This window comes from Phyllobates terribilis, unplaced genomic scaffold (genome assembly GCF_046119375.1).
Source record: "Phyllobates terribilis strain yellow unplaced genomic scaffold, ASM4611937v1 Scaffold_1__5_contigs__length_1240528914, whole genome shotgun sequence".
Taxonomy (NCBI): domain Eukaryota; kingdom Metazoa; phylum Chordata; class Amphibia; order Anura; family Dendrobatidae; genus Phyllobates; species Phyllobates terribilis.
The window spans coordinates 69,026,045-69,170,223 of record NW_027362761.1 but is presented as its reverse complement, the minus strand read 5'-3'; positions in this window follow the sequence as shown (position 1 = coordinate 69,170,223).

Below are 144,179 nucleotides of genomic sequence, written 5' to 3'. Positions count from 1 at the left end.
ATGTAAATAAGAAATAAGTTGAGGAAGCACCTTCAGTTGAAAAAAGATGGTCCCAATGGGCTCCCTTCTCCCACAGGCCCGGCCTCGGCTGCAACCCCTGTGATGGCAATCATCAGAGGCGTATCGGGGGGGGGCAGGCGGGGCATGTGCCCTGGGCGCAGCTGGCAGGGGGGCGCAGTCGGGCCGCCTAATGCTGACAGCCAGCTCACAGAAGCTGCAGCGTGCCAGCTCCCAGTGTTCAACTGTACTCATGTCTGAAAGACGCGAGTACAATTGAAGCCCTGACCGCTGGGTCGGAGCAGCGCCAGCAGCGTGATCAGGTAATGTGATCATGCTGCTGACGTCACTCGCCGGCGCCCAGAGGTGGTAAGTGCTCCACGTTAGTGGAGCTGAAGAGGGTGGGGGAGGTTTACAGTGTGGGACTACTTACAGAGTGTGAGGGATCTGTACAGAGAGTGGGGGGCTATTCACAGAGGGTGGGGCTATTACCAGAGGGTCAGGAGATTTACAGTGTGTGGGGGCTATTTACAGAGTATGGGGGCTATTTACAGAGTGTGAGGGAGATTTACAGAATATTGGAGCTATTTAAAGAGGCTGGGGGCTATTTACAGAATGTAGGGGCTATTCACAGAGGGTGGGGGCTATTCACAGTGTTTGGAGGCTATTTAAAGAGTGAGTGAGATTTACAGAATATTGGAGCTATTTAAAGAGGCTGGGGGCTATTTACAGAGTGTAGGGGCTATTAACAGAGGGTGGGGGCTATTCACAGTGTTTGGAGGCTATTTAAAGAGTGTGAGGGAGATTTACAGAATATTTGGGCTATTTACAGTGTGTGGGGCTATTTACAGTGTATGGGGGCTATTTACAATGTGTGGGGGAGATTTACTGTAAAGGGGGGATGATTTGAGGACACAAGTTTGGGGAGCAATGAAGGGACACGTTATGGAAAGGAGGAGAAATTTGAAGACACAATATGAGGAGCAAGGGGTGAGATGGGGGGCATGTATGGGGGTATGGGTGCGGACACAATATGGGGAGTCAGAGGAATGTGTGAGGAGGCAGTATGGAAAGTGAAAGGGTAAATGTATGAGGAGGGAGGGGGAAACATGTGAGGAGACTACTGAGGGGAATAGTGCGAGGAGACAGAATGGGGGGAGAAAACTGAGTCAGCACCGAATAGAGACTGAGTATTGTGGAGGGGGGGTGGCATGGGGGAACAGTGTAAGGGCACAGACAGGAAGGGATAGTAAGGCAAGGAGAAGGAGTGAGGTGAAGGGGCACAGTATAGAGACTGGGCCCTATGGGAGGGAGACACAGTTTGGGAGGGCAGTGTGAGGAGGGGGCCCAGTATGGAAAAGAGAGGGCCGGGTGGAGAGCGCATACCATAAAAGGGACAGTGTGGGGGTCATTTTGTGTGGGGAATATAATGAGAGGCAATTATTTATTCAGGGGCACAGCATAGGGCAGATATTTTTATTCAGGAGCATTATAATGACACTGCTATCTTTAAGGGCATCATGTGAGGATGTGCTGCAGAAGACCAGAGAAGATGTAAGTCTTCAGAGATGGAGCTGTGGATGTGAAAAGTCATCATGGAGTCTGGACAAGATGAAGAAGAAAAGAAAGAGAACGACTCCAGAGACGTCATCTATCAGGTACCTGGATGTAAATGTTATTTGTGATACTAATTCTCATATTTTTATTTATGTTAGGAGCATTAAAGGGGTTGTTCAGGTTTGTGATGAGTCTGCAGTCATTCTATGTGACTGCCGATTTCTGAATTCTCACATTGCGCACTGCATGCTATCAGAATTCTCTGGTGCCGGCGATTTGCATACATGCGGTCACGTGCCGACTAGACATGCTTGGCTTCACTCAATGAAAATGAATTGAGCGAGACTGGATACGTCTAGTCGTAATGTGGCCAGAAGTATACAAATCGCATTCTTGTGAAAGGGAGAATCCTAAAAGTGTGCATTGCATGCACTGGGAGAATTCAGAAGCCTGCAGTCACAGAGTGACTGCAGACTTTCATCTCAAACCTGGACGAGCCCTTTAATTATAAAATGAAGCCCTGTAGCCAATCCTAATAGTGTGTAATATGCTCACTGTCAGGATTCAGCTCTGCTTGCAGGTTCCAGCAGTCATTACATGGCCACTTCACTCATATGCTATTTTCATACTTACGGTCAAGTGACAACTAGCTTCTCTACCTACTTCTCGGTTTTTCACTAAACATTGAGAGAATTAGGGAGAGCAGCTCGTCAGCACGTGACTAAGCGTGCAAACCGCATGTGTGCTGTGGGGGGGATGCCAAACTGAATTCATGCCCCGGGTGCCAGAAAACCTAGATACACCTCTGGAAATTATTACACTCCCGCTTCTGTGTCTTAGGTTTTCCTTGTTAACTGAGACAGAGACACATGCACCCTAGCCCACACATACTTATGCCCCTGCTTTCTAACATCCTAACAAAAGTCATTCAAAAAACAATGCTGTCATAACATGACATGACATATAGTAAATGTTCTTTATTATTTTGTGTGGTATGACTGTTTTAAGGGCATAAGAATTAGAAGTTGCTAATTTTTCTACATTTTTATCAAATTTTACATAATACGAACACTAACAAAAAGTACAAGGTGTCACAAAAAATCATATTATAAATCACTGGGTTGTCTTAAAAACTGCCAGACACAAAATGACACAAGTCAGAATTGAAAAATTTAGCCTCGTCAGGAAGGTGAAACTGGCTTAGGTGAGAAGAGCTTAAGCCACTCCTCTGTTCCCCTCTGAAAAATAGAGAAATTTTAAAAATAAACATATTTGCTATTTTCATGTATGTAAAACTCTATCAGGATATGAAATTTAAATAGTACATCAAATGCCAAAAAAAAGAAAAATAATTTGAAATGCCAGAATTACTATTTTTCATTCACCACACTTCCTTAACAAAATGCAATAAAAAGGGGTCAAAATGTTGTATGTACCCTAAAATGCTATCAAAACTACAACTCAGCGCACAAAAGAAACAAGACCTCATACAGATCCATCGATGTAAAAATAAAAAAGTTATGGGTCTCAGAAAATGACGATGCAAAAAATTTTTTTTAAAACCATACTACATTTTTTTAACCACTAAAATATGACAAAAACATTATAAGTTTGGCATCACATTAATTGTATTGAACTGGAAAATATTATTGTCAAGTCATTTTTACCCCACAATAAACGTCTTAAAAATAAGACCCAAAAAACAATAGCCATTTCAAACTAGTTGGATTTTTTCCTGTTATTGAGTAGATTATATGGTAAAATGAATGGTCTCTCTCATTCAAAGCTACGACTGGTCCTACAAAAAAACCCTCAAATGACTATGTTCATGGAAAAATAAAAAAGTTCCAGTTTTGGAAAAAGCAGGAGGAAAAACAAAAGGATAAAAACAAAAGCTTGCAGGGCCTAGAAAGGGTTAAAAAGTATTATTTTTATAATAGACTGTTAAAGCGGTATTCCTATCTCTAAGCTCCTATCCCAATATGAAGTAGGTGTAATAACAACAATATTAGCAAATACCTCCAATTAGAAATGTAGTATAGTTTTTCTGATTCGCTATCTCTCTTACCTCATGTGCAGGCATTGCAGGACCTTAGGTATCCATGGTCATGACCATTAGCAACCAGCTAACTAACTGTCACTATATCAGTGGATGTAACCATGGATACCTAAGGTCCTGCAATGCCTGCACATGAGGTAAGAGACATAGCGAATCAGAAAGACTATTCTATATTTCTAATTGGAGGTATTTGTTAATATTATTATTACACCTACTACATATTGGGATAGGATCTTGGAGATAGGAATACCTCTTTAAAGCTTAACTTACAAAAATCAATCACACCACTTTAAGTTATCTGTGCCATACAACAATGGTACATTGTACACTTCTGTACCATTCCTCAGTAACAAGAACAGAAGTATGAACACAATGCACAAACAATCCTTAGTGTCCGCTGTTATAAAAGATGTAAATTCCTTGAATGCTTTACACATAATGTTTGCTTTTGCCATTCCATATAAAATCTGATAAAATCCTCATTTAGAGTATGTGCACACGGCCTCTTTTTCAGGCAGATTCCTCCTGGAACCTCTCTGAAAAAGTGTTAAAAAATAAGAAAGAATTAACATATACATGGCAATGTAAATACCACTTGCTAGGCATATATTTTGTTATTTTATAACTTCTTTTAACCGCTTCAGACATCGAAATATTTGGAATAATAAAAATTGATATATACAATGGGTACGGAAAGTATTCAGACCCCTTTAAATTTTTCACTCTTTTTTTCATTGCGGCCATTTGGTAAAGTCTAAAAAGTTCATCTTTTTTCTCATAAGTACACTCTGCACCCCTTCTTGACTAAAAAAACCCAGAAATGTAGAAATTTTTGATCAGACACTCATATTTAAGTCACATGATGTCCATTTCGTTGTGATCCTCCTTGAGATGGTTCTACTCCTTCATTGGTGTCCAGCTGTGTTTAATTAAACTGATAGGACTTGATTTGGAAAGGCACACACCTGTCTACATAAGACCTCACAGCTCACAGTGCATGTCAGACCAAATGAGAATCATGAGCTCAAAGGAACTTCCCAAGGAGCTCAGAGACAGAATTGTGGCAAGGCACAGATCTGGCCAAGGTTACAAAAAAATTTCTGGATTACTCAAGGTTCCTAACAGCACAGTGGCCTCCATAATCCTTAAATGGAAGAAGTTTGGGACCACCCGAAGTCTTCCTAGACCTGCCCGTCCAGCGAAACTGAGCAATCGTGGGAGAAGAGCCTTGGTGAGAGAGGTAAAGAAGAACCCCAAGATCACTGTAGCTGAGCTCCAGAGATGCAGTAGGGAGATGGGAGAAAGTTCCACAAAGTCAACTATCACTGCAGCCCTCCACCAGTCAGGCCTTTATGGCAGAGTGGCTCGACGGAAGCCTCTCCTCAGTGGAAGACATATGAAAGCCAGCATAGAGTTTGCTCAAAAACACATGAAGGACTCCCAGACTATGAGAAATAAGACTCTCTGGTGTGATGAGACGAAGATAGAACTTTTTGGTGATGATTCTAAGCAGTATGTGTGGAGAAAACCAGGCACTGCTCATCACCTGCTCAATACAATCCCAACAGTGAAACATGGTGGTGGCAGCATCATGCTATGGGGATGTTTTTCAGCTGCAGGGACAGGACGACTGGTTTCAATTGAAGGAAACATGAATGAGGCCAAGTACAGAGATATCCTGGATGAAAACCTCTTCCAGAGTGCTCTGGACCTCAGACTTGGCCAAAGCTTCACCTTCCAACAAGACAATGACCCTAAGCACACAGCTAAAATAACAGTGTAGTGGCTTCAGAACAACTCTGTGACCATTCCTGACTGGCCCAGCCAGAGCCCTGACCTAAACCCAATTGAGACTCTCTGGAGAGACCTGAAAATGGCTGCCCACCAACGTTCACCATCCAACCTGATGAAACTGGAGAGGATCTGCAAGGAAGAATGGCAGAGGATCCCCAAAACCAGGTGTGAAAAACTTGTTGCATCATTCCCAAGAAGACTCATGGCTGTACTAGCTCAAAAGGGTGGTTCTACTAAATACTGAGCAAAGAGTCTGAATACTTATGACAGTGTGATATTTCAGTTTTTCTTTTTTTAATAAATTTGCAAAAATTTCTACATTTTTTTTTCAGTCAAGATGGAGTGCAGAGTGTACTTTAATGAGAAAAAAATGAACTTTTTAGAATTTACCAAATGGCTGCAATGAAACAAAGAGTGAAAAATTTAAAGGGGTCTGAATACTTTCCGTACCCACTGTACCAGTTGCCGTCACGTTTTGTTAAAGATCATTGTAATTATTTTTGTATGTATACCCCTTTTTCACATTTAAAGTGCCATGCAATAAATGGCGCTATAATAATAAATAATAATGAAATAAGTATTTGATCACCAGCAAGAACTTTGGCTTTCACAGAACTGTTAGTTTTTCTTTAAGAAGCCCTCCTACTCTGCACTCATTACCTGTATTAATTGCACCTGTTTGAATTTGTTACCTGTATAAAAGACACCTGCCCACACACTCAATCAATCACACTCCAACCTCTCCACCATGGCCAAGACCAAAGAGCTGTCTAAGGACACCAGGGACAAAATTGTAGACCTGCACAAGGCTGGGATGGACTACAGGAAAATAGGCAAGTAGCTTGGTGAGAAGGCAACAATTGTTGGCACAATTATTAGAAAATGGAAGAAACACAAGATGACAGTCAATCTTCCTCTGTCTGGGGTTCCATGCAAAATATCACCTTTTATGGTAAGGATGATTCTGAGAAAGGTCAGGAGCTACATGAGAGGACCTAGTCAATGACCTGAAGAGAGCTGGGACCACAGTCTCAAACTTTACTATTAGTAACACACTACGCTGTGATGGATTACAATTCTGTAGGGCACACAATGTCCCCCTGCTCACGTCAGCACATGTCCAGGCCCATTTGAAGTTCACCAATGACTATACGGGTGATCCAGCGGAGGCACGGGAGAAGGTCATGTGGTCAGATGAGACCAAAATAGATCTTTAATGGTATCAACTCCACTGGCTGTGTTTGGAGGAAGAAGGAGGATGAGTACAACCCCAAGAACACCATCCCAATCGTGATGCATGGTGGGGAAAACATCATACTTTTGGGGTGCTTTTCTGCAAAGGAGACAGGACGACTGCACCATATTGAAGGGAGGAAGGATGGGGTCATGTATTGCGAGATTTTGACCAACAACCTCCTTCCTTCAGTAACAGCATTGTACATGGGTCATGGCTGGGTTTTCCAGCATGACAATAACCCGAAAAACACAGTAAGGGCAACTAAGGAGTGGCTCCGTAAGAAGCATTTCAAGGTATTTGAGTGGTCAATAGAAAATCTTTGGAGAGAGATGTGGCCCAGCGACAGCTCCGAAACCTGAAAGATCTGGAGAAGATCTGTATGGAGGAGTGGGCCAAAATCCCTCCTGCAGTATGAGCAAACTTAGTCAAGAACTATAGGAAACGTCTGACTTTTGTAATTGCAAACAAAGGTTTCTGTACCAATATTAAATTCTGTTTTTCTATTGTATCAATAACTTATTTCATGCAATAAAATCCAAATTGTAAAAATCATACAATGTGATTTTCTGGATTTTTTTTAAGATTCTGAGTCTCACAGTTGAAGTGTACCTACAATAAAAATTGCAGACCTCTCCATTCTTTGTAGGTGGGAAAACTAGCAAAATCGTCAGTGTATCAAATACTTATTTTCTCTACTATATATACTGTATATAAAACTTTATATGTGCTTGGCTATCTGCACTGTATGAACTTACTTTCCAGCTTGTCAGAACGAATTGTCTTGAATGACTCAGTTTCAGTTGGATTAAGGTTTTCTCTATTGGGAATATCTATTTTCATTTGCTCTATGATGTTTCGATCTTTCGTGTTCAATCCCAGTTTGCTCCAATCTTCTTCCAAAGTAAGACCAACAGATGTGTCTGGATTGACAGACATTCTTCTTTTTATTTCCTTAATAGTAAGGTGCTCTGATTTATCCTTATTAAGCGGAACTACAAGATGCAATACAATAATATGTAGCTATAAATTAGTGTATATAGGGAAAGTTTGTATCACTTACAGTAGAATGGTATCTGTCTGCCAGAAATCAGAGTGCAATTTGTAGTTACTAAACAATAGGAATATAATCACTGTAGGGGTTGGGTACTCACTCAGCCGCGGTTCAGGTAGGAACAGGAAACATTTTCATAAAAATGTTCAAGCAGATTTATTCTGACTTCATAAACTGCTTAGCATAGGCAAACAAAAAGACAGCCTTTTCCGGCACAAAGGGAAAACACAAAATGTCCATGCAATGGTGTGGGTTCGCCCGTTACAGGTCAGTGTCCAGTTCTCAAGGCCTTAGCACAGACCAACACACTGGAGATCCACACATCTCCAGACACAGACACCAAATGAGACACTTGGCTTCCATTTTATTTACAACAAACCATGCCCCGGGGTGGGGATATGTGAGCAGCCACTCCCACCCATCTCTTTCGTAAAAACCGACCCTGATACGCCCTATTAACCCTCTCAGCATTTTACATGCTGGAGCATACTTTTCCGGTTTCACATCACCGAAGCTACCAACCTTGGTGATACATATCTCCCATTAAGGACCTGTCCGGCAGCCATCTTACATCACATATAGTTGGAATGAGCCTGCGGTGATAACAACCCAGGGGTTCACTTAGTAGGCACACTTTTATTTGCAGAAGATTTCTCTGGAGCAAAAACCAGTGTTGGTAGGAAAAACGCTGCCTAAAATATGCATGTTTGCCATCTTTTTTGCATGCATTTTTAATGCGCTTTTTCCTCTTTCATTTGAATTAGTGAAAAATGCTGAAAAACCGTGAAAGAATTGCGGCGCTGCAGATTTGAAAAAACGCTTTGATGGTTGAAATCTGCAAGGAGAAAAAAAGCAGCATGTGTATGAGATTTCAGAAATATCACTTTCGCTGGTACTGCTTGTATTTTTTCCAACAGCAAAAACATACACAAATAATGTGGCAAAAATTCAGTGTGTGAACAAGCCCATACAATTTCCAGTAGAGACATAGGTTATGTTCGCATGTGGAGTTTTTGGTGCATTTTTCTTCTGCTAAAATCTTCACTCTTGGCAGTAAAAATGCGTATAAAATGTTTTTTTTGCTGCATTTTTTAGGCAGATTACATGTGTGGTTTGTCTACAGTGTATGTTAATAAAGTTAGTTTTATTCACCAAATGCTTTTCCAAAAAATTCAGCACAAATGTTATTCTGCTTTTTGTGCATCACTTTTGCATTTTCTTATTGCTTTCTATAGACTAAAAGGCTAAACACTAGAAAAATTGGCATGCTGCTGAATTCCAAAAATTAAAAACACAAAATTTGAGCTTGGTTTAAAGGAGTTTTCCAGTACTTTTGACAAATGCCCTAATGTATTTACCTTAGGCCCATACGTGTTTTTGTAATTACCTTGCTGTGTCTTTATGGCATTTTTTAGGGCATCACGGCTGCAGCCGATTTTGACATCCGCTGATGTCACGTCAAGTTCCACCTGCAGCTGGGGGTGACTCTGTGCTGTGTTTCACAGTGAGTAATGGGCTGTGATCACACCCAGCATCCACTGCGTGCTTTCCCTCTCCTTATTCATTGGGAAAGCGCGCAGTGGATGTTGGGTGTGACGCACAGGGTAACCCCGCCCACAGCCCAGTAGCCACCGTGGGGAGCGCGTCGCTGATGTCATGCCTCACTTGACGTGACATCAGCAGAAGAAAAAGCCGGCTGCAGCCGGGGTCATGTGATGCCTGTGAGCGGCCTGCGATAGCGCCGCTCACAGGCCATAAAGACACAGCAAGGTAATTACAAAAACACTTATGGGCCCAAGGTAAATACATTGGGGGACATTGGGGCATTTATCAAAAGTACTGGACAACTTCTTTAAGTTGGTATACATGCAGCACATAAATGCATGTTTCACAATGGCCATGAGTCAGAAAAAACCTACAAGAAGCAAAATGAACATAAACCCTACTGTAAATAAATAAAAAGCAAAAGTGCATTTCAATAAAATAGGGTTCTTAGTAACACTGTTTTCGATGAAAAATAGTATGAAAGCTATCCCACCACGGCAAGGTGAACCCCTTCGGAATAGTCCTACTCTGTCTAATATTAAAAACCTTACCATGTGTCAAAGTTGACCTCTGTGTGAATAAGGGCAGACAAAGGACCAGGTCCCGAACTGTGGACACCAGCCAAGGGAAGCTTTTTAAATGTATTATCCAACTCTAGGAAGGGAGGTCACACCCTGGTTTGCACAGAATGCAAAAAAAAATACAAAGAAGAAACACAAAATTTGAGCTTGGTTTAAGTTGGTATACATGCAGCACATAAATGCATGTTCACAATGGCCATGAATCAGAAAAAAACTACAAGAAGCAAAATGAACATAAACCCTGCTATAAATAAATAAAAAGCAAAATTGCATTTAAATAAAATAGTAACCCTGTTTTTGATCAAAAATAGTATGAAAGCTATCCCACTAGGACAAGGTGAACCCCTTTGGGATAGTCCTACTCTGGCTAACATTAAAAACCTTACTTTTGCTTTTTATTTATTTACAGCACGGGTTATGTTCATTTTGGTTCTTGTAGGTTTTTTCTGAATTCCAAAAATGCTGCAGATCTCAGATTCAGTCAGGAAAAAAAAGCAAGCGTGTGCATGAAATTTCTGAAATCTCAGAGCTTTAGCTTTTACTGTAAAACGCAGCTTCTTTTCTGTAGAAAAAAAAAAACACAACAAAAAAACCAACATGTGAACATAGCCATACCCTGCATTTCAAAGAATGATTTTGTATCATATAAGCAAGTTAAGCTATGTTCCCACGATGAGTATTTGGTGAGGTTTTGATGTTGCAGATTTTCTCCAGCATTTCTGCACCTATTAGGTAAATTAGGTTACTTGCGTTTTTATTGTGTTTTTGATGCTGCTATTTTTGTCTTTTTTGAAACATGCATATGTGTCTTTACTTGCGGAGTTTTCTTATCTAATTCTATGAGGAAAATCCACATATGAAAATCAGCGTACCCTCAACAGAAATTCTCATGTTGCAGATTTGGAATACTCATTAGGTCAGTTTACGCTGAGCAAATGAAAATACTGTGGGTGTGACATTTCTTTAAATCCCATCCACTTTGCTAGAACTGTAAGATGCTGCGTTTTTGACACAACACAAATACACAGCGTCAAAAATTCACCAAAAACTCACTGTGGGAACTTAACCTTATAGTGCCATACCAACAGGTCTACTATCAATTTCCCCACAGACCCTTAGTGGATTTTGCATTTTTTTTACTACTTCTTAGCTATTACTTCCAATATGAATTATCCTGTTTTTGCATTTAAAAGATTTCTCATGGCAATTCTCAAGTCGAGATGACAGGTTCTGCTCCATTGTCATAAAAGTTAAAGGTCAATTTAGACAGGCATAAGCGATCACCAATTGACTTCACACCAGTTGTTTGGCACTCATGGAATAGAACGATTGTTAATATACTAGATGATGTGCTACCGACAATAATGTGTGCCCAAAATGTAAATTTTCTGTTTTTGCTTGGATTATACCTATTGTTCACATTCTTCATCAAATATTTTTCTAGCATTGCTTCCTCATAACCATTACATTGTAGATATAGTAAGTTTGAAGTAGTCAAGATATTACAAACACATGCGAAATTAATAACAATGTGTTTTATCGTGCCTCTACTTCCTAAGGTAAAATTACCTTTAAGTAACAGTGGTTTACCATCCATATGGCTCACCATGCATTCTAAAATATCCGTCTCTGCATCTGTAATGTGAAAGCTTGAAAACAAAACATCGTTAGCAAAAAGCTAAACTTTATCTTTCAAAGATCATCATATTTTTAGCTGTCTGGGGGTTTTCTTTCATAATTATCATTTGTACATGTAACTTATTTCTACTTGCACAGTGGCTATAATTAAGGGACTCTTTTTGTGATATTTCAAAAGATTCGTACTTCATAAATTTTCAGAAATCCTGGCTAAGCAGTAATGCATGCCTACTTTTTACTCCATTTATAAGAGAAATCATCGTATTATTTCATCCCAACCCATATACTAGAGAACAGATGATGTAACTCACGTAGTGGAAGCAGGTGATAATTCTTCTGGTGCGAGATTGCTACACCTCTTCATTATTTTATCTTCAGGCTTCAAACATGGCGCAGTGATGGGAACCTCTATCTCATAGTCATAGTATGGGTTGAAACAGACTTAGGGGGAAACACATAATAAAGGTTTTCACAATCAGACTAATATCTGCAGAAATTCTAATACTTTAAATCCCTGTTACAAATTTTTGTGGTAGCAATTTAATTTTTTCTCCTCTTCTTTCAAGATCCATGACAATTATATTTTTCTGTTAGCATAGCCATATGAGAGCTTTTTTTATGTATGAGTGGAAGCTTTGAATAGGACATATAATGTACTATAAAAAGGAAAAGAAAAATCCAAGGGCAATGAAATGGTGTAAAAAACGTAATTCTGCTTATTTTTGGAGTTTTGTTTAATGGCATTCAATGGGAGGTAGAAATGACCTGGAAACTTGATTCTTCAGATCAGTATGATTTTGGCAATAGCAAGTTATGCATATTTTTGATTATTTGGTGAAAAAAAAATCTGAAGTTTGAAAAATAACATTGGTTTGTGTCATCATTTTCTGAGACCTATAACCTTTTTATTTTTCTGTCCAAGAAGTTGTGGGCGGTCTTGTTTTTTGCGTTGCGAGCTGACATTTTTCATGACAACATTTTCTGTTAAATCATTTTGATACTTTTTTATTGCATTTTTGAGGGAACTGTGGCAATAAAAATACAGCAATGTTGGGGTTTCATTTTTTTTTTTATGGAGTATACCATATGGCTAAAATAATTTCATATTTTTATAGATCAGACTTTTGGCACTACCAAAGTCATTCATTTTTTTAGGTCTTAATCTTTAAATGAGGAAAAGTGGGGTGATTTTAATGTTTATGTGGTTTTATTTCTTAGAATTTGGTTTTTATTTTTGTTGTATTTTTTTAGTTCCTATATTGGAATTAATCATGGGATAATTTGATTGCTTGTTATATATATCACAAAATCAAAGTATTGCAGTATATAATGAAAACCAAGGTATATTATGAGATTATAGCCGGGGAGTTTTTAGCAGGCACCATGACTGTCAAGACAACCTATCGGCAAGATGGAACTGATTGCAGGATGGCAGATACAAGTGCATCTCACAAAATTAGAATATCAAAAAGTTAATTTATTTCAGTTATTCAATAGAAAAAGTGATTATATTATATAGAGTCATTACAAACAGAGTGATCTATTTCAAGTGTTTATTTCTGTTAATGTTGATGATTATGGCTTACAGCCAATGAAAAAAACAAAACTCATCATCTCAGTAAATTTGAATCATTAACAAAAAACACCTGCAAAGGTTTCCTAAGCGTTTAAAAAGGTTCCTTAGTCTGTTTCAGTAGGCTCCACAATCATGGGGAAGACTGCTGACTTAACAGATGTCCAGAAGGCAGTCATTGATACACTCCACAAGGTCCCAGAGTTCCAATTTTCATTTGGAAATCAAGGTCCCAGAGTCTGGAGGAAGAGTGGAGAGGCACACAATCCAAGCTGCTTGAGGTCTAGTGTGAAGTTTCCACAATCAGTGATGGTTTGGGGAGCCATATCATCTGCTGGTGTAGGTCCACTGTGTTTTGTCAAGAACAAAGTCAGCGCAGCCGTCTATCAGGAAATTTTAGAGCACTTCATGCTTCCATCTGCCGACAAGCTTTATGGATATGGAAATTTCATTCTCCAGCAGGACTTGGCACCTGTCCACACTGCCAAAAGTACCAATATCTGGTTTACAAACAACAGTATCACTGTGCTTGATTGGCCAGCAAACTCGTCTGACCTTAACCCCATAGGTATTGTCAAGAGGAAGGTGAGAGACACCAGACCCAACAATGCAGACGAGCGGAAGGTTGCCATCAAAGCAACCTGGGCTTCCATAACACCTCAGCAGTGCCACAGGCTGATCGCCTCCATGCCAAGCCGCATTGATGCAGTGATTGATGCAAAAGGAGCCCCGACCAAGTATTGAGGGCATTTACTGAACATACATTTCAGTAGGCCAAGATTTTGGGTTTTAAAAACATTTTTCAAGCTGTTGTTATAAAGTATTCTAATTTACTGAGATAATGTCTTTTGTGTTTTCATTGGCTGTAAGCCATAATCATCAACATTAGCAGAAATAAACACTTGAAATAGATCACTCTGCTTGTAATGACTCTATATAATATATGAGATTCACGTTTCGTACAGAAGAACTGAAATAAATTAACTTTTTGATGATATTCTAATTTTGTGAGATGCACCTGTAGGTGTCCTACCATGCTTGTGCCATTTGCAGGTGTCAGTTCCTGAATGTGCTCCATGCACTTGCACTCGTTATATGACGTGATAGTACGTCATAGTGTGGGGTTATATTCTATAAATAATCCAAACAATCTAGTTAGCATCCCATTACACTGGTGTGAAAATAGCACAGCATAATCTATATTTTGTCAAGGGAACAGAGGGGTATGTCTGCACACTGCTCACAACACAATCACTGGTATAATTTGCTGATTTCTGAGAATATAATATATAGATTTATAGTGCACTTGTCTACAGTGGCAGAGATCCGGAGCCCAGTGATTGGCTGCATTGGTGACATGTGCTGTAGTATCGACGCCACCGCGGTAGCTTGTCAACAAAGACTGGTGCAGCTATGAAGAGGGAGCGCTGCATCCGGGGAGGTTGAGTAATGGTTCCATTTGTTATTTTACCAGTCTACAACCCTATGAAATACTAACAAACAGCCTCTTTAACATGTAGCTAGATACTAAGACTTGCTTGCAGTTTACTTAATGTACCAGGCTTCTCCACGTTGTCTTCTTTACATGAATCTAAGTTCCTTTCATTTGTAATTTGTTCAATGAAATCATCTTCATGACAGATTTTGGTAGACAAGCCTGAAAATACATACAAGCAATATCAAAACAAGGGAGGACATATGAAGTGGATTGGGGATTAAAATGGGTGTTTTATTGTTTCTTGATTTGATATATGTGCTGCTGCTTTAAAGTATTTACGGTACTCCCATCAAACCCTGATTGTTATTCTACTTGTAAACGTAGTGGCGTGGCAGACATCACTTTCCATCAAATTAAACACTCCTGTCAATCCTGAATGGTAGCACATACGCTCTGCACTGCTAAGATAACAGTTGTGAAGGTCCCAGCGCAGCAGGTACATTGTAATGAGCATCGACAAATACAAAATCAAAGTTTAGAAGACATTTACTAGACAATGAAGAATAACTATGATGACATCAAACCTGCCAGAGTGGATAGAACAAATGCAGCTGCTTTCTTCCACCCCAGATCTAGGTTCAATTAGTATTCAGATTTATTTCACTGTTGTTTTTATCAGCCTGACAATAAATGGAACAGCTACAGGATGAAAAATTGTAAAGCCACTGTTGAGCGAGCATACAGCTTTTTCTTTTAACCACAGCCGCCAGTGTATCTTAAAGGTGCATTCTCGACAGCATAGATGGATCAAATTGAAAAATACTTGTGAAAACAAGCAATTTCTCAATTTATCTCTTATTAATAATTCACTATTTTCAAAAACGGAGGGATTTTTAATTTTATAGTTTACTGCTCATAACTTAGGATACCCTCCACTGCTGTAATCTATTAGAGGTGGATAGTTTCCTTGGCAAAGAGCAAAGTGCTAACAAGCTGTCACGCAGGGTATGGGAAAGACTTAGTGCAATACAGAGGAAAGAGGGAAAGGGAGCCCAGACACTAGGGAAAGGGGGGGAGTGGAGACCTCCTAGTTTGGTCTAGTGTCACCCTGTCTCAACTACCGTCCCTATATTGGCTCTTCACCAATCGCTGCACACGTGCCTCACTCTTGACTTTCCCTGGAGTATGGCTAAGGCTAGGGAAGGGAGGAGATGAGCACTAGTCGATCTCCACTAACTCTATAGACAACAAGGGTAGACAAACAGGGGGGGATTGCTTAGCTTTAGACGACTCCAGACAAATGCGCACACGTCCTCAAGCTCCAGAGAGGATGAAGTACTGCTCTTCCTAAAGCCTTCACAAGTAGTAATTAATATCGCCGGCACCTCCGTCTCAGACACACCAGGTATTTATACACTCAGGCCAGGGAGCTAATAAGCCAGAGGGAGGTAGCCTCTGGGTCCTAGAGACAGACAGCCTCTAAAAAGATGTCTGTAATGCCAAACGTAGAGAGATCTCCTGCAACCAACTGCAGGGCGACTGTCTGTCACCTCTGACACACCCTTGACTGTGGCCTCTGGACACTCAGGACTGAGTTTCTCAGGAAAAGAGGTGTGAAATGAGCGAACCAATCTGGGAGCGTTCACCTCTGATGCTGAAACCCACATCCTCTCCTCTGGACCATAGCCTTTCCACTGCACCAAGATTTGTAGAGAACGACGTTGGAGACGAGAATCTACAATACTCGAAATCTGGAACTCCAGATTACCATCAACTATTACTGAGGGGGTGGTAGAGGTGAGGGCTCAAGAGGTTCCACATATTTTTTAAGTAAGGACCTATGAAACACGTTGTGGACTTTAAAGGCCTGAGGAAGTTCAAGACGAAATGCTGCTGGGTTAATGATGGCGGTTATTTTATAGGGACCAATAAAGATAGGTCCCAGCTTCCAAGAAGGAACTTTCAATCTTATATTCCTGGTAGACAACCACACAAAGTCATTCACATTCAGGTCCGGACTTGGCAAGCGTTTACTATCAGCCATACGTTTATACTTGTCTCCCATGATCTTTAAATTACTCAGCACACCATGCCATACTGAGGAGAGTGACGAAGCAAACCGTTCCTCCTCAGGAACTCCTGAAGTTCCACCCCCACTAAAGGTACCAAACTGTGGATGATAACCGTATGCACCGAAGAACGGTGACCTGCCAGTGGATTCTTGACTATGATTATAAATGGCAAATTCTGCCAGAGGTAGGTAGGATGCCCAATTCTCCTGATTTTCGGAAACGCAACACCTGAGGTAGGCCTCCAAATTCTGATTGACACGCTCGGTTTGTCCATTCAACTGAGGGTGGAAGGCAGAGGAAAAGGACAGCTGCACTCCCAGTTGAGAACAGAATGCCTTCCAGAACTTGGAAACAAACTGGGTCCTCCGATCTAACACCACATCGGAGGGAACCCCAAAGCTTCACGATCTCATTTACCTGAGCAAGTGTCTTGGCTTTAGAAGTGCAGGCAATGCGACAAAATGAAGCATTTTACTGAACCTATCTACTACCACCAAAACCACCGTTTCGCCTGCAGAAACCGGTAGGTCAGTAATAAAATCCATGGACAAGTGTGTCCATGGCCTACTAGGGATAGGTAGCGGAAGAAGAGTACCAGACGGAAGGGTATGTGAAACCTTAGAACGAGCGCAAATACTACAAGCAGCTACGTGTCCAATTACATCCCAATGCAACCCCGGTCACCAAAAATGATGAGAGAGGAGGTCCACGATTGCCATACCACCCGGATGCCCAGGAAGCACAGAGTTATGATGTTCCTTAATTACTTTGCGGTACAGATGGATGGTACAAATAACTTTCCTGAAGGGCAGGAGGCAGGGGCCTCCCCCTGTGCCTCCAACACCTCACACTCCAGTTCAGGATAAACTGCCGAAATGACTACCCCTTTCTGTAATATCGGGGCAGGGTTCTCATGATCACCACCACCAGGGAAGCTCCGGGACAAAGCATCAGCCTTGACATTTTTGACCCCTGGACGAAAAGTGACAACAAAATTGAACCTAGTAAAAAACAGGGACCATCTGGCTTGCCTACGGTTGAGACGTTTAGCTGACTGGAGATATGACAGGATCTTATGGTCAGTAATAACAGTAATAGGATAGACAGCCCCCTCCAACCAATGTCACCATTCCTCGAACGCCAATTTGATCCTCAAAAGTTCCCTATTACCCACGTCATAATTTCTCTCAGCCGAAGACAATTTTTTAGAAAAGAGGGCGCATGGACGCCATTTCCCAGGGGTTGAACCCTGAGACAACACAGCCCCGACCCCGACATCCAACGCATCAACCGCCAAAATAAAGGGTTGAGAAACATCGGATTGACTGAATATACAGTACAGACCAAAAGTTTGGACACACCTTCTCATTTAAAGATTTTTCCGTATTTTCATGACTGTGAAAATTGTACATTCACACTGAAGGCATCAAAACTATGAATTAACACATGTGGAATTATATAGTTAACAAAAAAGTGTGAAACAACTGAAAATATGTCTTATATTCTAGGTTCTTCAAAGTAGCCACCTTTTGCTTTGATGACTGCTTTGCACACTCTTGACATTCTCTTGATGAGCTTCAAGAGGTAGTCACCGGAAATGGTTTTCACTTCACAGGTGTGCCCTGTCAGGTTTAATAAGTGGGATTTCTTGCCTTATAAATGGGGTTGGGACCATCAGTTGTGTTGTGCAGAAGTCTGGTGGATACACAGCTGATAGTCCTACTGAATAGACTGTTAGAATTTGTATTATGGCAAGAAAAAAGCAGCTAAGTAAAGAAAAACGAGTGGCCATCATTACTTTAAGAAATGAAGGTCAGTCAGTGAGAAAAATTGGGAAAACTTTGAAAGTGTCCCCAAGTGCGGTTGCAAAAACCATCAAGCGCTGAAAAGAAACTGGCTCACATGAGGACCGTCCCAGGAAAGGAAGACCAAGAGTCACTTCTGCTTCTGAGGTGTAGCATCGGCGTCTCTGCTCCGTTCTAGGCAGAGACGCCGTCCCTCTCACCTCCCCGCTCCTGGCGCGGCGTCCTCCAGCGCTTCTCTCCCCGCTGCTTCCGGCACGCGCTCCTTCCCCGGCAGTGTGCTTAGGGCGCGCGCGCGTGCGCTCCCCCTCTCTTAAAGGGACCGCGCGCGCCGTCCTAAGGAGTCCCCGGCCAATTGCCGGAGGACCTCCCATATAAAAGGCACCTCCTCCAAAATGGAGGTGCCCGAGCAATGTTGTAGCACTGTTCACTACTCTGCTTCAGCCCTCTGGTCCCGTTGCCAGTTACCTGCCAGATACCTGCCAGATTCCTGCCAGTCTGCTGTCTAATTCCTGCCTGATATCCTGCTACCTGCCTACTAGCCTGAGGTCCGACGGTCTGCCTTCCAACTTCTGTCAGTCTGTCTAAGGACCAGCTTGCCCGCTCACCTGGGAGCGCTCATCTGCTGCCTGTCTGCTAGCCTACCAGGAGGCTCTGCCGTCACGTGCTGTGACCACCCGCCTCTCCAGAGACTCCGGCCCGCTCACCTGGGAGCGCTCATCTGCTACCTGTCTGTTGGTCTTCCTGGAGGCTCCGCCGTCACATGCTGTGACCACCCGATTATCCAGAGACTCTCGCCTGCTCACCTGGGAGCTCACGTCTATCATCTGCCGCCACAGGTCGTACCAATCCTTTACCCAGAGACTGCCCCGGTCACTTGCCGTGACCTCCTGCCCGTTCATCCAGAGACTGCCCCGGTCACTTGCCGTGACCTCCTGCCCGTTCATCCAGAGACTGCCCCGGTCACTTGCCGTGACCTCCTGCCCGTTCATCCAGAGACTGCCCCGGTCACTTGCCGTGACCTCCTGTCCGTTCATTCAGAGACTGTCCCAGTCACCTGCTGTGACTGCCTGCCCGTCTACCCTGGTCGCCACCCGCTCCCTTACAAGGACCGCCCCCTTGTACAGTAGCTCAGAGGTTCCGCCTCCCAGACCCGTTACAGTTTGCTCGGGCCATGGAACCCGGTGGCACCCAAGCTCCCTCGCTCTCGGACCTGTGTCATGAACTGTCCCGTCAGAGGTCCCAACAGGAGTCCATCCTGGGTCACCTGCGGAATGTCAATTCTCGCCTGGACACTCTGACTGCTCCGCCAGCAACCACCGCCAGTGCCATGACTCGCAATCCGGCAGCTCCACTGCCCACTAATAACATGGTATCCTACCCCGGACCCCGGCTTTCTGCACCTCCTCGTTTCGGAGGCGACTCCGCCCAGGCTCGGGGCTTCATAAATCAGTGCACCCTGCACTTTGAACTCCTGTCTCACCAGTTTAACTCCGACCGGGCCAAAATTGCCTTCATCATGTCCCATCTCACCGGAGAGGCCCTGGCCTGGCTAAATCCTCTATGGGAGAGAGGAGACCCCCTGGTGTCCGACTTGCCTGCCTTTCTCACGGCTTTCCGGAAAGTCTCCGACGAACCCGGACGGAAGACCTCATCCGCATCATCACTGCTACGCCTCCGTCAGGGAAGTCTTACCCTGGGCCAATATGCCATACGGTTCCGTACCCTTGCCTCGGAGCTGGCCTGGGATAATGACGCTCTGGTTTCCGTCTTCTGGGAGGGTCTGTCCGGCCGTATTAAAGATGAACTTGCCGGTCAGGACATTCCTACCACTCTCGATGACCTAATAACTCTTGCCACCCGGATTGACCTGCGGTTCCAGGAGCGTGCCAAAGAGGTCACCCGTGAGAGGAGGTTTCCACGTCTAGCTCCTACTTTTCAGAAACCCGTCACTCCCTCCGTCTCTCCTCAGCTACACTCTCCTGAGCCTATGCAGGTTGACCAGACCAAGATGGTCGGTTCTCGCCAAGAATCTCGCCGAGCCGAGGGAAGCTGTTTCTATTGTGGCAGTATGAAGCACTTCATCCGTTCCTGCCCGGAAAAGCCGGGAAACGCCAGTGTCTAGGACCACTCGGAGAGGTCGTCCTAGACAAAAGTAAGCCCTCTCCGTCTCTGACCTTACCGGTCTCTATTGCTTGGGGAGAAAACCGTCTCTTTGAACTCGCCCATCTGGATTCTGGAGCTGCTGGAAACCTCATCTCCCAGTCTCTGGTAGAGAGATACCATATTCCCACCAAGTCCCTGGCTGAACCATTGTCAGTCGCCTCCGTGGATGGAAGACTTCTCTCGGAGACCATCCTGCTCGTCACCGAACCCATAACCCTGCAGGTGGGAATGCTGCACTCTGAGGAGATCTCATTCCATGTGCTGTCCGGACTTTCTCACTCCCTGTTGCTAGGTCTACCTTGGCTCCAGACACATGAACCCGTATTGAACTGGCGGTCCGGTGAAGTACTCCGATGGGGTCCTGACTGCCATAGGACCTGCCTGGTCCCGGTCCGTCCACTTCGCCCTCAGACTACTCCAGCTAACTTACCTGGTCTCCCGGCTCCCTACTGGCCCTATGCGGACGTCTTCGGTAAGAAGGAAGCTGAGACGTTGCCACCCCATAGGCCATACGATTGCCCGATCGACCTGGTACCTGGCACCACTCCTCCCCGTGGGCGTATCTACCCGTTGTCTGCAGCCGAGACCCGAGCCATGTCAGAGTACATTGAAGAGAATCTGGCTAGGGGATTTATCCGAAAATCTACCTCCCCGGCTGGAGCCGGATTCTTCTTTGTCAAAAAGAAAGACGGCTCGCTACGTCCCTGTATTGACTACAGAGGACTCAATCTCATCACGGAAAAAAACAAATATCCCCTGCCACTCATCTCCGAATTGTTTGACCGTCTCAAGGGCGCCAGGATCTTCTCCAAGCTGGATCTACGAGGAGCGTATAATCTGGTCCGTATCCGTCAAGGAGACGAGTGGAAGACGGCATTCAATACCCGGGACGGTCACTACGAGTACCTTGTGATGCCCTTCGGTCTCTGTAATGCTCCCGCGGTCTTTCAGGAACTAGTCAACGACATCTTCCGTGACCTCCTGTACTCCTGCGTAGTGGTATACCTGGACGATATCTTGGTCTTCTCTCCGGATCTCCCCACACACCGGAGGGATGTTCGTCAGGTCCTGCTTAGGCTTCGGCAGAACCACCTTTACGCCAAATACGAGAAGTGCCTCTTCGATCAGACCTCCCTTCCGTTCTTGGGCTATGTCATCTCCCAAACAGGTCTGCAAATGGATCCCGAGAAGCTCTCTTCCGTTCTAAAATGGCCTCGTCCTGAAGGTTTGAAGGCGATACAGCGATTCCTGGGCTTCGCTAATTATTATCGTCTTTTCATCCCACACTTCTCGTCTCGGACTGCTCCCATATCTGCACTTACCCGTAAGGGGGCTAACCCCAGGACATGGTCGCCTGAAGCCGAGGAGGCCTTCCTTTCCCTAAAGAAAGCCTTCGCCTCTGCTCCCGTCCTGCACCGTCCGGACTGTAATAAACAATTCTACCTGGAGGTTGATGCCTCCTCCTCCTCCTCCGGAGCGGTGCTCACCCAGAAGTCTTCTACCGGGAGAATGGTAACGTGCGGCTTCTTCTCCAAAATCTTCTCCTCGTCGGAGCGCAACTACTCCATTGGAGACCGGGAATTGCTAGCCATCAAATTGGCACTGGGAGAGTGGCGCTATCTGCTTGAAGGGGCTCTCTACCCGGTTATTATCTACACGGATCACAAAAACCTGGCATATCTCCAAAATGCCCAGAGACTCAATCCTCGCCAGGCCCGGTGGTCGTTGTTTTTTGCCCGCTTCGACTTCATTCTTCATTTCCGTCCGGCGGACAAGAACGTCAAAGCTGATGCCTTGTCCCGGTCCTTCCTGTCCTCCGATCAAGAGGAGGAACCTACGCACATCATCGACTCCTCCAAGGTGATGAATGTGGCCCCCTTGGATCTGACTCGTCTTCCACCCGGTAAGACGTTCGTAGCTGTGCCAGATCGGGAGAGGGTTCTTCGCTGGGGACATTCTTCTAAACTAGCTGGCCATGCTGGCCAAAAGAAGACCTTCCAACTTATTACCCGGCATTACTGGTGGCCTACCCTGCGTAAGGACGTGGTAGACTTCGTCGCGGCCTGTTCATCCTGTGCCCGTAACAAAGTTCCCCGACATCTACCTGCCGGCCATCTCCTGCCCCTTCCCGTACCTGCTGCTCCTTGGCAACACATCGCTATGGACTTTATCACCGACCTTCCAGTTTCTGCCGGTTGTACTGTCATTTGGGTTGTCGCTGACCGTTTTTCTAAGATGGCCCACTTCATTCCCCTGCCTGGTCTTCCGTCTGCACCCGAGCTGGCTAAAGACTTTATCCGCCACATCTTCCGTCTCCATGGTCTGCCCCTCCACATCGTGTCGGATCGTGGGGTTCAGTTCACCTCTCGCTTCTGGAGAGCCACATGTAAGCTGCTGGACATTACCCTGGATTTCTCCTCCGCTTACCACCCTCAGTCCAATGGTCAAGTGGAGCGGATCAATCAGATCTTGTCCAGCTACCTCCGGCACTTCGTTGATGCTCACCACTCGGACTGGGTGGATCTCCTACCATGGGCCGAGTTCTCTTATAACAACCATGAGAGCGAGTCCTCTTCCAAATCCCCGTTCTTTATAGTCGGTGGCCAACATCCCCGGATTCCACTTCCTGTCTCCGTTTCTGTGGACAACCCTGCTGCGGAGTCTCTTGTCAGCGAATTTTCTACTATTTGGGAGAGCACCAGGTCCGCTCTTCTTCTCTCCTCTGAGCGGATGAAGAGATATGCTGATAAGAGACGTCTGGATCCGCCCCAATTCCGTCCGGGAGACAAGGTTTGGCTCTCATCCAAACATGTGCGGCTCAAAGTACCCTCCTACAAGTTGGGTCCTCGATTCATCGGCCCCTTCGAAGTCCTCAGGCAAATTAACCCTGTGGCCTACAAATTAAAACTCCCGGCCACCCTACGGATCCCCAACTCCTTCCACGTATCTCTCCTCAAACCCGTTGTCTTTAATTTTTTTTCCAAAAATCCAGGTGCCCCTCCTGCTCCGGTTTCCGCTGATGACATCTTTGAGGTAGAGAGTATTCTGGCCTCCAAGAGGGTAAGAGGAAAAACATTTTTTCTGGTAGATTGGAAGGGGTTTGGTCCTGAGGAGAGAACTTGGGAACCCAGGGAGAACATCAACGCCCCGCTTCTCCTTGAGAAATTTCTTTCTGGCCAAAAAAAGAGGGGGCCTAAAGGGGGGGGTACTGTAGCATCGGCGTCTCTGCCCCGTTCTAGGCAGAGACGCCGTCCCTCTCACCTCCCCGCTCCTGGCGTGGCGTCCTCCAGCGCTTCTCTCCCCGCTGCTTCCGGCACGCGCTCCTTCCCCGGCAGTGTGCTTAGGGCGCGCGCGCGCTCCCCCTCTCTTAAAGGGACCGCGCGCACCGTCCTAAGGAGTCCCCGGCCAATTGCCGGAGGACCTCCCATATAAAAGGCACCTCCTCCAAAATGGAGGTGCCCGAGCAATGTTGTAGCACTGTTCACTACTCTGCTTCAGCCCTCTGGTCCCGTTGCCAGTTACCTGCCAGATACCTGCCAGATTCCTGCCAGTCTGCTGTCTAATTCCTGCCTGATATCCTGCTACCTGCCTACTAGCCTGAGGTCCGATGGTCTGCCTTCCAACTTCTGTCAGTCTGTCTAAGGACCAGCTTGCCCGCTCACCTGGGAGCGCTCATCTGCTGCCTGTCTGCTAGCCTACCAGGAGGCTCTGCCGTCACGTGCTGTGACCACCCGCCTCTCCAGAGACTCCGGCCCGCTCACCTGGGAGCGCTCATCTGCTACCTGTCTGTTGGTCTTCCTGGAGGCTCCGCCGTCACATGCTGTGACCACCCGATTATCCAGAGACTCTCGCCTGCTCACCTGGGAGCTCACGTCTATCATCTGCCGCCACAGGTCGTACCAATCCTTTACCCAGAGACTGCCCCGGTCACTTGCCGTGACCTCCTGCCCGTTCATCCAGAGACTGCCCCGGTCACTTGCCGTGACCTCCTGCCCGTTCATCCAGAGACTGCCCCGGTCACTTGCCGTGACCTCCTGCCCGTTCATCCAGAGACTGCCCCGGTCACTTGCCGTGACCTCCTGTCCGTTCATTCAGAGACTGTCCCAGTCACCTGCTGTGACTGCCTGCCCGTCTACCCTGGTCGCCACCCGCTCCCTTACAAGGACCGCCCCCTTGTATAGTAGCTCAGAGGTTCCGCCTCCCAGACCCGTTACATGAGGATAAGTTTATCCGAGTCACCAGCCTCAGAAATCGCAGGTTAACAGCAGCTCAGATTAGAGACCAGGTCAATGCCACACAGAGTTCTAGCAGCAGACACATCTCTTCAACAACTGTTAAGAGGAGACTTTGTGCAGCAGGCCTTCACGGTAAAATAGCTGCTAGGAAACCACTACTAAGGACAGGCAACAAGCAGAAGAGACTTGTTTGGGCTAAAGAACACAAGGAATGGACATTAGACTAGTGGAAATCTGTCTTTTGGTCTGATGAGTCCAAATTTGAGATCTTTGGTTCCAACCACTGTGTCTTTGTGCGATGCAGAAAAGGTGAACGGATGGACTCTACATGCCTGGTTCCCACCGTGAAGCATGGAAGAGGAGGTGTGATGGTGTGGGGGTGCTTTGCTGGTGACACTGTTGGGGATTTATTCAAAATTGAAGGCATACTGAACCAGCATGGCTACCACAGCATCTTGCAGCGGCATGCTATGCCATCCGCTTTGCGTTTTGTTGGACCATCATTTATTTTTCAACAGGACAATGACACCAAATACACCTCCAGGCTGTGTAAGGGCTATTTGACCAAGACTCAATCGACATGGTTTGGGGTGAGCTGGACCGTAGAGTGAAGGCAAAAGGGCCAACAATTGCTAAGCATCTCTGGGAACTCCTTCAAGATTGTTGGAAGACCATTTCCGGTGACTACCTCTTGAAGCTCATCAAGAGAATGCCAAGAGTGTGCAAAGCAGTCATCAAAGCAAAAGGTGGCTACTTTGAAGAATGTTACGGGCCCAGGTGGTGGAACCTCTGTGCCGTGGTGCAAGGAGGGACCCAGAGGGGCGTGACTAAGTATCAACCCGGACCGACCCTGGTTGTACGGCGGCTAACGACTCCGTGACCAGAGAGGGGCCGAGCAGAGGAACCAGGTGCTACTCTGGGGACGACCTTGTAAGAGAGCAGGTGGCTACCACGGGTCAGCAGACTGGGACTGACCGGTATAGCGGATGGACTCAACAGGCAGGCAGAAGTCTCTGGATAGTTGACGGGTGGTCACGGCATGTGACGGCAGGGCAGGTTGTAGTCTCTAGGTAACAGACAGGTGGTCACGGCAAGTGACAGCAGGAGCTTCCAGGTAAGCTATCAGGTAACAGGCAGGAAACAGGCGAGTGCTCCCAGGTGAGCGGGCTAGCAGGCACGGCAGGTAGCTGGCAGGTAACGGGCAGGAACCGGCAGGTAACAGCGAGTGCTCCCAGGTGAGCGGGCTAGCAGGCACGGCAGGTAGCTGGCAGGTAACGGGCAGGAACAGGCAGGTAACAGGCGAGAGCTCCCAGGTGAGCGGGCTAGCAGGCACGGCAGGTAGCTGGCAGGTAACTGGCTGGTGTTTCCTGGTAAGCAGGCGGACTTGCCCATAGACAGACTGGCGGGTAGAACGGAAGGCAGACTGTCGGGCTGGAGAGTAGTCAGACTGGCGGACTGGAAAAGTAGTCAGGCTGGCAACAGGACCTGAGGGCTGAAGCAGAGGTAAGTATACTGTGCTCGGGCACCTCCATTTTGGAGGAGGTGCCTTATATATGGGAGGACCCTCGGCTATTGGCCGGGGACTCCTTAGGACGGCGCGCGCGGCCCCTTTAAGAGAGAGGGAGCGCGCGCGCCCTAAGCACAGTGCCCGGGAATCTGCGCACGCCAGCAGCAGCAGGAAGAGGAGCGCAGGAGGATGCCGCGCGGGGAGCGGGGAGGTGAGAAGGACGCTACAAAGAACCTAGAATATAAGACATATTTTCAGTTGTTTCACACTTGTTTGTTAGGTATATAATTCCACATGTGTTAATTCATAGTTTTGATGCCTTCAGTGTGAATGTACAATTTTCATAGTCATGAAAATACAGAAAAATCTTTAAATGAGAAGGTGTGTCCAAACTTTTGGTCTGTACTGTAGGTGCAGTGACAAAATGATTCTTTAAGGAAGAAAAAGCCTGGAGGGAAGTGTGTCACCCCAGGCCTGGATGCCACAAATATTAAAGGCTGTGTCTGAGAGCAGGAGGGAGGTTCCCTGGTCAGGGACCATTAGCATGCAGCACCTCCTGTTCCAGGCCAGTAGGGGGAGCAGGCTGCCCCTATAAAGCTGGAACTGAGGGCAGGGTTAGAGAGACCAGGAGCACTTCTGAAGCTTCCAGAAGGGTTCCTAGAGGAAAGGGACAGGTCAGCAACAGCTGAGGAGTCCAGGAGGCAGAGTTGGAACAGCAAGCCAGGGACAGAGGCGACGAGAGCCGGTCCTAGCTGAGAGAGAATTACACAACCGGACACTGGGGTCTGAGGTTGTCAGGGTTGCAAGCCCGGCAGCAGATAACCAACCCGCGAGGGATTTCAGGTCCCTTGGCCTGAGAAGCCTCGAGGCTCCGCCACACAGAGGGACCGGTACAGCACGGAGAAGCAAAAGGTGCCTAAGGCCCGAGTCGCAAGCCATACGGGCGTAGTACACGGCCAGCTCAGGGACGTGGGCTATCACACCACGAAAAGGGGGGTAGTCAGCAAGGGCAGAGAGAGAACGGTAGGCCTACCCACTCACCCTGACCAGTGGGGCTCGCCCGAATGCTCTCAGACACCCAGGCCAATTCCTACCCTGTACTCCTGTTGGGTCATTAGTACTAACTACAATAAAGACCCTGGACTGTTTGAAGCAGACTCTGAACCCTTATTATTGCGGCCTGCACCATCACCCCCAGCATCCTATTACACTGCCCTGAGGCTACACTCTTCCCGTGGGGAGTTATCCTATCCCTGTGCTGCATACCAACATCAGCCTCAGCGGTCTGCCTTGCAGCGGCGGTCATCCCTGACTGCAATCCACGGGTGGCGTAGTCGGACATTTAAAACCCTACAAATAGACTGCCACAGCGTTTGGTCTGACCACCCTTAGCCACGGGATCGGGTTGCCACTACTACCCCCAACATTGCACCGAAGCCCGGTTCCGGGTGCCCCACGGCCGAGGGGGCGAGTCAGCTTTGGCGTAGTCGGCAGGATTGTGACCAACCCGCCAAAAACGGGGATTGCGTGCCTGAAAAAGACTTCATACTTACCTGAAAAAGAGGTTTCCCGCCATCCGGAGCAGTTTCCCGCCATCTTCAGCCGTTTCCCGCCATCCTCAGCTGTGTTCCCGCCATCGGGCGCCATCTTCGGGACGCCGCGCGGGAAGAAGAGGGGCGTGGACGTCCAAACCGAATGAGACCTGAAGCCCCGCCCTACGCACCGACGCTGCGCAAGGTCCTGGAAGGAGAGAGAGCGACGCTGACGTCACCAAGACGCGACGCAAGGTCCTCGCCCGGAGCAGCAGCAGCGGAGCCGCGTCCTACAGAAGAGGATCAACGGAAGGTAGGCCACGCTTAACTAGGGGGGAGGAAGATGACGGACGCCTGAGGGACCTTCTACCACCAGCGTGGCTGCAGCAGCGGTGATGCCGTTCTCCATGCCCTACATCCCCGGAGCAGCCTGGCTGCCCCAATACTCAGGGGAATCCCATACGTTAACTGACTTTAAGGAAAGACTGCACAGTTTATTTAAAGTTTATCCCCTGACAGAAGGACAGAAAGTGAGCATTCTGACGGGGCAGTTAACCGATGCAGCCCAGCGGGAAGTGAAATCATGGTCAGATGAGGAGAAAAGGACTGTAAAGGACATTCTGACCAGGCTGCGGAGTACCTTTGATACCCATACCTCAGCCGAAATCAAAATGCGGTTCTATGGCTGTAAGCAGCGAGCCCAAGATAGTATCAGAGACTATGCCTTGAACCTGCAAAAAGCTCTGGGAGCAATTAAACAAGCTGACCCTGGCAGCGTGCAGGACACCGATAAACTGTTGACTGACCAGTTCATAGAAGGTCTGCTGTCCAGCACCCACAGAACCAGCTGCGCCTCATGGCCCTACAGAACCAGGATCTGACTTTCGCGCAGTTCAAGGATAGGGCCATCCGGGTGCTCTGAGAACCCGCACCAAGTGGCGCTGTAGCTTCCCGGCGCCCTGCCATCACTTACCACCAGGGGGCGGCGCCCTACCCCGCAGACCTTGTGGGGGCTGATGCACAGGCCCTAAATCCATCCCAGCCTGCAAACCTGCACCATCAGTACCAAGAGCTAACAAAGAGTGTGGCTGCACTGACCAGGACCGTACAGTCGTTGCAGGTGGAACCGTCAAGACCAATCAAGCTGGCTTCCAGTCCGGAGGATGTCCCATGGCGTCGACAGAGGAGGATCCCGTCGTTCAGAGGGAGGCCGCCGACCGTTACACTGAGGATGGACAGCCGATTTGCCGCCGTTGCAGTCAGCCAGGACACATAGCAAGGTACTGTACTTTAAATGGGTCCGACCTGGGGCAGAGGGCCAACCCCCAGGCATAAGGTCATCAGGCCCGTCTAATTGGCGTGATAAGTACGTGGGGGGACGCCCGGTCTTACCCGTAGTGCTGGACGGTATCCCCATGAGTGCACTGCTGGACACCGGGTCCCAAGTGACTACCATCCCCTACGTACTTTTCAAGCGGTACTGGAATGCCTCCCAAAAGTGAAATGATGATCTGGTGTCGGACTGCAATCGGGTTAAGAGGGAGAGACTACCAAGCCATGGTAGAAACGGTGTACTCAGACAGCCGGCCCACCATTTTGACAGCCAGGGGGGTGGTTGATGTCCGCCATGGAAGGGTGCCCGTCCGGATCTTAAACATCGGGGAAAGGGAAGTACACTTGCCCCGGTACGCTACACTAGCCAAATTGTTTGCCGTCGAACACAATGCTATCAGGGTCGTGGAACCCTGGCCTCCATCTTCCCCGGTGGAGAGTAATGGCTCCCAGAAACCTAAGGAGGACTGGTGCCAGAAACTCCACGTGGGTGCTGACTCCACTCCCTCGCACCAAAAACAAGGAGTCTACCGGGTGGTTCTGGAGTACGAGAGAATTTTTAGTAAGCACCCGCTAGACTTCAGCCGAGTAAAGGGAGTAGAACACCACATCCCCACGGGGAGCCACCCACCAATAAAAGAGAGACACAGACCTGTACCCCCTGCACATTATCAGAACACAAAGGGCATGCTGAGAGAAATGAAAGAAGCTGGGGTCAATAGAGACAGCTGTAGCCCCTGGGCAGCCCCCTTGGTTCTGGTAAAAAAGAAAGACGGTACCATGAGAATGTGCGTGGACTATAGACAAATCAATCGTATCACCCATAAAGACGCGTACCCGTTACCTAGGATAGAGGAGTCTTTAGCAGCTCTAAAATCAGCTAATTTCTTCTCTACTTTGGACCTTACTAGCGGGTACTAGCAGGCTCCTGTGGCAGAGGCTGACAAGGAAAACACCGCCTTCACCACCTCGATGGGATTGAGCGAATTCAACTGTATGCCCTTCGGGCTCTGCAACGCAACAGAGACCTTCCAGAGGCTGATGGAATGCTGTCTAGGGCACCGAAACTTCGAGACGGTCCTACTTTACCTGGATGACGTGATCGTCTATTCGAAGACCTACGAGGACCATCTAAAACACCTGGCAGAGGTGTTCGAATCCCTGGCAGGCTATGGCCTGAAGGTGAAACCCTCAAAGTGTCACCTGTTGAAACCAAAGGTCCAGTACCTAGGACACGTGGTGAGTGCAGAGGGAGTAGCCCCCGACCCCGACAAAGTTACAGCCATCAAGAGCTGGCCAAGCCCCTCTAACATCAAAGAAGTGAGGCAATTCCTCGGGTTGGTAGGCTACTACCGAAGGTTCATCCCTGGGTTCACAAAGATGGCAGCTCCAAAGCAGGACCTCCTGATAGGCCAGTCTAAATCCAGAAGTCACAAGCCACCCTTCAAGTGGGACAAGCTGGAAGAGGAGTCCTTCCGCCAGTTGAAGATGGCCCTCACAGGGGATGAGATCCTGGCCTACCCTGATTATGGCCAGCCTTTTATCCTCCACACAGACACCAGTAATGTGGGACTGGGAGCCGTATTGTCACAGAACCAACAGGGCAGAGAAAGGGTGATCGCGTACGCCAGCCGGAAGCTGAGGCCCACTGAAAGAAACCCGGAGAATTACAGCTCCTTCAAGCTAGAATTCTTGGCAGTGGTGTGGGCCGTCACAGAAAGGTTTAAGCATTACCTGGCCTCCGCAAAGTTCACCGTGTACACGGACAACAACCCGTTGACACATCTGGACAATGCAAGACTAGGTGCCCTAGAACAGCGGTGGATGACCCGGCTATTCCATTATGACTTCAAAATCAAATACCGGGCAGGCAGAACCAACGCCAACACAGACGCCCTATCAAGAATGCCCCACCTACCTGAAGGAGAAGACGACTCGGAAGAGCTGGAGGAAGTAGAGCTCCCTGCGTTCCACCGGTAAGGGGACACTCAGTATTCTCACCGGGTAAGAGACAAAGACCAAACCACCGTCATGTTCAACCCCTTACCCCACCACGGCTGGGCTGAAACGCAAGATAGTGACCCTGCAGTTCGCCTGGTGAAAGACCTGTTAACCCAGGCAGACGCTAGCCCTGGCCCGGACGCTCCAGAGGAAGCCAAGCAGTTATGGAAGGAGAAAAGCAGGCTATTCCTCTACGAGGGTAAGCTGTGAAGAAAGCTTGTCAACCACCGGACGCACGAGCTGACCGGCAGGTAGTGGTCCCAAGGCGAGATGCAGCAATGGTCCTGGAGGCCTACCATGACAGAGTGGGACACTTCGGGTGGTAGAAACTGGAGTTCCAACTGAGAGAGCGGTTCTACTGGGTCGGCATGAGAAGGGCCATAGAGAAGTGGAGCAGGGACTGCGGCCCATGTCACCTCAGAAGGAAGGACCGTACCAGCCAGCAGACACCCTTGAGGCCCATCGTCACCAGGCAGCCTCTTGAGCTGGTAGCTCTGGACCATGTGAAATTGGCTCCAAGCCGGTCGGGCTACGTCTATGCCCTGACAATTGTGGACCATTACTCCCGGTTCCTGGTGGTGGTTCCTGTTAAAGACCTGACAGCCCAAACAGCGGCCAGAGCCTTCCGGCAAAACACTTCTGCCGTCCACACGGGTATCCGGAACAGGTCTTGACGGACCAAGGTCCAGTGTTTGAGGCTGAAGTATTCCAGGAGTTCTGCAACTTCTACGGCTGTAGGAAGATTCGGACAACGCCTTACCACCCGCAAACCAACGGGCTGTGTGAGAAAATGAACAATATCGTCATTGATCTCCTCAAGACGTTGCCCCTGGAAGAACGCAGCCTGTGGCCGGAGAAGCTGCCAGACCTGATTGACTTGTACAACCATATCCCGGTGAATGCTACCAACTGCACCCCGGCTTACCTGATGCGAGCAAGACCAGGTAAGCTGCCTATAGACCTGGAGATGGGAGTCCTGACACCTGAGGACACTTCCCCAGACGCGGACTGGGATACGGAACGGCGGCTACAGTACAAGAAGGTACAGGAGAGTGTGGAGAGGAGTCTTGCTCAAGCGAGAGAAAAGCAAGAGAGGCTCTTCAACCAACACGCCCCTGCTGGTCCCCTGGAACCTGGTGAGCAGGTCCTGAAGCGGAAGAGAAGGCTTCACAAGCTGGATGACCAGTGGGAGAGAGACCCGTACACAATACTGAAGTCCGACCACAACAACCCGAAGGTATGTGTGATTACCAAGGATGGAGGAGAAACCACTAGCACCGTCTCCAGAGACCACCTAAAACGGTGCCCCGAGCAACTACAGAGTCCAAGTGAAGATCAAGATGACCTTGAACCCGCAGAGGACAAGGAAGAAATGATCAGCACAGTTCTCGGAGAGTTCCCCCGGACCTGGACTCGGATAAATGACGCGATAGTGGTACCCGTCCTACACTTCCTTCAGCCTACCCAGCAGGAGCCTACAGAGCAACAAGAGGAACAAGCAGCCCCGGAGGCAGAAGAACCCATGCCAGCAGCCCAGGAGAGTCAACCTTCTGCTGACAGTGAGCCTGTCATGCCTGCGGTAAGCCAAAGAACCCGCAGACAGCTGCCTGCCCTGCCTGTAAACCCAGCTAGTAGTTGCACCCTTAGTACTAGTGGGGAAAGCCAGGTTAGACCACCACCAGACAGTGGGTTACGGAGGTCAACCCGGAGCACTAGGGGTCAAATACCAGCTCGCTGGAAGATCTAAAATGCATAATGTATATATTTAATGTGTTATGTTTGTACCCTGGTTATTAATAATGTTTCTCCAGTTTTCCTAGATGCAATGGACTAACAGGTTATGGACAGTGAATAGCCGGAACTACCATGTAGATAGTTGCACCTGGTGCCCTCTTGTGAAGTTGGCCACAGAAGAAAAACCTGTCCGGCGTGGCCTCCTTGTGGTCCAAAGTAGGTAGCTCAGCCATGCCGCCACGCCCAAGGCCAGGAACTTGGGGTTTATAGGGACAGGTCCCCACATCGCTCAAAAACTTCGCCTTATTGGGTGAAATGGACACCCGGTCACGGATCATACTGTGATCCTCTTCTTTTGTTGGTGATATGGACACCCGGTCACAGACCATACTGTGACCTAAAGAACTCAATATGTGGTGTTGTTTGTTATTTCTTTCCCTGTTGTGTTTATGGTCATGCATTTTAACCCTGTATTTGTGTTTCTTGTTTAGTCCCGGAGTACTAAATTTTACTAGGGGGGAATGTGTCACCCCAGGCCTGGATGCCACAAATATTAAAGGCTGTGTCTGAGAGCAGGAGGGAGGTTCCCTGGTCAGGGACCATTAACATGCAGCACCTCCTGTCCCAGGCCAGTAGGGGGAGCAGGCTGCCCCTATAAAAGCTGGAACTGAGGGCAGGGTTAGAGAGACCAGGACCCACTTCTGAAGCTTCCAGAAGGGTTCCCAGAGGAAAGGGACATGTCAGCAGCAGCTGAGGAGTCCGGGAGGCAGAGGAGGAACAGCAAACCAGGGACAGAGGTGACGAGAGCCGGTCCTGGCTGAGAGAGAACTACACAACCGGACACTGGGGTCCGAGGCTGTCAGGGTTGCAAGCCCGGCAGCAGATAACCAACCAGCGAGGGATTTCAGGTCCCTTGGCCTGAGAAGCCTGGAGGCTCCGCCACACAGAGGGACCGGTACAGCACGGAGAAGCAACAGGTACCTAAGGCCCGAGTCGCAAGCCATACGGGCGTAGTACACGGCCAGCTCAGGGACGTGGGCTATCACACCACGAAAAGGGGGGTAGTCAGCAAGGGCAGAGAGAGAACGGTAGACCTACCCACTCACCCTGACCAGTGGGGCTCGCCCGAATGCTCTCAGACACCCAGGCCAATTCCTACCCTGTACTCCTGTTGGGTCATTAGCACTAACTACAATAAAGACCCTGGACTGTTTGAAGCAGACTCTGAACCCTTATTATTTCGGCCTGCACCATCACCCCCAGCATCCTATTACACTGCCCTGAGGCTACACTCTTCCCGTGGGGAGTTATCCTATCCCTGTGTTGCATACCAACATCAGCCTCAGCGGTCTGCCTTGCAGCGGCGGTCATCCCTGACTGCAATCCACGGGTGGCGTAGTCGGACATTTAAAACCCTACAAATAGACTGCCACAGCATTTGGTCTGACCACCCTGAGCCACGGGATCGGGTTGCCACTACTACCCCCAACATTGCACCGAAGCCCGGTTCCGGGTGCCCCACAGCCCAGGGGGCGAGTCAGAAGCATCCGACCATTTGGAAAAACAGACCCCTTCTTAGTCATGTCAGTAAGGGGTTTCACTATAACAGAGTAATTTTGGATGAATTTCCGGTACAAATTAGTAAAGGCCAGAAAACGTTGTAGAGCCTTCAGGTTCTCGGGACATTCCCAATCAAGGACTGCACGGATCTTCTCCGGATCCATCCGAAAACCCGAAGATGACAAGTACCTCAAAAACTGCACCTCCTGAACAGCGAAAACACATTTTTCTAGTTTGGCATAAAGTTTGTTATCCCTTAATATCAGGAGCACCTACTTAATATGCCCCCCGATGAGTCTCAAAATCAGGTGAGTAAACCAAAATATCGTCCAGATAGACCACCACAAACCTCCCCACCAAATGATGGAAAATATCATTTATGAAATGCTGGAATACCGCAGGTGCATTGGTCAAACCAAAAGGCATAACCAGACTCTTGAAATGTCCTTCTGGGGTATTGAATGCTGTTTTCCATTCATCTCCTTCTCTGATTCTAACCAGGCTGTAGGCTCCCCTTAAATCTAACTTGGAGAATACCTTAGCTCCCACAACCTGGCTGAACAAATCAGGAATCAGAGGAAGAGGGTATGGATCACGGATGGTAATTTGATTTAATTACCGGAAATCTAAACAGGGATGTAGACCGCCATCTTTTTTCTTCACAAAGAGGAACCCTGCCGCCACGGGCGAAGATGAGGGTCTGATATGTCCCTTCTCCAGAATTTCCGCAATGAAATCCTTCAAGGCTTGTCTCTCAGGGCCAGAAAGATTATACAGTCTGGACTTTGGTAGTTTAGCTCCGGGGGTCAGGATAATAGGACAGTCATAAGCACGATGAGGAGGCAAATCCTAACACCCCTTCTCAGAAAAAACGTCCTCAAAACCAGACAGAAAAGCAGGTAATATTTCCATAGAGACAGTAGCAAGGGAAATATCTAAACAGTTCTCATGGCAGTAATCTCCCCATTCAATAATCTCCCTGGTTTGCCAATCCACCAACGGATTAACAAGCCAAGGGATACCCAAGACAATCGGTGTGGGAAGATTGTCCAGAACATAGCAAGTAATTATTTCACAATGAATGACCCAACCCTCAGTTTTACATTATGTACAGTACAGACCAAAAGTTTGGACACACCTTCTCATTTAAAGATTTTTCTGTATTTTCATGACTATGAAAATTGTACATTCACACTGAAGTCATCAAAACTATGAATTAACACATGTGGAATTATATAGTTAACAAAAAAGTGTGAAACAACTGAAAATATGTCTTATATTCTAGGTTCTTCAAAGTAGCCACCTTTTGCTTTGATGACTGCTTTGCACACTCTTGGCATTCTCTTCATGAGCTTCAAGTGGGAGTCACCGGAAATGGTCTTCCAACAATTTTGAAGGAGTTCCCAGAGATGCTTAGCACTTGTTGGCCCTTTTGCCTTCACTCTGCGGTCCAGCTCACCCCAAACCATCTCGATTGGGTTCAGGTCTGGTGCCTGTGGAGGCCAGGTCATCTGGCGTAGCACCCCATCACTCTCCTTCTTGGTCAAGTAGCCCTTACACAGCCTGGAGGTGTGTTTGGGGTCATTGTCCTGTTGAAAAATAAATGATGGTCCAACTGAACGCAAACCGGATGGAATAGCATGCCGCTGCAAGATGTTGTGGTAGCCATGCTGGTTCAGTATGCCTGCATTTTTGAATAAATTCCCAACAGTGTCACCAGCAAAGCACCCCCACACCATCACACCTCCTCCTCCATGCTTCACGGTGGGAACCAGGCATGTAGAGTCCATCCGTTCACCTTTTCTGCGTCGCACAAAGACACGGTGGTTGGAACCAAAGATCTCAAATTTGGACTCATCAGACCAAAGCACAGATTTCCACTGGTCTAATGTCCATTCCTTGTGTTCTTTAGCCCAAACAAGTCTCTTCTGCTTGTTGCCTGTCCTTAGCAGTGGTTTCCTAGCAGCTATTTTACCATGAAGGCCTGCTGCACAAAGTCTCCTCTTAACAGTTGTTGAAGAGATATGTCTGCTGCTAGAACTCTGTGTGGCATTGACCTGGTCTCTAATCTGAGCTGCTGTTAACCTGCGATTTCTGAGGCTGGTGACTTGGATAAACTTATCCTCAGAAGCAGAGGTGACTCTTGTTCTTCCTTTCCTGGGGTGGTCCTCATGTAAGCCAGTTTCTTTTCAGCGCTTGATGGTTTTTGCAACCGCACTTGGGGACACTTTCAAAGTTTTCCCAATTTTTCGGACTGACTGACCTTCATTTCTTAAAGTAATGATGGCCACTCGTTTTTCTTTACTTAGCTGCTTTTTTCTTGCCATAATACAAATTCTAACAGTCTATTCAGTAGGACTATCAGCTGTGCATCCACCAGACTTCTGCACAACACAACTGATGGTCCCAACCCCATTTATAAGGCAAGAAATCCCACTTATTAAACCTGACAGGGCACACCTGTGAAGTGAAAACCATTTCCGGTGACTACCCCTTGAAGCTCATCAAGAGAATGCCAAGAGTGTGCAAAGCAGTCATCAAAGCAAAAGGTGGCTACTTTGAAGAACCTAGAATATAAGACATATTTTCAGTTGTTTCACACTTTTTTGTTAAGTATATAATTCCACATGTGTTAATTCATAGTTTTGATGCCTTCAATGTGAATGTACAATTTTCATAGTCATGAAAATACAGAAAAATCTTTAAATGAGAAGGTGTGTCCAAACTTTTGGTCTGTACTGTACAATCTGAGTAAATGCTTTCTGTGCAGGTGGCGCCGAGTCAATGGCAAAGATGGAAATAGGTTCAGTTAAAGCACAGCAAGCAAGACCATGAGTTTTCACAAACTCAGCATCAACCATGCTGACTCTGGCTCCACTGTCAACAAACACAGAAATTTTCTCGGGTTTGCTCTCTAGCACCACCTCTGCTGTCAGGAAAAAGCAGGAACTGCAGTTTGGCCACAAATGCACCCCTTCTTTATCCAACTCCAGACTACCAAGAGTTAATCGAGTCTCCTTTTGTTTAGGAATTGAAGGACATGTCCCAACAAAATGTCCCTTTTTCCCCACAAAAAAAACATACACCTTTTTTCTTGCGAATCTCTGGGGAGATGTATGATGTAGAGACATCCCCTAACTGCATGGGTTCCTCCACCTTCCCCAGTACTGGCTCAACCCCAGACCGCTTTCCCGGCAGACGTACACAACCCCGACAAGAAGGCCCCGAAGAAGGTGGTCTCACCTGTCTATCCCGAAGGCGTCTATCAAGACATATGGCCAATGACATGGCAGCCTTGAAGGACTGAGGGGTTTCATATACTGCCAAGGCATCTTTCAACCTTTCAGTAACCCCCTCACAAAATTGACTTCTAAGGACTGAGTCATTCCATTTGGAATCCATTGCCCATCTACGGAATTCCGAACTGTACGTTTCCACTGACCGATTCCTCTGCTGAAGGCGACGTAGCCTAGACTCAGCCAAGGTGACTCGGTCAGGGTCATCATAGATGAGGGCCAGAGCCCCAAAAAAAACCTCCACAGACTGAAGACAAACCGAGTCCTGCGGTAACGAAAACGCCCATGACTCCTTGCAATAGAGAGATCACAATACCAACCCGTTGCTCCTCATTTCCGGAGGAGTAAGGACGAAGTTTGAAATACAATTTGCATGCCTCCTCAAATACAAAAAACTTGTCCCTACCTCCAGAAAACCTGTCCGGGAGGGCAACCATGGGCTCAGGCTGGACAGGCCTACCTGCAGATACCCCCACATTGGCGACCTGTAACAGCTGATGCTGCTGCTGAACCTCACAGCGGAGGTCATTCACCTCCAGAGACAGACGACGGAACTGCTCTGCGAGCTCTGCAACTGAAGCCATACCAAGAGAGAAAGGAAAAAAAAAGGTCCAAGTCCAAAAACACACAGAGAAAAGAAAACAACAAAATGTCAGTTTTTCTTTTTTCCTTTTCAAAACGTGCTCGGCCCGTGATAATGTCACGCAGGGTGTGGGAAAGACTTAGTGCAATACAGAGGGAAGAGGGAAAGGGAGCCCAGACACTAGGGAAAGGGGGGAGTGGAGACCTCCTAGTCTGGTCTAGTGTCACCCTGTCTCAACTACCATCTCTATATGGGCTCTTCACCAATCGCCGCACGCGTGCCTCGCCCTGACTTTCCCTGGCGTATGGCTAAGGCTAGGGAAGGGAGGAGATGAGCACTAGTCAAACTCCACTAAACTCTATAGACAACAAGTCTAGACAAACGGGGGGGGGGGGGGTTGGATTGCTTAGCTTTAGACGACTCCGGACAAATGCGCACACATCCTCAAGCTCCAGAGAGGATGAAGTACTGCACTTCCTAAAGCCTTCACAAGTAGTAATGAATATCGCCGACACCTCCCTCTCAGACACACCAGGTATTTATACACTCAGGCCAGGGAGCTAATTAGCCTGCGGGAGGCAGCCGCTGGGTCCTAGAGACAGTCAGCCTCTAAGAAGATGTCTGTAATGCCAAATGTAGAGATCTCCTGCAACCAACTGCAGGGCGACTGTCTGTCACCTCTGACACATGCGTGACACAAGCTTTTTACTTTAGAGCTCATAAGCGCTGTTCCGAAACTGGATCCTACAAGCTTCAGGGCTCCTGTGCTCCTCCGATGCTGCAGAGGCAAAGCTGCATCCGCTTGCAGCATCAGCGTGCACATAGTTCAGACCAGTGGCGCAACCATATCGCCGGTCCAAACGGTCAATTGATCAGGAGCACACCACCGGTGCGGCAAACAGGAAGCTGGGAGTTTGGGGAGCAATGCGCTCTTGAAAATTCTTGTGACACCTCCTTTGTAAAAAAGGGAGAACTTTAACCTAAAGACATAGGATGAATTCACATGTGGCTAATTTTGTTCCAGAAATTTCCAGGATTGCCTCATTCATCTGAAAGCGATTACAGAAATTCAAGAAAATCCCAGAGGAGCAATTTTATTCACACATGTAACTAATATCCAATGACAGAAATATTTGCCACAAATTAAGTGTGAATTCATCTTTATTTTTTAATTCAATCCATGAAAAAAGTGTGAAAAGCTATGCAGTTATCATATATCCTATTAATTTTCTGTTTTTGCATATTTGTTGCTGTTTGTGTATTTGACCTGGCATCTCCTTTTTGGAATTGGTATTTACTATAGTTGTTAGCTGATAATCATAAAATCCCAAGTCAATATGCCCTACATATTTGTTTTCAGGAATGGACTTTAGGTGGGGATGTCGGATTTATGAACTCAGGCCTCTTCCATTTAGGCATCTCTATATCTCCTGTATGCTTTAGCTGACAGTTGCTATGTTAAACGGAACCTGTCATCTGATTCATGCTGCCCAAACTGCAAGTAGCATGAATTAGATTTTGGCTGCACGTACATTTTCCTCTGAAACACTCCAGTGCTTCAGAGAAGATAAACTACCTCCGGCTGGCTCTTCCCAGTGCTGCTGCAGGTGATTGACAGGTCTCTTCCTATGTACACAAGAGGGAAATACCTGGCAGTCATCTGCAGCATCTCTTCGAAGAGTCAGCAGGAGGCAAAGGCAGACTAGTCTGCTCTCCAGCTAAGGTCTCCGGCCGAATCTCTAAAGTTTAATCCTTCTGTATCACTGTAGCGTTTCAGAGAAAATATACCTGGCTGAAGCACTGATCTGATTCATGCTGCCTGCGCTTTGGCTCTGATAGGCATTTAGGTTCGCTCTAGATTTTAGAAGGTTGATGAAACACAGTTTTCCCCAAACAGTGGCAGTTTAAATTTGGTGGGAAAACTGTATTTTATCACACTTCTAAAATGTAGAGCTAATCTAAATCCCTATCAGTGCCTTAAGATGGGACTCGGGAGTAAAAGCGAATTACCACGCAAGCGCAGCTAATACAAATGTACTTTCACTTTGGTACATACAAATACATTTTTTATTGTCTTTTGATTGATCTGAAAAAAGGTAGTCATTGTTGGTTAATATTGTTGCATAAATGCTAAATTTAGCGTACACATACTTTACCTGTTATGTTTGTCTTTCCACTCTCCTCTGACATTTTTTCAGGAGCAAGCTGCAGAACTGTCATGAGGTCAGAAACTTGCGGTCTGCTTTGTGTAGAATGCTCATTCAGTTCCAAAGTACACGGCAGAGAGAGGCAATCCTAATTACAAAGAAGAAAGTGCAGTTTACTTGACAAGTAGGCCAAATGGAATGGCCTTAGAGCAAGGCCAGAAAGATTTTCAAATTGCCTAATTCTTTGATTTTACAAGGAAACAGTTATTTTCTCATCAAAACCATACAGTCTCACAGTGAAAAGCACTTCTGACATCAACCTTAGTTACTGTTAAACAGTAACTTGATCTGAAAGAGAAACAAACGTTTCACCTGCAAAATCAAGAGATTTCTTGTAAGGCAACCATAAAACCAGGGGTGGATTAAGAATAACAAGGGCCCCGGGCAGTTTAGAAGGCGTGCCCCCCCCCCCACACACACCTGATGTATCATGTCACATGTCACATGATCCCCTGTGATAGATCATGTGATAGTTCACGTGAAATTAATTTTGCACAATATTAATATACTATAATCATTTTTTTACATTAATTGTATGACTTAATATTGAGCGCAATTAAGTATGCTGACATCCCCTATATACAGTATGAGACCCTACACACAATATGAGCTGCCACAATCCTCCTAAACACAGCGGGAGGCCGCACATAGCCATCTACACACAGCGAGAGGCCGCATGTAGCCATCTATACACAGCAGGAGGCCGCACGTAGCCATCTATACACAACGGGAGGCCGCACGTAGCCATCTATACACAGCGGGAGGCCGCACGTAGCCATCTATACACAGCGGGAGGCCGCACGTAGTCATCTATACACAGCAGGAGGCCGCACGTAGCCATCTATACACAGCAGGAGGCCGCACGTAGCCATCTATACACAACGGGAGGCCGCACGTAGCCATCTATACACAGCGGGAGACCGCACATAGCCATCTATACACAGCGGGAGGCCACACGGTGCCATCTATACACAGTGGGAGGCCACACGGTGCCATCTATACACAGCGGGAGGCCGCACGGTGCCATCTATACACAGCGGGAGGCCGCACGGTGCCATCTATACACAGCGGGAGGCCGCACGGTGCCATCTATACACAGCGGGAGGCCGCATGTAGCCATCTATACACAGCGGGAGGCCGCACGTAGCCATCTATACACAGCGGGGGGCAGCACGTAGCCATCTATACACAGCAGGAGGCCACATGTAGCCATTTATACATAGCAGGAGGCCGCACGTAGCCATCTATACACAGCGGGAGGCTGCACGTAGCCATCTATACACAGCAGGAGGCCACATGTAGCCATTTATACATAGCAGGAGGCCGCACGTAGCCATCTATACACAGCGGGAGGCTGCACGTACCAATCTATACACAGCAGGGGGCCGCACGTAGCCACCTATACACAGCGGGAGGCCGCACGTAACCATCTATACACAGCACGGGGCCGGACGTAGCCATCTCTACACAGCGGGAGGCCGCACGTAGCCATCTATACACAGCGGGAGGCTGCACGTAGCCATCTATACACAGCAGGGGGCCGCACGTACCAATCTATACACAGCAGGGGGCCGGACATAGCCACCTATACACAGCGGGAGGCCGCACGTGGCCATCTATACACAGCAGGGGGCTGGACGTAGCCATCTCTACACAGCGGGAGGCCGCACGTAGCCATCTATACACAGCGGGAGGCTGCACATAGCCATCTATACATAGCAGGGGGCCGCACATAGCCATCTATACACAGCGGGAGGCCGCACGGTGCCATCTATACACAGTGGGAGGCTGCACATAGCCATCTATACACAGCGGGAGGCCGCACGTAGCCATCTGTACACAGCAGGGGGCCGGACGTAGCCATCTCTACACAGTGGGAGGCCGCACATAGCCATCTATACATAGCAGGGGGCCGCACATAGCCATCTATACACAGCGGGAGGCCGCACGTAGCCACCTATACACAGCGGGAGGCTGCATGGTGCCATCTATACACAGCGGGAGGCCGCACATAACCATCTATACACAGCGGGAGGCCGCACATAACCATCTATACACAGCGGGAGGCCGCACGTAGCCATCTATACACAGTGGGAGGCCGAATGGCGCCATCTATACACAGTGGGAGGAGGCCACATTTAGCCATCTATACACAGTGGGAGGCCGAACGGCGCCATCTATACACAGTGGGAGGAGGCCGCACTGCGCCCCCCAGATAAAGTGGGAGGAGGCCACACGGTGCCCCTCAGATACAGCGGGAGGAGGCTGCACAGCGCTCCCCAGATACAGTGGGAGGAGGCCACACGGCGCCCCCCCAGATACAGCGAGAGGAGGCCACACGGCGACCCCCACACTAGGAGACACGGCCGCGCACAGGGCCGTGTCTCCTAGCTGTGATGCGGCGGGGCCAGCACAAGCACACAGGGAAGTTAACAGGTGCAGTGCTGGCCCTGCCGAAGAAGCAGCGGCCCTGCGCCGCTGCTGGGGGAGCGGTCCGGGTCCCCCCGCCTCTGCCTGCCGGTGTCTGCTGCACATATTATAATGAGGGCAATCTGGCCAAAGGCCCCCCAGAGTCCCGGGCCCCGGGTGGTAGCCCAGATTGCCCTCATTATAATCCGCCTACGCATAAAACTGTCACAGTTGTGCTATTTGGCCTTACCCTAATATGGCCAATGTCATTTAAATATGAAAAACTTCAGACTTAAAGGGAATCTGTCACCAGGTTTTTGCTACCCCATCTGACAGCAGCATAAAGTAGGATCAGAGACCCTGATTCCAGTGATGCATCACTTACTGCTACAATTTTGATAAAATCACTGCCTTACCTGAGTTAGATCTACTAATTCTCTGAATGCTGAGCTCCGTATAACCCCACTCACACAACTGATTGACAGCTTTCTGCCCATACACAGTGTGCACAGAAAGCTGCCAATCAGTGGTGGAGGCGGGGTTATATAGAGCTCATGAATAAGGAGGACTACCTGGCAGCAAATTTACTGGTCCTCTAGTCATAATCACCTGTTGGTAAAATAGTGATTTTATTAAAACTACAAAGTTTATTGGTCAAACCTCCCAATGATAACAGAATTTCTTTCTAAACTAAAAAAAAATCAAAATGCAATGTTCCAAATTATTATACACAACAGAGTTTCCAAACATTGTATAGGTTGTAAAGAACTTAAAATGGTCATTTGTTGAATTTGCTGCATTAAAAGGTCACATTTACTGAAATCAACAGTTTTTTTTCAATCAAAAACATCTTAACAGTCCAAGTAACATGATAACTTAGGACCCATTCTTTGATATCACTTTCACAATTCTTGCATTTCATTGAACTTGTGAGTTTTTGGACAGTTTCTGTTTGAATTTCTTTGCAGAATATCACAATAGCATCCCAGAGCTGCTGTTTTAATGTGAACTGTCTCCCACCCTCATAGATCTTTTGCTTGAGAATACTCCAAAGGTTCTCATGCATGAAGATGATTTTGCAGCGGATGTCATGGTTCTTCTTTTTGTACCATGGAAGAAAGTGGTCAGTCAGAAACTCTATATACTTTGCCAATGTCATTTTCACACCTTCAGACTCTAAAGGGGCCTACCAGCACTATTCCCATGATTCCGGCCCAAAACATGACTCTGACCATCCACCAACCATCCATTATTCCATCCTTCTGGACCACGCAGGGGTGCATGGCGCTCATCAGTAAACAAGACTGTTTTAAAATTAGTCTTCATGTATGTCTGGTCCCACTGTAACCGTTTCTGCTTGTGATGTCTAGAATTTGAGGATCTTTTGGTCTACTTTACTTTGTCAGGAGGGACAATTTAAGTGATTTCTTGATTGAGACCAGGTGTGGCAATAAACAGGCCTGTGTGTGGCTAGGGAAATTGAGCTCAACTTCCCAAAGATGGGATAAACCACAGTTAATTTATGTTTTAAGGGAGCAATCACTTTTTCACACAGTGCCCTGCAGGTTTGGATTTCTTTTTCCTTTAATAATAAAGACCTTCATTTAAAAACTGCATTTTGTGTTTACTTGTGTTACCTTTGCCAAATATTTAAATTTGTTTTGTGATCTGAAACATTTAAGTGTGACAAATATGCAAAAGAATAAGAAATCAGGAAGGGGGTAAACACTTTTTCCCACCACTGTATGTTGTCCTTTTCATATCTATAGTGCATAGTACTCAAGTGTACAAAGTAACTCGTCTAGTAGGATATTCACAAATAGCTCAGCACTGAGACCACCATCAATCCTGGTAAAGTATCCAAAGCCTTTTGCTGCGAAACAACCCCATATAATCAGGCTTCCTCCACTGAACTTGACAGCTCCTTCAATTTCTCAATCTGTTAGCCCCTTTTTCCCTTGTTTCTTCCAGACGTATTTGCACCAATCAAAGCCTAGTGTATTGACTTTCATCTCATCACTCCAAGTCACCCTTTTCCAATTTTCTTCTGTGCATCTTTCGTACTTTTTTGCAAACTCGAGCCAACGCTTCTTGAAATAGAGGCTTCTTCACCTTTTTTCGGGCCACCATTCCACACTTGTGTAACGTGTGTCAGACGGTGCTTGCATGTCTGTGATCTCACTATTATGAAGCATGCGAGCCACCTCCACTGCCATGTTTGTCGCGCCAGAACTGATAGATCTTGTGATGAGCCAACTTGTTGACTCCGACATTTTGCCTGGACGTCCACTTCTTTGTTTTTGAATGGATGGACAGACTTCATTTTGTATTCTTCCAACTGTCATGGCAGTTTTGCAATTTTCTTGGCCGAGACATTGCTATCAATGAGCTGGATGATACTTTTTCTCTGTTCTTGGGAAATCTTCTTCATGGCTGCTTCTTGATTTAAACTAGTGACCTTTCGCTTGGGAATCAAACTAATAGAACACTGAGCTATTAGGAACGGTGAGAACAAATTGTAATTTGTAGTACATGGGAATAAAAATATTTTTACCTCACCAGGAGCAAAACAGTAACAATGCAGTGACATGACAAGAATCTGCATAACTAAACATATGCTAAATAGTTGCATTTATCTATGAGATAGCCAAGGCAATTGTCTATAAAATGATTGTAGTCTCAGGTTCGAAGCAATAGTGGACTGTGAGATATAGAGCCTGAAAGTCAAAAGTTCAAAACTATTATACGCAGGAGATGATCTATTCAGTAGCGACCCACACCAGCAAATGCGCCGTCACAGACGCACTTAGCTCAAGCCACTCCTGCTAGACAAGTCCTAAAGGGCCAGGATATTCTTCACCCATTCCTGATAAGGAGGGGGGCATTACAGAGCCCTTCCCAGTCTACTGTCGCAGGATAACCGGCATCTGGTGACGTGGAAGATGTTAGAGTCAGGAAACCAGAGTAAATCCTAAGCTAGCAGGATTAATCCAAAACCAAAAGGGAACCCAAAATCCATAGCTAAGGAGGAAGAACCGGAAAAGAAGATAAGCAACTGCTGAGTGAGAAGCAACCTGAACTTTCACCAGAAAGCACTCACCCCACTACTACGCAAGGGAACTGAATAAACAGCACTGGATTGGATAGGAGCAGGTTTACAATAGCCAGTCCAATGTTAAAGATAAAAATCAGGTGATGAATTCCTCCCAGGAATGTCCAGGGACCCAATCCCTGCATACTTTCCCACCACCGGCTTACAACAGACAAGGCAGCGTCCTGCGTTGCCTGGCAACCGGGATGGCACAGCGTCCCATGTCTCTCGGGTCGTGAAACAAGTGGGAAGTATGGCGTTGCGCGTTCCCACATCACTCACCACTTACACACATGAGAAACCATCATGTGTAGTTGCACCATCCAATTGCGCGATAGCTCTGCCCCCAGCACGGACAGACCGGCAGGGAAGTCTGGATACCGGAGGAGGAAGATTCCATCCACAGCAGGTATTCCTAACAAAAACATTGTTCCCCTTTTGCTCATCAATGTATGTTCACACTTCCATTTGCATATTATGCTTATCTTTTATTTTCTTTTTAGAGGATCAAGCAAATTTAATTAATGTAAAAAACAAATCCAATACAAGAGGAATCTGGCACTCTATTTTGATGCATTTTATTGTTTCAAATAGATAAGTCGTGTATGAAAAAAATATTTGATGTTTTGGTCTCATTGACCTTCATCAGACATACACAAAGAGCATATTGAATCCGGTTATTTTTAAGCAAATTCACAGTGACTTTATAAGACACAACCAGTATATACAGTAGATGCAGCATGGAGTGTTCGTGACTTACATTGCCTGGTACAGGCACAGCTCACCCGGCGACGTAAGTCACGAACACTCCATGCTACATCTCTATACTGATTATGTTAGAAACTCAATAGAAATTTGTTTAAAAATAACTGGATTGAATATGCTCTTTGTGTATGTCTGATGAAGGTCAATAAAACCGAAACGTCAAAGAGTGCATGAAAAAAAAATTATCTATTTGAAACAATGAACTGCATCAAAATTGAGTGCAGGATTTCTCTTGTATTATATTTTGGATTGGGAGCCTATCCATGCACCGACTACTAGGAGTGCAGTGCTTCTTCCCAAAAACAAATCCAATGCATAACTGATGCAAATTGAAGTAGACAGGCCCAACCCTACTGATTATTATAAGGTCTGTCTGGGGTCCATTTTGTGTTAGTTTAAAAAATTTAAAAAAACATGGCAAGCATAATTTGTCTTTTATGTTTTAAAAAGTGACATAAAGCCAAACCTAGATTGGCCCCATAATATATCAATGGAGTCCCTGCATCACTTATACATCAGATCCGTTTTGGGCATTAATTACATTTGTTCATCTAAACAAAACAGGCAAACAGAATGTGTTGTAGTTGTGCTGTCTTTAATATAGTCATGGTCAAAAGTTTGCAGGGGCGGGGTGGCCTGGGGGGCAGAGTGGCATGTGCCCCCCAGGCTGGTCTCCTAGAGGCAGTTTTGGGCTGTCTGATGATTTAGACATGCTGCACCTTTAAATGTAAATGATCTGGCTGCACTTGTCTGCAGAAGCCAGGCCTCTCACAAGGCCGGCATGAGAGGAGCATGTGGGAGACGTCATTGCACTCAGAAGAACACTTATGCCAGCTGCACAGTTACTGGGGGCTGGCAGAGTAAAGAGAGTAAGATCTACTATAGCCACTGCTTTTTAATGAGTGCTAGTCATGGCCGCACAGGAAGGAGACCGCTCGTCTATCGTGATAGGCTGAGCCAGTGCCTGCGCGGCCATTACTAGCACTCGCTAACAGTAGGAAAGAGTACAGATCTTCTCCCCACTGACCTGCCATTTAGAGATCATTGTTTCTGGCTCCTCCTGTGTCTGGCAGTTGTCACTATACTGCAGTGCCCAGACTAGAGCTGTGTTCACACTGAGAGAGAGGGAGCCATAAATCCATCACCTCTCTCTCACTCAGATAAGCCAGTAAACCTTGTCTCATTGCTCCCACACCATATAGTCAGAACAGCAAAACTACCATGGATTTACTTCTGTGTGAGAAATTCCATAATTTAAAGGGGTTATCTAGTTAAAACTTGATTGATAACCTATCCACGGGTTAAGTCATCAATCAGCTGTTTTTTTAGCCAGCTATAATAACTGAATTTGGTTGCAAATCGTAGTTCCATTTAATGTGTAGCAGGTGTTGCTGGGTATTGCAGACTAACTCCTATTATAGCTTCTGCCGCTCTGCAGTACCCTGCAGAACCTACTAAACAGCAGCACCTCCACTTTGCAGCTCTATTCAAAGTGTTTACATCTTGCTGCAAATAACAGTCTAATATGGATGACTTATCCCATGAATAGGGCATCACTGTGTTTTGACCAGACAGCTCCTTTAGCTGTATAGTTGTATTTGCATTAGATGCAGGGAACATATGTGATGATTTTGATGAACTGCAGTATCAGTGCTTAGACCTCATTCAGACATCAATGTTACACGTACATGTTCTGCCCGTGTTTTTCACAGATAAAACACGTACCCATTATTTTTTTTTAAAGCCATTATAGTCTATGTGGCTATTCAAATTTCTGTGTTTTCTTCACAGACCCTGTGTCTGTGCAAAACTCATGAAGACATGTCTGTTTTTCTTAGATATCACAGATGAAAAGTGACAATACAAGTCTATGGGTCCATGAAAAACACGTACTGCACACAGATTGCATCAGTGTACAATTCATGTGCTGTCCATATTTAACATTGCAAAGGACAGTAGAAGCTTTTTAAATTTATTTATCACTGATGACACTGATGGTGAAAATGGACACATGGACCAAACACTGATGACATTAATCCAAAACACTGATGATACTTGTACCATTCTTTCACGTATGTGTTTAAACATGGACGTGTGAATTAGGCCTAAGAACGTAGAGTAGATATGGAGGCCGCGCTAACCCTGCGACCCCATGAGTCTGGAGTCAAACCTCATAATGTAGTTACTGAAGTAAGTAAGAAAAATTGTCCCTGGAAGTTTTCCAAAATATTGAGACTTTTAATCGGACTCTGTCAGTACAGAATGACTGTGCAAACCATGTACAGGTGCTCAGTGCTTCACATAAAAATTAGGTTTAAAAAAAGCATTTATATTGTCCCCGTTTGCTATGCTAATGAGGGCTTTGACTAGTTGATGGGGTGTTAGTTCCCCAGACTAGTCAGCCCTCTTTCCATGTTATCATGCCCCTGTTGGCGTGATAGCATAATTTGCACGAGTTGGCATCATCGCCAGCTCCTGAAAATCTCGTGCATGTCTGCCGTACATTTCGGCACCGTCAATGCATCTCTGAAGCCAGGTGTACGCTTCCTGGCTTCAGAGGTGCACTGCGCATGACTGGAGCTTCAGAAGATGGCATCCAGTCATGGGCAGTGTGCCTCTGAAGCCGGGAAGCGTACACCTGGCTGCAGAGGTGCAGTGACTCTGCTGAAACGTGCGCTGCACGTTTGCGAGATTTGCATGAGAGGCAATTACGACGGCTCCTGCAAATTATGTTATCATGCCCACAGGCGCGTGATAACATGTTGTTACACGCACGTCGCCTAAGTTCAAATAGGGGCGAGACCGGTTACATGAATTCATTGGAATCCTGGGGGAACCGTTATTCTGGGTGACCATAGGCTGCAGCTTCTCTCAGGCACAGGACAGATTCAGTTGCTGACCAGACACATTTGACAAGAGTCCTCATAAATGGTAGAACAGTAACATTTACTGAGGCATGGCCAGTGCAATGTAAATGTCTCTTTGAGCAACAGGCTCCAGTAATAACAGTACAATTTCCTTCGCAGCACAGTAGTACACAGTCTATTATCCTGTAGCACAGTACAGCACAGTTTTAATGCATACACAACCACAGGCTTTTCCTTCACAAGGACTCAATTGTACACAGCATTCTTTATCCTGCATGGAGATGGAGGGGGGGAGGGTTTGATGAGGGAGATGATCCCTATGGCAGGATTCCTACCAGTCCTTATCTTCCTGGCTGACAATACTCCACACGGTTAGCTCAGGGAGTCTAAGTGACCTTTGTTTAGCTTCCCTCCTGACCTGAATTCTGTTCCCTTTCCTTCTGTGAGATACAGATCATAAGCCACCTTTCTCTTCGGCTCCAGCCAGACAGTAAACAATTTCCCCACAATCCCCCTGGGGCTCTGCTAAAACACTCCCTATCTCCTGTGACTGTGTAAACCCCTCTAGTTGCTGGATGCTTTTGGAGCACAACACTTCCTGTCTCCTGTGTTTGTGTTACTTCTAATAGTCGCTGAATGCTTTTAAAGCAACAGCACTACTTCTGCACGTCACAATGGAAAGAGGGCTGACTAGTCTGGGGCAACTAACGTCCCATCGACTAGTAAAGCCCTCATTAGCATAGCAAACGGGGACAATATAAATGCTTTTTTTAAATCTAATTTTTACCAAAAAAAGTTATACAGGGCTGGTTAGGCAGGGAATTTACTCATTAATAAGTGAATGCTGCTTGGTTGGAGGGCATGGGGGACCTGACAGGTTCCCTTTAATAGAGCCAGAGAAGGGAAGAGATGAATGGAAAACAAGCAGGTAAAAAGGTGCACTGTTTAGCAATGCCAAGGGTGCAATGAGTGCATGAGCTTGGTTTGAACAGTCATATTAAAAAATCCAAATAGCGATCATCACTCAACTCTTTGTGGTACATGTGGAATCTTGATTCTTTTATTCTGAACCTGTATGAATGTTTCAGCTCCACACGAGCATTCAACAGCACTGTCATTAAGGCCTCAGCTACATAGAGACTTTTTGTAGCACTACTGATTGATTTTAAGTATTTAGCTACAGCTGCAGTCCAAAACAATACATTGAGTTTTATGAGACTGGATACACTGCAGCTGCCTCTTAATAGTTAAAATCAATCACTAGTGCTGCAAAAAAGACCGTGTAGCCGAGGCCTTAATGTCACTTGTAAATAAACTAAGAATGGGCCACTCCTGGACCAGTGTTGCGTGTTTGCCCCCAAACCAAAATTTACCAACCTGCCCCTGGTTGGCACCCTTGACATTGTTCCAGAAAATGAAGTATTTCTCCCAGGAAATTATTGTAATTACACATGTTTTGTTATACACATGTTTATCTCCTACGTGTGTATTGGAACTACACCAAAAAAAAAACTGAGAAAAAAAGGCAAATTGGACATAATTTCACACGAAACGCAAATAATGGCAACAGTTCAGAAGGTGTGGTACAGAAAAAAGAAATTCACCTGCACCTCCGTGATTTCAACTGAGTGCGGTGCAGCGCTTCAGAACTTCAAGACACATGATCCGGTGTGAACAAAGGATTTCCTGAATATACACACCTACATTGACTTTTATTTAGTACAGTCTGCAACTATCACACATCGTAAAAAGGTAAGGAAGACTGCTATATTTGCACACTCAGTTTTCCTGTACCATACCTTCTGAACTGTTGCATTATTTGCATATTGACTTGATCATTGTTCAAACTCTCTTTTTAGCGCATCTCAACTTTGGATATAATAGACTTCCACTAGATTTTACTACAGGGTGGGCCATTTATATGGATACACCTAAATTAAATGGGAATGGTTGGTGATATCAACTTCCTGTTTGTGGCACATTAGTAGATGGGAGGGGGAAAACTTTTCCAGATGGGTAGTGACCAGAAAGAAAAGAAAACTGCCTGAAGAATTGAGAACCAAAATTGTTGAACAATATTAAAATGGTTGTCCAGTACTTTTAAAAATATGCCAATGTCTTTTAATGATAAATAGAAGCTCCTTTCTAATTACCTCCTAGTGCTGTTTCTGTCTGTGAGCAGCGCTATCGGTGGCCGCTCACAGGCAGCACGTGACCCCCCGCTGATGTCACTTCAAGTGAGGCGTGACTCAGCGTTGGGGTTCCCGCGGTGGCTGCTGGGTTGTGGGCGGGGTTATTCACTGCGTCACACCCAGCAACCACCGTGCGCTTTCCCAATGAATGGGGAAAGGGAAAGCGCGCGGTGGATGCCAGGTGTGACGTGCGTGGTAACCCCGCTCACAACCCAGCAGCCACCGGTGGAATGCGGAAGAGGGACCCTTGGCTGCAGCCTGGACTTGTCGTGACGTCAGCGGATGTCAGAGCCGGCTGCTGCCGGGGTCACGTGCTGCCTGTGAGCGGCCACCGAAGCAGAAGCAGCACCAGGAGGTAATTAGAAAGAAGCTTCTATTTATCATTAAAACACATTGGCATATTTTTAAAAGTACTGCACAACCCCTTTAACAATCTCAAGGTTACAAGTCCATCTTCAGAGATCTTGATGTTCCTTTGTCCATGGTGCGCAACATAATCAAGAAGTTTACAACCCATGGTACTGTAGCTAATCTCTCTGGATGTGGATGTCAAAGAAAAATTAATGAAAGGTTGCAACGCAGGATAGTCCGGATGGTGGATAAGCAGCCCCAATCACGTTCCAAAGAAATTCAATCTTTTCTGCATGATCAGGGTGCATCAGTGCCGGAGCAAACTATCCATTGACATTTGAATGAAATAAAACACTATGGTAGGAGACCCAGCAGATCCCCACTGCTGACACTGAGACATAAACAAGCTAGACTCCAGTTTACCAAAATGTATGTGAGCAAGCCAAAATCATTCTGGGAAAGCATCTTGTGGACAGATGAGACTAAGATATAGCTTTTTGGTGAAACACATCATTCTACTGTTTACAGAAAATGGAATGAGGCCTACAAAGAAAAGAACACAGTACCTACAGTCAAATATGGTGGAGGTTCAAAGATGTTTTGGGGTTGTTTTGCTGCCTCTGGCAATGGGTTTCTTGAATATGTGCAATGCATCATGAAATCTGAAGATTATCAAAGGATTTTTGGTCGCAATGTAGTGCCCAGTGTCAGAAAGATGGGTTTGTGTCCTAGGGCATGTGTCTTCCAGCAGGACAATAACCCCAAACATACTTCAACAAGCACCCAGAAATGGATGGAGACAAAACGCTGGAGAGTTCTGAAGTGGCCAGCAATGGGTCCGGATCTAAATTCAATTGAACACTTGTGGTGAGATCTTAAAATTGCTGTTGGGAGAAGGCACACTTCAAATATGAGAGACCTGGAGCAGTTTGCAAAAGAAGAGTGGTCCAAACTTCCAGTTAAGAGGTGTAAGAAACTTGGTGATAGTCATAGGAAGCGATTGATTGCAGTTATTTATTCCAAAGGGTGTGTAACAAAATAATAAGTTGAGGGGGCCAAAAATTTTGTTCAGACTATTTTTGAGGTTTTGTGGGAAATTATGTCCAATTTGCCTATTTTTCTGTTTTTTTTCTGTTGTTCCAATACACATAAAGGAAATAAATATGTGTATAACAAAACATGTGTAACTGTAATAATTTTCTAGGAGAAATACTTAATTTTCTGGAACAATTTGAAGGGGCCAACACTTTCGGCCATCACTGTATATACAGTTCTTGCTAAAGTTTTAGGCAGGTGTTAAAAAATTGCTACAAACTAAGAAGGTTAATGAGCAAAAGAGAAATCTAAATCAGATCAATATTTGGTGTGACCGCCCTTTGCCTTCAAAACAGGAGCAAACATCAATTCTAGGTACAGACGCCTCTATGATGGTATTGTATGATGGATACTAATCTGCCTATATTTTTCAGCATTGAGAACTAGATATACTAATCAAATTCAAGTTGAATTTGAAGAAATTCGCAAGTGCCAGAAAATTTGAATTGTTTGCAATTTGATTTGCGTAAATTGCCAAAAAATGCCTGATTATTGTAGAAGATTGCATCAGTCAATGAAGGCCGACGTAACCTCAGGTGTGACCATGCAGGCTTCTCAATAATGATTTGCAGCTATCACATGAAATGGTATAGTACAGCAAATCAGAAGGGACAGGGGACTATCCCAGGTTTTATAAAAGCTAATGCGGGGAATGCGACTATGCTGAGTTTTTAGATTTCTTGTGAAATCTTTGTTATGAAGACATTTAATGATGAATGTCCATCTCACAAAGTATGCATGTCTTGAACCTTTGTTTTGCACATCTATTCACTAGTCAAATTTTACATTCGTACATGCCATACCAATACAGTGTTTTGTTGCAGGGTCAGGTTTTTTATGTGTGTACATAGGTAGCATTTTTTAGTTTGTTCTTTTTTAGGATTGGGATGTAATTTGTTGAAAAATGGAAAAAAAAAATAAAGACATTCAACTATGCAAGTCTATTTTTGAATACCTAGTTCAATTTGACAACTATACACGCCACACTGCTTTAACATTTCTTATTACATCCTATTAAGCAAGGGTTAAATAATTGGGGTTAAAAAGATTGTCAAAAGTCAATTATAATGTTGTACAAAATGGTAAAAAAATTGGCAATGGCAATAAATGGGATAGTGTAAAAAAAACAAAAAAAAACAAACACTGTGACTAAGAATTTGGCAGCCCTTAGCAACAGCAGAAGCACCTTGATTATGGGCACCTTCTATTTGGGAGGTATTTGTAGCACCCCGAGGGCTCGGCTGCTACAAGGGTATTGCACCTCAAACCAGAGGTGTGATATTCCACTCCCGGGTAAGGATGGATTGTGGACCAGGACTCAGTAGGCTGCATGCACCACACACACCCCAGAGACAGGTCAACGGTGCTCCCACGAGACAGGAGTGCAGGCACGACAGCATCTGTCCCTGTCCCTGTCTGGAGTGGGGAGGGGAAGGAAAACCCAGTGGTGTAGGAGCAGATAGGGGTGGGTCTCTGGGCATAGGTAGGAGCCCATTGGTTGCTAGTCACCTGGGCTCACACATAGAGGGAGGTATATAAGGTGGGCACCATCTTAGGACAGGGTCGAGTTCAGTGCAGTCTGTGAGGAGAGCAGACAGGGAGCAGCAGCTCAGGCTGGGTGCTGCTCCAGAGGCAGGCCTAGAGAAGAGGCCGGAGCCTGAGAGGAGAAGGAGAAGTAGGAACTGGAACTGGAACAGAAAGGAGATAAGGGAACAGGAACACAGAGAAAGGCCCAGAGACAAGAGGACAGAAGGAACCCCATAAGCCCAGGAGATTGCGGGTGAAGGGTTGGCAGAGCAGGGTACCGGAACCCAAATTGGTGGAGGCAACAGATTCCTCGCCAAAGACCGGAGGTTGTGACCACCTCTTGGTGCGACCCCTCACTACATCCACCAGGAAAGCATACCACATAGAGAAGGCCCGAGGGAGCTGGACAAAGGTGGGTCACTGGTGAGGACTGCCAGAGAAGGGAAGAGAAGGGAGCCCTGTGCCACGCTCTGGAATTGCCTGGGAGTTGGTCGAGCCCCTTGCCTGGTGGACGCAGCACGGCTTGGGCAGTCATCGCCTGCAGGATTGACACGAATAACAACTGTGAGTAAAGCATTGGAAACTGCAGCCCCACGTCTCTGTGTTTCATCGTCGCACCAGCACCATCAGTACTGGGATGCTCACACCATCACTCCCATTATCTCCACACTAACTGCCCTGAGGCTATACTCCTCCCGTGGGGAGTCATCCCATTCTAAGCTGCACACATAATATCAGCCTCAGCGGTCTGCCCTGCAGCGGTGGTCCCCATTGACCGCAATCCACGGGTGGCGTAGTCGGACATTTGTCACATTATTAAGACTGCCACTGGTTTGACCGCCCTGGGCACGGACCGGGTCACAGCCACGGAGGACTACAACCCCCAGCGATCCGGCTCCGGGTATCCCCTGCACAGCACAGGCCCAGGGGGCGCGTCAACTTAGTAGTAAATTAGTAAAGCATCGTTATTATGAACTGGTGGTCTCCTTTCATGAACTGGTTTATATCAGGTCCTGTCCAGCTAAAGTCTACGGCATCATGCTGCCTGTCAAAGCATATGGCCTTCACGACACAAGTCAACACACTCAGCCAGGACACTGTTATGATAGGCTACAAACACTAAGGAAAGACAGGAGATCTGTCCCTACAATAGAACTAAGCTAGATCCCTACGATGTAAAGGGGAACCTGATCCTGTGATCAGACCCACTAAAGTCCTCAGCTAGTCTGAACGAAGACCTATAGATGTGATGGAGGGATCCCTACAAGAACTAGGGAGAAAGATGGACACCTCCTAGCAGAAATTGTAGCAGTAAAAAGACAAACAATCAACATAGAACATAGAGGTCAAAAGACCTAGCTAAACTGACTGAGAAAGGTTACAAAGCACCTGGCTAGCTTAAGAGTAGAAGTTACAATGAAGTCCAGCATGGCCAGAAGGGCGGAGCAGGATTAAATAGGCAAAAAAGGTCATGTGACCAGCAAAATAGAAAAAACCTAACAGGAGAGTTCTAACAGTACCCCCTCTTCTATGAGGATCCTCCGGATCCCCTAGGCCCAGGCTTATCAGGAAACCTCTTGTGAAACGCTCTGACAAGTCTGGAAGCAGAAACATCATCCGCCCTCACCCATGAGTTATCCTCGGGACCGAAACCCTTCCAAGCGACGAGATACTGCAAACTCCCCCTATACCGTCTAGAATTAAGGATGCGGGAAATTTCATATTCCCCGTCCTCCACCACCGGAGGAACAGTGGCAGTGGCGTCTCTATCTGATACATCAGCTTTTTTCAATAGAGAAACATGAAACACCGGATTAATCTTCCAGGAGGTAGTAACCTCCAACCTAACAGCAGATTGGTTAACAACCTGAAGCACCTTAAAGGGCCCTACAAACTTGGGACCCAATTTTTAAGAAGGAATCCTCAACCGCAGATTCTTAGAGGACAACCAAACCATGTCACCAACCGTAAACAAAACCTCTTGACGTTTCCTGTCAAAGTATCTCTTCGACTTTTTGTTAGCCTCCTGAAGATTACCACGCACATCCGTCCAAACTCTCTCCAAATCACCGGAAAAACTCTCCTCCTCAGGCACAGCCGATACCAATTTGGAGAATGACCCAAAAGACGGATGTCTCCCAGAACAACAAAAAAAAGGCGAACACCCAGCAGAAGAGGATGTATGATTGTTAAGAGCAAATTCAGCAAGCGACAGAAACTCAGACCACCCCTCTTGATTGTCTGCCACAAAACAACGCAAGAACTGCTCAACATCCTGATTCTTCCTTTCTGTCTGGCCATTAGACTCAGGATGATATCCAGATGAAAATGACAAATGAACTCCCAACCTGTCACAAAAGGCACGCCAAAAACGAGCCACGAACTGAGGTCCTCTATCAGAAACAATGTCAGTAGGAACACCATGGAGTCTGATAATTTCCTTGACAAAGGCCTTAGTGAGTGTCTTAGCGCAGGGCAGTTTGATGAAGGGAACCAAGTGACACATCTTGCTAAAACGGTCCACGACCACCCAGATGACCGTGAAACCCTCAGAGGAGGGAAGGTCAGTAATAAAGTCCATAGCCAGATGTGTCCAAGGTGCACTAGGAACCTCCAGAGGGCAAAGCAACCCCGCAGCAGGAGTATGAGAAGACTTAGATCTAGCACACACAGTACATTGACGCACCCACTTCATGACTTCCTTCTGCCATCCAGGCCACCAAAAACTGCGACCCACAAGTCTCTTAGTCTCAGAAATTCCTGGATGACCTGCCAACCGAGACTCATGACACTCAACAAACAAATCTCTCCTAAAGGTCCTAGGCACAAACAACCTCCCATGGGGAGTGTTAGATGGGGCATTCTCCTGTGCTTTAAGAATCTCATCTTCCAAAACGGAGTCCAATGCAGCAATCACAACACCTTCTTGTAAAATGCTCTCCTCCTCCTCAGCACCGACCATGGGAGAAAAGCTGCGAGACAACGCATCAGCTTTAACATTCTTGGTACCCGGGATGTAAGTAACGGAAAAATTAAACCGCGAAAAAAAAAGTGCCCACCTAGCCTGACGGGCATTCAAGCGCTTGGAGGCATCAAGATAGATCAGATTTTTATGATCAGTGAAAACCTGAATGGGAAATTCAGCACCTTCCAAGAGATGACACCAGTGTTCAAATGCGAGTTTAATAGCCAGCAATTCCCGATTACCAATATCGTAATTAAGTTCAGTCTCAGAAAATTTTTTGAAAAAAAGGCACAGGGATGTACTCCATCCTTGTTTTCCTGAGACAACACCGCACCGACCCCCACAGAAGAAGCATCAACCTCAACCAAAAACGTCTTAGTCACATCAGGCTGCATAAGGATGGGGGCAGAGCTAAACCTCTCCTTTAGAAACACAAATGCTTCAATGGCCTCAGTAGTCCACTGAACCGTAATAGCACCTTTCCTGGTGAGATCGGTCAGTGGTTTAACAATAATAGAAAATTTTTTAATGAATTTTCTGTAATAATTGGCGAAACCCAAAAACCTCTGTATCGATTTCAAACCAATAGGCCTAGGCCATTCCTGCACAGCTTGAACTTTCACCGGGTCCATCTCAAAGCCCTTGCTGGAGATAATGTGGCCCAAAAACCTAATTCTCTGTACAGCGAACTCACATTTCTCGAGCTTAGCAAAAAGCGAATTGTCAATTAATAACTGTAATACCTCACGTACGCTCCGCCAATGAGACTCCAGATCAGGCGAATAAATCAAAATGTCATCCAAATACACAACCACATTTTTGCCGATCAAAGGTCTAAGGATGTCATTAATAAGATTCTGAAAAAATGCTGGTGCATTGGTAAGACCAAAAGGCATAACCAGATTCTCAAAATGACCCACAGGAGTGTTAAAAGCAGTCTAACATTCATCACCCTCCTTCATGCGCAACAAATTGTATGCCCCCCGGAGATCAATTTTAGAGAACCACTTGGCCCCCACTAACTGGTTAAACAAATCAGGAATCAATGGCAGTGGGTAGGGATGGCGTACAGTAATTTTATTAATCTCGCGAAAGTCCAGACAAGGATGTAAACCGCCGTCTTTTTTTTTAACAAAAAAAAATCCATCAGCCACAGGTGACTTAGAGGGTCTGATATGACCGGCGGCCAAGCTCGTCTGTATGTATTCCTCCAAAGCCTTTCTCTCAGGAATAGTAAGATTAAATAAACGACTTTTAGGAAGCGTCGCTCCAGGGACAAATTCAATGGTACAATCATAGTCTCTATGGGGAGGCAAAATTTGCGACTCCTCCTCAGAAAAAACTTTCCAAAAATCCTGAATAGGTACAGGTAATTCCCCTTTATCCACAGCAGCAATGCGCCCATTACAACACTTGTCATAACACTTAGGGCTCCAGGACTTAATTTCATTAGTAGACCAATCCAGTACAGGATTGTGCAATTTTAACCAGGGTAACCCCAAAACTACTGGAGAAGGCAAATTATTTAATACTACCAAATCCAAATTTTCTTGGTGAATACCATTAATAGTGAGGGGAAATTCATAAACCTTGTGAGTAACACATTTCAAGGGAGAGCCATCGACAGAAACCACGGCAATGGGGGATGACAAAGGTTTGGGTTTTAATTTAAGTTTTTCCAAGAATCCCCCATCAATCACATTCAGAGTAGAACCACAATCCACAAATACCCAAAATTCAATTAATTCTTCCTGAGCTGCAGTAGTAGCAGAAAGAAATACCCCCTTAGTGTTTAAACAGGCTATACGGGCGTAACTGACCTTTTTTTTTTTTCTTTGTTCATACGAAGCACACAGTTCTTAATGAAATGGTCAGATTTTCCGCAATAAAAGCACAAACCTTCAGAAAACCTGCGGTCTTTTTCCTGAGAGCGGGGTGACATCGCCCCAATCTCCATCGGCTCTCCAATGTCAGTACAGACCCTCTCAAGACTAGGAGCTGACATGGCAAAGGATTTACTCTCATTAACCCTAGCACGCAGTCTCCTGTCCACCCGTATAGCTAACTGCATTGCCTCCTGCAAGTTTCCAGGTGTAGGATAAGCAATAAGCAGATCCTTAACCCTTTCACCTAGCCCAGCAAGAAACAAACTTTTCAGAGCTGAATCGTTCCACCCCACCTGAACAGACCACCGACGGAAGTGAGTACAATAATTTTCCACATTACCTGATCCCTGCCTCAAAAGTCTCAATTCCGTCTCAGCTGATGAGACACGATCAGGATCATCATACAACAACCCCAAAGCAGAAAAAAAACTATCCACTGATCTAAAGCACGGATCACTAGGTTGGAGAGAAAAGGCCCATCCCTGAGGTTCTTTGCGCAAAAGTGACATTATGAACCCTATGCGCTGTGATTCATCACCAGAGGATCTGGGTCTCAAACGAAAATACAATAAACAAGCATTTTTAAAGGAAAAAAAATCTTGTTGTTCACCAAAAAATAAATCAGGCAATCGTACCTTTGGCTCCACAAAATGCGCTCCAGAACAGCTACTCACGTGTTGTTGGAGCTCGGCCACCTCCAGAGAGAGTCCCTGCAGGCGTTGAGGCAAATCCTGAACCGACACCATGATGGAAACTGGAGGTTTTTCTTTAGAGATATTTTTGGGCTGGACTTACTGTTATGATAGGCTACAAACACTAAGGAAAGACAGGAGATCTGTCCCTACAATAGAACTAAACTAGATCCCTACGATGTAACGGGGAACCTGATCCTGCGATCAGACCCGCTAAAGTCCTCAGCTAGTCTGAACGAAGACCTATAGATGTGAGGGAGGAATCCCTACAAGAACTAGGGACTGGGAGAAAGATGGACACCTCCTAGCAGAAATTGTAGCAGTAAAAAGACAAACAATCAACATAGAACATAGAGGTCAAAAGACCTAGCTAAACTGACTGAGAAAGGTTACAAAGCACCTGGCTAGCTTAAGAGTAGAAATTACAATGGAGTCCAGCATGGCCAGAAGGGCGGAGCAGGATTAAATAGGCAAAAAAGGTCATGTGACCAGCAAAATAGAAAAAACCTAACAGGAGAGTTCTAACAGACACCTTCTTTCGTGTAGCGTGCTGGGGCTTAAGAAACCCAGACCTCGCCTGCGACTACCGCCTTGCAACAGGTTACAGTTAAACGAATAAAATGTGCTCAGTGTGTGAGGTATGCAAACAAGCATAACGTTGTAGAACTGCTGCTGCTCCTTGCGGAACACCGACTTGGTCCAAGATGAATGGAATGAATAAGAAAAAAATTGAGTTATGTCACTACTGTCCATCGAGAATGGAATAAAAACTATTTAAAACTATAATAAAACACAGTGGCTAAAACACAAGTATTTCACATCCTTCCTTCTTGTGTTTTAACCACTGTATTTTATTACAGTTTTAAATTACCTTTAATAAATCTAGTGGATTTTATTCCGTTCTCCATGGATAGCGCCGTAGAACTACATTTTTTTGTTATCCATACAGGAAGGATGACAGATTCCTTGAACTAATTACCTTTTACCTGTTCTAAATGATATTTTAACTAAAACTGTAGAAAAGTGATGTTAAAGATTCATGTTTACCAGAGTAGGGTCAGGTAGGGTGTCTACCTATAAATGTTGGCACATTTGATGATACATTATTTGGTGCTGATTTCTGGTGCTTGAATATCTACAGTCTCTGACAGTAAGGCATATGACAGTGTAAAGATGTTCAGTACTTTTGTGATAACCAGATATAAAAAAAACTGCCAAAAGCATGTTCACAGTAAAGATTTATAAGAAAGTAGCTGTACAGATGTTTATCTTGCCTAAAGCAGTTTATCTAATCACTTGACATATCAGATACAGTGCGTTACACAAATTTAGTAGTGTTAACTTGCTACTGCTAGACTGTGCTGCTCTGTACTAGTGTTGAGCCACCCCCGTAGTGTTCGAGTTCGGTTCGGTTCGTCGAACACCCGTGTGTTCGCCGAACTGTTCGTCGAACACCTTCGAACACCGTTAAAACCAATGGCAGGCAAACAAAAACACATAGAAACACATAGAAAACACCTTCAAAGGTGTCCAAAAGCTGACAAACTGCTCAGAAGACATAACTAACACATGGAAAAGTGACAAGTACATATAGTCATGCGAAAATAAAAGAGGTGGAGGAGTAAAAGGAGGGGGAGACACAGATATAGGCATGTCATGCCCTTCTAAAATCCAAAAAGTGAGAAGCCGTCACGGCCAGTCCGCTCCTGCCCGTGCCACCTCCGTGTCGCCGGGTTTGTGCCAGAGCCGCGGTGAACCCTGACGGCCAGCCCCCCTCTCCCAATACTGGTGCCTGTCCGCTGGTGGGTCGAGCGAGCCCCCCTGTGGTGGAGGCAGCTCTAAGCTTTTTAATTTAAATTGTCTCTCTAATTTGAATGAATACACTTTAAATCCATTTACAAGGATCTATTGGAGGGCAAGTCTCATGCCAGCAGCCGCGGTAATTCCAGCTCCAGTAGCGTCCACTAAAGCTGCTGCAGTTAAAAAGCTTTTATAAGGATCGAGCTCGGCTGTCCACCGCAAGGCATCCTACTGCCAGTCCCAGCCCCTATGCCTTGGGGTGCCTCCTGATGCTCTTCACTAAGTATCCCATGGTCCCGAAGCATTTCCTTTGAAAAAATTAAGTGTCTAAACTACAGGTGGTGTAGCTTGCTTAACAGCCGGGATAATCCGCTGACTAGCAGACACTGCTACTAGGCACAAAGTATTTCCTGGGCTAGATGCAGTTAAAAATTTGTAATTAGATACTCTCGTTGGATGCTGAGAAAGCATTCCATAGAGTCTCCTGGCACGCCATATATGATTCTCTTAAAAAGCTTGGGGTAGGGGTCTAGGGGACCCTTTTATAGCCAAAATCACGGCCCTGTATCGCAATACGTCACCTAGGCTGAAAATAAATGGAACTGTAGCACCCTGAGGGCTCGGTTGCTACAGACGTATTGCACCTCACCCAGAGGTGTGATATCTCACTCTCAGGTAAGGATGGAGTGTGGATCAGGACCCGACACCTGCATGCATTACACCACATTGCCGTGGGGCAGGGCGACCAATATGCCCCTGAGATGGGCATGACAGTCCCTGTCCCTGGCTGGAGTGGGGGGAGGGAACACTGAGGAAGGGGAACCCTGTAGTGCAGGAGCAGGGAGGAAGCAGTTCCTGGGTGCATTGAGAAGGGAGTATAAAAGGTGGGCACCATCTTAGTTCAGTGCAGAGAAGTCTGAGCAGAAGTGGCAGGGAGCAGGGGCTCTGCATGAGCTCTGCTCCGGAGGCGGGCCTAGTAACAGAGGCCCAGGCCTGGAAGAGGGAGAAGGAAGGAAGAGGAGCGGAGAAGGCTCCAGGAACGAGGAATGAAGGGATCCCAGGGGTGCGGACGGGCGAGTCGCCACCGCACGCCCGAATCCACCTGCGTGGAGGGGTCAGGCCAAAGGGGGAGACCGGTCCCCGAACTAGTGGAGGCAGGAAACGACCCTCAGCTAGAAACCGGAGGCTCTGACATTTTATGTGGCGCAGCCCCTCGCTACACCCGCTAGGAAGGCACCACATAGGGTCAGGGAAACTGGCGCCAACTTTACCAAGAGGAGGCCCGAGGCAGCCGGACAGAAGTGTTGGTAAGAAAGGCCAGACAAAGGACACACAAAGGGGGTCCTGTGAAGTGCTCCAAAGTTATCTGGGAGTTGTCTGAGCCCCTCACCTGGTGAGCACAGTACGACGTGGGCAGCCGTTACCTGCAGACGTGGTCTGGATAATAAGAACTGTGAGTAAAGGCCCTGGACTGCATCACTGACTCCGTGTCGTTACTGCTGCTGCCCTGCACCATCACCCCCATCCTCCGCATACACTGCCCTGAGGCTATACTCCTCCCGTGGGGAGTTATGCTACGCTCTGCTGCACCCACAACACCAGCCTCAGCGGTCTGCCCTGTAGCGGCGGTTCACTCTGACCGCAATCCACGGGTGGCGTAGTCGGACATTTAAACATCAAAACCACATAAATAGTTCCGCCACTGGTTTGACCGCCCTGAGCCACGGAACCGGGTCGCCGCCACGAAGACTACAACCACCAGCATCCACCAAAAAGGGTCCGGCTCCGGGTGTCCCAAGGCCCAGGGGGTGCGTCAGAACATTTTCATCACCTTTCACAATCACCAATGGGACAAGGCAGGGATGTCCTCTGTCCCCTCTCTTATACATCCTAGTGACGGAGCACCTGCTCTCATCAATTCGCCATAACCCCAATATTAGGTGGATTGAGGTGGGAGGCACCGAGTACAAGTGCTCTCTATTTGCTGATGATGTCCTAGTATATATCACTCAATCACATATATCCATCCCTGCTGTTATGGCTGAAATAGATCACTTTGTTACATGGTAAAATTTTAAAATCAATGCAGCGAAGTCTGAGGCCCTCGATGTCTCCCTCCCCAAATCCATATAGGATTCCATCCAGTCCAACTTTCCCTTTGCCTGGCCCTCACAGGGTATCAAATACTTAGGAATTCCTATTCATAGAGACCTCTCCCATCTATGTTATCTTAATTTTGGGCCCTTTATTGAACAATTCCATACAGACCACGGTTGGCAAGTTAGAACTGTAAGATTCACTACGTGAACCACTGGTGTTTTGTGGAAAAGCACATGTACACTGCGTTCCAAATTATTATGCAAAAAGTGTTTAGGAGTGATAAGGGAAGAATTTGTTTGTTTGTCAGTTAAACTCATTGATGGTGATGTGTGTCAGGGCTCTTTATATCACTGTAAGCAATTGCAGACACCTGTGCTAATTAGTTTGGCAGGTGTGTCCAATGAAAGGCAAGACTACTTAAGAAGGCTCTCTCACATTATTAAGCAGCCTACATTTTCTGCCAAAATGGGAAAGAAAAAGGATGTGTCGGCTGCTGAGAAGCAACAAATTGTGGAGTGTTTAGGTCAAGGCATGACTACAATCAACATTGTGCGATGATCAGGATGAAGTGTCTTGGCAATCAAGAAGTATGTAGCTGATTCACAGTACACACGTGTGCGTGCTGATAAGGGCAAATTGAGGACTCTTTCCTACAGGCAATTACGTCAGGTTGAAAGAGCAGCGGCAAAAAAGCCTTGTCATAGCAGCAGACAAGTTTTTGAAGCTGCTTGTGCCTCCAACGTCCCCCGAACAACAAGATGCAGGGTCCTTCAGAGGTTTGCAGCTGTGCATACGCCATCCTGTCGACCTCCTCTATCCACTTCACACAAGCAGAAACGGCTCAAGTGGGCCAAACATTACATGAAGACTGATTTCAAAACTGTTTTGTTCACAGATGAGTGCCGTGCAGCGCTCGATGGTCCAGATGAATGGAGTGGAGGATGGCTGGTTGATGGACACCCCACGCAAACACGGCTACAGCGCCAACAAGGAGGAGGTGGAGTAATGTTTTGGGCTGGAATCATGGGGAGAGAGATTGTCGGCCCCTTTAGGATCCCTGAAGGCGCTAAAGATGAACTCCATAATGTATGTGGATTTTCTCAAACAGCACTTCCTGCCATGGTTCAAGAAGAAGAACCGTGTATTTCACAGCAAGATCATTTTTCTGCATGATAATGCACCATCTCATGCTGCACATAAAACATCTGCATCTCTGGCTGATATGGGCATAAAAGGGGACAAACTTATGGTGTGACCCCCATGCTCCCCTGACCTCTACCCCATTCAGAACCTTTGGAGCATCATTAAAAGGAGTGTCTATGATGGCGGGAGGCAGTTCACATCTAAGCTACAGCTCTGGGAGGGTATTCTGTCCTCATGCAAAACAATTGAAGCAGAAACCATCCAAAACCTGACAAATTCAATGGACGAGAGAGTTCAGAAGCTCCTTTCGAACAAGGGGTCCTATGTGAAAATGTAACATCACCTAGAATAAAGTTTTGAGTTGAAAACTGTTTGATTTCAGTTTCTAACAACCTGCTAATGCTTATAATTTCAAAAATGACCATTTTTTTGGTCTTTATTAAAATGAAAAGGTTGATCGAAAAGTTTGGGGGATCTAAGAGTGTGGCAACCCAGTAGTCATGATTACTTCGAATTCTGACAATATGAGGGTCATGCTGCAGGTAGTGCAGCAAGAAGGCACTTATGTGTCTTGCGCATCTCGGAGCCCCAAAATTATTTTCCGGGCTAGATGCAGCTAAAAATTATTTTTAATTTTAAATCTGGTGGAGCTTATTATAGATGGCCTAATAGGATCAGTGCTGCACACTGCTACAAAGCCCAAATTATTTTCCAGTCAAGATACAGATAAACATGATTAGTAATTTGAAAGCTTAAAACGGTTGGTAGGGTGATTTTAACCAATCATCAAGCTTTTACTCTCCCCAGGATGACACAGGGGTAGAAAAGTCGTTTCGGATCCATGATTTGTTCATCTTTATGAACGTGAGTCTGTCTACATTATCAGTGGAGAGCCGCGTGCGCTTATCTGTCAGCACACCACCAGCAGCGCTGAACACACGTTCAGACAGAACGCTGGCTGCGGGGCATGACAAGATCTCCAAGGCGTAAGTGGCTAGCTCCGGCCATTTATCCAGATTGGAAGCCCAAAAAGAGCAAGGGTCCAGTGACACAGTCGTGGCTTCAATGTTTACTTGGAGATACTCCTGTACCATCGTCTCTAGGCGTTGACTATGTGTCAGACTTCTTGTCTCCTGTGGCCTTGCAAAGGATGGGCTAAAAAAGTGGTGAAATGATTCCGCAAAATTGATGTTACCAGCAGATACTGTGGTTCTGTTACGGTTTGAGTGCTGAACACTTGACGGTCCCACGGTTGGCAAGTTGGAACTGTGAGATTCACTACGTGCATCACTGGTGTTTTGTGGAAAAGCACATGTAAGATTCTGCAACAGTCTCTGCTGATACTCCTGCATGCGTGCATCCCTTTCTATGGCAGGAATAATTTCGGCAAATTTACTTTTGTACCGGGGATCTAACAGTGTGGCAACCCAGTAATCAGGATTATTTCTAATTCTCACAATTCGAGGGTCATGTTGCAGGTAGTGCAGCAAGAAGGCACTCATGTGTGTTGCGCATCCAGGAGCACCAAGTCCCTGTTGTGTTGGTGGCGAGGTAACAATCATGCTTCCTTCCTCTGTCCTCTCCCCCCAACCTCGCACAACAGAAATGTGATCAAGGTCTCCCTCATCTGATGAGTCTTCCATCAGTTCGTCCTCCACTTCTTCCTGGGCTCCTGCACCTTCCTCACTAGTTTGGCTGCTACCATGCGCCCTGGTAAAACCATCTCCCCCACCCTCACATGCCTGCCGCCTTGGTGCTGCCGACCGTCTGGACCTTGCAGATGTTAGCCCTTCCGCATACAACTCCTCCTCCTCTACTTCCTCCACCTCCTCTTGTGCCACCACCTGACTCCGAATTCTGTTTAACATGTGCTCCAGCATGTAAATCAGCGGAATAGTCATGCTGATAATGGCATCGTCAGCACTAAACATCTTCGTCGCCATTTCAAAACTGTGCAGAAGGGTGCATAGGTCCCTGATCTGAGACCACTCCTCCAGCGTGATTTGCCCCACCTCTGGATCTCGTTGGCCCAGGCTATACGTCAGAACGTATTGCACCAGGGCTTGTCGGTGCTGCCACAGTCGCTGCAACATGTGCAGAGTTGAATTCCACCGGGTAGGCACATCGCATTTTAGCCGGTGAAGTGGCAGGCCCAACGACTTCTGTAGAGATGTAAGTCGCTGAGCTGCGGGATGCGAACGGCGGAAGTGAGCACACAGCGACCGTGCCCTCTGCAGAAGGCCATCTAGTCTGGGATAGTGGGCTAAAAATTGCTGGACAACCAGGTTCAACACGTGAGCCATACAAGGCACGTGTGTGACATTGCCCCGGCGAAGGGCCGCACCCAGGTTTGCAGCAGTCGCACACGGCCTTCCCTGGTTTCAGGTCCAGTGGAGACAGCCATTCATGAAATTGGTTCTCCAGAGCTGACCACAACTCCTCAGCTGTGTGACTCACATTTCCCAGACATTTCAAAGTAAAAACCGCCTGATGACGTTGAGCCCTACTGCCAGCATAGTAAGGAGGTGTGCAGGATCCCTTCTGCGCAGTTAGAAAGCTTGTGGCATGACCAGACAGGCTTTGGGTGCAGGTGGAAGACCGAGAGGAGGTTGAGGAGGCAGAAGCAGTGGAGGAACTTTGACATAAAGAGGATTGACGCACAACTCGTGGGTGTTATGTTCTGCTACCAAAGCTAAGGAAAGAGAGGAGATCTGTCCCTACTATAAGACTCAGCTGAATCCCTACGATGTAACAGGGAACCTGATCCTGCGATCAGACCTGCTAAAGTCCTAATCTAGTCTGTACGGAGACCTATAGATTTGGGGAGGGAATCCCTACAAGTACTAAGGACTGGGAGGAATATGGGACACCTCCTAACAGAAATAGTAGCAGACAGACGAACAAACAAAATAGATAGAACATAGAGGTCCGTAGACCAAGCAAACTAACAGAGTTAGATACAGAGCACAGGCTAGCTAGAAAGTAGATATACAATGAAGTCCAGCAAAGCCAGAAGGGCGGAGCAGGATTAAATAGGCCAACAAGGTCATGTGACCAGCAAAGGAAAAAAAACCTAACAGCAAGGTTCTAACAGTACCCCCCCTTCTAAGAGGATCCTCCGGATCCCCTAGGACCAGGCTTATCAGGAAATCTCCTGTGAAACGCTCTGATAAGTCTGGACGCGGAAACATCATCTGACCTCACCCAAGAGTTATCCTCGGGTCCGAAACCTTTCCAGGCCACAAGATACTGCAAACTACCTCTATACCGTCTAGAGTCAAGGATGCGAGAAATTTCATATTCCCCGTCCTCCACCACCGGAGGAACAGAGGCAGAGGCGTCACCATCCGACACAACAGCTTTTTTTAACAGAGAGACATGAAAGACCGGATTAATTCTCCAGGAGGTAGGAACCTCCAACCTAACAGCAGATTGGTTGACAACCTGAAGCACCTTAAAGGGCCCTACAAACTTGGGACCCAATTTCTTAGAAGGAATCCTCAACCGCAGATTCCTAGAGGACAACCAAACCATGTCACCAACAGCGAACAAAACCTCCTGTCGTTTCCTATCAAAGTAGTCTTTAGATTTTCTGTTGGCCTCCTGAAGATTACCACGCACATCCGTCCAAACTCTTTCCAAATCACCGGAAAAATTCTCCTCCTCAGGCACGGCAGATCCCAACTTGGAGAACGACCCAAACGACGGATGTCTCCCAGAACAACAAAAAAAAGGCGAACAACCAGCAGAAGAAGATGTATGATTGTTCAGAGCAAATTCGGCAAGTGGCAGAAACTCAGACCACCCCTCTTGATTGTCTGCCACAAAACAACGCAAGAACTGCTCAACATCCTGGTTTTTCCTTTCTGTCTGGCCATTAGATTCAGGATGATATCCGGACGAAAACGACAAATGAATTCCCAACCTGTCACAAAAGGCACGCCAAAAACGAGCCACGAACTGAGGACCCCTATCAGAAACAATGTCAGTAGGAACGCCATGAAGTCTGACAATTTCCTTGACAAAGGCCTTAGCGAGAGTTTTAGCGCAGGGCAGTTTGACGAAGGGAACCAAGTGACACATCTTGCTAAAACGGTCCACGACCACCCAGATGACAGTAAAACCCTCAGAGGGGGGAAGGTCAGTTATAAAGTCCATAGCCAAATGTGTCCAAGGAGCACTGGGGACCTCCAAAGGACAAAGCAACCCCGCAGCAGGAGTATGTGAGGACTTAGATCTAGCACATATAGTACATTGGCGCACCCACTTAATGACTTCCTTCTGCCATCCAGGCCACCAAAAACTGCGTCCCACCAGTCTCTTGGTCTCAGAGATTCCGGGATGACCTGCCAACCGAGATTCGTGACACTCAACAAACAAATCTCTCCTAAAGGTCCCAGGCACAAACAACCTCCCATGAGGAGTGTTAGATGGGGCATTCTCCTGAGCTTTAAGAATCTCATCTTCCAAAACGGAGTCTAAAGCAGCTATCACAACACCTTCTTGTAAAATGTTTTCCTCTTTCTCAGCACCGACTATGGGAGAAAAACTGCGAGACAAGGCATCCGCCTTAACATTCTTAGTACCAGGGATGTAAGTAACGGAGAAATTAAACCGCGAGAAAAACAGTGCCCACCTAGCCTGACGGGCATTCAGGCGCTTGGCAGCGTCAAGATATATCAGATTTTTATGATCCGTAAGAACCTGAACGGGAAATTCCGCACCTTCCAAGAAGTGGCGCCAGTGTTCAAATGCGAGTTTAATAGCCAATAATTCCCGATTACCAATATCGTAATTCAATTCAGTCTCCGAAAATTTTTTTGAAAAAAATGCACAGGGATGTAATCCATCCCCGTTATCCTGAGACAATACTGCGCCAACCCCCACAGAGGAAGCATCAACCTCAACCAAAAACGGCCTAGTAACATCAGGCTGCATAAGGATGGGAGCAGAGGTGAACCTCTCCTTGAGATACACAAAAGCTTCAATGGCCTCAGAAGACCACTGAACCGCATCAGCACCTTTCCTGGTGAGATCAGTCAGAGGTTTGACAATACTAGAAAAATTTTTTATGAATTTTCTATAGTAATTGGCGAAACCCAAAAACCTCTGTATCGATTTCAAACCAATAGGCCTAGGCCATTCCTGCACAGCCTGAACCTTAACCGGATCCATCTCAAAACCTTTGCTGGAGATAATGTAGCCCAAAAAACTAATTCTCTGTACAGCGAACTCACATTTCTCCAGCTTAGCAAAAAGCGAATTGTCCATTAATAACTGTAATACCTCACGCACGCTCCGCCAATGAGACTCCAGATCTGGCGAATAAATCAAAATGTCATCCAAATACACAACCACATTTTTACCGATCAAAGGTCTAAGGATGTCATTAATCAGATTCTGAAAAAATGCAGGAGCATTAGTAAGACCAAAAGGCATAACCAGATTCTCAAAATGACCCACAGGAGTGTTAAAAGCAGTCTTCCATTCATCACCCTCCTTCATGCGCAACAGATTGTATGCCCCCTTAAGGTCAATTTTAGAGAACCACTTGGCCCCCAATAACTGGTTAAACAGATCAGGAATCAATGGCAGTGGGTAAGGATTGCGTACCGTAATTTTGTTAATCTCACGAAAATCCAGACAAGGACGTAAACCGCCGTCCTTTTTTTTTACAAAAAAAAATCCAACCGCCACAGGAGACTTAGAGGGCCTAATGTGACCGGCGGCCAAACTTGTCTGTATGTATTCCTCCAAAGCCTTCCTCTCAGGAATAGTAAGGTTAAATAAACGACTTTTAGGAAGAGTCGCTCCAGGGACAAATTCAATAGAACAATCATAGTCTCTATGGGGAGGCAAAACCTGCGATTCTTTCTCAGAAAAAACTCTCCAAAAATCCTGAATAGGAACAGGCAATTCTCCCCTATCCAAAGCTGCAATACGCCCGTTACAACACTTGTCATAACATTTATGGCTCCAGGATTTAATTTCACTGGTAGACCAATCCAGTACAGGATTGTGAAATTTTAACCAGGGCAATCCCAATATTACTGGAGAAGGCAAGTTATTCAACACTACCAAATCCAATTTCTCATGGTGAACACCATTAATAGTGAGAGGAAATTCACTGACCTTGAGAGTAATATTCTTCAAAGGGGAGCCATCCACAGAAACCACAGCAATGGGGGATGATAAAGGTTCAGGTTTTAAATTGAGTTTTTCCACGAATCCCCCATCAATAACATTCAGTGTAGACCCGCAATCAACAAACACCCGAAATTCCATTAATTTTTCCTGAGCAATCGTGGAAGCAGCTAAAAATATACCCTTGGAATTTAAACAGGCAATACGGGCGTGACTGACCATTTTTTTTTCTTTCTTCATACGAAGCTCACAGCCTTTAATCAAATGACCAGATTTCCCGCAATAGAAACACAAGCCTTCTGAAAAACGACGGTGTTTTTCTTGAGAGCGAGGTGCCACCGATCCAATCTCCATCGGTTCACCACTGTTAGTACACACATTATCATAACCAGAAACTGACATAGCAGAGGATTTGCTCTCATTAACCCTAGCACGCAGTCTTCTATCCACCCGTATAGCTAATTGCATAGCCTGTTGCAAATCTTCAGGTGTAGGATAAGCAATTAGCAGGTCTTTAACCTTTTCACTGAGCCCAGCAAGAAATAGACTTTTCAGAGCAGAATCGTTCCACCCTGTTTGAGTGGACCAACGACGAAAATGTGTACAATATTTTTCCATATTACCTGATCCTTGTTTTAAACGTCTCAACTCAGTCTCAGCTGATGCCACACGGTCAGGATCATCATATAATAGTCCTAAAGCAGAAAAAAAACTATCCACTGATCTGAAGCATGTATCACTAGGTTGCAAAGAAAAGGCCCACTCCTGAGGCTCTTTGCGCAAAAGTGACATTATGAACCCTACGCGCTGGGATTCATCCCCAGAGGACTTGGGTCTCAAACGAAAATACAATAAGCAAGCATTTTTAAATGAAAAAAATTCTCGATGTTCACCAAAAAATAAATCCGGCAAACATACCTTAGGCTCCAAGAAATATGCTCCAGGACAGTTACTCACGTGCTGACGGAGCTCGGCCACTTCCAGAGAGAGTCCCTGCAGGTGTTTAGCCAAATCCTGAACCGACACCATGATGGAACAAAAAAAAAAAATCTTTCCTTAGAGAATTTACAGGCTGGACTTACTGTTATGTTCTGCTACCAAAGCTAAGGAAAGAGAGGAGATCTGTCCCTACTATAAGACTCAGCTGAATCCCTACGATGTAACAGGGAACCTGATCCTGCGATCAGACCTGCTAAAGTCCTAATCTAGTCTGTACGGAGACCTATAGATTTGGGGAGGGAATCCCTACAAGTACTAAGGACTGGGAGGAATATGGGACACCTCCTAACAGAAATAGTAGCAGACAGACGAACAAACAAAATAGATAGAACATAGAGGTCCGTAGACCAAGCAAACTAACAGAGTTAGATACAGAGCACAGGCTAGCTAGAAAGTAGATATACAATGAAGTCCAGCAAAGCCAGAAGGGCGGAGCAGGATTAAATAGGCCAACAAGGTCATGTGACCAGCAAAGGAAAAAAAACCTAACAGCAAGGTTCTAACAGTGGGGACGGCAAGACTTGGACAGCAGCCCCTTGTCCTGCTGTCACCATAGTTACCCAGTGCCCAGTCAGCGACATGTAACGCCCCTGTCCATGCCTACTCGTCCAAGTGTCTGTGGTGAAATGCACCCTGTCACACACAGAGTTTCTCAAAGAAGCGGTGATGTTGTGTGCGACATGCTGGTGGAGCGCAGGCACACCTTTCTTTGAGAAGTAGTGCCGACTGGGCATCTGGTACTGGGGCACTGCGACGGACATAAGGTCTCGAAAATCCTCTGTGTCCACCAGGCGGAAAGGCAGCATTTCTGTAGCCAAGAGCTTGCAGATGGTGAAATTCAACCTCTTAGCTTTCTCATGGCTAGGAGGAAATGGTCTTTTACTTGTCCACATCTGAGGGACCGAGGGCTGGCTATTGTGCTTAGACGGGGTTGATAAGGGTGTCCCCGGCAAACTGCCGGTCTGTGAGGAAGATGCAGGCGGACATGTTAGGTTGCCTTGATCCAAAGGTGGTGCTATCGATGTCGGACAGCGCTCAACACCAGCTGGTGTTACCACCTCCAAAGAAAATGATGACCTGCCAATCACGCTGGCTGTTGCGGGTAAAGAGGTGGCAGGTCTGCGCCCCAAAACAGGTGTGACTGCTGTCCCCCCAGTCACAGAGGATGAAGAGGCCGCGGATGCACAAGATATGGCAGACGGTGGTTGGCCCGGCCGGCTAGGCCGCATTGTAGCACACTGAGCTTCCCACTGCAACTTATGCTTCATGTCCATGTGCCGGTTCATGCATGAAGTACTCAAACTATGTATTTTTTGGCCTCTACTTAGCTTTTGCTGACAAATGTTACAGATAACACGAGTTGGGTCATCTTTATCGATCTGAAAAAATGCCCAGGCTATGCAAGGCTTAGCACCCATGCGACCTGAAGAGCCACCACGACTTGTGGTGAGAGGCAGAGTTGTCTTTGAGGATGCAGTTGTTGACGTGCTTCCAGTACTACGTCTCTGTCCAGGAAGGCGCAACCTGACCTCGTCGTCACTAGCATCTTCCTCCACCTCCTCTGCTGACCTCATCTCTTGGCTGACTGTGGGTTGACAGTAAGTGGGATCTCCAACCTCATCATCATCACCCTGTGCGTTATCACACCCGTCGTCCTCAGAGCCAATCTGTTCCTGCCCTGACAAAAAACTAAAGTTGTCGCTCCAATCAGGTATTTGAGTCTCATCATCGTCTTCCTCATTGTCTCCACCAACAGGAGTTACAGTTTGGGAATGAGGGTCTACATTATGGTCAGAACCTTCTGCGTCTGGTCCTGGATCCGATTCATAAAGATTCTGGGCATCAGGCAGATCATTTCCTCGTCTGGATTCACAGAAGCGCTGGAGTCGACCTCTGATTCCCAGGCTATAGTATGAGTAAACAGCTCTGCAGACTCAACCATCTGTTCTACCTCATACTCAGACGGGCAGCTGGAGATTTGGGAGCTGTGAGGAAGCAAGTGCGATTTGGGTGACACCTTTGAGGACTGGAGTATTTGTGATGTTGAAGTTGATGTGGAGGAGAGCCCACTTAAAGGAGCACTTGATATCCGTTGAAGCACCTGCTGTTTTTGTGCCTCATCTGGAATTTGTAGCGATTGGCGTGGCCGTAAGAAAGGGATCTTATCACATTGTCCGCTAAAAGAAGTAGACATTTTAGTTTGGCTGGAAGATGGTCTTTCTTCTGCAGATGTTACTGTTGCTTTAACACCTACCCCACGGACACAACCTTTTTTCCCCTTCCCAACACGCCTATTCCCCTTTCCACCAGCAGCAGGCCTTTTTCCACTCATTTTGGTGGTTAACTAATTCACAACTCTGGAGTTGTTTGCACAAAAAAACAATGGATGGTAACCGAGCAGAGCTGAGTGGCCAAACTGTGGTATTAGGCCAAAACTATTGGCTGGGTTAGATGCAGAAAAAAATTATATTCAATTTGCAACCTGATGGAGGTCAGTATAGATGGACTAATACAACAAGTCCCACACACAGCTAGAAGCCCAATATTTTTTCAGAGGTAGATGCAGAAAAAAATATATTCAGTTTGCAACCTGATGGAGGTCAGTATAGATGAACTAATACAACAAGTCCCACACACAGCTAGAAGCCCAATATTTTTTCAGAGGTAGATGCAGAAAAAAATATATTCAGTTTGCAACCTGATGGAGGTCTGTATAGATGGATTAATAGAACAAGACCCACACACAGCTAGAAGCCCAATATTTTTTCAGAGGTAGATGCAGAAAAAAATATATTCAGTTTGCAACCTGATGGAGGTCAGTATAGATGGACTAATACAACAAGTCCCACACACAGCTAGAAGCCCAAATATTTTTTCAGAGGTACTGTAGATGCAGATAAAAATGATTTTTAATTTGCAACCTGATGGAGGTCAGTATAGATGGACTAATAGAGAAAGTCCGACACTACTAGAAGGCCAAATATTTTTTCAGAGCTAGATGCAGAAAAAAATTATATTCAGTTTGCAACCTGATGGAGGTCAGTATAGATGGATTAATAGAACAAGACCCACACACAGCTAGAAGCCCAATATTTTTTCAGAGGTAGATGCAGAAAAAAATATATTCAGTTTGCAACCTGATGGAGGTCAGTATAGATGGACTAACAGAGAAAGTCCCACACACTACTAGAAGGCCAAATATTTTTTCAGAGCTAGATGCAGAAAAAAATTATATTCAGTTTGCAACCTGATGGAGGTCTGTATAGATGGATTAATAGAACAAGACCCACACACAGCTAGAAGCCCAATATTTTTTCAGAGGTAGATGCAGAAAAAAATATATTCAGTTTGCAACCTGATGGAGGTCAGTATAGATGGACTAATACAACAAGTCCCACACACAGCTAGAAGCCCAAATATTTTTTCAGAGGTACTGTAGATGCAGATAAAAATTATTTTTAATTTGCAACCTGATGGAGGTCAGTATAGATGGACTAATAGAGAAAGTCCGACACACTGCTAGAAGGCCAAATATTTTTTCAGAGCTAGATGCAGAAAAAAATTAGATTCAGTTTGCAACCTGATGGAGGTCAGTATAGATGGACTAACAGAGAAAGTCCCACACACTGCTAGAAGGCCAAATATTTTTTCAGAGCTAGATGCATACAAAAAATTATTTTGAATTTGCAACCTGATGGAGGTCAGTATAGGTGGACTAATAGAACAAGTCCCACACACTGCTAGAAGGCCAAATATTTTTTCAGAGCTAGATGCAGAAAAAAATTATATTCAGTTTGCAACCTGATGGAGGTCTGTATAGATGGATTAATAGAACAAGACCCACACACAGCTAGAAGCCCAAAATTTTTTCAGAGGTAGATGCAGAAAAAAATATATTCAGTTTGCAACCTGATGGAGGTCAGTATAGATGGACTAATACAACAAGTCCCACACACAGCTAGAAGCCAAATATTTTTTCAGAGGTAGATGCAGAAAAAAATATATTCAGTTTGCAACCTGATGGAGGTCAGTATAGATGGACTAATACAACAAGTCCCACACACAGCTAGAAGCCCAAATATTTTTTCAGAGGTACTGTAGATGCAGATAAAAATTATTTTTAATTTGCAACCTGATGGAGGTCAGTATAGATGGACTAATACAACAAGTCCCACACACAGCTAGAAGCCCAAATATTTTTTCAGAGGTACTGTAGATGCAGATAAAAATTATTTTTAATTTGCAACCTGATGGAGGTCAGTATAGATGGACTAATAGAGAAAGTCCGACACACTACTAGAAGGCCAAATATTTTTTCAGAGCTAGATGCAGAAAAAAATTATATTCAGTTTGCAACCTGATGGAGGTCAGTATAGATGGATTAATAGAACAAGACCCACACACAGCTAGAAGCCCAATATTTTTTCAGAGGTAGATGCAGAAAAAAATATATTCAGTTTGCAACCTGATGGAGGTCAGTATAGATGGACTAACAGAGAAAGTCCCACACACTACTAGAAGGCCAAATATTTTTTCAGAGCTAGATGCAGAAAAAAATTATATTCAGTTTGCAACCTGATGGAGGTCTGTATAGATGGATTAATAGAACAAGACCCACACACAGCTAGAAGCCCAATATTTTTTCAGAGGTAGATGCAGAAAAAAATATATTCAGTTTGCAACCTGATGGAGGTCAGTATAGATGGACTAATACAACAAGTCCCACACACAGCTAGAAGCCCAAATATTTTTTCAGAGGTACTGTAGATGCAGATAAAAATTATTTTTAATTTGCAACCTGATGGAGGTCAGTATAGATGGACTAATAGAGAAAGTCCGACACACTGCTAGAAGGCCAAATATTTTTTCAGAGCTAGATGCAGAAAAAAATTAGATTCAGTTTGCAACCTGATGGAGGTCAGTATAGATGGACTAACAGAGAAAGTCCCACACACTGCTAGAAGGCCAAATATTTTTTCAGAGCTAGATGCATACAAAAAATTATTTTGAATTTGCAACCTGATGGAGGTCAGTATAGGTGGACTAATAGAACAAGTCCCACACACTGCTAGAAGGCCAAATATTTTTTCAGAGCTAGATGCAGAAAAAAATTATATTCAGTTTGCAACCTGATGGAGGTCTGTATAGATGGATTAATAGAACAAGACCCACACACAGCTAGAAGCCCAATATTTTTTCAGAGGTAGATGCAGAAAAAAATATATTCAGTTTGCAACCTGATGGAGGTCAGTATAGATGGACTAATACAACAAGTCCCACACACAGCTAGAAGCCAAATATTTTTTCAGAGGTAGATGCAGAAAAAAATATATTCAGTTTGCAACCTGATGGAGGTCAGTATAGATGGACTAATACAACAAGTCCCACACACAGCTAGAAGCCCAAATATTTTTTCAGAGGTACTGTAGATGCAGATAAAAATTATTTTTAATTTGCAACCTGATGGAGGTCAGTATAGATGGACTAATACAACAAGTCCCACACACAGCTAGAAGCCCAAATATTTTTTCAGAGGTACTGTAGATGCAGATAAAAATTATTTTTAATTTGCAACCTGATGGAGGTCAGTATAGATGGACTAATAGAGAAAGTCCGACACACTACTAGAAGGCCAAATATTTTTTCAGAGCTAGATGCAGAAAAAAATTATATTCAGTTTGCAACCTGATGGAGGTCAGTATAGATGGATTAATAGAACAAGACCCACACACAGCTAGAAGCCCAATATTTTTTCAGAGGTAGATGCAGAAAAAAATATATTCAGTTTGCAACCTGATGGAGGTCAGTATAGATGGACTAACAGAGAAAGTCCCACACACTACTAGAAGGCCAAATATTTTTTCAGAGCTAGATGCAGAAAAAAATTATATTCAGTTTGCAACCTGATGGAGGTCTGTATAGATGGATTAATAGAACAAGACCCACACACAGCTAGAAGCCCAATATTTTTTCAGAGGTAGATGCAGAAAAAAATATATTCAGTTTGCAACCTGATGGAGGTCAGTATAGATGGACTAATACAACAAGTCCCACACACAGCTAGAAGCCCAAATATTTTTTCAGAGGTACTGTAGATGCAGATAAAAATTATTTTTAATTTGCAACCTGATGGAGGTCAGTATAGATGGACTAATAGAGAAAGTCCGACACACTGCTAGAAGGCCAAATATTTTTTCAGAGCTAGATGCAGAAAAAAATTAGATTCAGTTTGCAACCTGATGGAGGTCAGTATAGATGGACTAACAGAGAAAGTCCCACACACTGCTAGAAGGCCAAATATTTTTTCAGAGCTAGATGCATACAAAAAATTATTTTGAATTTGCAACCTGATGGAGGTCAGTATAGGTGGACTAATAGAACAAGTCCCACACACTGCTAGAAGGCCAAATATTTTTTCAGAGCTAGATGCAGAAAAAAATTATATTCAGTTTGCAACCTGATGGAGGTCTGTATAGATGGATTAATAGAACAAGACCCACACACAGCTAGAAGCCCAATATTTTTTCAGAGGTAGATGCAGAAAAAAATATATTCAGTTTGCAACCTGATGGAGGTCAGTATAGATGGACTAATACAACAAGTCCCACACACAGCTAGAAGCCAAATATTTTTTCAGAGGTAGATGCAGAAAAAAATATATTCAGTTTGCAACCTGATGGAGGTCAGTATAGATGGACTAATACAACAAGTCCCACACACAGCTAGAAGCCCAAATATTTTTTCAGAGGTACTGTAGATGCAGATAAAAATTATTTTTAATTTGCAACCTGATGGAGGTCAGTATAGATGGACTAATACAACAAGTCCCACACACAGCTAGAAGCCCAAATATTTTTTCAGAGGTACTGTAGATGCAGATAAAAATTATTTTTAATTTGCAACCTGATGGAGGTCAGTATAGATGGACTAATAGAGAAAGTCCGACACACTACTAGAAGGCCAAATATTTTTTCAGAGCTAGATGCAGAAAAAAATTATATTCAGTTTGCAACCTGATGGAGGTCAGTATAGATGGATTAATAGAACAAGACCCACACACAGCTAGAAGCCCAATATTTTTTCAGAGGTAGATGCAGAAAAAAATATATTCAGTTTGCAACCTGATGGAGGTCAGTATAGATGGACTAACAGAGAAAGTCCCACACACTACTAGAAGGCCAAATATTTTTTCAGAGCTAGATGCAGAAAAAAATTATATTCAGTTTGCAACCTGATGGAGGTCTGTATAGATGGATTAATAGAACAAGACCCACACACAGCTAGAAGCCCAATATTTTTTCAGAGGTAGATGCAGAAAAAAATATATTCAGTTTGCAACCTGATGGAGGTCAGTATAGATGGACTAATACAACAAGTCCCACACACAGCTAGAAGCCCAAATATTTTTTCAGAGGTACTGTAGATGCAGATAAAAATTATTTTTAATTTGCAACCTGATGGAGGTCAGTATAGATGGACTAATAGAGAAAGTCCGACACACTGCTAGAAGGCCAAATATTTTTTCAGAGCTAGATGCAGAAAAAAATTAGATTCAGTTTGCAACCTGATGGAGGTCAGTATAGATGGACTAACAGAGAAAGTCCCACACACTGCTAGAAGGCCAAATATTTTTTCAGAGCTAGATGCATACAAAAAATTATTTTGAATTTGCAACCTGATGGAGGTCAGTATAGGTGGACTAATAGAACAAGTCCCACACACTGCTAGAAGGCCAAATATTTTTTCAGAGCTAGATGCAGAAAAAAATTATATTCAGTTTGCAACCTGATGGAGGTCTGTATAGATGGATTAATAGAACAAGACCCACACACAGCTAGAAGCCCAATATTTTTTCAGAGGTAGATGCAGAAAAAAATATATTCAGTTTGCAACCTGATGGAGGTCAGTATAGATGGACTAATACAACAAGTCCCACACACAGCTAGAAGCCAAATATTTTTTCAGAGGTAGATGCAGAAAAAAATATATTCAGTTTGCAACCTGATGGAGGTCAGTATAGATGGACTAATACAACAAGTCCCACACACAGCTAGAAGCCCAAATATTTTTTCAGAGGTACTGTAGATGCAGATAAAAATTATTTTTAATTTGCAACCTGATGGAGGTCAGTATAGATGGACTAATACAACAAGTCCCACACACAGCTAGAAGCCCAAATATTTTTTCAGAGGTACTGTAGATGCAGATAAAAATTATTTTTAATTTGCAACCTGATGGAGGTCAGTATAGATGGACTAATAGAGAAAGTCCGACACACTACTAGAAGGCCAAATATTTTTTCAGAGCTAGATGCAGAAAAAAATTATATTCAGTTTGCAACCTGATGGAGGTCAGTATAGATGGATTAATAGAACAAGACCCACACACAGCTAGAAGCCCAATATTTTTTCAGAGGTAGATGCAGAAAAAAATATATTCAGTTTGCAACCTGATGGAGGTCAGTATAGATGGACTAACAGAGAAAGTCCCACACACTACTAGAAGGCCAAATATTTTTTCAGAGCTAGATGCAGAAAAAAATTATATTCAGTTTGCAACCTGATGGAGGTCTGTATAGATGGATTAATAGAACAAGACCCACACACAGCTAGAAGCCCAATATTTTTTCAGAGGTAGATGCAGAAAAAAATATATTCAGTTTGCAACCTGATGGAGGTCAGTATAGATGGACTAATACAACAAGTCCCACACACAGCTAGAAGCCAAATATTTTTTCAGAGGTAGATGCAGAAAAAAATATATTCAGTTTGCAACCTGATGGAGGTCAGTATAGATGGACTAATACAACAAGTCCCACACACAGCTAGAAGCCCAAATATTTTTTCAGAGGTACTGTAGATGCAGATAAAAATTATTTTTAATTTGCAACCTGATGGAGGTCAGTATAGATGGACTAATACAACAAGTCCCACACACAGCTAGAAGCCCAAATATTTTTTCAGAGGTACTGTAGATGCAGATAAAAATTATTTTTAATTTGCAACCTGATGGAGGTCAGTATAGATGGACTAATAGAGAAAGTCCGACACACTACTAGAAGGCCAAATATTTTTTCAGAGCTAGATGCAGAAAAAAATTATATTCAGTTTGCAACCTGATGGAGGTCAGTATAGATGGATTAATAGAACAAGACCCACACACAGCTAGAAGCCCAATATTTTTTCAGAGGTAGATGCAGAAAAAAATATATTCAGTTTGCAACCTGATGGAGGTCAGTATAGATGGACTAACAGAGAAAGTCCCACACACTACTAGAAGGCCAAATATTTTTTCAGAGCTAGATGCAGAAAAAAATTATATTCAGTTTGCAACCTGATGGAGGTCTGTATAGATGGATTAATAGAACAAGACCCACACACAGCTAGAAGCCCAATATTTTTTCAGAGGTAGATGCAGAAAAAAATATATTCAGTTTGCAACCTGATGGAGGTCAGTATAGATGGACTAATACAACAAGTCCCACACACAGCTAGAAGCCCAAATATTTTTTCAGAGGTACTGTAGATGCAGATAAAAATTATTTTTAATTTGCAACCTGATGGAGGTCAGTATAGATGGACTAATAGAGAAAGTCCGACACACTGCTAGAAGGCCAAATATTTTTTCAGAGCTAGATGCAGAAAAAAATTAGATTCAGTTTGCAACCTGATGGAGGTCAGTATAGATGGACTAACAGAGAAAGTCCCACACACTGCTAGAAGGCCAAATATTTTTTCAGAGCTAGATGCATACAAAAAATTATTTTGAATTTGCAACCTGATGGAGGTCAGTATAGGTGGACTAATAGAACAAGTCCCACACACTGCTAGAAGGCCAAATATTTTTTCAGAGCTAGATGCAGAAAAAAATTATATTCAGTTTGCAACCTGATGGAGGTCTGTATAGATGGATTAATAGAACAAGACCCACACACAGCTAGAAGCCCAATATTTTTTCAGAGGTAGATGCAGAAAAAAATATATTCAGTTTGCAACCTGATGGAGGTCAGTATAGATGGACTAATACAACAAGTCCCACACACAGCTAGAAGCCCAAATATTTTTTCAGAGGTACTGTAGATGCAGATAAAAATTATTTTTAATTTGCAACCTGATGGAGGTCAGTATAGATGGACTAATAGAGAAAGTCCGACACACTACTAGAAGGCCAAATATTTTTTCAGAGCTAGATGCAGAAAAAAATTATATTCAGTTTGCAACTTGATGGAGGTCAGTATAGATGGACTAACAGAGAAAGTCCCACACACTACTAGAAGGCCAAATATTTTTTCAGAGCTAGATGCAGAAAAAAATTATATTCAGTTTGCAACCTGATGGAGGTCTGTATAGATGGATTAATAGAACAAGACCCACACACAGCTAGAAGCCCAATATTTTTTCAGAGGTAGATGCAGAAAAAAATATATTCAGTTTGCAACCTGATGGAGGTCAGTATAGATGGACTAATACAACAAGTCCCACACACAGCTAGAAGCCCAAATATTTTTTCAGAGGTACTGTAGATCAGGGGTGTCCAAACTTTTTTCTAAGAGTGCCAAATTTGATGAAGTGAACATGTGCGAGGGCCGATCATTTTGCTTGACATTCTTTGGACCATTAAAATGAATGCAAATAAACTTTTTTTGCAAAGTTTATTGAAAACGGCATACTTTTTATTTTGTGACTTGGATGACAAATCTAAACAGGTGTTTAATCAATCTGCCTTAAAGGGGTTAACCCAGACATACCCCCATTCTCACCCAGGAAGCCCCTCCCCGACTTGAGCATCGAAGCAGTTTATGCTCCAATGTCCTACTTTTGCCCTGCACTAAATTGCGCAGAGGAAAGGCATTTTCTGGAGTTCTAGTGACATACCCGGCTCTCCACGGGGCTGGCAGAAAGCCCAGTGACGTCACCGGCACTGATGGGCGGGCTTTATCACCAGTAAACCAGCTAGAGCAGCGCTAAAGCCTGCACATTAGAGCCGGTGAAGCCTCCTACCGGCAGTGTGTCATTGTAAATAGCACAGGGCAAGGGAGCACATCGGAGCATGAGATGCTTTGATGCCCATGGCAGGGGGGCTGCCTGGGTGAAAAAGGGGGTATGTCTGGGTTCTGAACTTGGACAACCCCTTTAATATAATAAAAACAGGAAACTGAGATATCTCAGGAACATTTTAAAGTACATTACACAAAGTAATGTAAGGTTGTCTGTCAACTTATAAGTTCAAAAAATGTGAACAGGAACATAACAGCAAGTATACATGTGTTCAAATATATAACTGTCTATCCAACTGACATTAATTGAGATTTTACAACATATTAATCTCAATTAAAAAAAAGAAACTAGCCTGCACTAATGTGAAGGGTGAAACTGGGATCTGGACTGCAGCACATAGACTAGGTCTGGTTCAATGGCCGTGGTTTTGATGCGCAAAATGTCACGCAGGTGAGAGTCACTTAGTCTTGTCCTCACGCGGTTCTTGTTAAAGTTCATAACAGAGAATGTCTTCTCACACAAATATGTTGAGCCAAACAAGCTCAGGCTTTTCTTAGCCAATGTTCGAATCTCTTGAAACCGGCTCTTATCCAGTTGGCGGTAAAAGTTAACAAGAGAGAGCTGTTGATGACGACTGCGTAACTCGCTGTCACAATGTAGCTCAATGAGCTCGAGCTGCAACTGATCAGGAGCATTGTCGGGGTCAACAGAGAATGGAGAGGAGAAAATGCTGATCTCCTTTTCAATAGCTGCAAAATCTTGAAAGCGCCGTTGAAACTCCCCAGCCAGAGATGTGATGTCTGCTGCATACCTGCTTATTTGCGCATGGATATCATCCTGTGGAAAACTGTTAATTATTTCCTGTAGCGCTGAAAAATGGATGGTATTGGGCGGTGTTTGTGACAACTGCCTTAGGAAAAGTTGCAGCTTTGTTCCAAAGGCTTTGAGGTGTGAATAAAGTTGGTTCACCGCTGCATCTTTGCCCTGAAGATTCATGTTCAGTACATTCAGATGCTTTGTTAGGTCGACTAGAAACCCCAAATCAGCCAGCCAAATTGGATCAGATAGTTCTCGCATCGTTTGTCCCTTTGTTTCCAAGAATTCTCCTATTTCCTTTCTGAGAGAGTAGAAACGTTGCAGTGCAGACCCCCGACTGAGCCATCTTACATCGTTATGATATGAAACATCTTCATATTCAGCCTGGATATCCAGTAGAAACTGTTTAAACTGGCGGTGGCACAGGGCTTTAGAGCGGATAAAATTAATGGTCTTTAGTACCGGTTTCATAACATGATCATATTGGAGATGTTTAGCACAGAGAACTTGTTGATGAATGATGCAATGAAGTTTAATAGCTTTGCCTCCTTCTTCGCTCACCTTGTTACAGATTAGGGTTGATAATCCACTTCGTTCACCAGTCATGGCAGGTGCCCCATCAGTAATAATCCCAGTAACTTTGTTCCAAGGCAGTTTCATGTCATCTATGGCAGAACTAACAGAATCAAATAAATCTTTCCCTCTTGTTTGATCCTTGAGGCTCTGGAGGTCAAGTAGCTCTTCAGTCACATTCATTTCATCGTCCACCCCTCTTAAAAAAATCAGCAACTGAGCCGTGTCAGATAGGTCCGTGCTTTCATCACAGGCTATTGAAAAGAAGTCAAAATCAGCTCCTTTTGACATTAACTGTCTCTTAATATCCGATGAAATTTCTTCAATTCTCCGTGCTACAGTGTTACGAGCCAGGCAAATGTTGGAAAACTCTTGCTTCTTCTCGGGACAGACATTCTCTACCATTTTCATAACACATTCTTTGATAAAGTCACCCTCTGCAAAAGATTTGCAATTTTTAGCAATTAACGCTGCCACCTCATAGCTCGCCTTTGTGGCATTTTCATTTGACTCACGGGCTCTTGTAAAAAATCGCTGTTGTGACAATAAAACAGCTTCAAGTTGCTTATACTTTTCACTTCGGTCGTGCCCTGTTAGCTTGTCGTATGTGCTATGTCTCGTCTGATAGTGTCGCTTGACATTAAATTCTTTATAAACAGCAACGGTCTCTTGGCATATCAGACAAACACAGTAATTCTTTATTTCAGTGAAAAAATATTCTACTTTCCACTTGTCCTGGAAGCGGCGGCCCTCACTGTCAACTTTTCGTTTCTTATTTGTAGTTGCCATTATAAAAATTGGCCAGAAGGGGAGAGATTAAAAGGCGCAGAGGGTGGAACAGCAAAAATAAGATACTGCTATATGCTTTATAACACAGGCAGAGAATAGCAAGCTGTGCAACAGTCGCACATCAGATAATGGAATTATAGCACAGTGACAGGCAGTCAGGGGTTAATGAAGGGTATGACAGCTTGCTACCACAAGCTTGTGTGAGAGCCCTGCTGGCCTAACCTTTCTGGAGGTGTAAGGTGGCGCAGGGACTTATATATAACTTAATATATATATTATTTATATAATTTTACACAACTAAGCTGAGGTCTTCAGCCTATCTGACCTCTGAACGTCTTACAACCCCTGGGGGCTGGAGATCTCGCACGTCGCGAGATCTTGGCTGGCCGGTTGCCGCCGCTCAGTACTCCGGCGCAGGGAGAAGGAAAGCCGAAATCTCGCGATGTCCGAGATTTCGGCTCTTCTCCCTGCGCCGGAGTACTGAGCGGCGGTGGCGACGAGAGCGGCGGTGGCGACGAGAGCGGCAGCGGCCGCAAGGTACATGCTGCTGGATACCTGGGGGCCTTATTAGTCCGGACCGCGGGCCGCAAATGGCCCGCGGGCCGGACTTTGGACATGCCTGCTGTAGATGCAGATAAAAATTATTTTTAATTTGCAACCTGATGGAGGTCAGTATAGATGGACTAATAGAGAAAGTCCCACACACTGCTAGAAGGCCAAATATTTTTTCAGAGCTAGATGCAGAAAAAAATTAGATTCAGTTTGCAACCTGATGGAGGTCAGTATAGATGGACTAACAGAGAAAGTCCCACACACTGCTAGAAGGCCAAATATTTTTTCAGAGCTAGATGCATACAAAAAATTATTTTGAATTTGCAACCTGATGGAGGTCAGTATAGGTGGACTAATAGAACAAGTCCCACACACTGCTAGAAGGCCAAATATTTTTTCAGAGCTAGATGCAGAAAAAAATTATATTCAGTTTGCAACCTGATGGAGGTCTGTATAGATGGATTAATAGAACAAGACCCACACACAGCTAGAAGCCCAATATTTTTTCAGAGGTAGATGCAGAAAAAAATATATTCAGTTTGCAACCTGATGGAGGTCAGTATAGATGGACTAATACAACAAGTCCCACACACAGCTAGAAGCCAAATATTTTTTCAGAGGTAGATGCAGAAAAAAATATATTCAGTTTGCAACCTGATGGAGGTCAGTATAGATGGACTAATAGAGAAAGTCCGACACACTACTAGAAGGCCAAATATTTTTTCAGAGCTAGATGCAGAAAAAAATTATATTCAGTTTGCAACCTGATGGAGGTCAGTATAGATGGATTAATAGAACAAGACCCACACACAGCTAGAAGCCCAATATTTTTTCAGAGGTAGATGCAGAAAAAAATATATTCAGTTTGCAACCTGATGGAGGTCAGTATAGATGGACTAACAGAGAAAGTCCCACACACTACTAGAAGGCCAAATATTTTTTCAGAGCTAGATGCAGAAAAAAATTATATTCAGTTTGCAACCTGATGGAGGTCTGTATAGATGGATTAATAGAACAAGACCCACACACAGCTAGAAGCCCAATATTTTTTCAGAGGTAGATGCAGAAAAAAATATATTCAGTTTGCAACCTGATGGAGGTCAGTATAGATGGACTAATACAACAAGTCCCACACACAGCTAGAAGCCCAAATATTTTTTCAGAGGTACTGTAGATGCAGATAAAAATTATTTTTAATTTGCAACCTGATGGAGGTCAGTATAGATGGACTAATAGAGAAAGTCCGACACACTGCTAGAAGGCCAAATATTTTTTCAGAGCTAGATGCAGAAAAAAATTAGATTCAGTTTGCAACCTGATGGAGGTCAGTATAGATGGACTAACAGAGAAAGTCCCACACACTGCTAGAAGGCCAAATATTTTTTCAGAGCTAGATGCAGATAAAAATTATTTTTAATTTGCAACCTGATGGAGGTCAGTATAGGTGGACTAATAGAACAAGTCCCACACACTGCTAGAAGGCCAAATATTTTTTCAGAGCTAGATGCAGAAAAAAATTATATTCAGTTTGCAACCTGATGGAGGTCTGTATAGATGGATTAATAGAACAAGACCCACACACAGCTAGAAGCCCAATATTTTTTCAGAGGTAGATGCAGAAAAAAATATATTCAGTTTGCAACCTGATGGAGGTCAGTATAGATGGACTAATACAACAAGTCCCACACACAGCTAGAAGCCAAATATTTTTTCAGAGGTAGATGCAGAAAAAAATATATTCAGTTTGCAACCTGATGGAGGTCAGTATAGATGGACTAATACAACAAGTCCCACACACAGCTAGAAGCCCAAATATTTTTTCAGAGGTACTGTAGATGCAGATAAAAATTATTTTTAATTTGCAACCTGATGGAGGTCAGTATAGATGGACTAATAGAGAAAGTCCGACACACTACTAGAAGGCCAAATATTTTTTCAGAGCTAGATGCAGAAAAAAATTATATTCAGTTTGCAACCTGATGGAGGTCAGTATAGATGGACTAACAGAGAAAGTCCCACACACTACTAGAAGGCCAAATATTTTTTCAGAGCTAGATGCAGAAAAAAATTATATTCAGTTTGCAACCTGATGGAGGTCTGTATAGATGGATTAATAGAACAAGACCCACACACAGCTAGAAGCCCAAATATTTTTTCAGAGGTACTGTAGATGCAGATAAAAATTATTTTTAATTTGCAACCTGATGGAGGTCAGTATAGATGGACTAATAGAGAAAGTCCGACACACTACTAGAAGCCCAATATTTTTTCAGAGGTAGATGCAGAAAAAAATATATTCAGTTTGCAACCTGATGGAGGTCAGTATAGATGGACTAATACAACAAGTCCCACACACAGCTAGAAGCCCAATATTTTTTCAGAGGTAGATGCAGAAAAAAATATATTCAGTTTGCAACCTGATGGAGGTCAGTATAGGTGGACTAATAGAACAAGTCCCACACACTGCTAGAAGGCCAAATATTTTTTCAGAGCTAGATGCAGAAAAAAATTAGATTCAGTTTGCAACCTGATGGAGGTCAGTATAGATGGACTAATAGAATGATGCTATGCCCAAAAGATTTTACTTCACTAGGTGCAGTAAAAAAATTGGTATTCTATACACAGGTGGTATATCTTGCAACACAGATAGGCTACTCCACTGACTAACACACTCTGCAATAGGCCAAAAAGGATTAGCTTTGCTAGATTCAGCCAAATGCTGTGAAAAAAACGTGCACAGCACTGGCACAGACCTGCCTGGCAAAAACTGATAGGAACTGATGTAACCTAGTCCTGAAAAGGACTCCAATTACAATTAGTCTTTACTCCCACAATCTATCTATTTAAGAGCACAGACCTGCCTGATAAAAGTCGTAGGAAATGCTGTAACCTAGTCCTTAGAAGGACTGCAATCACAACTATTCCCTACTCCCAAGCTATCTGTATATTTGTGCGAAAATTGGCTTGAAATTAACAAGGTATAGCGCACACAGCAACAGCGGTGCCGTCTAACACGCAGCTGCAGCAGTGAGAAAATGGTGGCGACAGGGAAAATGGCTTGGTCTTATAGGGCAAGGACATGTGACATACACTGCCAATGACACATGCCCTTGCTTGTGTGAAAAAAAGCACTTCGCTCCGTGTGTGCGCTGCTGATAGGCTGACAGATTGCACCTCCCCACTGTAAATGCGGGAAAGAGAAAAAAAAATGGAGATCTTCATTGTTCCTGCAGAGATCCATCCCCTGCCCCTCCCCCCACCCCGCTGTACACTCAAACTGCGTATTAACATTAATTTTCATCATTACTGAGAAAAAATCCAGTTGTGATTTTGGTGCACGAACAGTTATCGAACATAACCTCGAACAGCCGAATTTTTCTCAAATTGTTCGTGTTCGCCGAACGGCTCGAACACCGCCCAAAACAGCTCGAATTTGAGATTGGCGAACAGTTCGAGTAGAACAACGCTCATCTCTACTCTGTACCTCTTTTGTGCTTGGAGGAAGAACGTGGAATTCTTCCAGGAATATATTTGGCTTCTGGTTTTCCTTTATTGATGTGTCCATTCTACAAAACAAATTGAAATGGCATGATAATTCATACAAGTATAATGTTTCTTTTATACTACATAGCTCTCATTCTCAATATATAATAAATGTATTGTGACTTTTAGGTGATTCCATTGCTCACAAAAGCGCTATTCTTCTAGAAGATAAAAAGTAAGTTTCCATTATTACCCAAAACCAGTTCACCAACTTCAATCTATTAGAGTGTTTAGTGTGCCATAGTTACACTCTAAGTTACAGCTGGTGACATGGTTCAGCGGTAAGAATTATGTTCTCCGTGTTTGTGTGGGTGTCCTCCTGATACTTTTGTTCCCTCCCCCATGTCAATGAAATACCGATAGGGAATTTAGATTGTGAGCACCATCAGTGGTGATGATGTCTGTACAGAGCTGTTGAATTAATGGTACTACATAAGCAAATAAAATAAATAATCTGTTGCATTTCTGAAGAAAAACAGGGTGAAAGTGATTAACTGGCCAAGTATGTCTTCTGATCTGAAGCCATCCAAACACCTATGGGCATTTCGGAAGAGACAAGTTGAGCATCACTCTCCATCCAGTATATAGACTGTAAAAGAGGTTGTTCTTGAATATGAAAAGATGTTTCATTATGTCTCCAACTCGTTCATTCCAAGCCTAGAAGAATTGGTGTCCTTAAAATCATGGATGTCACAGAAAATACAAGATGTAGTAGATTATGATGTTTGCATCAACTGATTTGAGTAAAACTGAAGATTTTGTAATATTTTTAACCTTACTTTCATGTTATGGGTGAAAAAAATGTTCTGTGAAACTCAGTCTTGTCAAAATGGTGGAAATGTTCTTGTATTCAGTGAGATATTGATTAAAATCTTACTTTTCAAAAGGGGTGTTCTTATTTATAAGAGGGCTTGTATATCTCTCTTGCAAAATATAATATTACACATTATGGATACTAGGTTCTGTGATGGGACATTGATCCAGCGAACTAGTCTGATTGCCATATGTGGATTCAAGAAGGATTTTACCCCCATTATGGGCCAACTGGCATATGCCTCATAGGGGTTTTTGCCTTTTCATAGATCAAAATGTTACATAATTATTTTTCTTATATAGCGCTATGAATTTCCACAGCGCTTTACAGACATCATCCTCACCGTCACCATTGGGGCTCACAATCTAAACTCCCTATCAGTATGTCTTTGGAGTATGCGAGGAAACCAGAGAACCCGGAGGAAACCCACGCAAACACGGGGAGAACATACAAACTCCTTGCAGATGTAGTTGAAGGGATTTGAACCCAGTGCTAACCACCCTGCTGTTTATGTTAGGTTATGGGTTGAACTCAATTGAATTATGAGGATCTTTTACCAGATTTAGCATGTTAAACTAGTCAGATCATGGAATTGTGACTGCAGAGCTGAATAAAACGTTTTTATTTTTTTAGTTTTTCATTTTCATTGCGCAGATATATGATGTTTTTTTTAAGTCACTTTTCTTTTATTTAACTTAAGATATTCACTGATTTTTTTTTTTATGCCAAATTCATCAAAATGGCTCACATGGTTCATGATTTTGTGCAAAATAAAAAGTGTTTTTTTCTGTTCTAACCATTTTTGCGACTTTTTAGAGCAAAAAGTCGCACATTTTGGAATATATCATAAAAATATATCACAAAAAATGCTCAAAGAAATCCTGGTGTACATAAAATTACTCCTGTGTAGAAATGAAGTACTTTGGTGACAAAGTACTTTTTATGAAAAGTTGCAAATGATGAATCAGGTAAAAACATCTGCAAACCCTACACCGTGCCCAAATTAGTGAACGAAAAAAAACAGGCTAACACATAAAATAGACTTCAAAAAGGGAGCAAATGGAAAGATGAATTTGCTGAAAATAAAAAGACACAAAAACTCGAAAATCAACAGGAGCAAATGCAATAATGAATCAGGTTTTTAATGCTAATTTCCCCTTCAGTCAAAAAGGTTTAACAGAGAATTGTCTTTGAGGTAAAAATAAAGAAAACGCAACAGACAATGCAAGAACTTTTTTTTGCGTAATATGGGTAAAACATAATATCTCACAGCTCTGCTTTTCTCACTGGTTTTACTGCTGACACCTACTGTTATTACAAGTGGGAAAGGGGAGAAGAGTAGAGCTTGGTGTCATTACAAACATCTCTGCATCTGCAGCTCTCATTTCATGGCACGGTCTGTGTGTGGGAGGTGGAATAGAGAAGCGCTGACAGTGCTGTGAGATGAGAGCTTCACATGACGAATTGTGTGTGCACACAGCTCTGCTACCCTCCCCCACTTGTAATCACAGTAGATGATGGCAGCGAGATCTATGAGACTTGGGAGGAGAACAGTGCTGTGAGTCAATACATGTCTTTCCATATAACACAAAGAAAGCCAGTTCTTAAATTCTCTGGGTGCATTTTCTTCTTTACCTCTGCAAGATGCCTCCTTTTTATGATTAGTCTACGTCACAGAGATGAATCTTTGCTAACACTCCCTTGGTTGAAGGGGAAATTAGTATATAAACTTAACTAGCCCAAAATATTAGCTAATAGATATTAAAAAAATAAAAAAGTTTTATTCAAATCTGCAGCCACTATTCCATGATGTGTCCAATTCTGCATGCTAAAACTCATGATAGGTAGAGATGAGCAAACCCGAACTTAAAAGATTTTCCAGCTCCAAAGTCCGGGTCCCCAAGTTTTTGGTTCAAGTTTGGGTACAGTTCTGATACCCAAACCAAACTTTGGACTAAAGTCTGGGTCGGGTACCAGAACCCGAACTTCCACAAGTCTGCTCATCACTAGTGATAGATCCTCTTTAAAATATCAGGGTAGTAAACTCTTCCGAGACAAGTTGTAGACTTAAGGGGTCATTGAATATGTTTATTGTGCCTCACTGCACAGTCTGTAGGGTTGCCAACTGGATTTTTTATTTTTCTGGACAGTTTATAAAAAGAATAACGGACAGCCAACATTTTTTAATGGAAACATTGTAACATAATAAATTATTTAAGATTTTAATATGCTTACAGCTCATAGCTTTGATATAAAGACATTAGATGCATTTACCAAGAACTGTAAAATGATAATTACTACAGTCTTAATAATTTGTACAACATACAGTACAGACCAAAAGTTTGGACACACCTTTTCATTTAAAGATTTTTCTGTATTTTCATGACTATGAAAATTGTACATTCACACTGAAGTCATCAAAACTATGAATTAATATATGTGGAATTATATACTTAACAAAAAAGTTTGAAACAAGTGAAAATATGTCTTATATTCTAGGTTCTTCAAAGTAGCCACCTTTTGCTTTGATGACTGCTTTGCACACTCTTGGCATTCTCTTGATGAGCTTCAAGAGGTAGTCACCGGATATGGTCTTCCAACAATCTTGAAGGAGTTCCCAGAGATGCTTAGCACTTGTTGGCCCTTTTGCCTTCACTCTGTGGTCCAGCTCACCCCAAACCATCTCGATTGAGTTCAGGTCTGGTGACTGTGGAGGCCAGGTCATCTGGCGTAGCACCCCATCACTCTTCTTCTTGGTCAAATAGCCCTTACACAGCCTGGAGGTGTGTTTGGGGTCATTGTCCTGTTGAAAAATAAATGATGGTCCAACTAAACGCAAACCGGATGGAATAGCATGCCGCTGCAAGATGCTGTGGTAGCCATGCTGGTTCAGTTTGCCTTCAATTTTGAATAAATCCCCAACAGTGTCACCAGCAAAGCACCCCCACACCATCACACCTCCTCCTCCATGCTTCACGGTGGGAACCAGGCATGTAGAGTCCATCCGTTCACCTTTTCTGCGTCGCACAAAGACACGGTGGTTGGAACCAAAGATCTCAAATTTGGACTCTTCTGACCAAAGCACAGATTTCCACTGGTCTAATGTCCATTCCTTGTGTTCTTTAGCCCAAACAAGTCTCTTCTGCTTGTTGCCTGTCCTTAGCAGTGGTGTCCTAGCAGCTATTTTACCATGAAGGCCTGCTGCACAAAGTCTCCTCTTAACAGTCGTTGAAGAGATGTGTCTGCTGCTAGAATTCTGTGTGGCATTGACCTGGTCTCTAATCTGAGCTGCTGTTAACCTGCGATTTCTGAGGCTGGTGACTCAGATAAACTTATCCTCAGAAGCAGAGGTGACTCTTGGTCTTCCTTTCCTGGGGCGGTCCTCATGTGAGCCAGTTTCTTTGTAGCGCTTGATGGTTTTTGCAACTGCACTTGGGGACACTTTCAAAGTTTTCCCAATTTTTGGCACTGGCTGACCTTCATTTCTTAAAGTAATGATGGCCACTTGTTTTTCTTTATTTAGCTGCTTTTTTCTTGCCATAATACAAATTCTAACAGTCTATTCAGTAGGATTATCAGCTGTGTATCCACCAGACTTCTGCACAACACAACTGATGGTCCCAACCCCATTTATAAGGCAAGAAATCCCACTTATTAAACCTGACAGGGCACAGCTGTGAAGTGAAAACCATTTCCGGTGACTACCTCTTGAAGCTCATCAAGAGAATGCCAAGAGTGTGCAAAGCAGTCATCAAAGCAAAAGGTGGCTACTTTGAAGAACCTAGAATATAAGACATATTTTTCAGTTGTTTCACACTTTTTTGTTAAGTATATAATTCCACATGTGTTAATTCATAGTTTTGATGCCTTCAGTGTGAATGTACAATTTTCATAGCCATGAAAATACAGAAAAATCTTTAAATGAGAAGGTGTGTCCAAACTTTTTGTCTGTACTGTATATTACAAAGTTTCTCATTTTCATGTGTACTATTGTTTTATGAGAAAAAATTTAAACGATGATTACTGTTTAATCTTACCAGTCAATACTATGAGGCCACAAAGTAGAACTACAGAGTTGAAGGAAAAAAGGATATGCCAATGTACCCTATAAACTGCAGAGCAGAATCAGATGGGGAACATAGTACTATATACTTTAAGTACAATATAAAAATATTCATCAAAAGCATCCATCTTTTTAAAATTCATAAACTATTGTGTATTGTGGTTCCTTTTTTGTCCTTCAGAGATAAACATACCTAAAAAGCATTTTGACTGGATGAAGATTTCTTTGCCAGTCCACCAGTGGGTCTTGTACAGGAAAAGTTTTTAGTCTGCTCAGAAGAGACCTTAGCTTAGGTACATGGTGTCCAAATTGTGCCAGGTAGTCCAAGAATACAGTTTCCTCAGGGAGAAGATAGTCTGAAAATGACAAATATTTCACAGTGATAATAAATGATAATTTATTTTGCTAGTAAAATGCCTTGTTTCAGTTATATGTAATATGTAGTGATGAGCGAGCACTAAAATGCTCAGGTGCTCATTGCTCGGGTCAAGCAAATTGGAATGCTCGGGTACTCGACTCGACCATTGAGCCCAATTTAAATCTATGGGAAACTTGAGCATTTTTCTGGTGCCCCCCCCCCCCCCCCAGAGGTCTGCAGGGGGCCTAAAAAAAAAATTGCCCAAATCGATGGGAACAGTGCTCAAATGACAAGGGAACAGCATGGGGAAGACCCCTGGAAACATCTCTGACTCCCAGGTCATAGCTGTGAACAACGTTGTCAGAGTATTACGCCACTTTTACAGACTCACAATAAAATATACAAAAATGGAAAAAATGTTAAGGAAAATCCTTTCCAGAGTAATGTCTTGTGTATAAGGCAAAATAAATAACCAAAAACAAAAATGATCCTCCACACCTTGGGCTATGCTCACATGTAGCGTTTTTGATGCGTTTTTGCACTTTTGCATTGCTTTCAAATCAAGACAAATGCATTCACCAGGAAATGTCATTTTAACATTTTACAACCTTATCTGGCCATGTGGTGTGTGACACATCAGACACATGCATACAGTGCTGAAAAGACATGGGAACAGCATGGGGAAGACCTCTAGAAGCATCTGACTCCCAGGTCACTGCCTAAAAGTGTGCCCATCATAAGTGATCCTTGACGCATGCAAAGATGCCTCCCGCCATGCACCTGTCGTTGCAAACTTGCAACAATCACAGTCCACGTCCTTGTCCCAGTGCAGCGTTCAGTTTTCTCTACCCCATTCCTTGGAATGCTACCGCAAGTATGCAGCCAGCCACCCACCAACCCACAGGCTGCAATACTATACTGCCAAATTTTTGACAGCGGCTTGCACTTGAAATGTGGCCTTTTAGGCTCGTGGAGGCGGAAGCTTTTCATAACTTCATGCCGGCGGCAGCTGGGTGTCCATACTCGGTCCCCAGCCTCCACGGTTTCTCCCGGTGTCGTCTCCGCCTTCCACAAGCACGGGTCCCACAACATTACCCATGCCCTCCCCAGTGCACTTACTGGGAAGGACCGCCTAACCACAAACACGTGGACAGGTGAATGTGGCCAGGGACGGTACGGAGCCAGTCCACAGCTTTTTTTGCTGAGTTGTATTTCACCACAGCCATATTCTTTAGCTTGGTGAAAGGACTTGGGAAACCATATCTACCCAGCTGTCATTTCTCCCAGGAAGTCCTCTAAAGCTGCTCTTACTTGAAATGCGGCCTTTTAGGCTCATGGAGGCGGAAGCTTTTCATAACCTCATGCTGATGGCGGCCAGGTGTCCATACTCGGTCCCCAGCCGCCACAGTTTCTCCCAGTGTCGTCTCCGCCTTCCACAAGCACGGGTCCCATAACATTACCCGTGCCCTCCCCAGTGCACTTACTGGGAAGGACCGCCTAACCACAAACACATGGACAAGTGAATGTGGCCAGGGACAGGAAGTCCTCTAAAGCAGCTTTTGCAGAAGCAATGGCAGCCCGTCCAACATCAACTCACACTTCTCGGTGGTGCTTTGACACACAAACATCTTTCTTTGCGCATTTAATTTCATGACTACAGAGTTGGGCAATGGCCTGATCTGCAATCCGGTTTGAGAAATAACATGAAGAAGCACGTCCGATCCACATTAAAAAAACAGCCATAGAGTGTCCGGGAACCTTCCCCCACACTTTTCTTAGCCAGGGCTGCTTCTCGGCAGGGTTGGAGGGACCCACCAGAAAACCGGAGACTCCTCTGGTGGGCCCTGGCTTCTCTTTCAGGAGAGCTCATAGTGCCGAGGTGAGGCCATGATGATGATAGAGGCCACCATCTGCTTAGTTTTCTGTTACTTGGAATGCAAGCGCAAGTATGCAGCCAGCAACCCACCCGCAGGCTGCAATACTAAACTGCCAGATTTCTGGGCAGCTGCTTGCACTTGAAATGTGGCCTTTTAGGCTCATGGAGGCGGAAGCTTCTCACAACCTCATGCCTCGTGTCCATACTCGGTCCCCAGCCGTCACTAATTCTGCCGGTGTTGTCTCCGCCTTCTACAAGCGCGGGCCCCTGAACATTACTGCTGGTACTTTTCTGTGGGAATTTGCTTGCCTCCTACCAGCCTGGAATATTTCCAGTAACCTATGGTACGACGCCATGGTATTAGCACTGCCCCCAGTAACAATAGCGAAGTCATCCCCAATTTCCTTCTCAGGAATTTTATTTGGTAGACTGAGTGGCTGCCCAAATACATTAGTTTCTCACAAAGCAGCCGAAGATAGAGTAGCAGTAGGTGCAAGTTTACCCAGCTTGTTAGATATTAGAGGGTGAACGGCAGCACATTGGATCAGTGGTTAGCACTGAAGCCTTGCAGCGCTGGGATCCTGGGTTCAAATCACAGCAAGGACAACATCTGCAAGGACTTTGTATGTTCTCCCCATGTTTGCGTGGGTTTCCACCTCAGTAAAAAAGCAGCCATAGAGTGTCCGGGAACCTTCCCACACACTTTTCTTAGCCAGGACTGCTTCTCGGCAGGGTTGGACTGTCCCACCAGAGAATCCTCTGGTGTGCCCTGGCTTCTACATCAGGAGGGTTCATGATAGCACTAACTTTGCAGCAGCTATGGGGCTCTTAAGCGTCGGAGAAAGGTTATCCCTCAGAATCAAATCCTCTGGTGGGCACAATGTTTTTCAATCTGAAACAGCTTCTCAGTGGGAGTTGTATTTCACCACAGCCATATTCTTTAGCTCGGTGAAAGGACTGGCATAGAGGGAAACCGTATCTACTGCGGCTGTCATTTCTCTGTCACCAGGTTCCGCCCATTGTCACACACGACCATGCCTGGTTGTATGTTCAGCGGTGAGAGCCACAGATTAAGCTGCTGTGTTACAGCTTTCAACAACTCTGCAGCGCTGGGCGGTTTGTCACCTAAGCATTAAGCATGTTGTTATCTTCAGCACAGCCTGTTGCCGCTTGGCCAAGGCAGTGCTGCAGTGCTTTCAGCTTTTGACTGATGTGGTCATTTCGGAGATGGAGGAGGAGGTGCAGGAGCTGAACAATGTGATTACATTGAGGTTACATTGGCGACTATGTTTTTTATACTAAAGAAAGATCCTATGGTTTGTTTTTTTTTACGTTATTTTTTTAAGGCAAATGCATTCACCGGGAAATGTCATTTTAACATTTTGCAACCTTGTCTGGCAATGTGGTGTGTGACACATCATCAGACACATCCTGTTTCATTGATGATGGAGGGACTCTGAAAGACACATAGAGCAGGGCCACAGTAACGAGTACGACATGTTCCCATTAGAAAGGAGAGAGTCTGCTATACAGTTATAGGGTATGCAGTGAGTCTAACGGCTGACCAAATTTAGGAAAAACCCCACTAAGAATTTAAAGACACATAGAGCAGGGCCACAGTAATGACAAATTCCCATTAGAAAGGAGAGAGTCTGCTATACAGTTATAGGGTATGCAGTGAGTTTAACGGCTGACCAAAGTTAGGAAAAACCCCACTAAGAATTTAAAGACACATAGAGCAGGGCCACAGTAATGACAAATTCCCATTAGAAAGGAGAGAGTCTCCCATAGTGTTGGCCTATGCAGTGAATGCAAGGGCTGCCAAAAATTTGGAGGCACTTCAATGCCCTTTGGAAGAGACATGGAGGTCAGAGGGCCTCCTCAAAACAATGTCCCATTATTTGCAAGTGGGTCTCCGATAGTGTTGGCCTATGCAGTGAATGCAAGGGTTGCCAAAAATTTAGAGGCACTCCAATGCCCCTTGGAAGAGATGAGGAGGAGGGCCTCATAAAAAAATGTTCCCATTAGAAAGGAGCGGGCCTCCTATACTTGTAATGCCCATGCACTAAGTGTAAGGGCTGACAAACATTTACCCCTGGGGGGTATACATGAACATACTGTATAAAAAAAATTTTCACGGGCATCAGAAACACCCTTTAAAACAATTATGTGGCTGTTGCATCACGGACCACGGTCACCCTGGTGATATGGTGGTGGAGGATGAGGAAAAGGAGGAGGACAAGAGCAAATAGCCAAAATCAGGAAGCCTATACCCATGTCTGGGTGTGAAAAGGTGCATGGGAATACACTTCCCAAGAAAAGACACTGGATTTGAGTTTATGTTAGGCTGCTATCATTTGGTGGTGTTGAGAAGTCTGGCCCAATCCAGCCCTTGTTCATTTTTATAAGAGTCAGCCTGTCAGCATTTTCAGTTGACAGGCGGATGTGCTCATCAGTTATAATTCCACCAGTGGCACTAAAAACCCGCTGTGATAAAACGCTGGCGGCAGGGCAGGCCAGGACCTCCAAGGCATAGAGAGCCAGTTCATTCCACGTATCCAGCTTGGATACCCAATAATTATAAGGCACAGAGGAATCACGGAGGATGTTGGTACGGTCGGCAAGGTACTCCCTCAGCATCTTCCCAAACTTTGCACTCCTTGTGAGAGTACCCCGCGCCTCAGGACCTGTGCGATGGGAGGGGCTGAGAAAACTCTCCCAGAACTTTGACAGTGTTCCCCTGCCTCTGCTGGATTGAAGTTGTATCTCTCTCACCTGTACTCCTTGGTTGTCCAACGAAGTGTGCCCTCTACTGCCAGCGTTTTCAGATGGGAATTTTTTTAATAGTTCCGCAACAAGGGCCTTCTGGTACAGCCCCATTTTTGTAGACCTGTCCGCCTCAGGAATAAGAGATATAAAATTCTCCTTGTAGCGTGGGTCTAGAAGTGTCTCCAACCAGTCATGACTGTCACCCAAAATTTTGAGAACGCGAGGGTCATGAGAAAGGCAGCTTAACATAAACTCAGCCATGCGTGCCAGACTACTAACAGGCAAGACTTCCATGTCCTCACTAAGAGGATGACTGACCATGCTCTCCTCCTCCTCCTCTCTGTCCTCTGGCCATCCACGCTGAACAGACGGTATGACAGCTGTGCAGGTAGTACCCTCTATAGCGCATGAAACTAGCTCCTGTCCTTCCTCCTCCTCCTCCTCTTCCTCATTGTCACCCAATCCACGTTGGGATGAGATGAGGCTGGGCTGTGTGTAATCACCCTGTATGGTTCCTTGCTCCATCTTATCGTCCTCCGCCTGCAACGCATCCTCTTTGATTGTGAGCAGAGAGCATTTCAGAAGACAGAGAAGCGGGTTGGTGACGCTAATTATGGCGTCATCACCGCTCACCATCTTGGTGGAGTCCTCAACGTTTTGGAGGATGGTACATATGTCTGACATCCATGTTCACTCCTGAGGTCTTATGTGTGGAGTCTGAACTGAATACCGACGGCCTTGTTGATGCTGGTACTGAACCACTGCCCTCTTCTGCTCCCAAATCCTTCCCAACATCTGCAGTGTAGAGTTCCAACGAGTGGGGACATCACACACCAGTCTGTGAGCCGGAAGCTGCAAACGCTGCTGACACGGCAAGGGCGGCGGTAGCTGTAGCTGACTTTCTCAAATGGGCACACAGGCAGCGTACTTTAACAAGCAGATCCGGCAGCTCCGGGTAGGATTTGAGAAACTGCTGAACCACGAGGTTAAGCACATGAGCCAGGTAAGGTACGTGTGTGAGCTCGCCTCGCCTCAGAGCCGCCACCTGGTTCCGGCCATTGTCACACACGACCATGCCTGGCTGTAGGTTCAGCGGTGTGAGCTACAGATCTGCCTGCTCTTTCAGAGCTGTCCACAACTCTTCAGCATTGTCCGGTTTTTCACCTAAGCATATTAGCTTCAGCACAGCCTGTTGCCGCTTGGCCGAGGCAGTGCTGCAGTGCTTCCAGCTTGTGACTGATATGATCATTTCGGAGATGAAGGCTGTAGAGGAGGAGGAGGCTGAGTAGCACTTGTCCACGTGTCCGTGGTTAGGTGGACTTTCCCGGTAACTGCGTTGTTGAGGGCAAGGCTAATGTTTTGGGACACGTGCTTATGTAATGCGGGGACGGCACACCGGGAGAAATAGTGGCAGCTGGGGACTGAGTACCAAGGGACGGCCGCCATCAGGTTTAGGCTTCCGTCTCCACGAGCCTAAAAAGCAACATTTCAAGCGCAAGTAGTCGTGAAATGTGAGAATTTAGTAGTGTGACCTGGGGTGTTGGTTGCATATTTGCGCTTGTGTTCCAAGGACTGGGGTATGGACAACTGAACGCTGCGCTGGGACAAGGACATGGACATGCTTCCTGATGCTGCTTCTTGAGAGTGCGCAACGACAGGTGCAGGGCAGGAGGCATCTTCGCATGCTCCATGGACAGGGGATTGGCTTGCATGCACAACAGCGGATGAAGCAATGGTGCCACCTGCAGGCACTGTTCCTGGACCCTGGGGTTCGGCCCACAAAGTCGGGTGCTTTGCTGCCATGTTCCTGATCATGCTGGTGGTTGTCAGGCTGGTCGTTTTGCCAGCCCTGCTGATGCTGGCCTGGCAAGTGGTGCAAATGGCCTTTTTGGGGTTATCGGAAGAGTCTTTAAAAAACAACCAGAATTGGGAAGACCTAACAGTTGTACTGGCAACTTCCTTCGTGTTGGTGTTACGGGGATCGGTTGCCTGCCTTCTGTCTGCGGCCACCACACTGCTTCTTCCTGCCTGTTGGGGTGCTCTGCCTCCCTCCTCCTGTGTGCTGCTGTCCTCGCTCTGCATGTCCTTCTGCCACGTTGGGTCAGTTACTATATCATCCACCACCTCGTCTTCCACTTCCGCACCCTGGTCCTCCTCCTGACTTTCTGGCAATTGTGTCTCATCATCGTCCACCTCTTGTGACACTTTCCCACCGTTGCCTTCGTGTGACCGTGGCTGCTCAAATATTTGGGCATCGCTACACGCGATCTCCTCTTGCCCCGCTTCAAGTTGACCGGACGAGAGGCCCGAATCTATAAATAGAAAAGTGAACAGCTCTTCAGTGTCCAAGTGTGGGATCACTATTCTCCGAGCACTCGGCATGGCGGGAGGAAGGAGGATCAGGGTGAGTAATATGCGGTCCAGACTCATGGCTACTGATACTTGACCGTGTGGAAGACAGCGTGGTGGTGGCTAAGTGACTAGAAGTTTTATCCACTATCCAACCAACAACCTTTTGACACTACCCTGGGTTCAATAGTGGTGTGCAGTGGTCCCCTAGGAATTGGGACAGGAAGGTCGGGCGAGAAGATGTGGGTGTTTGTTGTGGTACAATTTCAGCTTGCCCACGGCCTTGTCCTCGGCCTCTGCATGCACCATCACCATCATGTCCAGTTCCCCATCTCTTGCCACGTGCCTTGCCCATTTTAAATGGAGGACAGTATCTTCCACGCTCACTACAAATGACTGAGTTTGGAGCGAACTTATATGTGATCCATGTGATGGAGTTTTAAATACCTGGCCTGTAGGTAACTAGTTTGAACAGGAAACTGGTGTGAATTGCTTCACTGACACGCTGAAGGAAATTTTTAATGGAGGCCAGAAATGGCAGTATTTTCTGACAACGTATATGTGATCCGTGTGACGGAGAAATCAGAGTTTTAAATAGCTGGATTTCTAGTGTTGCAATATGGAAAGGACCTGGCTGTATTCTGCAGTGCCAACAAGCAAATGGCGCAGAAAAACGGTGTTCTCTGGATTGCTTTTCAAGCAAATAATGAGGACTAAGATCCAAAAAAAAGTATTCCTGGCCCCTGAGACCTGGGCCTTTGTATAGAAATATCTAACAGCAGCAGAAGGCAGAATTGGAATGGAGCCTCTTGTGCTATATGCACTGCAGTCTGCTATATACACGGCCTGCCTATATACCCTGTCTGCCTGATATCTCTGCAGATGGATTAGTTAGTCCTCAAAAGGACTGTTTGTTAAGATGGACATGTGTAATGTATGGTTTTTCTCCCTACACTACCTAATACACAAGCAAATCTCTCCCTGACGCAGCAGCACCTCTCCCTACTCTACCTGATTCCGGAGTGACTGTGACGAGTACAGTGGCGCCAGGTCTGATATAGACCTGATGAGGCTGTGCGGCCATCCAATCACTGTAATACCACAACCACCATGGCTGCGGCATTACAATGAGTGCCAAGAGCATGCAGGGAGGGGACCCGAGCTCCCGCCGAGCAACCCCGGAAATACTCGGCGAGCGCCGAGCATCTCGAGCAGTGAGATGCTCGGGAGAGCACCGAGCAGTAGCGAGCATGCTCGCTCATCACTAACTGCTACCTAACTATAAAAGGAGGATAATATTTAGCACGGTCCCTACAAATTGCTGGATTTGTAATGCGGTAATATGTAATACGTCTGACGGAAGCCCTCGGTTTTGAATACCGGCCTTGTAGTTTCCTATTATTGGCAGTGACCACATGTGAATAGCTTCACTGACACACTGCTGCCTAACTGTAAAAAGAGGATAATATTTTGCACTGTCCCTACAAATTGCTGGATTTGTACCGCGATAATATGTGATATGTCTGACGGACGCCCAAGGTTTTAAATACCTGCCTTGTAGTTTCCTATTATTGGTAGCAAACTCATGTGAATAGCTTCACCGACACACTGCTGCCTAACTGTAAAAGGAGGATAATATTTTGCATGGTCCCTGCAAATTGCTGGATTTGTACCGCAGTAGTATGGGATCACGTCTGATGATGGAAAAGATCTGGCTGTATTCTGCAGTGCTAACAAACAAATGGAGCAGTAAAATGTTGGACTCTATTACTTTTTAAGAAAATAATCAGGATTAAGAGCAAAAAAAAAAAAAAGCCCTGATATTTCGTCCAATGGCTATCTGTAATCTGTAACAGGCAGCAGCAGCAGACAGATCGTGCAATGGACACAATTGTGCTGTATAGTGTTCACAAATTTCTCTGCCTGCCTAACTCCTTCTATCACCATTGAATATATGCAGCTGGATTAGTCCTCACAAGGACTATTAGTACAGGTGGATATGTATCCTGGTGTGGAATACCTATACCTAACTATTACATCGGCAATTCTGTCCCTCACACAGCAGCACCTCTCCCTACTCTGCCCGTCTGAAGATTAGACTGTGACGAGCATAGTGTCACCAGGTCTTATAAAGACCCGATAATGCTATGCAGCCAGCCAATCAATGTAATGCCACAACCAAGATGGCTACGGCATTACAGTGAGTGGAAGACAATCCCTGCATGTTCATTGGCTCTTTAAAGAGCGCCAAACATGCAAGGCGGGTACCCGAGCTCACGCCTGAGCATCCCGGAAATATTCGCCGAGCATCTCGAGCAGTGAGATGCTCGGGCGAGTACCGAGCAGTGATGAGCATGCTCGCTCATCACTAGTGATATGTCTGTTGCATTTGTTTATAACAAATGTTAAGGGGTAACTGTGCTTTCAGGTAACTTTTCAGAATAAGCTGTCCTGTTTGTGTATGAGGGATAACATTATATCTGGTCATATATAACTTGAATCCTGCATTATCACCACTTTTACCAAATGCTTGATCTATCTCTCAATCAGCAATCCACTGGGAGCCTGGGGGAAGGAAGTTAGCTTCCATGATCTCTGCCACACACAGCATAGCAAACAAACAAGAATATCTGCTCTTCATTCATTTTTTAGCAGAAATAAGCAACAGCAACATGGAATAAATTATACAGCAGTACTGATCTGTCCAAAATGTGAATCAGCTCTGGGGTAAGGTAAAAGACTTGTTAGAAGCCTCTGCATAATTTTTCTATGTCTTCCTTTGCCTGTTTCCTCTCCCTGCTACTCACTTCCCCTCACCCTACCTTCTACATTTAATATAATGGGTTGTGTCACATGACACCAGTGTGAGCTGACAGTTCATATTGTCTGACAAGATGGATTAGAGTTGTATTTTTTCAGAGTGGATGACGAGTTCAGGAGGCAGGAGGAGGGAAAAAATGGCTGATAAGTGAGTAATGAAGCTGATTTCTCTGATAAGATATATAACAAAGTTTCTTAAATTTGGCTGTGCTATTAATGTACAGTGTGCAAAGTTTGTTGAAAGTACAGTTTTATTTTATCCAGTTCAAGATCATGACAAAAGTGTGTTTTTACTTGCTAAAGTATAGAATATACAGTACAGACCAAAAGTTTTGACACACCTTCTCATTTAAAGATTTTTCTGTATTTTCATGACTTTGAAAATTGTACATTCACACTGAAGGCATCAAAACTATGAATTAACACATGTGGAATTATATACTTAACAAAAAAGTGTGAAACAAGTGAAAATATGTCTTATATTCTAGGTTCTTCAAAGTAGCCACCTTTTGCTTTGATGACTGCTTTGCACACTCTTGGCATTCTCTTGATGAGCTTCAAGAGGTAGTCACCGGAAATGGTTTTCACTTCACAGGTGTGCCCTGTCAGGTTTAATAAGTGGGATTTCTTGCCTTATAAATGGGGTTGGGACCATCAGTTGTGTTGTGCAGAAGATATGTGGATACACAGCTGATAGTCCTACTGAATAGACTGTTAGAATTTGTATTATGGCAAGAAAAAAACAGCTAAGTAAAGAAAAATGAGTGGCCATCATTACTTTAAGAAATGAAGGTCTGTCAGTCTGAAAAACTGGGCAAACTTGGAATGTGTCCCCAAGTACAGTTGCAAAAACCATCAAGCTCTTCAAAGAAACTGGCTCACATGAGGACCGCCCCAGGAAAGGAAGACCAAGAGTCACCTCTGATTCTGAGGATAAGTTTATCCGAGTCACCAGCCTCAGAAATCGCAGGTTAACAGCAGCTGAGATTAGAGACCAGGTCAATGCCATACAGAGTTCTAGCAGCAGACACATCTCTTCAACAACTGTTAACAGGAGACTTTGTGCAGCAGGCCTTCATAGTAAAATAGCTGCTAGGAAACCACTGCTAAGGACAGGCAACAAGCAGAAGAGACTTGTTTGGGCTAAAGAACACAAGGAATGGACATTAGACCAGTGGAAATCTGTGCTTTGGTCTGATGAGTCCAAATTTGAGATCTTTGGTTCCAACCACCGTGTCTTTGTGCGACGCAGAAAAGGTTAAATGATGGACTCTACATGCCGGGTTCCCATCGTGAAGCATGGAGGAGGAGGTGTGATGGTGTGGGGGTGCTTTTCTGGTGACACTATTGGGGATTTATTCAAAATTGAAGGCATACTGAACCAGCATAGCTACCACAGCATCTTGCAGCGGCATGCTATTCCATCCGGTTTGCGTTTAGTTGGACCATCACTTATTTTTCAACGGGAAAATGACCCCAAACACACCTCCAGGCTATGTAAGGGCTATTTGAGCAAGAAGGAGAGTGATGGGGTGCTACACCAGATGACCTGGCCTCCACAGTCACCAGACCTGAACCCAATCAAGATGGTTTGGGGTGAGCTGGACCGCAGAGTGAAGGCAAAAGGGCCAACAAGTGCTAAGCATCTCTGGGAACTCCTTCACGATTGTTGGAAGACCATTTCCGGTGACTACCTCTTGAAGCTCATCAAGAGAATGCCAAAAGTGTGCAAAGCAGTCATCAAAGCAAAAGGTGGCTACTTTGAAGAACCTAGAATATAAGACATATTTTCAGTTGTTTCACACTTTATATATATATAATTATAATAAGTATATAATTCCACATGTGTTAATTCATAGTTTTGATGCCTTCAGTGTGAATGTACAATTTTTATAGTCATGAAAATACAGAAAAATCTTTAAATGAGAAGGTGTTAGAACCCTCCTGTTAGTTTTTTCTATCTTGTGTTTTGCGGTCACGTGACCATCTGCCTATATATTCCAGCTCCGCCCTTCTGGATTTTCTAGACATCAGTGTTGTTTGACTGTCTTGCTAGCCTGGTGCTTCGGTGCCTATCTCTGTCAGTTCGCTTGGTCCTCTGGGACCTCTAGTACTTTTTGTCAGTTTGTCTTTTGTGTTCTACAACAACTTCTGTTTAGGAGGTGTCCCATTTTTGTCCCAGTCCTTAGTTCTTTTAGGGACCCCTCCCTTAATTCTATAGGTCTTCGTTCAGACTAGCCGAGGACGAAGGCGGGTCTGTTCACTAGGAACAGGCAGCCCGCTACATCGTAGGGATTCAGCTTAGTCCTATTGTAGGGACAGCTTTCCCCTATCTTTCCTTAGTTCTTGTTGCAGATCATAACAGTAAGTCCAGCCCAAAAAAAAACTTAAAGGAAAGAAATTTGGGGATCAGTATGGTTTCCATCCAGGAGTTGGCTCAACTCTTGCAGGCATTGTCTCTGGAGGTGGCCAAGCTCCAGCAACACGTGAGTAGCTGTTCTGGAGCGCATTTTGTCGAACCCAAGGTAGGACTCCCTGATGTTTTTTATGGTAAACAGCAAGATTTTTTTTCCTTTAAAAATGCTTGTTTATTATATTTTCGTTTGAGACCAAGATCCTCTGGGAATGAATCACAGCGCATTGGTTTTATTATGACACTTTTGCGCAAGGAACCACAGGGGTGGGCCTTTTCTCTTCAACCTAATGATCCATGTTTGGGGTCTGTTGAGGAATTTTTTTCTGCTATGGGGCTATTATATGACGATCCTGATCGAATCTCATCTGCTGAATCAGAACATAGACGTTTGAATCAGGGGTCAGATGATGTTGAAAATTATTGCACACACTTCAGGAGATGGGCCTCAGAAGTTAAATGGAATAATTCTGCGCTGAGATGTTTATTTCTTGCTGGTCTGAGTGAAAGGGTTAAGGATTTGCTAATTGCATTCCCTGCACCTGAGACACTTTAGTTAGCTGTTAGTGTGGACAGGAGACTGAGGTCCAGGGTGAATGATGTAAAAACTCCTGTAACGTCAGGTCCTAGTTCCCAGAAAATCTGCTCTGATAGCGGAGAACCAATGGAGGTGGGGACAATGTCACTCCGCTCTCAGGAAAGAGACCGGAGATTCGCCGAAGGTTTGTGTCTTTATTGTGGTAAAGCTGACCATTTGATTAAGTATTGTGAGCATCGTTTAAGTAAAGAAAAAAAAAAGGTCAGTTACGCCCGTATAGCTTGTTTACGCTCTGCAGGAGTATTTCTTTGTGGGAGAACTACTCTGCAGGGAGATTTGATTGAATTTCAGGTATTTGTGGATTGTGGTTCAACACTTAATGTGATTGACAAAGGGTTTTTGGAAAACCTTAAATTGAAATCCAAACCTTTGTCATCACCTATTTCTGTGGTTGCAATTGATAACACTCCTTTGAAATGTATTACTCACAAGACTGCTGCATTTTCCCTCACTATCAATGGAGTTCACCAAAAAATTTTGGACTTGGTTGTTTTGGATAATTTGCCCTCTCCAGTTGTTCTAGGATTGCTTTGGTTAAAACTGCACAATCCTTTATTGGACTGGTCTACTAATGTGATTAAGTCTTGGAGTCCGAAGTGCTATGATAAATGTTGTAATGGTCGCATTGCGGCTGTGGAAAAAGGGGAATTACCTGTACCTATTCAAGATTTTTGGAGTTTTTTTTCGGAGGAGGAGTCACAAGTTTTACCTCCTCATAGGGATTACGATTGCGCCATTGAGTTTGTTCCGGGTGCTACTCTTCCCAAAAGTCGCTTCTTTAATCTGACTATCCCTGAAAGACAGGCTTTGGAGGAGTACATAGAGACTAGCCTGGCTGCTGGTCACATTAGACCTTCTAAGTCGTCGGTGGCAGTTGGATTCTTCTTTGTTAAAAAAAAGGACGGCGGTTTACTTCAATGTCTGGATTTTCGTGAAATTAATAAGATTACCGTACGCAGTTCCTACCCATTGCCGTTAATTCCTGACTTGTTTAACCAGTTAGTGGGAGCCAAGTGGTTCTCCAAAATTGATCTCCGGGGGGCATACAATTTGTTACGAGTGAAGGAGGGTGATGAATGAAAAACTGCTTTTAACACTCTGGTAGGTCACTTTGAGAGTCTGGTGATGCCTTTTGGTCTTACCAATGCACCTGCATTTTTTCAGAACCTTATTAACGACGTCCTGAGACCTTTGATTGGTAAGAATGTGGTTGCGTATTTGGATGACATTTTGATTTATTCGCCAGATCTGGAGTCCCATTGGCAAAGTGTACGTGAAGTTTTGCAGTTATTGAGTGATAATTCACTCTTTGCTAAGCTGGAGAAATGTGAGTTCGCTGTGCAGAAAATTAGTTTTTTGGGCTACATTGTCTCTAGCGAGGGCTTTGAGATGGACCCTGTGAAGGTTCAGGCTGTGCAGGAATGGCCTAGGCCTATTGGTTTGAAATCTATACAGAGATTTTTGGTTTTTGCCAATTATTACAGGAAATTCATTAAGAATTTTCCTGTAATTGTTAAACCTCTAACCGATCTCACCAAGAAAGGTGCAAATATGGCCCAGTGGACTACTGAGGCCATTGAAGCATTTGAGTATCTCAAGGAGAGGTTCAGTTCTGCCCCTATCCTTATGCAGCCTGATGAGACCAAGCCTTTTTTGGTCAAGGTCGATGCTTCATCGGTGGGGGTCGGAGCAGTTTTGTCTCAGGAGAACAAGGGTGGAGTACATCCTTGTTCCTTCTTTTCGAGGAAATTTTCAGAAACCGAACTGAATTATGATGGTGCTGGCTATTAAACTTGCGTTTGAACATTGGCGTCATTTTTTGGAAGGCGCTAGATTTCCTATTCAGGTTTTCACAGATCATAAGAATTTGATCTATCTGTATGCTGCCAAGCGCTTGAATGCCCGTCAAGCTAGGTGGGCACTTTTTTTTTCTCGGTTTCATTTTTCTGTTACCTATATCCCTGGTACTAAGAATGTTAAAGCCGATGCTTCATCTCGCAGTTTCTCTCCTACGGTCGGTGCCAAGGAGGAGGAGAGCATTTTACAGAAAGGAGTTGTGGTGGCGGCTTTGGACTCCGTTTGGAGAATGGGATTCTGAAAGCTCAAGATGATGCTCCATTTAACACTCCCCATGGGAGGTAGTTCGTGCCTAGAGCCTTTAGGAGAGATTTGTTTGTGGAGTGTCATGAGTCTCGGTTGGCAGGTCATCCAGGAATTTCGGAGACTAAGAGACTTATCAGTCGCAGTTTTTGATGGCCTGGATGGCAGAAGGAAGTCATCAAGTGGGTGCATCAGTGTACTGTGTGTGCTAGTTCAAAGGCTTCACATACTCCTGCTGCGGTGTTGCTTTGCCCTCTGGAAGTTCCTAGTGTGCCTTGGACGCATCTCACAATGGATTTTATTACTGATCTTCCTGTGTCCGAGGGTTTTACTGTCATCTGGGTGGTCGTGGACCGTTTTAGTAAGGTGTGTCACTTGGTTCCATTCATTAAGTTGCCCTGCGCCAAGACACTCGCTAAGGTGTTTGTTAAGGAGATTGTCAAACTCCATGGCGCTCCTACAGATATTGTTTCTGATAGAGGACCTCAGTTTGTGGCTCGCTTTTGGCGTGCTTTTTGTGACAGGTTAGGAGTCCATTTGTCATTTACTTCTGGTTATCATCCTGAGTCTAATGGACAGACTGAAAGAAAGAACCAGGATGTTGAACAGTTTTTGCGTTGTTTTGTGGCAGACAATCAAGAGGTGTGGTCTGAGTTTCTGCCTCTCGCAGAATTTGCTCTTAACAATCATACATCCTCCTCTGCTGGGTGTTCTCCTTTTTTTGTTGTACTGGGAGACATACGTCTTTTGGTTCGTTCTCCAAATTAGGGTCGGCGGTGCCGGAGGAGGAGAACTTTTCCTGTGATTTGGAGAGAGTTTGGACTAATGTACGTTGCAACCTTCAAGAGGCTAACAAGAAATCCAAGAAGTATTTTGAAAGGAAACGTAAAGAGGTTTTGTTTACTGTGGGTGACATGGTTTAGTTGTCCTCGAAGAACCTGCAGTTGAGGATTCCCTCTAAAAAACTGGGTCCTAAGTTTGTGGGTCCATTTAAAGTGCTTCAGGTTGTTAACCCATCTGCTGTTAGGTTGGATGTCCCTACTTCCTGGAAGATTAATCCTGTGTTTCATGTTTCCTTGTTGAAAAAGGCTGACGTTTCTGATAGGGACGCCACTGTCACAGTTCCTCCTGTGGTGGAAAACGGCGAATTTGAGATTTCGCGTATCTTGAATTCTAGATGGCATAGAGGGAGATTACAGTATCTTGTCTCCTGGAAGGGTTTCGGTCCCGAAGACAACTCCTGGGTAAGGACGGATGTCGTCTCTGCTCCTAGGCTTGTTAAAGCTTTCCACAGGAGGTTTCCGGATAGGCCTGAGCCTGGAGGATCCGGAGGATCCTCATAAAAGAGGGGGTACTGTTAGAACCCTCCTGTTAGTTTTTTCTATCTTGTGTTTTGCGGTCAAGTGACCATCTGCCTACAGTTAGGTCCATATATATTTGGACAGACAACATTTTTCTAATTTTGGTTCTAGACATTACCACAATGAATTTTAAACAAAACAATTCAGATGCAGTTGAAGTTCAGACTTTCAGCTTTCATTTGAGGGTATCCACAATAAAATTGGATGAAGGGTTTAAGAGTTTCAGCTCCTTAACATGTGCCACCCTGTTTTTAAAGGGACCAAAAGTAATTGGACAATTGACTCCAAGGCTATTTCATGGACAGGTGTGGGCAATCCCTTCGTTTCGTTTTCGTAATTAGAAAAATGTTGTCTCTCTCCAAATATATATGGACCTAACTGTATATATTCCAGCTCCACCATTCTGGCTTTGCTGGACTTCAGTGTTGTTTGACTGTCTTGCTAGCCTGGTGCTTCGGTGCCTATCTCTGTCAGTTCGCTTGGTCCTCTGGGACCTCTAGTACTTTTTGTCAGTTTGTCTTTTGTGTTCTACAACAACTTCTGTTTAGGAGGTGTCCCATTTTTGTCCCAGTCCTTAGTTCTTTTAGGGACCCCTCCCATAATTCTATAGGTCTTCGTTCAGACTAGCCGAGGACGAAGGCGGGTCTGTTCACTAGGAACAGGCAGCCCGCTACATCGTAGGGATTCAGCTTAGTCTTACTGTAGAGACAGCTTTCCCCTATCTTTCCTTAGTTCTTGTTGCAGATCATAACAGAAGGTGTGTCCAAACTTTTGGTCTGTACTGTATATAATATCGATAATCATAGGCGGCTTATAATGAGGGCAATCTGGGCTACTGCCTGGAGTCCGAGGCTCCAGGAGACCCATGGCCAGATTGCCCTCATTATAATGTTTTGTGCATACTGTAACTACAACATATCTAAACACTATTGCGAATTTTAAACAGTTACAGAAATTTCACAACAAAATTTGGTCCTCATTCAATGACAAAGCTTTTTTGCTTGTCTCTTGTACTCCTGCATCAGCTCATCTCTTACAACTGTCCAACAATAATCTGCAATCATTAATTAATTCCATTTTCCTTGATATTTTTCTCCATAGTGCAACAATTTTGGTGAAATCTCTTACCGTGCTTGTCGCTCACTGCTCCGCAGTTTGGTGGAAAAAAAGGCTAGATGCGAATGTAAGAAATTAATTTTTAAACCCTTCATGAACTTTCAATTTTCAGTTTTTGTATTTTTTAATAATACTTTTTTATTTTTCCAAAAATATGGCTATGTGAATGCTTGTATTTGGCGGGACGAGTTGCACTTTTGAATGACACCATTGATTTTACCATATACTGTACTGGAAAAAGGGAAAAAATTCCAAGGGTGGTGACATTTTTTTTTTTACCATGTAAACTAAATGCTAAAACTGACCTGCCATTATGATTCTCCAGGTATTACAAGTTCACATATATCAAACATTAATAGATTATTTTCTATTTAAATGGTTAAAAAAATACAAAGTTTTTTTTTGTTGTTTTTTTTTACAATGGCGCCATTTTCCGAGACCCATAGCATTTCCATTTTTCAGGATCTGGGGCTGAGTGACAGCTTATTTTTTGCGCGCCGAGCTAATGTTTTTATTGATACCATGTTGGGATAGATTTGATGTTTTGATTGTCTCTTATTGCATTTTATGGCAATGTTGCGGTGACAAAAAAACGTAATTCTGGAGTTTCGATTCTCTCTCTCGTTACAACATTTACCGATCGGATTAATTTAGTTCTGATAGATCTGGCATTTCAGAACGCAGCGATATCAAATATGTGTATTTTTTTTATTTTATTTTGAATGGGGCAAAAAGAGTTGATTTGAACTTTTATATATATTTTTAAAAAAATATATATATTTTTTTCTACTTTTTACTTGCTTCAATAGTCTTCTCTTAGGAGACTTGAAGCTGTGATCATCCGATCGCTTGTGCTACACATAGCAGAGCTTCAGCCCTGCTATGTGTAACAGAAATGATCTCCTATGTTCGCAGGCCACGACAACCCATTGGCGCCCCACGATCATGTGACAGGGGAGCCAATGGGCGTGTCTTGTGACACATTTTTGCTGCTTGTGAGTCAAATGTTCGCCTTTGTGATGCAAAAGTGACTTTTCCGCATATGTAGCAAAAACAATCCACTTTGTTAAGAATGAGGCATATCTGAAAAAACATATATTAACATGTCAATATGTGTCATGGGTGTGTCAGGTTTGACAGACAGTCATTCTGGATCTGGCTGTAGAAGGTCTCTGCGCTTGGCCTTGCAGACACCTTCTTGATCCATTCATCATCCCTCCCTCCCTAGGACCCAGTGGTGATCTTCACCTTCTGCTGCTAATTGACACACCATTGCTGGATCTTTAAATACCCTCAGTTTCTCCAGAGAATCACCGGTGATAGAGTAAATTCCTCTATTCAGGTCTGGAGTTCTGGAGGTCGGATGGACTCTTCTTGGAGTTCCTTTGTGGATTGTAGTTGTGAGCTCTCTGGTGTCTTCTCAAAGCTAAGTTTATCCCTTTGTCTGTTTCCCTTGTTTGTCTTTAATTACATAGTGCAGTGGGGCTGACTAGTACTCACCCTCCCCCTCCCTATCTAGGGCCTAGCTCTATGGACAGCCAGGGCCAAGGTATCCTGCTCGGCAATAGGGAAGCAAGGGTGTTGTTAGATCTGCCTAGAGGTCTCCACTCTCCGCTTCCCTAGTTGCTGGGCTTCCCCCCTTTTCCCGTCGTCATATGCTGGGTCCTTCCCATACCTAGCATGACAATATGCTAAGAAACTAAGCTAAAAAATCTTAAAACTGAATACTTTACACAGAGTATTTATAAAAGTAGGTGATGCAACTGTAATTAGGATTACGTCATCGGAGCTGAGTTGGCGGTTTTTGATTGGTCAACCCAAACTGATAGAATACTGAAGGCTCAATAGACTAAATAGATGATGTAATAGACTAGCTACTAACAATGCAATAATGATGATGGAATATTAAAGACGCAATTTTTCTGTAAGCCTGCATGAAAGGTGTCATACGTAATTACAACCTCCTCTGGATCTTGAAAATTAGAGCTAATCAGCAAATTTAAGCATCATATTTGTGTTCGGCACCACAAAATTAGTTGAGTTCAACTGTTTTTGTCTCTGAACCAATTTGGCTCTAGAACAGTGTTATAGGAGGGGTTGTCAGTTTTTTATGAGGCTGGTAAGTAACTCTGGTGAATTTATTTTCTTCAGGAGAGGTACCGTATTTTTCGGACCATAAGGCGCACTTTTTTCCCCCAAATTTGGGAGGAAAATGGGGATGTGTCTTATGGTCTGAATCTTGCATACCTGTGGTGGTGGTGGAGCGGGATCGCAGGGCCTCCCTCCTTCAAGAACCCGGCGGCTGCAGCAAAGGAGGAGGAGGTGAGATGCTGCAGGTGTCTGGTGTGGGGGGGGGGCGGCACGGGTTTCCGGTGTGTGCGGCCATCTTCCTGAAGCTGTGAAGCCTGCTCAGACTTGTACTTTCGGGTGACCATTTTCCTGTAGATCACAGCTTCAGCAAGATGGGCGCGCACATCGGAAACCTGCGCTGCTCACCGCCCCGCAGCCAGACATTGGCCCGCATCCATATACTGGCGCTGGTCCCCAGGCAGGCCTCGGCGGCATGCAGCCAGCCCCCGGTCCCGGCCCACAGGCAGGCCACGGTCGCCAAACACCGGCCCCTTGCCAGGCCCAGGCCCCCCAGCCAGGCACCGGGCCTCAGCCAGGCCCCCAGCCAGGCCCCAGACCCTCAGCCAGGCCCTCAGTCAGCCCCCAGCCAGGCCTCAGGCCTCAGCCAGGCCGCAGGTCCCCAGCCAGGCCCCCAGCCAGGAACCGGGTCCTAGCCAGGCCGCAGGCCCCCAGCCAGGCACCGGGCCCCAGCCATCTCTTCTGCTGCAGCTGCCAGGTTCTTGAGGAAGGGAACGGAGGGCCATGCGATCTTGCTCCACTGCAACTCCCCGCTTCTGGAGCACCGGATCTCTGAAGGACCCTGCTCCACCGCCCCCCCCCCTCCAGGTAAGATACTGTACCTATTAAGACTACAAGATGGACCCCCATCTAGTAAAAATATATATTTTTTATATTCCACCCAAAAATTTTGGGTCATCTTATGGTCCAGTGCGTCTTATAGTCCGAAAAATACGGTAATTCCTGGTTTTCCTTTCCTGGGGCAATTCTCATAAGAGCTAGTTTCATAATAGCAATTGATGGCTTTCATGACTGCACTTGAGGATACCTTCAGGTTTATAGTAATTTTCAGGATTTACTGACCTTTATGGCTTAACATAATGATAGACTGTTGTTTCTCTTTACTTAATTAAGTGGTTCTTTCCACATCCTGGCTAGAACAGTTGTGGAATAGGGCTCATCACTGTATGGAACAGTGTACCAACACTGCCTTTGCAAAATACACCTGATGGTCATAAACACTTTCTGCAGACCCGTGATTCCACAAATCAACTCTTAATAAGATATACTATAATTGTTCATTGGAAGCCATTCAAAGTGACTACTGATCAAGCTTATTGAGAAAATGCCAAGGGGGCGTAAAGCTGTCAAAGTAAAAAAGGGCTACTTTGAGGAGTCTAAGGTTTAACACACCTTCTAGTTTGTTTCACCCTGTGTTTCTATACTCCTTGTTTCAATATATGCTCTTTTGTGGTTTTGCTGCCTTCAGTCTGAATCTACAATGTGCACATTAGAATAAGAACAAGGAAAACCATTGTATGCAGAGGTGTGTCCGAATTTTTGTCTAGTACTACACCCTGTTCCAAATTATTATGCAAATACTATTTTTCTCTGATTTTCATAAATAGTTTATGCAAATGAGTCAGTATATTGTTCAAGTTATCAACCATTAGGCTAAGTGCCCACGATGCAGAAATGCTGGGGAGCGTTTCTGCATCTCCCTGGCAGAAAAAATGCATGTGGATTTTATATGCGTTTTTTCTGCCAGGTAGAAGCGTTTGTGAAGCGTTTTGAACATGCGATTTGGCATGCGGATTGTCACGCGCTTTTCCAAGCGATTTTAGCATCACTTGGAAAAGTGCTTGACAACTTGGTCACACTATATAAATCCATGCAACCGGCATGGATTTATGTTGTGTGGCCAAGTTACGATGCTGAAAATGCAGCATCAATAGTAAAAAAAAGAATAAAAATCTCCAAAAATAAAAAAAAGCATTATACTCACCTTCTGATGGCCCCCGGTCTCCTTCTCCGATGTGACAGGTGTCTTCGGTGGCTCGCGGTGCTCTAAAAAGGACAGCATGTGCACAGCACAAGCGGATTATCATTGGGAAACATGGTAGACAAGAGGCGTTTTTAATGCGTTTTCGCGGCGGAAATGGCGCCGCGGAAACGCATTGAATTCGCATCGTGGGCATGCAGCCTTAGAGTATAAGTTAAATGTTATTGGACAAACCTCCCAGTGATAACAGTTTTTTTCAAAACTAAAAAAAACTGAAAATGCAATGTTCCATATTATTATGCACAGCAGAGTATCCAAACATTTTATAGGTTGTAAAGAACTGAAAATGGTCATTTATTGAATTTGCAGCATTAAGAGGTCACATTTACTGAAATAAAAAGCTTTTTCGATAAAAAAACATCTAAACCGGCCAAGTTACATGCTAACTTAGGAACCCTTCTTTGATAGCACCTTCACAATTCTTGCATCCATTGAACTTGTGAGTTTTTGGATAGTTGCTTGAATTTCTTTGCAGGATGTCACAATAGCCTCCCAGAGCTGTTGTTTTGATGTGAACTGCCTCCCAACGCATAGAACTTTTGCTTGAGGATGCTTCAAAGGTTTTTAGTAGAGTTGACATCAAGGGAGGATGGTGGCTACCCATGAGTTTCTCTCCTTTTATTCCCATAGTAGCCAATGACTCAGAGGTATTCTTTGCAGCATGAGATTGTGCATTGTCATGCATGAAGTGGATTTTGATACGGATGGCATGGTTCTCCTTTTTGTATCATGGAAAAAAGTGGTCAGTCAGAAACACTATATACTTTGCGGAGGTCATTTTCAGACCTTTAGGGACTCTAAAGGGGCCTTTCAGCTCTCTCCCCATGGTTCCGCCTAAAGCATGACTCTGCCACCTCCTTGCTGATGTAACAGCCTTGGAGGGACATGGTGGCCATCTATCAACCGTTCACTACTCCATCCATCTAGACCATCCAGGGTTGCATGGCACTCATCAGTAAACAAGACTGTTTTAAAATTAACCTTCATGTATGCCTGGGCCCACTGGAACCGTTTCTACTTGTGAGCACTATTTAGGGGTGGCCGAATAGTAGGTTTATGCACAACTGTAAGCTTCTAGATTATCCTACACCTTGAGGTTTGTGGGATTCCAGAGGCACCAGCAGTTTCAAATACCTGCTTGCTGCTTTGCAATGATATTTTAGCAGTTGCTCTCTTAATCCCATGAATTTGTCTGGAAGAAACCTTCCTCATTATGCCTTTAGCTACATAAACCTGTCTGTGCGCTGTATCAGCCACAAATCTCTTCACAATATGATGATAATGCTTAAGCTTTCGTGAAATATCTAATGTTTTTATATCTTGTTCAAGGCATTGCATTAGTTGACCCTTCTTGACAGCAGAGAGATTCTTTGCTTTCCCATATTGCTTGAAAAATGTGGCCTGTTAAGTAATGTCGAACATCCCTAAGTAGTTTTCCTTTAATTGGGCTTACGTGGCAAACTAATTATCACAGGTGTTTGAGATTTATTGCAGTGTTTCAAAGAGCCCTGAGCCACAATACCATCCATAAGTTTATTTGAAAAACAAAAAATTACATCTTTATGAAACCTAAATCCAATTTGCATAATAATTTGGAATGCGTTGTATATACAGAATCTATGCCCATGTTGTCCACATCATGTCCCAATGGAGTTCGGAGGCTTAATAGACCAAAGGATGAGTCCCGCTTTTGTCTTGGATGCAATGATAGCCAGAGATTGGTCTGGAGACCACATAGGCAACATCATAAAGAGATAAAGCAGCCTACTGTCAATCCAATCAGGATGGTCAGATTATACTCCTCTACAAATCTATTCTATGCAGCAAAGAGTATATAAAACCTAACTTTTATTACATATAGTAAAATAATTATTATGTGAAATGCAACAAACCAAGATAATAAAGTGCTGAAAGTGCCAGTGCTCATTTAAAAAATTCACGATCTCACCCAAAGAGATGACTCCAACCAGGACCTCACTACAGAGACGGGCGAACCGATACAGAACAGTACAATATATGTTTCTTATATTCTGTCGTGCCTCTGCCGCTTTTGCAAGAGCATTGCCGAAGTGTTACCAATAGAAATAAATAACCCCAAGAGAAAAAAAAACCCTCCCAGGGGCTGAATAAATAGAGATGTTTTATCAATTTTGTTTCCATATTTTCATCATTTGCATATCATTAACACGTCTATCGACCATTTGATCTCCATAATTCCACAATTTTTCCTTCTTGGTGTTGCAATTTCAATGTTGAGGAGTGGATATTGCAAGTTGTTTTAAACTACAGTGGTGGCCAAAAGTATTGGCACACCTGCAATTCTGTCAGATAATACTCAGTTTCTTCCTGAAAATGATTGCAATCACAAATTCTTTGGTATTATTATCTTCATTTAATTTGCTTGCAAGGAAAAAACACAAAGGAGAATGAAGCAAAAATCAAATCATTGATCATTTCACACAAAACTCCAAAAATGGGCCAGACAAAAGTATTGGCACCCTCAGCCTAATACTTGGTTTCACAACCTTTAGCCAAAATAACTGCGAACAACCGCTTCCGGTAATCATCAATGAGTTTCTTACAATGCTCTGCTGGAATTGTAGACCATTCTTCTTTGGCAAACTGCTCCAGGTCCCTGATATTTGAAGGGTGCCTTCTCCAAACTGCCATTTTGAGATCTCTCCACAGGTGTTCTATGGGATTCAGGTCTGGACTCATTGCTGGCCACCTTAGAAGTCTCCAGTGCTTTCTCTGAGGGAGACCCAGCTTTCTCACACTGGGCCCTACATTATGCTGCAAAATTTGTTGGTAGTCTTCAGACTTCATAATGCCATGCACACGGTCAAGCAGTCCAGTGCCAGAGGCAGCAAAGCAACCCCAGAACATCAGGGAACCTCCGCCATGTTTGACTGTAGGGACCGTGTTCTTTTCTTTGAATGCCTCTTTTTTTTTTTCTGTACACTCTATGTTGATGCTTTTTGCCAAACAGCTGTACTTTTGTCTCATCTGACCAGAGAACATTCTTCCAAAACGTTTTAGGCTTTCTCAGGTAAGTTTTGGCAAACTCCAGCCTGGCTTTTTTATGTCTCGGGGTAAGAAGTGGGGTCTTCCTGGGTATCCTACCATACTGTTCCTTTTCATTCAGACGCCGACGGATAGTACGGGTTGACACTGTTGTACCCTCGGACTGCAGGGCAGCTTGAACTTGTTTGGATGTTAGTCGAGGTTCTTTATCCACCATCCGCACAATCTTGCGTTGAAATCTCTTGTCAATTTTTCTTTTCCGTCCACATCTAGGGAGGTTAGCCACAGTGCCATGGGCTTTAAACTTCTTGATGACACTGCGCACGGAAGACACAGGAACATTCAGGTCTTTGGAGATGGACTTGTAGCCTTGAGATTGCTCATGCTTCCTGACAATTTGGTTTCTCAAGTCCTCAGACAGTTCTTTGGTCTTCTTTCTTTTCTCCATGCTCAATGTGGTACACACAAGGACACAGGACAGAGGTTGAGTCAACTTTAATCCATGTTAACTGGCTGCAAGTGTGATTTAGTTATTGCCAACACCTGTGCCACAGGTAAGTTACAGGTGCTGTTAATTACACGAATTAGAGAAGCATCACATGATTTTTCAAACAGTGCCAATACTTTTGTCCACCCCCTTTTTTAGGTTTGGTGTGGAATTATATCCAATTTGGCTTTAGGACAATTCTTTTTGTGTTTTTTCATTGAAGACAAATGAAATGAAGATAATAATACCAAAGAATTTGTGATTGCAATCATTTTCAGGAAGAAACTGAGTATTATCTGACAGAATTGCAGGGGTGACAATACTTTTGGCCACCACTGTATATATTGTAAGTCATTTTAAATTATTATTATTATTATATGTGTCAATATATATATATTTTTAAATCAAGTGCTAGAATTGTTACCTTTTTCACCAAAAAAATAACAGCAAAAGTACAAAAAAGTGATGTAATTATGGTTGAAGCTCAACAGGGAGTAAGTTTTCAAAGTTAGATATATACACACACGTGGTCAAAATTGTTGGTACCCCTCGTTTAATGAAAGAAAAACCAACAATGGTCACAGAAATACCTTGAATCTGACAAAAGTAATAATAAAATAAAAATCTATGAAAATCAACAAATGAAAGTCAGACATTGCTTTTCAACCCTGCTTCCACAGAATTTAACAGTCTGGACAGAAATGATGGTACCCCTGAAAATAATGTGACAAAAGGGACATGTGTAATCAAGTTGTGTCCACTAATTAGCATCACAGGTGTCTACAATCTTATAATCAGTCAGTGGGCCTGTATATAGGGCTACAGATACTCACTGTGCTGTTTGGTGACATGGTGTGTACCACACTCAACATGGACCAGAGGAAACAAAGGAAAGAGTAGTCTCAGGAGATTAGAAAGAAAATTATAGACAAGCATGTTAAAGGTAAAGGTTATAAGACCATCTCCAAACAGCTTGATGTTTCTGCGACTACATTTGCACATATTATTCAGAAATGTAAGATCCATGGGACTGTAGCCAACCTCCCTGGATATGGCCACAGGAGGAAAATTGATGACAAATCAAAGAGACGGATAATACGAATGGTAACAAAAGAGCCCAGGAAAACTTCTAAAGAGATCAAAGGTGAACTTCAAGCTCAAGGAACATCAGTGTCAGACTGCACCATCCGTCCTTGTTTGATCCAAAGTGGACTTCATGGGAGACGACCAAGGAGAACACCATTGTTGAAAATAAATCGTAAAAAAGCCAGACTGGAATTTGCCAAACTACATGTTGACAAGCCACAAAGCTTCTGGGAGAATGTCCTATGGACAGATGAAACAAAAATGGAAGTCTTTGACAAGGCACATCAGCTCCATGTTCACAGACGGAAAAATTAAGCATATCAAGAAAAGAACACTGTCCCTACTGTGAAACATGGAGGAGGCTCTGTTATGTTCTGGGGCTGCTTTGCTGCATCTGACACAGGTTGTCTTGAATCTGTGCAGGGTACAATGAAATCTCAAGACTATCAGGGGATTCTAGAGAGAAATGTGCTGCCCAGTGTCAGAAAGCTTGGTCTCAGTCGCAGGTAATGGGTCTTGCAACAGGATAATGACCCAAAACAGACAGCTAAAAACACCCAAGAATGGCTAAGAGGAAAACATTGGACTATTGTGAAGTGGCCTTCTATGAGCTCTGACCTAAATCCTATTGAGCATCTTTGGAAAAAGCTGAAACACGCTGTCTGGAAAAGGCAACCTTCAAACACGAGACAACTGTAGCAGTTTCAAAAAAAAGGAGCATGGACCGCACCTCCAAAAATCATACATTTGATCTAATGCCTCTTCGGCAAAAATATATATAACTGAACATGAGGTTCTTAGTTTAACATTCTGATCAGACTGTATGAAGCCCACTGCCACGTCACGGCAAACCTCGTAGTGGGTCCTAACATTTCCTACCTGAACGGGATCGGAGCCATGCGCCAACCACCGCCACAACGACAATGCACCAGCAGGGCGGGCGGCCTGGTGCCTCACAGCACCCATGCTGCAAGACCGAGTCCCCATGACTCCAGGCCACGCCGCCCCACAAGCACAAAACCACAGCAACAATGGCCGACACACTGCACCAACATCACAAGAAAGGAGCATTGTGACTCACCTTCCTCAAGCTCTCATATGAGAGCAAAAATAGGCTAGACTCTCTTTGCAGTCTCCTGCTAATTAAAATCACCTGTGCCAAATGGGAGGAGTGTTGGTCCAAGAAAGGGGAAAGAATATGCATTGCAAAAAAAAGGAGCATGGACCGCACCTCCAAAAATCATACATTTGATCTAATGCCTCTTCGGCAAAAATATATATAACTGAACATGAGGTTCTTAGTTTAACATTCTGTTCAGACTGTATGAAGCCCACTGCCACATCACGGCAAACCTGTAGCAGTTTGCTCATGAGGAGTGGGCCAAAATACCTGTCAAGAGGTGCAGAAGTCTCATTGACAGTTACAGGAATCGTTTGATTGCAGTGATTGCCTCAAAAGGTCGTTCAACAAAATATTAAGTTACGACTACCATCATTTCTGTCCAGGCCTATTTCATGAGTTTAGTTTTTTTTAAAATTCTGTGGAAGCAGGGTTGAAAAGCAATGTCTGACTTTCATTTGTTCATTTTTATAGATTTTTAATTACTTTTGTCAGATTCAAGTTATTTCTGTGACCATTGTGTGTTTTTCTTTCATTAAACGAGGGGTACCAACAATTTTGACCACGTGTGTAATAATTTATTGTTTGTGGACCATTTACACAATAAAAGGAACAAATAGCGATATTCATCCCTGACAGCCTATATTTTAAATGTCAGATCTAAGGATAGTCAAGGAAACTAATATAACTTAACTATAATAGGGGCTGTTTGGTTTCAGTTAAGGTGTCCATCATTTGGAAGGATGCCCTAATGGAAAGTAAACAGACCCCTTTATAGATAAAGAAATACGGATTTGTATGATTGTTTTTAAGTCCATCATGTGACAAATAAGTTTGCAATAAAACTGATGGTGGTTCTGGTGCTGTACTCCTGTACTGATCATGGTTCTTGTGCCATATTCCTGTACTGATGGTGGTTACTGCGTAGTATTCCTGTACTGATGGTGGTTCTAATGATGTATTCATGTAGTGATGGTTGTTCTAGTGCTGTATTCATGTACTACTGATGGCTCTAGTGATGTATTTATGTAATGATGATAGTTCTGGTACTGTATTCATCACCAGAAACTTCATTAGTACATGAATGTGAAACCAAAATAATCATCAGTACATAAAGAGAGCACCAGAGCCATCAGTAGTACATATATACAGCACCAGAAACATAATCAGGAAATAAGTCAAAAGAACCACCATCATTACATGAATACGGCACCAGAACCACCATTAGTACATGAATACATCAACAGAACCCCCATCAGTACATTAATGCATTACAAGAACCTCAATCAATATATGAATACATCAGAAGAACCACCGGCAGTAAATAAATACAACACCAATACCATCATTAGTACACCGGATTTTACACCGGATCTCGTGTGGCAGTAGTAATGTTATTTATTATGCCACATGCGGATGTCCCCTTATCTATGTGGGACTCACCTCCAGAGAGCTCAGAGTCAGGATCCGGGAACATGTCAGGGACATAATTGCAGCTAGTAATGTGACCGAGACTTTGGATCTTAAAACGATCCCTCGCCATTTTAAGGACCATCACAATTGTGATCCCCGATCCCTTATGATTAGAGGCATAGATCTGGTACACTTGGGGACCAGAGGGGGCAATATCAAAAAACTACTTGCACAACGTGAAGCACTTTGGATCGTTACACTTGGTACCATGGCCCCCTCTAGCCTCAATGAGTCACTCAGCTTCGCCTCATTTTTGTAGTGGTTCCTCTATGTGCCTTTTGCATTTAACCATATCCTGTTATTATTGCTTTTTTGCGTTCTTCTTTGCTCTTGTTCTCAGTGCTGTCCCCCCCCTTTTCTTCTCGTATTTTCTTTATTTTTAATTCTTTCTATTTTTTTACTCTTCCACTTTTGTTTTGTTTTTTTCCCCCCCCACTCCACTTCCCTTTTAGTGTTCCTTCTATGTCCTCTTTTAGGGGTTTTTTATTTCACTTTTTAATCTTTCGTTTCTACTATCGCATGACTGGTGCCTGGTTTTGTCATGGTCGCCCTGTTTTACATATTGCTTTTTTATTGTTACTAATTTATTTGCATTCTATTTAGGATCCTCTTTGTGTTTACCCTGTGGCTCGTGTTAACAACTCAGCAGTAGTGTTGAGCATTCCGATACTGAAATATCGGGTATCGGCCGATATTCGCGTTATCGGAATTCCGATACTTAATTCCGATACTTTTGCAATATCGTATACCGGAATCGGAAGTTCCCATAATGCAATGAGACATTTTCATTTTATTCAGCCAATGAGGATCCTAAGAAGTGTGGGCACATCCTGTTAGGCATGTAGGCATCTTAACTAATGGCATGGCTGTGATTGGCTGCTGAAATGATGTCATGATGCACTATAAAAGCCACCGCCGCCATTTTGAGCTCACTCTGCTGTGAATTCAGTTAGGGATAGGACGCTGTTGTTCTGAGGGACAGTTTTAGCTACCTATTTGCTCTATACTGCTTTACCCAAGCTACTTTCTAAATCACTGTGCCTTGCAGTGCTAGTGCACAGTTCCCTGTGCTGTTCACCGCTGTCTGCAAGGTCTGTGTGTGTGAGTGCAGCTCACCCTGTAGTGTGTGCTTCAGCCAAGTCTGGTTGTAGTGCACTCAGTGTGTGTCACTGCCTCATACATTGTCCTTTTTTGCCAATTCATAATTTTTCCTGATATCTCCTATTAGTGTGGTGGTTCCATCTGTATTCAGCTAAATTGGTTCCAAACACACTATATAGGAGTAGATAGAGACATTTTTTTCCGTCTTGCAGCACTAGTGCACAGTGCTCTGCATCTGTACTGTTCACCGCTGTCTGCAAGGTCTGGTGTGTGAGTGCAGCTCACCCTGTAGTGTGTGCTTCAACCCCGTCTGGTTGTAGTGCACTCAGTGTGTGTCACTGCCTCATACATTGTCGTTTTTTGCCAATTCATAATTTTTCCTGATATCTCCTATTAGTGTGGTGGTTCCATCTGTATTCAGCTAAATTGGTTCCAAACACACTATATAGGAGTAGATAGAGAAATTTTTTTCCGTCTTGCAGCGCTAGTGCACAGTACTCTGCATCTGTACTGTTCACCGCTGTCTGCAAGGTCTGGTGTGTGAGTGCAGCTCACCCTGTAGTGTGTGCTTCAACCCCGTCTGGTTGTAGTGCACTCAGTGTGTGTCACTGCCTCATACATTGTCCTTTTTTGCCAATTCATAATTTTTCCTGATATCTCCTATTAGTGTGGTGGTTCCATCCGTATTCAGCTAAATTGGTTCCAAACACACTATATAGGAGTAGATAGAGAAATTTTTTTGGTCTTGCAGCGCTAGTGCACAGTGCTCTGCATCTGTACTGTTCACCGCTGTCTGCAAGGTCTGGTGTGTGAGTGCAGCTCACCCTGTAGTGTGTGCTTCAACCTCGTCTGGTTGTAGTGCACTCAGTGTGTGTCACTGCCTCATACATTGTCCTTTATTGCCAATTCATAATTTTTCCTGATATCTCCTATTAGTGTGGTGGTTCCATCCGTATTCAGCTAAATTGATTCCAAACACACTATACAGGAGTAGATAGAGGAGCCTTTCTGCAGCCTTGGGCCCTGCAGCCCCAGCCAGATTAGTATTAGGCTATTTTTTGCAGCTTCATCTATTGCATTGTAGGTTACCTTCCTACATTGTAATAGCTACAAAAAGTTTGTGATACTATCGTTATTACATCTTTAGGCACATCCAGTGTCTTTTTGTGACAAAAAAAAACCTAAATAAAGTTCACCAAACACTCCACTTTACAGTTGTGTAGGCCACATTAGCTCATATTAAAGTCTAGTCCACACTTTATAAAATTAGTGTTTCTTATACCTGTTAGCAGCTGTTCAGGAATAAGCACACTAAGCCCTTAGTACTTTTCTGCCTATCTTTATCAGTCTACCAAGATGAAGAAGGCAGGGAGTAAGGCATGTGGTCGTGGGCGTGGGCGTGGAGTTTCTGCAGGGAGAGGACGTGAGGATTCTGTGCCTGCAGGGAGAGGACGTGGGGATTCTGTGCCTGCTGCGGGCACCAGTGACTCAGCATCCCCCAGTTTTACCAGGGAACAGTCCTTTATGCGCAGCTTTGTAGGAGCTAGCCATACCCCACTGCTGCGCGAGGACCAAATTGAAGCCGTTGTCGGATGGATGGCAGCTAACGCATCGACTTCAATTAGTTCCAGATCCTCTCAGGTCCTGAGCACTGAAGAGCACCCATCTGTCTCTTCACCACCTGCCAAATTGCCCAGGCAGTCAGAGAGCCCTGGACAGGAGCCATCTCTACTTCTGTTCTCTGAATCTCTTGGCTTGGAAAGAGGGGGCCAGCCAAGCAGAATTCGAGAATTTGAAGAAGAGGTAGTATGCAGTGATGCGCAACCGTTTTGTCTCTCTGAATCTGAAGAGGCGGGTGGGCCAGTGCCTATGGTCAGCAGCACACCTCAGTACGCATCTGATGATGAGACTCAGGTGCCACTTTCTGGTGCGTACTGTGCTGTCGAGACTACCCAGGAGAAGCAGTTGTTTGAAGAGGGTGGTGTAGATGATGAGGTCCTTGACCCATCATGGCGTGAGGGACAGGAAGGTGGTGGGAGCAGCTCTGAGGAAGAGATTCCCCGAACGGCCCAAAAAGGAGGGAGAGGGAGGGGGCAGACTTGGTTGCCTGCAGCCTCCACTTCGGCACCCATTAGGAGCATGGCTCTTCCAAAATCCAAAGCGGGCGCTCCCAAGACTTGCAGTGCCTGGTCCTTTTTTGACACAGTTGCAGATGACATTTGCTTTGTCAAATGCAAGCTGTGTAATCAGAAGGTGAAAAGAGGGAAAAGTGTCAGCAACCTCAATACCACAAATATGTGGAAACATGTGCGGACCAAGCACGTGGTGGAGTTACACAAACACACTGAAGACCTAGGCCAACCTACAGCGCCACCTACCACCTCTTCAGCTCGTGTTGTAGCCTCTTCCTCCAGCTCACACACAGCTGGTTCGGCTTCCTCACAGGATCGCCATGGAAGAATCTCTGGCACTGTTGTACAGAGACACAGTGTAATTCCACCCACAGCACCACTTTCCCAGTCATCCTCACACTCCCAGGCCAGTCTACAGCCATCGTTAGCACAGGCATGGGAGAAAAGGCGCCCATACTCGGCAAACCACCCCCGAGCACAGGCTCTGAATGCTGGCATTGCTAAACTACTGGCCCTTGAAATGCTATCATTTAGGCTGGTGGAGACTGACACATTCCGTAACTTTATGGCATTGGCAGTCCCACAATACAACGTGCCCAGCCGCTTTTATTTCAGCAGGCAAGCCGTCCCTGCCCTGCAACATCATGTGGAGGGAAAAATTAAACATGCGCTACAAAACGCCGTCAGTAGCAAGGTCCACCTGACCACTGATGCGTGGACCAGTAAGCATGGACAGGGACAATACCTTTCCCTCACTGCCCATTGGGTAAATGTTGTGGAGCCGGGTACAGATCTTGAGAGTGGCGCTGTACGTGTTCTGCCAACTCCAAGGATTGCAGGAATCCAGTCTGTACACATTGACTCCTCCTCATACTCCAGTTCCTCTGAATCAGCGCTGCAGGAGCCGTCACGGTCTACCTCCACATCGACCCGTGAACGGTTACCTGTTATGATGACCGATATGAGCACAGCCGTGGCCAAACGTCAACAGGCCGTATTAAAATTAATTTCTTTGGGGAATCGAAGCCACACAGCGCAGGAGCTCTGGAATGCCATCAAGCAGCAGAGTGACGTGTGGTTTGTGCCAGCGAATCTCCAGCCAGGCATGGTAGTGTGTGACAATGGCCGAAATCTGGTGGCAGCTCTGGGCCTAGGCAACCTCACTCACATCCCATGTCTGGCACATGTGCTCAACTTGGTCGTGCAGAGTTTTTTGAGGGACTATCCGGATCTTGATGCACTGCTTCACAAGGTCCGCATAGAGTGCGCTCACTTGCGGCGTTCCAGCAATGCAAGATCACGCATTGCAGCTCTGCAGCGCCGATTATGTCTTCCGGAACATCGCATCATATGTGACCTACCCACCAGGTGGAATTCAACGTTACATATGTTGGAGAGGTTGTGTGAGCAGCAGGCAGCAGTAATGGAGTACCAGCTGCAGCAGGCGCAAACAAGTCGCAGTGCGCGCCGTTCACACTTCACCACCACTGAGTGGGCCTCTATGAAGGACATTTGCCACGTTTTGCGTGCCTTCGATTATTCCACGCGGATGGCGAGTGCAGATGATGCACTAGTCAGCATGACTATCCCCCTTATCTGCCTGCTTGAAAAAACACTGCAAGCACTAAGGGACGAGGTTTTGGAAGAGGTGGAGGATGAGGAGTCACAAATGCCATCTGCTTCTCTACAGTCTGCGCAACGTGGTTCCTCACAAAGGCCTAGGCAGGGGACACTTTGTGAGGAGGATGAGGAGGAGTCAATGGATGAGGAAGACATCTGTCCAGAGGAGGGAGGTACACAATGCTCTAGTAGTCAGTATCTAGAGCGAGGGTGGGGTGATGCAGAGCAGGCAGAGATCACGCCTCAAGCAGGGGACAGCGTTTCTTGGCCAGTTGGCAGTCTGCAGCACATGGTTGATTTCATGCTGCAGTGCCTGAGAAACGACCGCCGCATCGCCCACATTCTCAACACGGCTGATTATTGGGTGTCCACCCTCCTAGATCCTCGCTACCGGGACAACTTACAAAGCCTCATAACACCGTTGAACCGGGAGCGTAAAATGCGGGAGTACCAAGACGCACTGGTGCATTCCATCATGTTCTCCATTCCAACCGAGAGCAGTGCTGCTAGTGCTTTACAAAGCAGCTCAGTGCGTCGAGGCAGTGGAGGAAGCTCTGCACAAAGAGGGAGCAGAAGCAGCGCCTCAGCACAAGGCAAGACCAGTATGGCCGAAATGTGGCAAAGTTTTGTGTCCCCGCCGCCACAAATGTCTACACCATCACAGACGGCTCCAGTCAGCAGGAGGCAACGTTTCCGTCAGATGGTGACAGACTACATGTCTTGCCCTCTTAGTGTACTCCCAGACGGCTCTTGTCCCTTCAAGTTTTGGGTCTGTAAGCTGGATACATGGCCAGAGCTTAGTCAGTATGCACTGGAGGTGCTAGCTTGCCCTGCTGCTAGTGTATTATCGGAACGCGTCTTTAGTGCCGCAGGTGGTGTACTAACAGACCGTCGCATGCGACTATCCTCCGATAACGTTGACCGGCTTACTTTTCTCAAAATGAACAAGGCCTGGATCTCTCATGAATTTGCCAGTCCTCTTCCAGAATAAATAATTGGTTGGCAACAGTATCCAGGTCTCCTGTTCTGTTCATGTTTCTACCACCTGAACTGTAATCCCTGAGCTCCAACACCGCCAGTTGGCGCTCGGAAGTGCCGTCTGCACAGTCAACACTTGCTACCATGTTATTGGGGTTCAGTAACGTCAGCTGTTCCCCTGCTGTGCGGATGGCAATTTCTCCTGCTCTGTCCACATCCACTGTACTACTGATTTAAAACCTCCTCCAAATACACCTCTGGCTCCTCTGTTTTCAGTATTATCCCTGAGCTCCAACACCGCCAGTTGGCGCTCGGAAGTGCCGTCTGCACAGTCAACACTTGCTACCATGTTATTGGGGTTCAGTAACGTCAGCTGTTCCCCTGCTGTGCGGATTGCAATTTCTCCTGCTCTGTCCACATTCTCACTACTACAGATTTTAAAGTTGCTCCAATTACACCTCTGGCTCCTCTGTTTTCAGTATTATCCCTGAGCTCCAACACCGCCAGTTGGCGCTCGGAAGTGCCGTCTGCACAGTCAACACTTGCTGCCATGTTATTGGGGTTCAGTAACGTCAGCTGTTCCCCTGCTGTGCGGACGGCAATTTCTCCTGCTCTGTCCACATCCACTGTACTACTGATTTAAAACCTCCTCCAAATACACCTCTGGCTCCTCTGTTTTCAGTATTATCCCTGAGCTCCAACACCGCCAGTTGGCACTCGGAAGTGCCGTCTGCACAGTCAACACTTGCTGCCGTGTTATTGGGGTTCAGTAACGTCAGCTGTTCCCCTGCTGTGCGGACGGCAATTTCTCCTGCTTTGTCCACATCCACTGTACTACACATTTTAAAGTTGCTCCAATTACACCTCTGGCTCCTCTGTTTTCATTCTTATCCCTGGGCTCCAACACCGCCAGTTGGCGCTCGGAAGTGCCGTCTGCACAGTCAACACTTGCTGCGGTGTTATTGGGGTTCGGTAACGTCAGCTGTTCCCCTGCTGTGTTCACGGCAATTTCTCCTGCTCTGTCCATATTCACTGTGCTACTTATTTAAAACTTGCTCCAATTACACCTCTGGCTCCTCTCTATTTTTATTCTTATCCCTGGGCTCCAGCACCGCCAGTTGGCGCTCGGAAGTGCTGTCTGCACAGTCAACACTTGCTGCCGTGTTATTGGGGTTCGGTAACGTCAGCTGTTCCCCTGCTGTGTTCACGGCAATTTCTCCTGCTCTGTCCATATTCACTGTGCTACTTATTTAAAACTTGCTCCAATTACACCTCTGGCTCCTCTCTATTTTTATTCTTATCCCTGGGCTCCAGCACCGCCAGTTGGCGCTCGGAAGTGCTGTCTGCACAGTCAACACTTGCTGCCGTGTTATTGGGGTTCGGTAACGTCAGCTGTTCCCCTGCTGTACGGACGGCAATTTCTCCTGCTTTGTCCACATCCACTGTACTACACATTTTAAAGTTGCTCCAATTACACCTCTGGCTCCTCTGTTTTCATTCTTATCCCTGGGCTCCAGCACCGCCAGTTGGCGCTCGGAAGTGCCGTCTGCACAGTCAACACTTGCTACCATGTTATTGGGGTTCAGTAACGTCAGCTGTTCCCCTGCTGTGCGGACGGCAATTTCTTCTGCTCTGTCCACATTCTCACTACTACAGATTTTAAAGTTGCTCCAATTACACCTCTGGCTCCTCTGTTTTCAGTATTATCCCTGAGCTCCAACACCGCCAGTTGGCGCTCGGAAGTGCCGTCTGCACAGTCAACACTTGCTGCGGTGTTATTGGGGTTCGGTAACGTCAGCTGTTCCCCTGCTGTGTTCACGGCAATTTCTCCTGCTCTGTCCATATTCACTGTGCTACTTATTTAAAGCTTGCTCCAATTACACCTCTGGCTCCTCTCTATTTTTATTCTTATCCCTGGGCTCCAGCACCGCCAGTTGGCGCTCGGAAGTGCTGTCTGCACAGTCAACACTTGCTGCCGTGTTATTGGGGTTCGGTAACGTCAGCTGTTCCCCTGCTGTGTTCACGGCAATTTCTCCTGCTCTGTCCATATTCACTGTGCTACTTATTTAAAACTTGCTCCAATTACACCTCTGGCTCCTCTCTATTTTTATTCTTATCCCTGGGCTCCAGCACCGCCAGTTGGCGCTCGGAAGTGCTGTCTGCACAGTCAACACTTGCTGCCGTGTTATTGGGGTTCGGTAACGTCAGCTGTTCCCCTGCTGTACGGACGGCAATTTCTCCTGCTTTGTCCACATCCACTGTACTACACATTTTAAAGTTGCTCCAATTACACCTCTGGCTCCTCTGTTTTCATTCTTATCCCTGGGTTCCAGCACCGCCAGTTGGCGCTCGGAAGTGCCGTCTGCACAGTCAACACTTGCTGCGGTGTTATTGGGGTTCGGTAACGTCAGCTGTTCCCCTGCTGTGTTCACGGCAATTTCTCCTGCTCTGTCCATATTCACTGTGCTACTTATTTAAAACTTGCTCCAATTACACCTCTGGCTCCTCCATTTTTAGTATTTACCCTGGGCTCCAATACCGCTAGTTGCTGCTCAGAAGTGCCGTCTGCACAGTCAACGCTTGCTCCAGTGTTATTGGGGTTCAGTAACGTCAGCTGATCCCCAGCTGTGTGTCCGGCAAATTCTCCTGCTTTGTCCACATCCACTGTACTACGGATTTAAAACCTCCTCCAAATACACCTCTGGCTCCTCTGTTTTTAGTATTTACCCTGGGCTCCAGCACCGCCAGCTGGTTCTCGGCAGTTCCATTGGCTCTTGTACCTTCTGCTACCCATCCGGGTTCCAGTACCGTCAGCTGGTCCTCGGTAGTTCCATTTGCTCTTGTATCTTCTGCTACCCATCCGGGTTCCAGTACCGTCAGCTGGTTCTCGGCAGTGTCTTTGGCACGGATACTCCCTCCTGCCCAGCCTGGTTCCAGCACGCCAGCTGTTTCCGGGTAGTGTCAACGTCACTTTGCCTCCAATGCGTTGTCCTGTCGTGTTGCGGTCGGGTTAGCCGACTCTATGGTGCCTGCAGTTTAGGTGACTCCTATGTGGGCTGCGGGATCTGGCAATGAAGGCTGGTTCCATAGTGCCAATAGGACAAGCACCCCCTGTAGGACTGTGGGTTTTGGTAACTGCGGCCGGCTCGCGGCCTTGAACTTTTTTTTACATGGGTACCTTCTGCTACCCATCCGGGTTCCAGTACCGTCAGCTGGTTCTCGGCAGTGCCTTTGGATTAGGTGCCTCCTTCTCGGTATCCAAGTTCCACCAACGTCTGCTGGTCCTTGGTAGTGCTTTCTGGCACAGGTACCTCCTGCTTAGTAACCGAGTTCCAGTAACATCAGCTGGTCCTCGGTAGTTCCATTGGCTCTTGTACCTTCTGCTACCCATCCGGGTTCCAGTACCGTCAGCTGGTCCTCGGTAGTTCCATTTGCTCTTGTATCTTCTGCTACCCATCCGGGTTCCAGTACCGTCAGCTGGTTCTCGGCAGTGTCTTTGGCACGGGTACTCCCTCCTGCCCAGCCTGGTTCCAGCACGCCAGCTGTTTCCGGGTAGTGTCAACGTCACTTTGCCTCCAATGCGTTGTCCTGTCGTGTTGCGGTCGGGTTAGCCGACTCTATGGTGCCTGCAGTTTAGGTGACTCCTATGTGGGCTGCGGAATCTGGCAATGAAGGCTGGTTCCATAGTGCCAATAGGACAAGCACCCCCTGTAGGACTGTGGGTTTTGGTAACTGCGGCCGGCTCGCGGCCTTGAACTTTTTTTTACATGGGTACCATCTGCTACCCATCCGGGTTCCAGTACCGTCAGCTGGTTCTCGGCAGTGCCTTTGGATTAGGTGCCTCCTTCTCGGTATCCAAGTTCCACCAACGTCTGCTGGTCCTTGGTAGTGCTTTCTGGCACAGGTACCTCCTGCTTAGTAACCGAGTTCCAGTAACATCAGCTGGTCCTCGGTAGTTCCATTGGCTCTTGTACCTTCTGCTACCCATCCGGGTTCCAGTACCGTCAGCTGGTCCTCGGTAGTTCCATTTGCTCTTGTATCTTCTGCTACCCATCCGGGTTCCAGTACCGTCAGCTGGTTCTCGGCAGTGTCTTTGGCACGGGTACTCCCTCCTGCCCAGCCTGGTTCCAGCACGCCAGCTGTTTCCGGGTAGTATCAACGTCACTTTGCCTCCAATGCGTTGTCCTGTCGTGTTGCGGTCGGGTTAGCCGACTCTATGGTGCCTGCAGTTTAGGTGACTCCTATGTGGGCTGCGGGATCTGGCAATGAAGGCTGGTTCCATAGTGCCAATAGGACAAGCACCCCCTGTAGGACTGTGGGTTTTGGTAACTGCGGCCGGCTCGCGGCCTTGAACTTTTTTTTTACATGGGTACCTTCTGCTACCCATCCGGGTTCCAGTACCGTCAGCTGGTTCTCGGCAGTGCCTTTGGATTAGGTGCCTCCTTCTCGGTATCCAAGTTCCACTAACGTCTGCTGGTCCTTGGTAGTGCTTTCTGGCACAGGTACCTCCTGCTTAGTAACCGAGTTCCAGTAACATCAGCTGGTCCTAGGTAGTTCCATTGGCTCTTGTACCTTCTGCTACCCATCCGGGTTCCAGTACCGTCAGCTGGTCCTCGGTAGTTCCTCAGCTTTCTTGTACCTTCTGCTACATTTCCAAGTTCAAGCTTTTTGAAATGGTTCTTGGTAATCACTCTGGATCTCCCTGACGAGGACCCTGAAGACGAGGACCCTGAAGACCAACCCTAAGAAGACGAGGACCCCGAAGACAATGACCCTGAAGACGAGGACCCTGAAGACCACCCCAAAGAAGACGAGGACCCTGAAGACCACCCCGAAGAAGACGAGGACCCTGAAGACCACCCCGAAGAAGACGAGGACCCCAAAGACGAGGACCCAGAAGACTAACCCGAAGAAGACGAGGACCCCCGAAGACGACGACCCTGAAGACCACCCCGAAGAAGACCAAGAAGATGACCCTGAAGAAGTTGACCAAGAAGACAAAGAAGAGAAGACAAGCACCAAGATACAAAAGAACAAGAGACAGAAAACCAAGAAGCAGAAATACAAGAAGCTGCAGAACAAAAAGCGGAAGAACATTAAGCATAAGACTAAAAATCAGAGCAAAAGATAATATCTAAATTATAAGCAGAAGATGACTAAGCAGTGTATGGGGGTGAGTCCGTTCCTCCTCGTGGTGCCCCTGGAAAAGACCTGCTGCTGCAGGCCAAACTGAACGCGGACAAATCCTGTTGTAAATCTTTTGTGACGGGCAGAACGAAAGGTGTAATGTCCAACCTTTTATAGATAACAACTACAGGAATGCCTGTCACAAATAAGAATATGATGAAGAAGAAGAATATGAAGAAGATGAAGAAGTAGAATATGAAGAATGTAAAAAAAAGAATAATACGAAGAAGGTGAAGAAGAAGAAGGTGAAGAAGAAGTGGATGAAAAAGATGCTGAGGATGATGAAGGAGAAAGTGTGGGAGAAGTAAAAAAGAAGGTGAAGAGCATGGAAGTAGTGAAACATAAATATCTGACAAAATATAAAAATACTTAACATAGTTAATATTTCCGTAACTCAGAACATAATAAAAAAATAGTAATTCCTGCTATTTCATTTGACTGGGCTAAACCTCTATGCCTTTATTGTCTCCCCCACCTCCCCCAATACATTCTACATTATTCTTAGTTGTTTTCCTTCATGTAGAAATAACCTACAAGGAAAGAAAGGGTTTATTTTAATTCCGATATTTATGTCCCATTGACTTGCATTGGTTTCCGGTATCGGAATCGGCGATATCCGATACTTTTTCGGTATCGGTCCGATCCAATCCGATCCGATATTTCCCGATATCGGAAGGTATCGCTCAACACTACTCAGCAGTCATCATATAATCTTCTCTACCTATGGATGATCGGTTTTGAGGCTATTATGAACCCTTTCTCCCAAGGGGATCGCATCTGAATTGAACTAAAAGAATTTCTCTTGTGATGTTGTTATATTTATTGCATTTTATGCCCTCCCCTTATATATGTGCCAATTTATCCCTTTAAAGGGGTTCGAAACCGGTCCTCCTTCCCAACATAGAAATTTTACATATTTGTACCTATCATTGGTGGGGCTGTGAACGCATGCGCCTCCTGGGGTCGTGACACCCTGCCGCTCCCCGGCGTCTTCATGCCCGTGTGTGCACTCCATCAGCCGGCTCAGCTGACTGACGGTGGTGCGCGCACTCACAGGACTTGACTGCTGGGCGCGCGGCGGGGGGGTGTGGCCTGCCGGACGCGCATGCGCCATTATACGCAGCGCCATTGGTTGGTTTCCGGTCACGTGATATTACACGTGACCGGTTGTCAGGGTTACTTAAAGGTCCTGGAAGGGCTTCACTACACCATCCCTTGAGAAGCAACGCATTGTCCACGCGAAACGCGCGTTGGGTAGTTGTCCTTGCACCCTTTCATCCCCACTGGGGGGGTTTCTGTATTATTTATGGTTCTTTACATTGCACTTCTCAGCACATTGCACTCTCATGTTCTTTCACCTGTGACCTTCCATCTCTTTGGCTTTGACTTAGTGTGGATGCACCATAGCAGCATTGTCTGCTTTCCCCTTTTGTTCTATAAGCCCCTATGTGGCCAGGTGTTAAAGGTGCATACTGTTGGTCGTGCCTTATTATTGTTCTACTTTGCACCATTTACCCAGGGCTGACTACTCTCTTTCGGGGTGTCTGCTCTTTTCCTAACACATTGTTTGTTATTCCTTTTATGGACTCTCTATGAATTTTTATGGTGTATCATAATATTTAATAAAATACTTTTCTACTTTCATCAAAAAGCTCCCTTTGTCTCTTGTTTCTAGATGTATTTTGGAGTTGTGTTGCTGGCATGGCACGTGCATACTTTTATCACCCTTAGGTATTAACGTGTCCCCAGCAATCATGTTTTTGGGTTTATTGATCCCATCATTAGTACATGTATATGTCACCAGAACCACCATCAGTACATGAATACATCACCAAGCTTAGTACAGCAATCAAATGTAATCTCAAGTCAGGCCCATATACATTTGTATCTCATGAACCTACAAGTCCCAATAAGTCTATAACAATATTAAGAAGATGATGGGAGTTGCTGTTATCAGTCTTTATCAGACTGCGGACCATACAGGAACCAGAGTACTGATGAGATGTAGACAGTATCAACAAGTGAACATTTACATCTAGGTACCTTATAGGTGACATCTTCTCTGAACCATTTCTTTCTTTTCATCTATTGTTGTCCAGATGCCATGATAACTTTTCACATCCACAGCTCATCTTTCCAGATTCCGTCTTCTCTGGTCTTCTGCAGCACATCCCGACACAGTGCCCTTCAAAATACGAGTGTTATTAAAATGCCCTCTGCATAAAAATATCTGTCCATATTATGACCTAAATAAGCCTCCTATAATATATGGCCTGAACACTGTCTGTTTTATTGATCTATAACCACCCCACTGTCTTCCCTTATGAACCACAGTCTACATCATGGCTGTCCGCTCTTTTTTCTGTTTTCCCTTACACTCTATATCTCCAAACTCTCCCCCCAACATGCTAACCTGTCTCCATACTGTGCCTCCATTTCACACTGCCCTTATAAAGTCCACCATGTTGTACTCTCCAAACTGCATCCTCTCCTCACACTGTCCCCCTTCATGTATGATTGTCACGACATCCGTCTATAAAGTGTGATATCCACAGCAGCCCCCAAATATACAGTATGATGTCACAGCCCCTATAAAGTATGATGTCCACAGACCACTGTACAGTATGATGCCCCCACATATAATATATAGTATAATTTCCACCACAGCTCCCAGTATAATTTTCCCCACAGTCTCCCATACATGATGTCCCCCACAGCCCCCAGTATAATTTTCCCCACAGTCTCCCATATAATATGATGTTCCTCACAGCCTGCCCCTCGTATGTCCCCACAACCAGCCTATATTATGTCCACGCAGCCAGCTTCTTGTAAGTCCCACACAGGCAGCCCCTTTTATGTCCCCACATCCAGCTCCTTGAATGTCCCCCACAGCCAGCCCATATTATGTCCCAAACAGCCAGTCAGTCTTATGTCCCCCACAGCCAGCCTCTCATATGTCCCTGTAGCCAGCCTCTTGTATCTCACCACAGCCAGCCTCTCTTATGTCCCCACAGCCAGCCACTCATGTAATGTCCCTCTTTCATTGGCAAAATAATATCAGAAAAAGAAAAAACGCTTATACTCACCTAATCCAGGCTCCCTGTACTCCACGGTCACCGTTTTTTCTTTTTACCTCTATAGCAGTGGGCGCTGGATAGAGTGATGATATCACTGCATCACGCCATCTGATGTCACCTGCATGCGCAGTCTCCTTCAGTGCGCAGGACAGAAGTGGCCTCCATTCTGATGGAGCTCCGGGCATAGCAGAGAGCTGGTTAAAGCTCCTTTTCTCCGGTTCTGGCCGGTGCTCACAGCTATTGTATTTGCATCTTATAGACGCGAATACAAATGAGTGCAGTGATGGTCGGGGAGCAGGTAGAGAGAGGGGTGAGCAGTGTCAGAGGCTTACACTGCTCACTGTGCCTGCGCCCTGGCCATCACTGTGCTGAATGCCTACAGCCAGAGGAAGGTGCCAGGCGACTGCAAACATTCAGCAATGACATTTGGTAGGCCCTAATGTCCCTTGGTAGGCCCCAAGTGCACCACCCCTCAGGCCTACCATGCCTTCCGCTCGTCCAGGCCCTGACCTGGTCCATTTAGCCAGTATTGGGCTATCAACTTCCTGGCCATAAACAATATGTGGAACACTACTGCTTTGCCATGTTCAAAGGCCGAAGGGACCAAATAGACCCTATTTATAATTTCTAATACTCCTTTCCAAAAGCATTTCAAATTAGGGCAGGACAAGATCAAATGTAGTAGATCTACTGGCTGCACCTTACATCTAGAGCATAGTGGATTTGGCCGTGACCCTATATCAAATAGGAACTGAGGTGTTCTATATACCCAGTGTAGTGTAATACAGATAAAAATGATTCTATAGGATTCGCATAATGATAATTGTGGAACTCTCTCCAGGATTCCCTGCCATTGATTTTCTTCAAAGGGGCCTATTCCGCCCTCCCATGTTTATCGAATATTTTGTTAAAACAAAATCGAGCAAAGTGCCTTATAATACTGAAATCAGTCCGGCAGAATTACTGTATTTGAGTTTGCCTCTGTATTAACATATTTTTAGGTACACAACCATTTAGATTGAGTCCTTCAGTTTGGTATGCATGCCATAGTTGGAGGTATTTATAAAATTTAGAATGAGCTACTCCAAACTAATTTTGCAATTGGGAAAACTCCTTAATCAGGTCACCCATTAAAATGTAAGGTCATCTATGAATTCCCCTTAAGCTCCAACTTTTGAACCCCTCTAATTGATGTAGGTTAGGAAGCCACAGAGTTTCCCATAATGAGGTGTATTGTGTGATCCATTGTAGGCCTTGCGATTCCCACACCTTCCACCATAGCCAGTTAATAGTAGGGTTGGAGTTTTACCTGAAAAGGCTCTAAACTTATGCGCTTCCAATGCCTCATGTAACCTGGTTGACTTATGATAATGTTGGAGTAAGAGACGCTGTGCGCCCCCTCACCGCTAGGATCATCCTATCCCCGGATATTTTGGAGTTAAGCTGCCATAAAATAAACCCATGGGTTTGGAACTGCCAGACCACCAGCAAATTTATCTCTTTGTAATATTTCCAGCCTAATTCGTAGAGTTTGATTTCCTCAGATCAGTTCCCTAGACAGACGGTTAATTTTTAAAAACATATGTTTGGAGTGTCAAAATTGGGGAATTATGAGTAACATACAACATTTGGTGAATCCAGATCATTTTGATTAGATTGGTGTGTCCCTCCACTGACAATGGTTATCTAAATCAGTGCCAAACTTTTGTTTGAACTTTGTGACAACTGGAATAAGATTTCATCTCTCAATCATTTACTTGTGCAGTTATGTTAATGCCCAATCATTTGAATTCAGAGCCCACCTGTAACCTAGAACCAATATAATTAGGTACATTTCCACCATCCAATGAAAGCTGAACTGATTTACTCCAGTTAATTACCAAACCCGAGTATTTCCCAAATCCCCTCTATGAAAACCCTCAATATCCAGATGCCTCCTAGCAGGGAGTGGCTCAATGGAAAATGCGAAGAGCAAGGGAAACAGGGGACAACCCTGCCGTGTGCCCTTGCCCAACTCAAAGGTCGAACTGAGACATTTATTTACCCTTAACCTAGTCATCGGTCTCCCTCAGTTTTATCCATGAAATTAATCAAGAACCCATGACAAATTTTTCCAACACTGCTGATAGGAATTCCCACTCAATAGAGTCGAACACCTTAGTGGCATCTATGAACATATGACTCTATTGTCAGCATTATCTGCTGGCCGTTGAAAATTGAGATGTAACCACCGAATGTTAATGGTTGTGGATCTCAGGCAAGAACCCGATTGGTCCATGTACAGTGGAGAAAAAAGTATTTAGTAAGCCACCAATTGTGCAAGTTCTCCCACTTAAAAAGATGAGAGAGGCCTGTAATTGACATCATAGGTAGACCTCAACTATGAGAGACAAAATGAGAAAACAAATCCTGAAAATCACATTGTCTGATTTGGAAAGAATTTTTTTTCAAATTTTAGTGGAAAATAAGTATTTGGTCACCTACAAAAGTTCATCTCAATACTTTGTTATATATCCTTTGTTGGCAATGACAGAGGTCAAACGTTTTCTGTAATTCTTCACAAGGTTGGTCTACCTATGATGTCAATTACAGGCCTCTCTCATCTTTTTAAGTGGGAGAACTTGCACAATTGGTGGCTGACTAAATACTTTTTTTCCCCACTGTACACCATAGTGGATATAACTTTGTTAAGCCTAGTGTACAGGACCTTTGCTATAATCTTAATATCCACGGATAACAATGATATGGATCTGTAGAAGTCTGGAAGTAATGGATCCTGGCCCTGTTTAGGTAGAAATATGATCATTGCTTCTTGCATTGAGCAAGGGAGTTTTCCCCCTCGACAGCCTCCTGAAAAGTGCATAACTGAGGCAGGAGAATGTCCCCAAATTTCTCATATATCTCTGTAGGAAGTGCATCTGATCCCGGTGACATGTTGGTTATAGAAGCCACCGCCATCTGTAATTCTTCCAAATGAAGTTGACCATCTAAGTATTTTTCGTCAGCCTCCAAGAAACTGGGGAGATTAATCTCATCCATAAATCACAGAATCTGGTCCCTAGTGAAATCCATTTTATATCTATAAAGGTCTTGATAAAACTCCCAAAAAATGCTTAGTAACTGATCAGGCTGATTTGCTATTGTGCCTTCTTTATCCCTTAAAATGAAGTTCCCAACTGTGCATTTGCAATCAAGGCTAGCAAGTGACCTGCGTTTTCACCTTCCTTGAAAAACCTTTGCTGAGAAAACATGCGTTTATTTTTAGCTTTTTCCTTAACATGAGAGCTGTATTCTTCCTGCGCCTCTTTCCACGCCAGTAAGTCCCCCACTTCATCAGTTAAGACAAGCTGTTCTTCTGTAGACTTAACTCTATCTTGGAGAAACTCCCCAATCTGTCTTGCCTTAGTCTTAGATCTGCTAATTGCCCCCCTAATTGTACAGGTCAGGCCTTCATGACATGGCATCCCATACAATGTTTTGTGGAACACAGTTGTTATATTCTTTACAATAATACTGAAGAGCAGATGTGACCAACTTGTCATCGATAATTTGGAGTCAAAAGGGGTTCACAGACCATAACAAAAGAGATGACTCGTGTGATTTAGAATAGCAGGAAAACTGCCGATCCCTTGGGTGTCTAATGTGCCACAAATCTGATAGTGACAGTTCCGACAGTAGCTCACCAAATTTATATATAGGGGGAGACTCCGTGGCCTGGTCTGGTCTAAACTTGGGTGAATAACGTTATTAAAGTCTCCCATATTTAAGACAGGGACGCCCGGTATTTTATCAACAAATTAAGCTATCATCAGCATTACATTATTGTTGTATGGAGGAGAGACGTAAACTGATATCAATAGTAATTCTTTGGAGTAAATTTTGCAGTGAATGCCCACAAAGCTACTATCCCCATCAATCTTAGAAAAAATACCTTCAAAAAGGAATGGACCTATGGACTAAAATACTGACTCTTCTAGAATAGCTGGAATTAGTTGAGTGAACGCTATGGCTAATCCACGACTGATTCATGGTCGCGATTTTATCTTTTTCTAGATACGTGTCTTGCAGGCACACCACTGCAGGCAAATGTGCCCTCAGATATTCTATGAGAGAAATTTGATGTTGTTAGGTATTACACAATTCTGCAGGGAGGGCCATTTATATGGATACACCTAAATTAAATGGGAATGGTTGGTGATATCAACTTCCTGTTTGTGGCACATTAGTATATGGGAGGGGGAAAACTTTCCCAGATGGATGGTGACTATGGTGGCCATTTTGAAGTCGGCCATTTTGGATCCAACTTTATTTTTTTCAATGGGAAGAGGGTCATGTGACACATAAGACTTATTGAGAATTTCTTAAGAAAAACAATGGTGTGCTTGGTTTTAACGTAACTTTATTCTTTCATGAGTTTTTTACAAGCTTATGACCACTTATAAAATGTGTTCAAAGTGCTGCCCATTGTGTTGGATTGTCAATGCAACCCTCTTCTCCCACTCTTGACACACTGATAGCAACACCGCAGAAGAAATGCTAGCACAGGCTTCCAGTATCCGTTGTTTCAGATGCTGCACAGGAAGTTGATATCACCAACCATTCCCATTTAATTTAGGTGTATCCATATAAATGGCCCACCCTGTATATATGGATTGAAAAATTTAGAGGAGATCACTACTAACAGCCGCCTTATATGCCAGCATAGTATTGTAGTAATACGCCAATTTGGCCTCAAAATGAATATCACAGTATTTTATTCAGAACCATGTAACACATATTTAAAACACCAACCTCCATAAAACAAACAAGTAACATAGAATTACATTTCCATATGACAAAGGCAGATGAAAGAAGGCACCATTCCATCATGCAACCGTGCAAAGAGAAGACAAGCAACCTAGAATAAGGAAATAAAACGCTCCTTTGGAGCCTACCGTTATAGGATGTTAGGCAGGATACAAGAGTCCACTGGGCTGTGGATTAACTAGTAAAGAATATAACTCCAACAGTCAACTGGATGGTTACAGATGGCACTTAACTTAGAGTATGAAGGGTCAACACTGTGGACTATGATGGATTCTTTGCTCATTAAGATTCATTCAGCAGAGTGCCTCTTTGGGATGTTCAAAAAAGAAAGTGTCTCCCAGAGTTGCCACTCTGAGATTTGCTGTGTAAAGCATGGAGTAGAAGATTTGCAAATTGCGTAGACAGCGTTTTATAACCAGGAATTGCATTCTCCGCTTTGAGACTTCGACAGAGTGGTCCAGTCTATATATATTCAACTATAGTCAAGTCCTTTTGTGTTTGTTTAGTACATAAGTTGATGAAGAATGATGGGAGTAGAACGGTCATTAATAAATGGTTCTGTTCCCATGCATATCATGTTATTGGAAGCACATCACCTGTGTACACCAGGTGATGTTCAGCAGAGAACGATGATTTTCAGCTCCTATATGTCAGCAAACCCCAGAACATTCAGGGAGGTTTTTATAACCCTTCAGATGCTTTAGACAAATTGGAATAAAAAAATGTTTAAATGAAAGGTGGCAATACCAGTGCGTGACATGTAACTAACATAGAACAGTAGAACTGAACTTTGTTTCCTTATAAACACATTTGCTGCAGCTCTCATAGCTCTGCTGTATTGCAACACTGTCTGCCAGTGAGATGGAAGCTGAAGATGTGTCAGGTATAGTGTTGAGCGAGTATGTTCTGTTCCGAGTATGCTCTGGCCGAGCTCCGAGAATCTGCTCGGGCCAAGTATTTGCAGCTGCTTGGTGATATGTTTGAATCGCTCCCGTGTGCATGATTTGCAACTGTTTGACAGCTTTATTACATGTGAGGAATGTGTAAGAAATAGACATTCCTCACATGTATTAAAGCTGTCAAACAATCGCAAATCATGCACACGGGAGCGATTCAAGCATATCACCGAGCAGCTGTAAATACTCGGAGCTCGGCCCGAGCATACTCGGCGAAAGGGTTAATAGAACATACTCGCTCAACACTAGTCAGGTATAATCACACACCGCTGTGCTGTGAAATCAGGAGAGCAGAGAGCGGCCATCACACATCACACTGGTAATGCCTCCTTTCATTTAAAATAAGCCCTGGAGGCAGTTTCTCATGCAGACCAGTGCCTGGTCCATAGCCCTGAAGAGCTTATTTACATACAAGTAAAACATGGATATCTCTGGAATAAGATATCAGATCACAGATATCAAGGTATCATTTTATTCAGCTTCTACTGTATGACCTGCTTGGTCATAAAGATG